This window comes from Argiope bruennichi, chromosome 2 (genome assembly GCF_947563725.1).
Source record: "Argiope bruennichi chromosome 2, qqArgBrue1.1, whole genome shotgun sequence".
In the NCBI taxonomy this organism is placed as follows: Eukaryota; Metazoa; Arthropoda; class Arachnida; order Araneae; family Araneidae; genus Argiope; species Argiope bruennichi.
Genome location: NC_079152.1, coordinates 63,356,129 through 63,479,006, shown reverse-complemented (window position 1 = coordinate 63,479,006; position 122,878 = coordinate 63,356,129). Strand labels below are relative to the sequence as shown.

The 122,878-nt window shown below is 27.1% G+C and overlaps 3 protein-coding genes across 6 annotated transcripts; 2 read left to right on the top strand and 1 right to left on the bottom strand.

The window, feature by feature from the left end:
- The first annotated feature begins 10,602 nt into the window (after positions 1 to 10,602).
- On the top strand, positions 10,603 to 65,447 carry LOC129960595 (globin-1-like). Its single transcript, XM_056074098.1, has 3 exons — positions 10,603 to 10,824; positions 62,727 to 62,952; positions 64,243 to 65,447. Exons 1-3 carry the CDS (start codon positions 10,661 to 10,663, stop codon positions 64,384 to 64,386), a joined length of 534 nt encoding a protein of 177 aa, XP_055930073.1. The 5' UTR covers positions 10,603 to 10,660; the 3' UTR covers positions 64,387 to 65,447.
- A 5,251-nt stretch (positions 65,448 to 70,698) lies between these two features.
- Positions 70,699 to 78,983, top strand: LOC129961774 (vacuolar protein-sorting-associated protein 36-like). Its single transcript, XM_056075338.1, has 2 exons — positions 70,699 to 70,915; positions 74,531 to 78,983. Exon 2 carries the CDS (start codon positions 74,662 to 74,664, stop codon positions 75,802 to 75,804), a length of 1,143 nt encoding a protein of 380 aa, XP_055931313.1. The 5' UTR covers positions 70,699 to 70,915; positions 74,531 to 74,661; the 3' UTR covers positions 75,805 to 78,983.
- A 294-nt stretch (positions 78,984 to 79,277) lies between these two features.
- On the bottom strand, positions 79,278 to 113,259 carry LOC129961931 (fas-binding factor 1 homolog). 4 transcript variants are annotated; one of them, XM_056075570.1, is made up of 21 exons: positions 113,175 to 113,191; positions 110,408 to 110,486; positions 109,413 to 109,515; positions 107,468 to 107,581; positions 102,749 to 103,261; positions 102,214 to 102,402; positions 100,443 to 100,491; positions 96,714 to 97,671; positions 96,017 to 96,117; positions 94,906 to 94,953; positions 94,665 to 94,823; positions 94,124 to 94,231; positions 93,132 to 93,271; positions 90,208 to 90,326; positions 88,243 to 88,365; positions 87,003 to 87,146; positions 86,404 to 86,622; positions 82,459 to 82,596; positions 81,754 to 81,853; positions 80,246 to 80,394; positions 79,278 to 79,512 (listed from the first exon to the last, which is right to left on the bottom strand). In XM_056075570.1, the coding sequence occupies exons 2-21, from the start codon at positions 110,462 to 110,464 to the stop codon at positions 79,417 to 79,419; spliced, it is 3,627 nt and encodes a 1,208-aa protein (XP_055931545.1). In that variant the 5' UTR covers positions 110,465 to 110,486; positions 113,175 to 113,191; the 3' UTR covers positions 79,278 to 79,416. The 4 variants fall into 4 exon arrangements, with proteins under 4 accessions (XP_055931545.1, XP_055931546.1, XP_055931547.1 ...); XM_056075571.1 differs by lacking the exon at positions 113,175 to 113,191 and adding an exon at positions 113,067 to 113,168; XM_056075572.1 differs by lacking the exon at positions 110,408 to 110,486 and having other exon boundaries at positions 113,175 to 113,259.
- Positions 113,260 to 122,878: the final 9,619 nt, after the last annotated feature.

Genomic DNA, 122,878 nt, shown 5'->3' with positions numbered 1-122,878 from the left:
TGAACTATAATTAAACTATATGTTAACCTTATGGAGGAATAAAAAAAACGAGGAATAAAGGAAAGATCCTGAAAACCACATATATTTTTATTTCTTTTTCCATGATCGAAATTTCCAAAATACATATATTATTTAAATACAGATACTTTTAGTTTTTGCAAGATCACGGATGTGAACAATCTGTTTGCTGATTTGATTTTAACTTATTACTTCAAGAAACATATTATGTTGTCATACATCAATATATTTCATCGTTGATAAATAAACTTTGCTGAATCTTCCTGCTCATTCTGATTAACATAATTGCTATGAACGGGATGGCTGAAGGTCATCATGCTGTCCTTTATGATGTAATAACACTTCTTGTTATTTAAGAGCCAGCTTTTTAAAAACACATTTCAATTCGAATTAAGAAGGTTTTACATCTTAGTTTAATTTTGCAGTATTTTATTTTTACAAAATATGAATTCTGCTCATTGCAAATCTTTTCAGATTTATCATTTCTAGAAATATTATTTTTTCGCGCAACAAAAAAGACTCGCTGTTAAAGTTAGGGCATCTTGCGTTGTTCAGAATGACTATGGAACACTTGAAAGCTCTAATCTGAAGGCGAGTTGTCTTCTTGAAGAAATTTTCTGGGAAACTGGCCCAATTTTGTGCTTCAATATTTTAAAAAGATTCAGTAAGCAGCCTAGTAAGGAACAATAGTTACTAAATGGCACATATATCTATCAATTTTTGAAAAATAAAGAATATAGCTAAAGAGTCAGAATTTTTCCCGCTTCTTATTGCTCAGTTTTTCTCAAATTATTTATTGGTCTTATAATATAAAATTTATCTTAATGATGGGAAAAACAAAAGGTTTTAAACACCAAATTAAGTTAGTTTTGTCTATTAGGTGCAATTATTTGCAATTAAAGTGAATTCAGAAGCGAATAATTCTGTACAGAATAAGTTTCTTTATTATTTAATTTTGATTTTTCGTTGTTATTATTTGTGCAATCAGATCTTTTTTTCCCAAAGTGAAATGTCTCTCATAAATTTTTCAAATTTAATAACAATAATATACTTAGAAAGATTTGATTTTTTTTAAAAAAAAATGTAACATATAAATTATGTGAGATTTCATTCACTTCTTTTATGTTTATGATGTCTTTACAAATTCGAGATTTTGAGATAACGGCCTCGATATCTGATACCAGTGAAGAACTGTTATATATCTACCACCAAGAAACACATCAATAGTAGAAAATATGTTCCTAATGATGTAGCGTAGGAATTTTTCTAAACTCTTACATCACATCCCTGAGAGCATATTGTTTTGCTATCACGGTTCGGCTGAGTAATCAGCTTCTTTTTCTCATCAAGACTTAAAGTTACAAGATTTACGAACTTTTAGTTAACTTGACTTAAAGTAAAGATGGAATTTTATTATCCATCATTATTCATAATGAATTATTTATACATTTCGTAGCCGACTAAAATTTCGAAATATTGTAAACTTTTTCGCTATCGATAATATATTATTTTAACAATTTAGATTGGGTTCTTAAATAATTTAATTAATATTAGATTTTATACAAATGATGCTACCTAATATGTTATTCAGAAGAAAAAGGTCTATAAAACTTATCAGTATGAGTTATGAAATAAAAAAATAAATAAATAGAAAAAAGAATGGAAATAAAAAAAAGAATTCCACCTTTCAGTATTATGATAAAAAATTGTGTTTTTAAAAATAATTTTATAAAATTTATTCCCTTTTTACTTAATTCCTTATTACTACAAACAGTTTTTATTAAAAAAAGTTAATTATGAACTAACAATTTTCTTCTTATTATTAAATAATATAATTTTCATAAAAAATAACACATTGCCATTAGGGTATCTTTTTGTAACAGCGGATTTTCATAAAATTATTTAAACATTTTAAATCCAAAGACGTTTTACAAATCATATGAATCAATCAATCAATGAAAAATATGCTGATTTTTAAGATCTTGCATGTTAGATCGGGATATATAATTTCATCGCAAGGTATTTGATCTATTCGAAAGTTATAAATACAACTGATAGTTAAATATAGTCTTTCATAATTCTTATTATTTTGTACAAAAGAACAAAGGAAAATTTGACATAAAAATTTTTTTAAGATGGAACGCAAACATCGTTTCAGTTCTGGTAATTGGATTGAAAGACGTAGTAAAGACGGACGTAATAGCAGTTCGCTGAAATTTTCGCTGTTGTAACACTGCATAAAATTTACATCACTCAATTTAAAAAGTTATCCAAATATAGGACGTATTTCCTCTTCTTCGGAGAACGATGTAAGCTTTCTTCTAAAGATTTTCTCTAAATAGATAATTAGAATGTAATGATTTAATACTTCCTGATTAGACAAGCAACAAGGATTATTGCATAAGATTAAAGTCAACAGGGTTGCTTTCTTTATCGTAATAGTTAATCCCAAAAAAAGTGTAATTGCTGTGTAATTGGCAATCCTATTCCTCAAATCATATCTTTTTCTAGAAATTTTCTGAAACATTTACCGTTCTGTTTCGTTTCTAATACGATTTTATTTCGTATAAACATGCTCATGAAATTTCTATAACGATTACCTGAGAAATCTTAAAAATACTTACATTAAATATCAAATTAAATACAACCGGTTCAAAACTTTTAACAAATCATTTAACTAAAGTTTCTGTTATGAAAAATAAATAATTATTCTTGAGAGATTTTTGACTTGTAGTAAAAGTAAAATCATATGACAACGGATACTGAAGAATATTGATACTTTCAGAATTCCTGGGCTTCAATGAATTCGAATATTTTTTAAGGGTATTTATTCAATGTAAATATAAAGGAATCTTTCTATATATATTTCTGTATAAAATCTCTAGGCCTTTTTATCATATAATTACGAATAAGTTCAAAAATCTCAGAAGGAAAAGAATTTATTTTTATAAGAAAATGATTTCGATTTATTTACAATATTTCATTGTGAATAAATCCAAATACTTTACTGCAGACGATTCCCATTTTCCTAAGTTAGTAAAATGGAATCATTTCCACCAAATTTTATGGCATATTTAAATCTGATTTTCACGCCAATTTAGATCAATGAACATTATATAGTCGTTAAACTCCAATAAATTTCATTAAAAAAAACAAAAAAAATATGTTGTAATTAAAAATGTAACTTTCATGCTTAAAAACGCACAAATTTATTTATAATTATTAATAATTAATTTCAGCCATTTTTATTCTCTTCTCTTCTACTTTCATTTGGAAATCAACTTCAAAATTAATTTAATTATTATTCGAGAACGAATTTAGTAATTGATCAGTTGATTCGGTTTGATGGCTAAGTATTCATAATGCAGGCGTTTCGTAAAAGAACATTCAAAGATTCTGTCAAAAAGAGATTCTTCTCATTGTTGTTAAAAGAGAAAAATAACAACAACATGTTTTTTCATTTTTATTCTGTGTTAAATACTTACTGTTAAAATTATCTGTAGATAGAAGTCTGAAAATTTATATTTCTCACAAAATATTAAAACTCGCTTAGGATTTAATTTTAAAAATTGCACTTATTGCATGCTTTATATCGGAATTTTGAAAACTTTTCTATGTTAATGGCATTTAATATCAGGCCCATATTTTCTCAATACTACCGTTTTTCCGGTTCCATGCTCGCTAAAGAATGAATACCTTCATCTACCTTTCTTCTTTACCTGTCATTTATTATTTGCTATAGTTCCGGCAACAAGTAGTGGATGGCAAGTGAAAGATAAAACTATTTTTTCATAATCAAATTAATTAGTTTACTTAAATAAATAATTGTTTTTTGTCCTGAAATTATAAAGCACTAAGCTTATCCAATCATGTAATATATAAAAATAAATTTTTGTTTGTTCGTACCTTAAGCGCTTCCATAATGTTCAACCGATTGCGATAAAACTTTGACAGATTATTCCTTGCACTTACGCGATGGTTATAGGATGGTTATATATATTTATCCAATATATATAAAAACTAGCCGCCTTTGGCGACCAGCCGGTTCGCCAATCTTAGTGTTCGTTAAAATTTTAATAATTAAATATTTTATGCAATTCCAACTTCTTCAGCAAAATAGTTTATTCTTCAGCAAAATATTTTAAAACTTCAAATTTTGATAGTCATATAATTCACTCATAATATTATAAAGGCCTTCAGTCATAACGTGATATGTATCTCTCTAATTTTCTGTTACCCCTCGTAGAATTTATGCTTTAAATTAAAGTGTAAAGGATTAATCTGCAATTAATATAATAATATTTTTTTACTGAAACAAAGCATTTTTTTTTAATAATATGATTACTGATAATAGAGTCACTGAGCGTTTAAACTTTATGGGCACTAAAGAATATCTTTCTTAATTTATGTAATATCTCAAGAATTTGTCAACAAAATTTTCTCAGATTCATCATGAATGGATCGATTTATTAACAATGTTTCATTTTAAATGCATCAAACACTCAGAAAATAAAATGAATCGTTTAAAATAATCTGTCGAAAACAGGTTTAAAAAAACTACTTAAAAAACGATGTACTTAAAACTATAACCATATATAAAAAATATATATAATTAACATAAATACAATTTAATTACAAAAGCATGCAACTAACCTAAAAATAATTTAAATCATTGTAAACAGGTTAAAAAAAACTACTTAAAAAACGATGTACTTAAAACTATAAGCATATACAAAAAATATATAACTAACATAAATACAATTTACTTACAAAAGCATACAACTAACCTAAAAGTAATTTAAATCGTCCGTTGATAATGGTTGCCATGCCAACGATCAGTACACAGTGCGCATGCGTGAATTTTCTTCGCCTTTTACGTAACGCAAATGCGTGAATTTTTCTACGCCAGTTGGGGTAACGCTATGAAGATTAGACATTTTTAATTTCCTTTATTCTGTGCTATTTTAATTCAAAAGTACTTCAGAATGAATCTGAAACATGGATTCATTAACAATGTTTAATTTTAAATGCATAAAACATTAAGAAAATAAACAGAATCGTTTGAAATAATCCGCCGAAAAATCTTAACCCTAGCCTCATTACTGTTGGGAGAAAAAAAGAACTAAAGCCTAAATCATTTGGCGTTGGGGAAAATCGAAGATTTTTTTGGCGGAAAAGTTGGCGGTGGGGAAAATGGAAGATTTTTTTGGCGGGAAAGTTAGTTTTTAATTAATAATTGACTACCCCTAACATTTAGGGGGATGAAAAATATATGTTGGCCGATTCTCATAGATACCGGATAAGCACAAAAAATTTCATCAAAATCGGTCAAGCCGTTTCGGAGGAGTATGGCAACGAAAACTGTGACACGAGAATTTTATATATTAGATATTTTTGGATCTATTAACTGCATTTATTAACCAAGGATTCATCTCCAAATAACTCCCCGAGGAGACAATACAGATTCAGTACAAATGCTGAAATTAAGCTAGAGGTTAATATTTCGTAGCTATTGCAAGCAAATGCCATGCAAGTCGTTCTCTGAGGTTAGCAGCTTTATTGGAGACTACGCAAGAAAGTTTTATGGAGATCAATCCTGTGGGTTTGAAATTTTAATTGAAAATTTAATAAAATTTTAGCATTTTTCACAATTGCTTCTGAAAATATTATAATGCAAAAAATTTTGCAACTTCTTAATTTTCAAAAAAATTATCTTTTCAAGTATATCAATATTTTGATTACATTTTCTAACTTTAATCTTGAGAATTCTGAACGAATCACTAATGATACAAAAATTCTTTCATTACAATTCTGAAAGAACACCAAGCATTACAATTCTAAAAGAATTCACAAATATAATATATAAAAATGAATGTTTGTTTGCTCGTATTTTATGCGATTGCGACAAAAAATTGCCAAGTTATTGATTGTACTTGAGCGAAGGTTTTAGGCATAGTACACTTATAACATTCAGAGTTTATCTCACACATTCAAAACAGAATTATAATAATCGATGCCGAATAAATTATATATAATGGAAGTTTTCTAGTGCAAACAGTAATTTTTTATTTATTCAATGAATATTCAGACGATATTTTGGTTATACAAGCGTATATTATGTTTAATTGCTTCGTCAAAAAATATGTCTTCAAAACCATTTATCACTTATTAGATCTACCGGTGCCAATAGAGTTTTTAAATTTGTTCGATCATCCAGGTGTGCCACCGCACAAATTGTCACTCAAAGTCGGCGTGTCAATTATTTTCTTGCGGAACATTACCCCCCCCCCTCCCCCGATTGTGTAATGGAACAAGAATCGCTGCAAAGTATCTGATACCGAATGTAATCGAGGTAAATATTCTTAACGGAAAGTCAGATGGGGAAGATGTGGTCTTTCCACACATTCCCATTGTTCCCACCGACATGCCTTTTGATTTCAAACGACTGCAGTTCCCCATTCGACTTGCCTTCTCGATGACCATCAACAAGGCGGAAGGTCAATCACTTCAAGTGTACGAATTGAATTTAGAAAATCATGTTTTTCACATGGCCAGTTGTATGCTGGATCCTTACCAGTCGAACAGCCAAGAAATCCCCCCCCCCTTCTAAAAACAGAAAAACAAAAAAATATTGTCACCCCTAAAGCCCTTGAATAATAAAGTCAAAAAATAGAATAAATATTATTTGTACTTCTCCTTTATGAATATATTCATTGCCGATAAGAAAATAAATATAATTTTTTCTATCATTGCTAATTAAACAATGCAGTTATTTTTAAATTTCAAACGATATTTCCAAAATTATTTCTTCTGTGGCAGCAATGCGCCAGGTACCAGCTAATACAAAAATAAAATTAAAGAAAATTGCTGATAAATTAACATTGTTGGTCACATATGTAAAAGATTAATTTCATTAAAAAGCACATTATAGTATAATAAACATTTTCAGAGGTATGCATTTTTTTTCCAGATTCCAGGATAAAAATAAATTTTTCACAATTTATTCCTCCTTTTAATTTCTTAAAACTTTGAGGCAACAGCTAAAATTTAAAAATCGATTTGTCGTTCTCAAGATCACGTGATGTGAATGTTTAGAAAATGAGCTTTCATCGTAATCGGACAGCTGTAAAAAAGAGTTTTTCTAGAACTCTTTTGATTTCATAATAAAGCATTAATGTAGCAAACTAAAAACTAATTTTTTTCTGTATATGAGTGATTTAGTAAAAATGTTGAAAAGTTTTTCATTCCAGAAATATTTATACTCAGCGATTATATACTGTGAGATTCTGATAGGGATTTTTCAATACGTGTCGATTTAGGTAAGGAAAATATAGGCAAAGAACTTTTTAAGTTAATTTTAAAAACATTCGCTTAGCTTAACAAAATTTTGTCCCTACACTTGAGCTTCTGACAGTGTTGATTAAAGCAGTTTTACAGAATTCCTGAATATATAAAAGGTGGGATTCGATCAGGAAATAAAAGAACATTTTAGAATTAAGTTAATATGGATTAAATTAACATAAAAATTAGGAAATTAATTAGCATTTATTTAAATTGGATTTTAAAATATATATATATATATTGATTCTAGCCGTTCGTTTTTCCACAATAAATGCGGGTAGAAAATAGTCTCTTTTAAAGAAGTTATTCTTTTTTTATTATGAAGGAGTAGTTTTTTTAATAACTTGTTCCAATGCAAGAAATGAAATGCCAATGAAAGATTTCAATAGGATTTCAACAATTTTTATTCAGTAGCAATATTTTTAACATGATAAAGCGTTTAGACTGACATGATGATATCCGTTAACTTCTCTTAACGATATGTAATACTTATACTATTCAAAATGTTTCGCAGTGCAGATCGTCAGACTTAGAGCTATCAAATTAGATCGTCCGGGCAATAGATACGAGAAAAAAAATGGTTTTCAAACTTTTAATTAAATTGTTAAATAAAGAGTAATTCTTGACTTTTCCCCTCTATCAGCCCGGAATTCATTACTGACACATTTTATACCATTCTTATTGAAACAGAGTGGTCGGTCGTCCAAAAACTTTCTCACGTATTGACTAAAAAAGATATTAACTTCCCTCGCACAAAATGGTGGACCTTGGACAAGACCTGGTCCTTGGACAAGGTCTTTCTTTTCTTTTTTTCTTTCTTTCTTTTATTCCCCAGAATTCCACACATGAGAGTTGCGTGTTTCGTAGTATAGTTTATAAAAACAGTAATTGATCATTATTTTCATAATATTAGTGAACAACAGTTTACGGGAAGGAACAACAGGGATCTTAGTTTTTGACGATTAATTGGTGTTTTGAGGTTAATGCACAAACACTTGAAAATCGAATATGTCTTAATTTTTCTACCCAGTTCATATAAAAGATTGGCACAGAAATGCAACTATAGTCACATACCACATTTCATTTATCTAAGCAATTCGATTATTGAATTATTGTCTTCACCCGCATGTAATAGAATCACAGACAATCAATTCCCCGTCTGATTTGGTTCAAATCGGATCTTCACTTTTTGATATTAAACATATGTGCCAACTTTTATCAGCTTAACTTTTTACATTTTTGCAGACAACCGGATAGAGATTTCCTCTGAATGGATTCAATTCAAAATTTGACAAAGATATGCAAATTTGGTGAAAAGAACACATTCCAATTTTCATTCATTTCTCTCAAGAGTTTTTGATTAATTGTGTGCACAAGCAGATATACTACCAAGAATATGTTTTTCGGATTCAGGATATCCGACAAATTGTGAAGCGTCAAAACTTCAACTCCAAAATTTTTGACGATTACAATGTTTCATATACTTTATAAATAAAAAGTAAAAAATAGTTCTACATATAATAATTTCATTTTCTTTCAGTATTTTTGATTTTTAAAATTATTGACAGGTAAATTTGTCAATAATACCTTTTATTGCTTTAGTTATTGGTTTTATATTCAAATGTGTTGAGACGTTATTAAAGATATTTTTTACGCGCGCTATCAAAGTCTGTCGTTATTTATCTAAGTTGTTGTTTGGTTATAGGGCAAACTAAGTTAATTAAGAGTAAATTTTAAAAATAAAATACATTCAAGCGAATCAAGATTTAAAAATTATAGGGTTACAATGATTCAGACTAGATGTTTGAATTTCCTTACTTTTAATTACGTCAAATTATCACTGAAAAGGCACAAAATTATGTAAATATATTTCTATTTCCTATTTATTTTCCTCTCTCAAATATGGACATAATTTAATCCAATTGCATGCTCAAAATTGCTTAAAATACGTTAGCAACGGGTAAGATAATGACATAAAATTATCCGAAATAATATTTGCCACAAAATTAACAACACTTTCGTTAATATACCGGATGTGGTATAGTTTATTGCAAATGATTAGGAAATTTCAAAAATTAAAATAACAACTAATTCGCCAATATTGAATTAAAAAGTTTTCGAATGAAAATATCCTTTCATAATTAATTGATAATTTCATAATTAAAAAAATAAAAGACTTAATTATTAGTGATCATTTCTGAAAGTGACCTGAATTATCCATACTTTTAATGCACTAAGAAATTTAGAAACTAATCGGTTTTCGTATTAAAAAAATGTAATTAATAAATAATATTAAAAGTTTTTACACATATTTATTAAAAAAAAATTAGAAAAAGTTTTTTTTTGTCTTTTCTTCTTCCCCCCCCCCTTAAATATAAAAATCTCAATTGAAAACTAGGTGCCAACTATTATTAATATATATCGAAAGGAACCAGTTTTGGGTAAAGTTCAGAAGTTCAAAGGTATTTCCACCTTAAAGGCCTTCAAAATAACACTATAAATATCATAAATTTCTTATTTAAAAATATAAAAACAGATAAGAGGAAAAAAAATGACAAAAATTCATTAAATGATCTCCGTATTTGCAAGTTGAAAAGTTATTTTAATTAGAATATATTTAATATTTTTAGTGAAATAAATCTGAGTCCTTTCAGATTCAAGATTAGCATTTAAGCTAACACACCAGACCATCCTCACATCTGTTAAATGATCAAAAAATTTTAAAAACTCTTAAAATCTCATGCGAAGATATATTTGACGTAATTAATAAACGAAGTATGTTTGGTAAGCACGCTCATTGTTTCATAGTCGTCTGTTAATTAAGCATGTAAAAAATTTTAAAAAGTTAATAAATAAAAGTTTTAGTTAATGAATAAAATGATAAGCTATATTGAATTTCTGATGTTCATCGAGAATATATTAAAACGACAAAAAAAAAAAAAAAAAAAAAAAAAAAAAAAACCAGAAACGACCCAGAGCAATTAATTATGCGAAAAGCATTCATCAAACGTTGAAAGCAACGACGAATGTTTTACTCCGACGCAAGCAGACTTCACACTAAAAAAAATATTTACTCTTAAGTAAATAAACAAGCTAGTTTGTAAAAAAGCAGCTGGGCATGAATTTACTCTTTCCAGATGTTTATGTTTTCGCGTAATTTTAATGTCACCCGTAAAGCGATAAACAGCCAATGTGGCAGTCCTGTTCGTCGCCAATCCATTTCACGAATCCCAGAAAAGCCGGCCTGTGAAGAATTTCGGACATTTAAGCTTCGCGGCGGTAAAGCCAAGTATTTTTTGCGATGGGTTTCGTCGTGAGCAAAATTTGGCCACTTTGGAGTCCAGCCGGTTATGATGTGCCGGATGAGGCTACCGGACTGACGCCTCGACAGAAGAATATTGTCCAGAACACATGGAAAATTGTGAGGGCGGACACGAAAAAGAATGGAATAGCCTTCTTTATGCGGTAAGTGCGGTTATTAAAACCGAAAAAAAAATGATAATAAGTAAGTGGTTTTGCATAAATTATTTTTCTAATTATTAAAAAAAAAGCAAAATGAGCAGAATTTGTTTGAGTTTCCTGCTTTATTTTCCTAAAATTGGGCGTATGTTTATTTTAATACTGCCTACTTTAAAAAGTTTTTTTTTTTTTTTTTTTTTTTTTTTTTTTTTTTTTTTCCGTACGGGAGGGGGGGGGGCACATTTTTTGAGAGTAAAATTTCAGAAATGAAGATTTATCCTTCACTGTGTGCTATTGCTGCTTAAAAATCATTTCAGACGTCGAACCAATTATTTTTCTTTTCTAATGCATTTTTCTTTATTTTTATGTTTTTTTAGAGAGATTACATATATAAATACGGATTAAATTGGGGATATTCATTGATAGGGAACATATCTTTAAAACAGAAATGCTTATTATTTTCTGTTATTCTCATTTTTGATAAGAATTTAACACTTTATGAAATAAATTTATAAACTAAATATAATAGATATAATTTTTGTAACTCTCTTTCTCTCTCTCTCTCTCTCTCTCTCTATATATATATATATGTATATACATACATATATATATATATTTGTATAATTCGTATAATAGAGCACTTCTTATCTTTGCCCCTGAAATCTTTTGATTCTTGATAAACTCGGCGTTATTATGTAAAGTTAAAAAAAAAAAAAAGTTACACACTGATCTAAACTTCAACGTTTTAGAATTATTCCCCTAAAGGTTTTTTTTTTAATGGAGGTTTTTTACCGCATCCACGACTTTTTAATTTGATGATTCTGTCCTGTTGCCAATCTCTAATAAAAAAATCATTATTTTTAAAAAATATTATTTCGTTGGATAATGAGAAAAAGCATTAGTCATTTCTTTAAATTAAACAAAGGATTTCAGATTCAAAGCCGTATCCAATTAAAAATTACACTAAATTAAAGATGTGGGTACTGTTGCTCATTAACTCACTTCTTTAAATGAATATCTTTTTTTTTTATTTGATACGGTCTAGACAAATCTTTTTTAATATTATTACTTTTATTTCTAGTGCTTAATCTGGGTGATCAACATCCATTTCTTTTATTGTTTTTGCTCTAAAATTATTTCTGCTCGTAGTGTCCGAGATATGCAATAATTTTTACTAATGAGTTATTATTTCTGATTCATCATATACACATTTTTTACAATAAAAATAATTATTAAGGAAAAAATTTAAAATATTCATCAAACGTTTTTTTCCTTTAGAATTTTTCCGTCGTAGATAGATCTTATTAAATATTCAAATATCACAAAGTTTTGTAAAAGGAACATATCAGCTAGGCATAGCATGTAATAGTTTTAAAGAGCTCCTTGAATGAAAAATATTTGAGATTTATTTTATTTATTTACCTTTCGAATCGCAAAAATGATTAAAAGAGTAAAATAAATAATTAATATGTTCTGGACGTGTTTAACATTTTTTACCTCACTCATCTGTTGCACATAAGATATAATAAATATATTATAATATTTAATACATTTAAAATTAGATTAATTGAAATGAAATGAAAACATATAAAACAAACATATTAAAACAAACGGAATCTTTTGGTATTGCGAAAATAAGTATGTAAAATTTATTAATCGAAATAATTTTCAAATGTCTAAACAAATGAAATGGAAATTATTCTAATTTTCGTTTTTATAATATATTGGCAATTAATGGCACCACATTGAAATCGTTTTAAAAATAAGTTCTTTTAATAAACGAAGTTATATTTATTTGCAAAATACCAAAAGCATTCTTCATGCTAGAATATATTTAAAAAATAATTCTGCTGTTAAGATAAATTTTTGTAAATAAAATCATTCATTGATTAAATTAATTAAAATATATCTCAATTTTCATGTCTGCATGCACTCATAAAAGTAAATGTTTTCCAAAAAAGTACAAAAAAAAAAAAAAAAAAAAAAAAATCTGAAATTTCTATCATCGCAGTAATAGAAAACAGTGGTAGGTATTCAACTACGCAGGCTATACACTGCCTTAAGGTCACTAGGGAAAGAGGGGATTTCAAGCAACTGATTAAAAAAAATTTCCTATTTCCCAAATAAATAAGTTAGTTTAAAAAATACAAATTATATTAATGATTAAATATTAAGATAATATTAATATTTTATCAAGTATAATTGATTACGCTCTTAATATTTCATTACATTCATATAAAACCGAACATATACTTCAATAAATATTGTGTGCAAGCAAGTGATATTAGATACATTTTCACAAAGCTAATAAAACGAAAAAATATGAACCTAAAATAAATTGCATTATTAAAAACGAACTAAAATTTGAAGCTAAATTGGACATCTTTTAAAAAGAGAAGACTCATATTAAATGCATTGCCTAAAACGGCGAAATGTTAGAGAAAAACAAAATTGAGACCGTTAATTTTATTTTGAGAATTGTTGAATGAGCTATATTTCTCCAATTTCAATAAAAAGAAAGACAAGAAACTTAATTAAACTCAGTTATTAATAAGGGTACTACTCCAAATTACTTATTTACATAACAAACCATATATTTAAGTGCAAATTCCAATAATGGAGTCGCAATTTATAAAATAATAGTTGACTTTAAATTAGATACCTGCGCAACCACTTAACGTAAATTCAGACTATACAAATTTATTTTTATGTGATAATAATTTTAATATTTTTAATTTTATCTTTATTATTTTTAATGTATGTTATCTTTCTAATATATTTCAACATGAATTATATATATAAACAATTGGGTGTTAAAATATGCGGAATTCTAATTAATTATTATCTGTATAAAATAAAATCCATTTAAAATGACGATGAATGAATACAACATAAATTAGTAGTTCTCTACGTTTACAGTGTCAAGTTTTTTTTATTCACATTTAAATTAATATTTAATTCACAGTAAAATATTACTTCCGTGCTCTATATTTTACAAGAAATCGCACTTTACTTTAATTAATATAACTAATTTTTAGCTGTTAAATAATAAAATAAAAACAAAACATTTTTGTAAATTTAAAAATAAAATTTGTTTAACTTTTAAATATACAACATTTAATAACAAATGTTGTAGAATTAATGAAAACAATATGTTTCGGAATTGAAAACTTCTGTCATTCGTTAAGATAACATCCAAACGATTAAGCAAAAATGAAATGGGCCGTTGATGAAATGCGAAACAATGTTCCCATTAAGTGAGGAAATTTTTTATAGTTATCTTACACAGTATTTCATCACCTTCTTAAGTCATTTAACCTTCTATTCCTCTGAACGCGGGGAAAACCTGTCTTGAATAAATGTCAGTGACTTTTCATTGTAACAAGTCTATCACGAAAAATAATGTTCTTTAAATCAGCATTTTATTTTTGTTTCGTTTTCAGCATTTTTCAATAGAAAATAAAGCGTTAATTTGTGTTTTTTAGGAAACGTTTATATGTTTTTTAAAAGACTTTTTTTGAATTTTTCTACTGGCAGTGGGAAATATGAAATATCTGTATTCATAAAACACTTAAAAGTTCAACAAATGGCAACACATCTTTATCATATTATATTATATGCTTTATAAAATTATATTCATAGATTATCTTGCATAATATTAATCAATTATCTGTGCATTTTACATCCACCCATAATTTTTATCGTTTTTTTTAAAACTGATAATGGATTTGAGGCAGCTGAAATTGATATTTGGAGATCAGCAATAAGAAAATAACAATATTAATAATTATATAGATTTTTTTACCTTCTATTCAGGCATTAAAATGCATTCCTAAATGCATTCTAATGCCTGAATATTTTCCAAGAATTTTATTGTTTCGAATATTCATAGCTTATTCGATTTGAGCTTAGTGTCTGAAACATATTAATAAACTTCATTCAGGAGCGTTCTTAATTATGGTTCACGATAAGTTTCCGAATGACATTTAGATTCTTCTTTAAATCAAAACTGATGTAAAAGAGAGGTCTTAATGTTTAAAAAAAAATGCCGAATAATTAGTTTGGATTGAATTACTTTTTTATCATTAATTAATGCAAAATCATTATCCCACTCTAATTTATTTTTATAACATTGAAAAAATGGAGTTTTTCTGTTTCTATACCTATGCTGTGGAAGGTTGTGGATGAATGCTTTGCCTAATTATAGATTATTTAAATTTAAGCTAATATTAAGCTTTTGTATGAAATTAAAATTATCAGCAAGAAAACTTTTTTTCCAAGATTTTTTAATTTTTTTTTTAATAATTTTTTCCTATTGATGCTGAAAAAAAATTTAGCACAAATATTCTTGATTAGATGAGTTTTCCTTTTTTTATTTTAATTAATTAAAAATTAAACGAAGTTTTTGAAGTTTGTTTTATTAAATGAACTTTTCTAGAAAATATCTGCAAAATATTATATTTCAAAAATGAATATGAACCATATGAATTGTTTTCCCATGATGCCAACTTAATTGTCATATAATTTATTCTATAATTTTAATAAGTTTTAAAAAATATATTTAGGTATATTTTACAAGTATACTTTTTATTGCTATATTAAAATGGAAATAAATTCAATTTTTAATGCAATTATTTTCCATTGCTGTTAAAATTCTGCTCTCTTTTTCCGCTATTAACAGCCATGATATGATTTTTTTTTTTTTTTTTTGCATATTTGGCAAGGTTTTGGCGTAGCCTAAAAAACTTCGATTCTGAATGATTTTATTATTTAACTTATGTATTTTATGAACAGTTTTCGCTTCAGTTAGCTTCTGATTTATCCAAACACATATATTATGCTCAGTAGTAGATTTAAGTATTTTTAAGTATACATAAATAAGGCAATCCACATAATGATGTCCTTTTTAATAAGTTAGATCTTTTAGTTTCCTATTTCAACATATTTTTAATATGTTGAATTTAATATGCTGAAATCAATAATATTGAAGCAGATTGTTAGTGTGTATAAATATGTTAATAATTATAAAAGAATGTAATGAAACATAAAAATCTGACCAATTATACTTGATAAAGTATTAATATTATCCAAATATTTCATAATTAATTGGGTTTATAATTTTTACCAATTTATTTAATTGACAACTAGGAAAATAAAATAATTTGATTGTCCACTTTCAAGGCCACCTCTCAGTCTAGTTGTCTTAGACTGCTTCCTAGTTGTTAAATTCACCAGTAAGTGCTCCGACCGAAGCCATGTAATTGTAAACGCGAAACAAATAAGGCTCATGAGTCATTTAGGTGACATATGGGCCGGCTTGCTCATATCAAAATGTCTCGTGAAGGATATATGCTGGGCTGTGTAACCCATGATCGAAATTCTGCGCCCACTGAAAAGTTCATCTCGAAATCACCACCTTAACACATTGTGAGGCAGGTCAAGTGGATAACATTTTCTAGGGGGCCTCAGTAGTCTTCTTTTTTTATTAATTTCCATTTATTTGACATAATGCAACGTGGCTATGAAGATGAACATGCCCATTTCGCGTACATGTTCGACATTGCCATTTGGGCTTAGTTTACCTACATTAACGTCCCATTTTAAAGCAACACAAGTGCTATTTTTGGTTGGATCTCGTAATTTTGAACAGCGTTCAGATGACGAGGACGCCACCTAAGCTGGCACCCCATCCTCCAAACTTCCAAACCAATGAGAGTACGTTTGATTCCGACAGATTTAACGTGCACCAGTCCCACTTATTCCAGCTCTTCAGTGGAATCGGGTCTCGAACCTGAGACCCTCCGATACCGAAGTCAATGTCCTACCATCAGGCCACCACGGCCTCCATGGGCGTTTGAGAAATGATACCTTCGCATATATGTTCAAGACTTGGCCCGCAGTTACTCTCATTTTCTAGTAATTGGTTAGCTGAAATTAAATCATCTTCCATTTTAGATTAAAATTAAAATATGTATGAGATGACGGATAAATAGACTCGGCAGAAGAATAATAGCACAATGAAGAGAACTGTTCATATAAAATATCTAAATTAGGACCAATTGCTCGTTTATCAAAATTTAAAACTTTTTTGCCGAGAGTAACATTAAAATCAAGCTACATATAAAAGATTTTATTAAGATATTTCTCGAAGAATAGCTCCGCATAACCTGCTTGTCCCCACACGTGACTAGTAAGCAATATAAAGAAGAAATTCCCGTTTTTAAATATTTTAAATCTATATTTTCAATCTTTTACTATATTATGAATAAATATAGTTGCATTACATTGTTTTTTTAGGAAGTATTAAAGTTTTTTTGTCGAAATGATATTAAAAGTATTAGATAGAATTTTATCTTTTTGCAATGAAATTGAATTTCTTTTAAGCAGAAAAATAAGATTTATAGTAACAATCATCACAACAACAAAAAAATTATTAAATGATCATTAACTTCATACGAAATATTTTTCGCATTAAATAAATCAATTCAACGACGAGGTAACATATCAAAAAAGTTCTAAGAAAAAAATTGAATATGTGCTGACAGTCTACTTGAGGAACATGTGAGGACAGTCTACTTGTTGACTACTTGAGGAATCTCTCCTCAAACTGGCTGATTGGATGTTTTTGAGAGATGGCTTTGGTTGCCATACCTTTCCAATCGTTTATCATGGCAATCATATCTTGTCTTTCTCTGTTTTAACAGGGTCGACATTTCTAATACTTATCTTCGTAGAAAAGAGCCACTATGCTATCTCGCATTTACTTAAACTTACCAATAACCTCATTTAGTATTGTGAGCTTCGATAAGCGAAATAGATAATCAGAGAGTCTTAAGTGGATAAAACTGGAAAAATTATCTAATTAAAGAGGAGAAAATATCTGAAACGTTTGACAATGCTATTCAAATTCAATGAATTAGTCTGGCTACTTGTGAACAAGTGCTCTTGAGATTGATAAGAGCGAATTTCGAGAAAATTATTCCCTTTGATGTTGTAAAACGTATTTTCATTACAAATTAGTGTTAACAGCAAGATGTAAGTTATTTAATATAAATCAATTATTTCAAATAAATAATGCATCGTTTATAGCCGTATGAGTTATAGAAGACTAAAAATATCTAATTAAATTATAATTTGAGGTCGTAGAAACAAGTATCTCTAATATGATGATAAAAGTTCATTAGTTCTAATGCTCTATTAACTTCAATGCTTAAATACTTTACTATTAATTAGTTTAAATGCTTTAATGCATTGGTTTTATTGCTCTTGCATCGGAGAATAGAGAAATGACTTCTCTTTGATTCCATTTAATTTCGCAAGTTTCTCAATTTATCTCATTTAATTTATAGTAATGTGGCTTCATTCCAAAAGTGTTAGATCTAATCTCAAACCTTTCAATTAAAAATTAAATAGTTATAAAAAATACCGCGATAGTAGAGAATTCATGCGAACTTAGCGAGTGGAATTTTATTGTAATTGTCAGTAAAATAATAGAAACAGAAAATATGATGTGAAATAAATTTCTGAATTGATGTGTGCACATTTTTTTCCTTGACTATATCTAATTCTCAATGAGATGAAATAGTTCTTTTTCAAAAATGGTGACAAAATCGATTATCAAGTATATGTGGAGGGTATGGAATGATTCCTCCACTTAAAATGTTCAGAGCTTCAAGAAACGCTACCGATTTTTAACAAGAACAAGAGTATATTTATTTTATTCAAAAAGAACAAAACGAAAAAAGATTAACAGAAGAAGTTGAAGTAACTCTTTCGTGTTGTGAAAGAAATATTAAGTTCTTGCCGGCCAGAGTACATAGTGGATAGTGAAACAGCAGTATCCACATATAGGTTGTTAGCAATGATACCTATCCATATTAATCGGTTTTAGTAGAGGATTTCAAATTATTATAATATTTATAAAAATTATTCGTTTATAAATATTCATTAAATGAGAAACGTATAATGAGACTAAGATGAAGCGATATATAATGCGAAACGAATAAACAACCATTTATTCGTTTATCATTTATGCATCGTTTCTTAGTCTCTATTCATTCATATCAATTGTAATAATAACAATGTAAATCTTCAATATATGTCATTTTCGATGTTGAAGGAATTTCTTATGAGCCAAAGATTATATGGTAAGTAATAAATATACGATTTGGTATGAATATGTGATATACTTATTCAAATACGACTTAAAAATTAATCAGAATTTATTAATTGATTGAAGAAATATTATTTCCTGCTATTTGAAGCGATGAGGATGATTAGTTCGCCATCCTTTAAAGACGCTATAAACTCCATTGAAAAAAAAAGTAAGAAAATATTTTGCTTTACCAAAAATTAATGATAAAACATGCATTGAATTTAATTCGATTCATACTACTATAGTTGCATATACATAAATAACATAAAATAAGAAATTTTATATAAAAAATATAATAAACATATGTTTTTTATGATAACTGTTTAGTTTTAAAATTTAAATATTGTGTACAATACTGTGAAGTATTATATATAATAGTACTAGATTAAAAGATTTTAAAATTCTTACTTTTAAAAATCATTGCATTAACTGCATTAAATTTGTAATCATCAAAGTTGTTTATTAAAATTCCGATTATACGTCTCTTTGTTTATAAGTCCTTTTGTGTCACTTCTTTGAAAAATATATGAATGATGCCTAAAAGTGTGCCAAATTAAATAAAGTGGGATACATCTGGCTATTTTTTGAAACAACATTTCGTTCAGGCATCAAAGGACAGGATTACAAATACTGCACTCTAAGAAAAAAAAAGCATAGAAATAAAATTCATAGTCATATCTCGAGGAGAAAAAATTTCTTGGAAATAAATAACCGCAAATAACGAGAAATAAATTTCCAAATCAGCAGAAATCCATTCTGAAACGCATGAACTTCACGAACTAAACGTTTTGAAACATGGCACTCATAAAAATCAACAATGATAACTACATTGTGTTAACACTATAAAATTGGGTTAAACAAAAGATTTTATCATTGATTTTTATTACATTTTTGGTTTTCATTTATTGCTTCGTTTGAATGAGAAAAATTTTATACTCTTGTTTAATTAAAAGAGTAAAAATTGTACTATCTCAAGCATGAACACTACTTCTAGTGCGAATGCACAGCAATGTGATACAATTGCAAATGAAGCACAATTTAATAAAACCTGAACAGAAATTCAACTTCAATTATTTCTTAATGAAATATCTTAAATTAAAATGATTCTTTTTTTTCTTTTCAGGCTGATAAAACATAATGAACAAAATCCTGTCAAAAATTTCGAGATTTCATATTCCATCCATTTAATTCTAAACCGGGTGTTGACTTATACTTAAAAAAAAAACTTAATTTATACAAAATAGAGCTAAAGAAATAGTTTCTTTGTAGCTTTTTAGCCAAAATATAATCAGAAATTGTTCTACTCGTTACTCTTTCGAAAACCGGCAAGTTTCTTCCGGCAAATCTGATTTTTTGTTGTAGAAATTCTTAATTCAGTGACTCTTTTATTTCATTCTACTTAAATTTACCCTTGGCGTTTCTGTGGTTAAAAAAGCCACATTAATTGCATACCCTGTAAGCATTAAAAGTGCAAGAAGTCTGTAGTTATCAAAATGGAGTTAGTAATTCCTAGAAAAGATTTCAGATTCTGCGGTTTTTGCTGTAGTCTTTTCCCCATATTTTTCTTTGCATGAAAGAGTTAATTGCATTCTATAAACACACAGGTGACACCTTCCGGTAATGAATCTACGCATCCCTGTAGAATTTCTTCACTCACTGTCCAGTCTTATGCCAGGTTTACACTCAACCAGTTAGTTATAAGTAGGGATTGCAATACCGGACCAAAATTACAATACCGGTATTCGGTATTTTTTAGATCTTAATACCGGGATACCGGTTTTAATACCGGTATTAGAAATTTTAGAAAAAGAAAGAAAACGAGGTGTTTCTTTGTTTTATTTGCCAGTTTTATTAGAAAGGGTAAATATCACAAAAAATAATTTCTAACTTATAAATTATAACAGTATATAGAGAATCACAAAAAAGTAAAGGAACAACATATTTATTTAAATCACAAAAAAAAGTGCAAATATCACTATGCAGTCTGTGGTACTAATACAAATTTTTGAAATGTGATCTTAAAAAACATAATGCATCGATTGTACTGTCTTTGAGCCTGAAAAGTAATTTTGTGCAAAAATTACTTGCTGTCGAAAACGCTCTTTCGGCATCTACGATAGTTATTGGTACTGTTAGCAATGCGCGATATACTTTTTCCAAGTATTTACCTCTAAATCCCTCATCTATAAATAAATCGATTTCTTATCGGATGGTTTTGGATATAGCTGTTTCTGTATTGTATTTTGGTTCGTTGAAATTTTCTTATTTATCGCTAATTCTATTTTTTGTTCAAGAGACAATTCCTTTTCACTATCGACATTAGTGTCATCATAATCTTCGATAACTGAACAGAATTCTTTTGAATGTGGATAGGTTTGTGGGTAAAAAATTTTAAGAAATTTTACTAAAAACTTAATCAGATTTGAATTGGTTATTTTCTTTTCTTATTTTTCATTTTCATTTTTAAAAACTTTATAATTATGTAAATACCATAAGACATTTTCTATTTCGATATGCCTTTCTTCTGTGCGATTTTTGAATGTAATATATAATCTTCAGATAGTGATGTGTGCTGTTCTAGAGTGATGTGTGCTGTTAGGAGTAAACGGTATCAACGTGTTTTAAAATCTAATATTAACATATATTCTGTTTTATTTTCAGTTAGTATTTATTTTTGTAATATGGCATTTTTTTGTAGGGGAACGTTTAAATATCTTAACAATTTTTCAAATTTTATAAATTATAGGAAGAAATTCTTGGTGGATTAATATTTCATCCTCATTAGTAATAACTTCCTCAACAATTACATTGTCATTATCTTCATTGTCAATATCACTCTCACTCTCTTCAAAGTTGGAATCCGAAGTTTCTATATCTAACCATACGACTGGCTCAGTTTAGCCAAGGTTGGCTCTTACGCCACTAAAACTCACAACCAACCAACCGAAGTTTCTATATCCACAGTGTTTAGATTCTTCTGTTCTTTATTTTTTTTGGTATAATACATCTATTATTCCTAATTGAATTCCATGAGCATAGCACAATTGCTGATTTGCACCAATCAACTTTCGAACTTTTTTTCATAACTGTTGCTCCATCAGTCATTATGGATATAATTTCTTCTTTCAGGGATAATCCATGTTTCGCTAATTTAGATTTAAGAGATTAATTAAACCATTAATTAGTTAATTAATTTCGCCCGTTATGAAGACATGAAAACAAAAACGTATACTATTTTGCTATGTTTTCGATCCCTGAACATATAGTGGAGACAATTTTAAAAATTTCTAGTAAATACCGAAAAACCGGTATTTAAACTTGTGAATACCGGTATTACAAAATTATACAAATCTCTCAAAATACCGGTATTCGGTATCCCGGTATACTGGTATTGCAATCCCTAGTTATAAGACGGCCAGTAGGCAGCGCATGTGTAGAAAGGGACTGATTTATGTTTGCCACAATTTCATAAGATAGATTCAGGCATTCCCTGCTTGGCTATAAATTGCCGTTTTGGCGTCTCTGAACTTTTCTTTTTCACTGCATATGGTATTAAAATGATGGATATTGGTAAAATAATAATACTGGAGACATGGTAAAATAAAAAAAAAGGTCAACAGACCTTAATTTTGGTAACTATAGAAAAAAAAATGGAAAATAAAATGGTAACACACATACACACACACACACACACACACACACACACACACACACACACACACACACACACACACACACACACACACACACACACACACACACACACACAATCTTGCATCAGAAAGAACAAAAAGCACAAAATATCTGAATTAATCTATGATAAATGATCAATTTTTCACTCCAAAACATGCCAAATTCTACAAATGTTGGCGCCGTGAGGGGAAAAAAAAAAAAAAAAATACAATTCAGCGGCATGTTTTTGAACCGTCGGGACAAGTACTTGCCAAGGTCCGAACAGCATTTTTCAACCTTTCTATGCATGAGCTGCGTACTGGCCATCTTATAACTGACCGAATGTAAACCCACCTTCAGACACAATTCGAGACAGTCTAGTCGTTTTGATACTCGTTCTTTGAGTTATTATTACTACTAGAAAAAGCTTTAAGGTGAACTTTCGTAAATGTGAAATATTTTTTATTAAACATTTCTTTCTAGTAAGAAAAATGATTAAGGCAAAGTAATCGCTTAGAAGTAATTAATAGTAATAATTGTAGGAACGTAAATCCGTGGAACCAAGAATTCAAAAAAATGTGAAAATTCGTAGAAAAGCACATTTATACTGAATACTTGACATAAATATCTTTTCTTAATAGAATAGAAATTTGATTTCAACTGTTTTTTTTTTAAGTTATTGAAAAGCTGATATGGTTTTTTTTTCTTTTTAAAAGTAATAGATTACAGAATATTTTTCATAGAAAACTTAATATAAAATGAAAAGTTCGTGATTATTAAGTTTTCCCAAATACGGAGAATTTCTAAATAATCTTTTCAAAACTTTCTCTGGGCGTTTAAATTAAAGTCAGTAGATTTTCTGAATGTCACTTCAAGATGCTTTAGAATATGCATGCAATGCGTAGTATAAAATATACAAGTGAAAAAAAACTAAAAATTTAAAAACAAAAATCGAGAACATCAGAATAGACAGATTTAAAAAAGTAAGAATAGTCAAAGAAACACAAATAATAAGTTTTGCTATTACTCTTTTCCTTAAGGTTAATTCAATCACATTAATTATATTAGAGTGATTCAATTCTATACATAGTAAATGTCAATCAGAAGTTAAAATATTTTTTTAAAAAAATTTAAATCTAGTCAACCATTTTTAATATGAACCTTTTGCTTGTTAATAAATAAATTTAATCAAAAACAATTTTTTTAAAGCACAATTTTATCGGCGCATTATACAATAAAAAGTTTTAATTTTAATTATTTTTCAATTTGTTAATAATGATATTATGTTATTTCTAGCTCTTTCAGCAAATTAATAGATTAACATAATTAAATAATGGAAATATTAAAATTTTAAATCTCTGACACATTACGAAGTAAATGATGAATCAACTATAAAATTTAATCTTTATCGAATTAAGTAAAAATAAAAAATTAAATTAAAAATCGAAAAAGTAATACTTTAAAAATCGATTAATACTTAATAATAAATCGAAATTAAAACTTTAAAAATTGAATTAAGTAAAAATTTGTAATAAAAATGAATAAAAATCCATCCTTTTTCAATAGTGTGGAATTTTTTATATGAATTATTGAGTATTTTCAATTATACTTTCTTTGAGAAATAGCTGATGATTATTGAGATCTTGGAAATTAAGTGAAATACTCTTACGTTTACAATATTTGCATGCCTAAGTTCTCACTGTAAGGCCAGTATTTCAATAGCTCATATTTACTTGTTCAAAATGTCATAAATTAGAACTAGAAGGAGAATTAACAATCCTTCAGTAACAGTAATTTTAACTGACTTTCTCGGCAGTTAAAGTAGTATCCCTAGAACAATGAAGTTTCAGTAAGAACAAAAGAATAACAAATACGCTGGTATAAAATATTTTTCCTTTGTGTATTTTGTATCTTTGAGAAATTAACGTTGCAAACCTTTTTCATGTGTAGAATCAGCTTAATGAATAATTACAGAATTAATTGGACTGTTTAACGAACTTAAGCGAACTTTTTCCTCGTACAACGTAAAATATTATATTTATTTATTTATATATATGTATTTTATATTTATTTTATTACTACAATTTTTTTAAATTATGAAACTGAGTTTATTCTGACCTGTTTATTAGTTATATAATGATGTAATCAGTATTGCCTTTATAATGATGTATTCGATATTCCTAATGAATCAGTTATGTGTGTTATGATATGCACGACGATGTTATATGCATCATAATATGCACATAACAACTTCAAATAATCAGTGTTTCTAAAATAATGAACAATTTCTGTATTTGAACTGTAAAATTAAAAATATTTAAGATTTTTTATAATAATCATTTTTTTAATAACTTTTATTTTTTTTCTAATTGAATCTTTGCTCTTGAACTCATGTTTGTTAAATTAGCATTCAGTGAAAGAAATTAAATTTAGTTGTTACATTTTGCGATTTAAAACTCACTATTATTATTCCTATTAGTCTAAGGTTTTAAATTTCTGAGAATCCTATAATCAATCAAAGTACTTTTTAAATTTTTTCATGTTATTTTCAAATCACGTTTCTTGTAGGTCTTTGTTAATGTTTCTAGAAACTTCGCTATAAACGTTTGGAGTGCTTCACAAGACCTCATCCCGATAATAATCAAAAAAGTTCTTTGGAGACAAATTGGAGATAATGTTATCCTGAGACAAAAATAAAAAATAGTCCGATTTCGACAGTATAGAATAAATATTTTTGCTACCAGAAGATGTTATTTTCCGTGCACTGATTCGAGAAATTTTCCGTGCTGATAAAAATATTATTTTGTCAAAGGTCAGGTACTGACTTTCTTTGAAAAAAATATTAGAAGTGTTTTGTTTATTTATTGTTAATAGATGACAGTTTTCATCAAGGGAAGTAATTGCTGTATATTAAATTCAAAATATTTTTTAAAAACGTCACTAATTTAAAACTCGAAATGCCACTACGAGAATTCATTATATGGCATAAAAATTAATTAATCTTTTACTGTACATCAAATTTCCATGCATTGCGATCTTTTTAAATTCCAGTATGTGACAAAACTGTAGAAAAGATCTTGATGAATTAATATTTTTTGTTTCAAAGTCCATTGTTTTATGAATCACAACCTATCTCGCATAGCCTCTGATTAGGTCGGGGTATTGCTTGCATTCTTTATAAATCACAATCTAAGTCTCAGATGCCGAATTTTTATAATTCCCCTCTAAAATTAAAACTTTTTAAAAAAGATATATATTTATAGTGTTTTCTATTTTTTCATCATATTTTTTTTCTATGCATTTGAATCTTTACCATTACAATTGTTTAAGATTTTAGAATATTAATAAATGAAGAACATCTATTACTTAGATCAGAAGAAATATGCTAACTGAAATATGACCTCATTGCTAATTTTATCTACTTTGAAATCTTAGTAGACAAAATAAATTTAGGAAAATTGGTACATGAAGTTTCCACGGATCTTCTTTCTCACGCAATAAAAATGTAGGAAAATTTCCATCGAAATGTTCAATCTTACATTTCCTTTTAATCATTTTCCAATCCTAATGATCTTTCATATTTTTACTCATCCTTGCATTAGTATTCTATCGTATGAATAAATGAAACGATAGTCCTACATTAAATAACCGATTTCCATTGTTTTAATGAATAATATCAAGGTTTTGAGATTTTCCTCCCTTACTGTATTTTATAAACACGAAAATAAAAAAAAATTCCAAATGAAATGAAAAAGCTCTTTTATGATTTTTTTTCAATAACTCTCGATAATTTTACTTATTTTTCTATGCGCTTTTTTACTTAATAAATAAACATTATATTTGATTTTCATGTTTTCAATATGATTTGAAAAGTTTGTAAATATTGCTTATCCATCTTCCAGAATATAAATGATGCCCACTGTCCACTTTAATCATGACCAGATAATTGATTTCTTAATTGTTACTAATATACATTTTTAGTTAAAATGTTGCTTTAAATAACGCTAAAACATTTTGTGTTATGCTGCAAAAATAATAAAAACAAAATTTTTATACAGTTTTTCAATTTTAGAAATTATAATAAAACATTTTAGCATATTAACATTTTATACAAAAAATATACATTCGTCTGTGACCAAAATTGATTCAGTTAAAACGCTTTGAATATCATTATTTTAGGCTATTTCAGTGGCTAATTCAAAGAAGATTCGTCAATTAGTAGCATTTTTTCGAGGCGTCCATTGATTGACCTAAAATAATGAAATTCAAAGTATCATAACTCAGTTTTAGTCGCAGAAAAGTAGAATATTTTTGTTTAAATATTAATACATCAAGAATATTTTGCTAAATATGACTAATAGATCCAGCGGAATATGTAAAAAATTTTTTCGTCAGCACATTTATTGATTCAAATGACAAAAAATTATTTCTATTACTTGAAACATTTTTTCAATGGGAAATGTATGACCATCTGTAATGCTTAAGACATTAGTTATTAAGCCACGATTTTAGATTAGATATCTTGTACATTTGTTTGTATTTTAAAAGTTTCTAGGAATTAAATATTTAATCACTTTAAATAAAATGACTACGTGCAACGTATGTCCTTCTGTGCTCTTCTGGAAGAGCTATTTGTATACTTTGCTTATTTTGGAAGTCATATCTTCAGATTATTTTTGAATAACAAATCATTCGTCAAGGTGAAACTTTTACCAAAGCGTTAAAAGAAAAAATTGTTATTCCGAAGCGTCTGCATTCCGAGAAAATGCGGCATATTTCAATTCTATCTAGTAGAAACATCTAATTTTCGAATAAAATAAAAACAAATCGAAGAAAAAAATTAAATTACTTCTTATCATAAAATAGAATTAATTTTATTCATATCAAAGCAACGAGGAAGTTGTAGGAACAATATTGATACAATGGCGTTCTTGAAATGGTATTTAACTCTGTCATGTTATAAAAATTGAGATGAATAATATTTACTTTTACATTTTAAATTTTTATTTACGTCATTTATGTCATAATTTTTTTTTCATTCGGAAAAATTAAGCAACAGTGAAGAAAGAAATTTTCAGCCAGCTCTAATGTAATGTCATAATTTAAAATCTGTTGTAATACCTTCTGCTCAAGAAATGATTAAGTATTCTATAAAAAATGTTTTTTTCCCACCAGAATTCTTTACAACATTCATATTTAACACTTAAGAAATAAATTAAATATTCTACAAAAAATATTTTTTCTATCCAGAAATTTTTACAACATTCACATTTAACACTTAAGAAATAAACTAAATATTATAAAATAATAATAATAATAATAATTTTGTTCCTACCAGAATTTTTTTACAACATTCATATTTAATACTTAAAAATAAACTAAATATTCTACAAAAAATAATTTTTCCCTAACAGAATTCTTTTACAACATTCATATTTAAGACTGAAGAAATAAACTAAATATTCTACAAAAAATAATTTTCCCTCGCCAGAATTCTTTTACAACATTCACATTTAACACTTAAGAAATAAACTAAATATTCTACAAAAAATAATTTTTCCCCAACAGAATTCTTTTACAACCTTCATATTTAACGCTTAAGAAATGAAAATATACTGCATCATATTTAGAAGTAAAATAAAATTTCAACCCCCCCCCCCTAGAATTTCATTAAAAAACATTTTCTAAAGAAATTCTGATATACATGAATTACAAACGTGCTTTTTTTCTTTCAAAATTATCTCTTAAAAAGTAATTGAAATGTTTCTTTAAATTTAATTGAATTTCCCGACGGGGCGCCTCGATTATGCGGACGGTGAAGTTGCCGGATAAATAAGAAAACTCCTACCTCCGTGGTTACAATAATGACTTATGGTTGTATTGGAAACTATTCCGATAACGAGACGTACTTCCTTCGGGGAAGGCAAAACGGTGCCTGCTAAGTGGTCGGTGACAACCATAAATAACCTTATGATTTTGATATTTTAATATAAATACAAAAATTAACATTCAGGTGACGGTCACTCATTTCCAATACAGTCTTCATCATGTGAAATTCTCAGATTGAAATCTCAAAATCAAGTTTCGATCTTTTGCTCTTTTCTTTAACAGTTAGTAGATTCACATTATTATTAATTATTACATTTTGAAGCAAATAATATTTAGGAAATTATACTCTAAATCCATTAGAGTTCTTAGTACAATTATCAACATATTTTTAAAAATGCATACAAACTTGCGCCTTTTCATCTTATTTTTTCAAAGCATAAAAAATCTGATTTTACATAAAGAAGCCAGACAGTCGAATTTAATCATTTTTTCATTACTGAAAAAAATTGTCTCAAGGCATTTTTAGTTAAGGTTTAATGATAAAATCAGCTATTGTTTCATGAAAAATATCTATTTACTAAAATGGCTTTAAATACTAGGATCTTAAAAAACGAATGTGAGGACATCAGTGTCTTAAAAACAGGCTATAGAATTATTAATATCTTCAGATTTCAATGATCTTAGTAGCAAATTGTTCCATTACAATTTCCATAAAATTTCCGTTCAAGGTCGTGAAGCTATTTATTTTTAGAATGCGTGACGATAAATACATACGAACCAGACAAAAACAAACATTACCTGCTTCAGTTTCTAATGAGGTAATTACGAGGTAATTTCTTTGTCGTTATTGTTTTTTGCCATTACAAGACAGGTATGTTAATAATATCAAATCATCAACTCCTTCATTTACAACTTCTTATGTAATCTCTCATATTTCGCCTATTTTTCTTTTCTTTTTAATACTTAAATTTCTTTATGCATTAGCTCCGTAAGTATTTACATACAGTGGACCGCAATGGCCTGGTGGTAAGGTCTCGGCTTCGGAACCAGAGGTTTCAGGCTCGAGAGCCAATTTCACCTAACAACTGTCGTGTAAGCGTATCTGGCGCACATTAAATCCGTCAGGGCCAAATGCTGTCTGCCAGGTGTGATGCGGAAGCTTGGAGAGGGAATGCCAGCTCAGACGTCGTCCTCGTTATCTGACCGTGATGCAGATTTACGAGATTCGTCCCAAAAAAGCTCTAACGTTGCTTTAAAACGTAGCATTGCTATAACTAAACTCCATAAGTATATACTGCTTTCCCATGGGTAAGTCACGTACTTTTTCCAGAGCACTTCCGTCGACTTATAACCTGAGTTGAGAAATTTGCTTTCAAAATGGTAATATCGATATATATGCTTGGATGCAGAATTCGTTTTCATCTCCATATGCACTTATTGCTATAGTGGATTCCTGTTGCAGTTGTGTAACGACAGCATAGAATTAATTGTGTCCCTTTTGTTAGTGAAACATAAATATTCATCTTAACTGCTAAATTTTGGAGAATCTTTTTTCTATATGCTACTAACCCATGGAGGGGGGGCACCTCGAAATGAGGATGATATGCTTCCGGTATGGTGGCTGGATCTCGCCACCCTGGCGGGTACACAAAAAGGTGGGGGATCTGGCTCCTCCCATCCATGACGGGACGTACTTCCTTCGCGAACGGTTGTACCGTGGCCGGTGATGGCCCTTAGGACTCAACCACAGTTCCCGCCAATGTTGCTGTTCCGGCGGTTCGGTCATTCAGTATTATTTATCCGTCTGCCTTCGGGAGGGTCGGAGAGTCAGTGATATGACTTTCCATTTGCTGCTTCTTATTTGTGTGAATCTGGTTTTTAGCATTTAGAGTAGAAATTCCATGGTTTCAGAAAATGCATAGGGATGAACAACTTATCCATCCTTCTGATTATTGCATTTATTAAAACTTGCTCAATAAATGTTTTTCTGGCATAAAAATGTGATATATTTATTTTCATATAAGCTATAGAAATATTACTGAATACTTTGCAAAAAAAGTACGAGCAGTCGGAGTTCTGTAAAAGGCTGTTTGGGAAAATTCTATTCCATCAAATGTGCCGAAAAACGAAAAAATTTGGTAATCGTTTTTTTTTTTTTTTTTAAATATAGTAATTTATTAACGTCTCGTTATGGTAATTCATCAATTTTGCAGATCTTTTTAAATGGTCATTTATGAAAGAAAATAGTTTGAAACTGATATTTCCTTCTTGCAAGTAGAAAGTCTTAATTGATGCTTTGTACTAAACGATATTATACTATGAAGTAAAAAGCAAAATTAAAAATCAATTCATAATTTAATAAGAGAAATCTAATTTCACTTAAACAAATAAAATAAATATACTGAAAAAAGGAAATTAAAATAATCAACATTGCAATATTTTAATCAAACTTAGGCGTAAATTTAACAAATTGCAAAAATATTTATCATTATTTACAAAACCCAACATAAGGATGAACTTGTGAATAACTTTAATTTAAAGTTGTTTTTATTTCTTTGGCACTAATTTTGAATTCAATTTCTCAATAAAATTCATTTAGGTAACACCGAAAACACTGTAGTATTAACATCTAATTTCCTCAAGTCGTCGTGAAGATTCGTGAACTCTTTCGATTATTGCAATTATGATTATTACAATTCGTTAACCTATAACCTTTTCAACATTTTATTTTGTCTAGAACCGTATATTCAATTTTATGATTCTCGCATCATAAATTTTTTTTAAAAAAATGAGGATTAATAATATAAAATAGAAAGATCTTCTTAATCGATCAGAAATCTTAATATGCATATCTACAGAAGAATGCTACCCAATCATATTTTTCTGGATATTTCCTGTAACCGCACTTAAATAGAATTAGTCTTCAGAATCCTTTATACAGTCATTTGGGATTTGCTATACTATTCATTGCTTTACATTCAAATATAAAGATATCTTCATGAGCAATTTCTCAAAGGAATTCACCCATGTTTATGATACTCAAAACTAGAAGCTTTCGATTAAGTCATTGCAACTTCAAGTTTTCTCCTTCGCATATTAAATAGAAAAATAAATAGTTAATGATTTCTTTCCTGTGTACCACTTGATAAAATGTGAACTAGGTATTTGATGGTTTTAATGTCATTATTTTGGAGATAGCACAGAGATCAATCTTTTATTGCATCCCAGTCAGTAACACAAGAACAGGTTTGGGACCATTAGCTTGGATAATGTCTGCTTTCATAAAACGGGACGATAAAAAAGTGTTTTTTTCTTAGGTTATTAGAAATTGGAAATCTGGAGGAAACTTAAAGAAGCAATCTATACATTAGATGTAAAAGATAAAGTGATTATAAATAAGTTATAAGAATAGATTGAAAAGTGAAAAAAAAGCTGGATTTCTTACACTTTTATACGTTACATAATATACAGAATCGAAGCGATACAAACAGTTTTTATTTCATATGAAATCTGGTGATAATAAATTATTAGTTATCGCGCGTTCCGTCCATTCCCCATTTCGGGTAGAAATCTCAAAAAATCGGTGTGGGGGGTTTTCTAATGACAAAGTCATTCAGCCTAATCACTATCATCGATTTCGCCAAGTTTTATTCCTTTGAAATTTTATAACAACTAAATATATCAGCAATAGCCCTCTCGGCAGCCTCTTTCCTCCAATTTCAAGAAATATTGCAAGTAAGACTTTTATAAGTTCTCATCAATTTCACCAATTAATTCACGCGTTTATTTCGCAAGAATAATTCAAAATAGTACATTCGTTTGGTGTGATAAGATGTAATTCTTCAAAGCTGATTCACATAACTAGATTAATGCTACCAATATGGTGAACGAACAGGTGATCGTCAAAGCAGGCTCATTTATACAAAAACAAACAAATAAATAAATAAAAAGAAAGATTTTAGGGTTTGGGGGGGGATATAAAATGGTAGTTTTTGGACCTTTTGGCCCTCTGCAATGGATTTTTATATGTTTAAGCTAATTCTCATTCATCAATTTTGATAACTGAATTTTTATTAAAATTTTCACATAATTGAAATTTTTTTTATTTATCACACCGAAATCATAAATTTATTGAAATTTTCACATAATTAAAATTTTTTCAATTTATCTCTCGTAAATCATAAATTGACTCACAAAGGAAGAAAATTCATTATACTTCCGTTATAATGTTTATTCCATTATATAATGGAATATATATAGTGTATTCCATAATGAAAAATGGAAATTCATTATAACTCCATACAAATATGGTTACTTGTAATTTACCGTAATTAACTTCGTTTTTTTTTAATTATTTGAATTTATATACAATATGAGATATATAGCGACAAAGTCTATTGTCCCCTAAATACTAAAAGTTCGAATGTAATACATATCAAATGACTTGAGAATTTGAATGAAGATGATAAGATTACTTTTGTGGGCAAAGGATAGAAACAAAAAGAATAAAAGAAAAAGGCAAACGAAATACTTAAGTTTTTTCTAGAACACAACTCTATATGCCGTATATTTTGTGCAATTTAATACGTTGTAGGAAATGTGGTTGTCTTCGTTGCAAGTGATGAATTAAATGTTGTCTGAAAGATTGAATTTGTACAAAAGGCTGAATTATTATAATTTTACTAATGTACTTTACTCTACTTTGAGTTCATTTAGAGTTTCATTTGAGTTCATTTTCTCTACTTTGAGTTGATAATGATAGCTGGGAATTTGAAATTTGATACTTGCTTCCATGATAATTCTAATAATACTTGTGATTTACCGAATAAGTTTGTTCTGATTGAATTCTCTTTCAAGTTGGAAATAATATCTCTAAAAAGATCTAATAAATAAATGCCGTGGATTTTGTTGCTGATTTTGCAAAAACATTTACTTCTTCGTTCCATAAGATCTTGAATGACCAGGAATTCATAAAAATGATTTTTTTAATTTAATTTTTTTTTATTGTTTGAATTTTTGAATCAAGGCGATGAATAATTTTAAGTGAATAGAATGTAATATTTTTTGAGTGAAATCAGGGCCGAATAACTACCCAGAAAAATTAAAATGTTCTTGTCTGGATCTGATAGCTACTCAAGACTCGACAAATAGCTAAGAATTCAACTGTAAAAACTGTTGATTTTTTTTAAATTAAAAGGCAAACCGAATGTCAATCAAATTAGTATAATTAAAGCCGTAATTTTCATAATCGCGAATTTATCTAAATTTTGGTTTTGCCATCGTGGTACACAGATAAAAAGACAGAAATTTTGGAAATTTCGAAAATTATATTTAAGATAAAATTAAAGAAATTATTAAAAAAATATGAAAATTATATTTAAGTGCATGAAATGTGTAACCCAGAATAAAATAAACGGCAATCCTTTATTAAATAGACTACTGATAACGCATCAATTATATTTGTGAAAATGCAGCTTTAGAATTGGATTTTTTTATTTAATATTTTTCGATAATTGTCATATGCCGAATTGCTATTTTGGTTCCCTTTAGCACAATTACTTCCATTTAATGTCCATTTGAATTAGTAGAAGTAAAATAAAATCATTGATATACATCACTCTTCGTTGATCGTAAAAAAAGTATCAACACAAATCTGACAGAGTCGAAATCTGGGAAACAGTAACTGCATCTTTTATAGCAACGAGAAGAATCTCCCTCAGGTAGCTCGTGCCAGAAATTATTCTCTTTCTTGATAGCAGAGATGTCGATATTAGTTCTTCCGCATCATTAAATATCGGCGGAGCCATCAAATCCTCCAACTCACGAGGATGAATTACAGGTAGCTCGTTTCATCCGTGGCGCACCTTATGAGCTTTAATAACGTTTTTAGCATCAATGCGTAGATTTGATTTTGGGCGAAGCAATTAATGTTTCATCTGATCAATAAATTTCCCTGGCACTAAAACTTTGACTTAATGATGGGAAGTTTTTTGGAGATTTTTCATTCTCAATATCTACCTTCAAAGGAGTCTATTTTCGTGGAGCTCTTGCAGATAATGATTTTTTGACTCGTGGAGCAAAATGGTTTCATTGTGATAGCATTTTTGGTTAACGGAAAGTAGAAGAATTATCTTTAAAAATCAATGCACTTTGGCATATTTTTGATTTTTAATGTTTTGTGTGATTATTATTTTTTTTGATATACTATTAAACTTTAAAAAAAGAAAAATAAATTATGCAAAGCACCTATGTAATACTTTTTTTTTGCAAACAATACTGTGTTTCTAATTTTTTTCGAAAACTAAGCAAAGAATGCATTCAATATTTTTTTTTTTTTCATTTTGTTTAACCCCTAAATTAAATGTTGAATATTAATGTTGAATTAAATGTTGAATATTGCCTTCCAGCAACTTATCCAATTTTGTCTTCTAAAATATCAGAAAATATACGTAAGACTTTACTACTTGTTGTTGCCAATAGGATATGCATAGAAATTAGTATTGAATCAGTTTGCAGCGTGTACATGTTAAACCTGATGGAAAAGTAAATAAGCTAATGTTTTTGTTATGGTTATTTGTTTGCTTCACTTGTTCGATTGAGAATGTCAGACTTTATTCGGCAATGTTGAATTAAATTGCAACTGGAAAAATAAAGTATTTAAGCCTATATTTATGATCTCACACTTTTTTAAAACTAAAACACAATGTTGTCGATTGGAAACAAGCTATTTCTTAGCTGCAAATCATATTTATTAAAAAAATTATTTTTCAAGCATTTTCACTAAAATTACTTAAGTAGTAAAAGTTTTAAAAAAATTACGCATTTTTTTAAAAAAATATTACTTAAGGTTAAGGGTTAAATTTAAGGGTTACAAATCTCAAAACGTTTCTTTTGAGCACGAAATGAAGGGCCGCATTTTGTTGTGTTTGAGGTTTGTTCTTCAAATTTTTCCTATGATTAAATTTTGATAAGATTAAATTTTGATAATTAAAAGGACCCACTTCTGCGCGTCTATCCAGTTTCATTTTGGAATCCCTTATGCTTCTTGCTGTCCCTCGTAATTGAGGATGAGAAGCTTCCGGCATGGGGGTTGATTCTCACCACCCTGAGGGTATACGAAAAGGTGGATGTCTGACTCCTCTCATCAATTACTTCCTTCCTCCATCGGACGTACTTCCTTAGGGAAGAGTTGTACCGTGGCCGGTTGTACCGAGGACTCAACCACAGTTCCAGCCAGTTTTGCTATAGCGGCTGTCCGGTCATTCAGGTTTTTTTTCTATGCTTTCGAAACGGGTAGGAGAGTCAGTGATATGACTATGTTTCTAGCTGAAAAAAAAAAGTGATTTCTTTATCTTTTTTTCCTTCTGATTTAATTCCCTTTACTGTTCAGCAGCATCAATGTCTGATTTCTATCCGGTTGAGAGGAAACTACAAGCAGGCGATTTCGAATCTTTAATTCCTAAGGTACCAAATAAATAAGTTTGTAAAAAAGCAAAAATTTTATGAATTATGAAAATTATTCAGATAATATAAAGATTTTATCGAATATAAATAACCTGTTTCCAATATGTATCACTGCATTCATTGACTTATAATGTTGAGTAGAAATGTAGATACCGACCGGTCTGGAATCATTATAGATAATTAAAAACTAATACATTCTCACAAATTTAATAAAATAAGAATCATTACTCTTAAATATACCATTAACATGCTAAAAATGCGTTGAAATGTATAACTAAATACGCCAATTTATTAAAATAAATCCCTCATAATGTGCACAGTCTAGGGCTGCAAAATACATAAATCCGCCACTGAGGAGCATTCCCTTTTTAATGATTTGCAGAGAGAAAGTAGTCTAAAAGATTATCGTGTTAAAAATATTAGTATTTTGTAGCATTTTAAAGCATTAATTAATAATAAACTAAAAAAAGCAATATTAATTACTACTTAGTCGCGTAACAATTTTAAAGTATTCATTTTGAGTATTCTCTACCTTACTATTCTGTTGTACCTTGTTATATGAAGATAAAAAAAAAATCACTGTCACGAAATACAATGTTTTTTAGTGAGTTTAAAACTAAAATTTTTAAAAAAATTGCACAGAAATAAAATTGACATCGCTGAAAGGCGTTTTTTTCTAGTGTATAAATAGTAGTTTTTCTGCAATAATTTTCTATAACTGAAGATAAAACTTGATTAATGGTTAATTAATTTAAAATACAACTAAGATTTTAATTTGGTAGCCCTAATTCTAGGGGTATGCCCTACCAATCATTTCGAATGCATCATGCAATTAACAGTAATAAGCCAGTCTAAAAGCTTTATCGTGTTAAAAGGCATATTTAGCTATCGTTACCTCCTGACTTATGAAAGTCTTTTTATCGTGAGCTGACATCATGACTTTGAAAATGTGTTCGTGGTGACTAGATAGGTAAACGATATCCGTCATTCTAGTTGAACAAAAACGCTTTTAGTATTTTAATGTTTAAACCTATAAACATCACAAAAGTATAAATATCCATACATTTGTTTTTTCTTTCATATATTTCTTTTATCATTTCGATATTAACATTATGTCATGTTTTGGCTTATAACACTTGCCGATAAGCTCGTTTTTTCCCCTTTCCTTTCTTTCTTTCTTTTTTTTTTCTTTTCTGCTTTGTGTCTAATTATCGATATATCGAGTATTCGAAGCATATAATTTTTGGTAAAATTATTTGAATGCATAAATAAGAGGAGAGATGATTCTGTGAAAATGATGAGTGAAGACTGCTGAAAGTCTGCAATATGTTGGGGCTATTTATTAAATTAAGATCTATTGAAAATTTCGGATACATATTGTGCAATGCATCTTATTGTATGCTTTCTAATTTGCATATGAAATAGTCCTAGAAACATGAAATCGGAGGGTGAAAGTTCCTGTTTGATAAAAATACAAATTCCCTTGATAAAAACACGCATACATACAAATTTCCTTTATAAAAACACACATTCAAGAACACAACTTCTCTAATTAAAATGCAAATTCAAAAACAAATTTTTTGAAATATTTAGACACCCAAGACATAATTTCAAATTTTGTGAAACACTTAGACATCACGGAGATAATTCTGAATTTTCTAACATGCTGAGATATCTCAGAGATAATTTCGAATTTTCTGAAATATTGAAACATCTCAGAGATAATTTCGAATTTTCTGAAATGCTGATACATCCTAAAGATAATTTCGGATTTTCTGAAATGCTGAGACATCCCGTACATAATTTCGAATTTTCTGAAATTCTGATACATCCTAAAGATAATTTCGAATTTTCTGAAATATTGAAACATCTCAAAGATAATTTCGATTTTTCTGAAATTCTGATACATCCTAAAGATAATTTCGAATTTTCTGAAATTCTGATACATCCCGTAGATAATTTCGGATTTTCTGAAATGCTGAGACATCCCGTAGATAATTTCGAATTTTCTGAAATTCTGATACATCCTAAAGATAATTTCGAATTTTCTGAAATATTGAAACATCTCAAAGATAATTTCGATTTTTCTGAAATTCTGATACATCCTAAAGATAATTTCGAATTTTCTGAAATGCTGAGACATCCCGTACATAATTTCGAATTTTCTGAAATTCTTATACATCCCGTAGATAATTTCGAATTTTCTGAAATTCCGATACACCTTAAAGATAATTTCGAATTTTCTTAAATGTTGAGATATTCTAATTCTGAATTTTGGCTAATTGTCTTAAATTAAAAGCGTGTTTCAGATATTCCCAAATTTGTATTAACTTTAGCGAATTTACTATATGTAATTTTTACTGCCCACTTAATTTGTTTCGAGAAAGTAGGTAATATTCCTTAATCTTTTTAATCGTAATAAAGGTTAATATTCTATTAATAAGTGTAATAAAAGTGAAATGCACAATATTCTAATTACCCTTTGTATTTGAAGTATCTTTTAAAGAGCGACGTTTGATAGTAATTTCTTTCCTAGCTCTTACTTTTTAAAGATAGGAAAGTATTTATTACTAGTACTAAATACTAGTAATAAATTCAGTACTATAATAATATAGAGCTAAATACACCTAAAGAAAGACGCACTGAATATGGTTTGATGTGAAAACAAAGAAAGCCGCAATGAGTTATTATGTAGAGTGAACATTACTTATGTTTCCAAATTGTGATGAGTCCCACTGAAACAATTTCATAGTCATAAGAATAATACAACTAATTTTGCTTCATCAGTCTCATTAAAAATTGAGTAATAAAGAAATATAATTTTTGCCATTTTGCTTTTTATGAAATTTTTTTTAATAATTATTTTTTGACGCTTTTAACTCTCCTTTATAGTGTTCAATATCTATAACTTTTCTGGTTGATGTTCAACTCTAGTAAACCGAACATGTGCACCGATTTTCCCTATCCGTCCTTCGCTTTCTTTCAAGTTCGCGAACTCTTGTTTTGTTTTCATCGCATTAATCGATGCTTAATCTCTTTTCATTTCACAGGACTTTTTTTTTTTCATCTTTTCTTTCTGCACCGAATTATTTTTTTGATAAGAAAAGTATGAAAATGGGATTTATCGACAAATTAAATAACTTATGTTTTCTATTTTATCTGATGCCGGATGAAAAGAATTCAAACGTCAATATTTATTTACTTTATAGATTGCAGCGATGCGATAATAACTCGATTTTTTTTACTCCCTCCCACTATTATGGGTTGCCATAAAAAGTTATTGTTTTAAAGAATAAAATAATCAGTCGATATATTTTTTTTTCCTTCTTGATTCTGAGAAAATCGTCTGTGCTCTTCAAGCCTTAAAAGTGCTAAAAATATATGCAGTAGAAGATCGATAATTCGGATTATGTTATGTCAAAAGTTTGGACTTCTTAACCAATCAAAGCTTTCCATTTACATTTACGTTTTTAAAAACTCTGTGGAGCTTTCAAAACTCGTTTAAAGTTTATTTTGAAGAAAGTTTTCAGTGATAATTGGGATTTACAGCCAAATACCTTTTTAGGAAAAAATTGCATGTTCAGTTAGTTTGTTTAATAGCTTTGCTGGTGTTAGTTTTTTAATTAAAAAATTACCAACAATTTTTAAAAATAGTTTTTTCTTACTAAATTTTTAGTTAAATAGCAAGTTAAGTTTATACCAGCAAGAAAGCTATTTTACATCGTTTTTTTTATATATATACTTATGGATTTAATGTTTTCTGTGGAATTCGGCTATTTAATTGTTTATCATTTGAACAAGATGCCTTCCTATGCTTCCTTTCGGGTTAAAATTTATTGTCTTGATATTTATTCTGATAATGACATCAAGGATGAATCAACATACAAATGGGCGTGACGAAATCTATACTTATAATAAAGCTCAATGTGTGTGTGTGTGTGTGTGTTGGCGCTCTACAGGCCAGGTCATTTGACATACATCTATCAAATTTGGTACATGTATACCTTAGAGGTCGGGAATGTGCACTTGGGGTCCCTTTTTCTGAAATTTTAATTAGAATTTTAATTATTAATTAAAAACTAACTTTCCCGCCAAAAAAATCTTCCATTTTCCCCACCGCCAACTTTTTTGCCAAAAAAAACTTCCATTTTCGCACCGCCAAATGAGTAAGGCTTCTGGTTTTTTTTTCTCCCAACAGTAATGAGGCTAGGGTTAGTATTTTTCGGCGGATTATTTCAAACGATTCTGTTTATTTTCTTAATGTTTGATGCATTTAAAATTAAACATTGTTAATTAATCGATCCTTCAGATTCATTCTGAAGTACTTTTGAATTAAAATAAAACAGAATAAAGGAAATTAAAAATTTCTAATCCGCATAGCGTTACCCCAACTGGCGTAGAAAAAAAATCACGTATTTGCGTTACGTAACTGGCGATGAAAATTCACGCATGCGCTTTGTGTTCTGAATTCCGTATTGTGTTGACGAATTATTATCAACGGATGCGGACTGAATTTAAATTTTTTTTAGGTTCGTTGCATGTTTTTGTAATTAAAATGTATTTATGTTAGTTATATATTTTTTGTATATGCTTATAGTTTTAAGTACATCGTTTTTTAAGTAGTTTTTTTAAACCTGTTTTCAATGATTTAAATTATTTTTAGGTTCGTTGCATGCTTTTGTAATTAAATTGTATTTATGTTAGTTATATATTTTTTGTATATGCTTATAGTTTTAAGTGCATCGTTTTTTAAGTAGTTTTTTAAAACCTGTTTTAAACCGTCTATTTTAAACGATTCGTTTCATTTTCTTAGTGTTTGATGCATTTAAAAGTAAACATTGTTAATGAATCGATCTGCTCATGATGAATCTAAGAAAATTCTGTTGACAAATTCTTGAGATAATACGTAAATTGAAAAAGATATTCTTAGTGCCCATAAAGTTTAAACGCTGAGTGACTCTATTTTCATTAATCAGATTATAAAAAAATTCTTTGTTTCAGTAAAAAATATTATTATATTAATTGCAGATTAATTCTTTCCACTTTAATTTAAAACATAAATTCTACGGGTGCTAACAGAAAATTAGAGAGATACATATTACGTTATGACTGAAGGCCTTTATAATATTATGAGTGAATTATATGACTATCAAAATTTGAAGTTTTAAAATATTTTGATGAAGAAGCTATTAAAGTAGGAATTGCATAAAATATTTAAATATACAAATTTTAACGAACATTAAGATTGGCGAACCGGTTGGTCGACAAATTCTTGAGATATTACATAAATTAAGAAAGATATTTTTTAGTTCCCATAAGGTTTAAATGCTCAGTGACTCTGTTTTCGTTAATCATGTTATTAAAAAAATTAACATTTATTGACGAACACGAACACACTGATATTCACCGTTACTCTGATTAGATGTTATAAAATCTGAATAGATAAACATAAACGTGTAAACAGCTGTGCGCCGGTTTCTATGGCAACACAGCTGGAAAGGGAAAAGAAGTTTCCGAAGAAAATTCACGCATGCGCATTGTTCTGATTGTTGTCATGGCAACCACTTTCAACAGATGATTTAAATTATTTTTAGGTTAGTTACATGCTTTTGTAAGTAAATTGTATTTATGTTAGTTATATATTTTTTGTATATGCTTATAGTTTTAAGTACATCGTTTTTTAAGTAGTTTTTTTAAACCTGTTTTCAATGATTTAAATTATTTTTAGGTTCGTTGCATGCTTTTGTAATTAAATTGTATTTATGTTAGTTATATATTTTTTTGTATATGCTTATAGTTTTAAGTACATCGTTTTTTAAGTAGTTTTTTTAAACCTGTTTTAGACCGATTATTTTAAACGATTCATTTTATTTTCTTAATGTTTAATGCATTTAAAATGAAACATTGTTCATTAATCGATCTGCTCATGATGAATCTGAGAAAATTTTGCTGACAAATTCTTGAGATATTACATAAATTAAGAAAGATATTCTTTAGTGCCCATAAAGTTTAAACGCTCAGTGACTCTATTATCAGTAATCATATTATTACTGATAATTAAAAAAATGCTTTGTTTCAGTAAAAAATATTATTATATTAATTGCAGATTAATCATTTTCACTTTAATTTAAAGCATAAATTCTACGAGGGGTAACAGAAAAATAGAGAGATACATATCACGTTATGACTGAAGGCCTTTATAATATTATGAGTGAATTATATGACTATCAAAATTTGAAGTTTTAAAATATTTTGCTGAAGAATCTATTAAAGTTGGAATTGCATAAAATGTTTAATTATTAAAATTTTAACGAACATTAAGATTGGCGAACTGGCTGGTCGCCAAAGGCGGCTAGTTAATAATATTTCCTGGTGGATTATTTTTCTGTAGTTTGAAACAATAACCAACTTTATATCAATATTTTTTAATTTTATATACATTATAAACCATGTTTTTATATATTATAAACTATTTTCTTTTGGATTAAATTTTTTTTCATACTTACTCTGAGAATAAAATCAGGGATGAATGAACATACAAATGGGTGTGATGAAGTTAATAATTTTTCCCAGTGGATTATTTTTCTGTAATTTAAAACAATAATCGACTTTAATATCAATTTTTTATAATTTTAGGAAAGTTATTGAAATTACTTCCTAAAATTCAGAAAATATTTCAAAATTCTTTTGTTAAAATCATTCTCGTTCTTTCATTTAGAAGATATCATATTTCTGATTTCAAGTATGAAATCAGAAATAAAATAATGAGAACTGTAATCGGAATAATATCACCCATTCTCCCCTATCACTCTCTTTTGATCTGAAAATATATCAGTTGAGTCATCCATTCACTTGATGTAAATGCATCTACTACTCGTAATTCGCATCTCTTGATACTAGTGGCCTGAATTGTTATCTGATCGGTGCCTCTGTTAATCTCTTTGATTGCAACATTTATCAACGTTTTGAATGAATACTTTGTATTTTGTATGCTTTGATGATGTTATTTGTACGGCATAAAGATATTAGTTCCTCAGAACCCGAAATTTTGCAATATTTTATTGCGTTTGTATTTAGAGCCTCACATTATATAACTAGGCGTCTTAGGAGACCACTTTATTCGCATGGAGTACTTATTACAGTTAAATCTCTTATGCCTAACTTGATGTTCATATTTATTCTCTGAACAACGTGTTTTTAATCATAAAATTTTGATAGATGTTAAAGCCGTGTCATTTGAATAGCCTTATACCTTTTTGCTTTATAATGTACATGAACATTCCTAATGGAATTAAGTTCAGTTATACAATAGTACCATTAGAAATGTAATAATCGAATTATTCATCTTCTAACTGCGTGTTTTTTTTTTGTTATAGGATTTAATTTTATGATTCCGCGTATAGATGATTATGATTCCGTCCTAGAAACTATGATATTATGATTCCGTCCTTAGAAAACAAAACAAAAAAATATCTGTATGCCTGAACTTTCAAGAATCGTTCATGAAATAATATTTAATCATTTGAATTTGAATTTAATTGCAATAATAAAATGCATTTTTGAAACTTATGCAAAAAAAAAAGTAATTGCTAAAAAATTGAAAAAAATTTACACTTTTTTTTTTTTTTTTTGCTACTAAAAATATGTAGTTTTTTCAAAATTTAAAACTTGTGTAAAAACTTATTTTTATGCAAAATATCTTAAGAAATTGTCACTTAAAAGAAATGCCAACATTTCACTTAATTTTTAATTAAATAAAATAATTTAAATCACAAAAAAGATAAGAACGTCGCTACACATCGTTAACACAGATTCTACGTCTAATTATGGCACACTTCACACAACAAACCTACCCATAACCAAATGGCATAACCCAACATGACCTATCAGTTCCACTGTAGGTCATGTTGGGTCATGACCATGCTCCTATAAGTCATTCAGGAGCATGGATAATTGATTTATATGATTACTTCGTATTTAAGAAGGTCTCAAAGTGAAATGAATTATTTGAAATTACCAGGGTCTTCCCGTAAACTTTCTCACATATTTCCTGATTAGGATAATTTTTCTTCCTCTCAATCTTTATAAATATTTTAGAGCCAGGACGAGGCCGGCCATGAGTACTACAAATACTTATATTTTTATTTGCACATAAGCGCTTTGTGCTTCGCAATATAATGAGGAAATCCGATTGCCAATTGAAATCAAAATTTGTTTCATAATTACAGTTTTAATAATAAGATAATTTACAAAATTCAATTTATTTAAATCATTGTTTGTTAGTGTTTTGCATTCCAATAAATAGACGGCGTATCGAGGATTTGGTTTCAACAGTTGGAGAATAGCATATAAGCCAGTTAACAGCTCAGCTACCCGCGCAATTGCTTTTGTATCATGGTCATGTTACTGGACTGCTAACCACAAGGTCCCAGGTTCTATCCTCGCTCATTCCAACCCGCCACATTAGTGATCTCGGACGATGAATTTTCAACCGTCGTACATCTGTTGTGGCGCCATCTACCCGCAACCAAAAGTCGTCAGACTCACTTGACACAGCAACCTAAACACGCTCGCCATAACGCTTGGCGCTACTCAAATGGGTACAGGTACATTAGAATCAACTGCTGATACATCACCACTCAACAGCCAAATCGTTCGTCTCACCTCCGACTCACTGGAGGGAGAGTATGTGGTGAATAGCATATAGCCAGTTAACAGCTCTGCTACCCGAGAAATTGCTTTTGTATCATGGTCATGTTACTGGACTGCTAACCACAAGGTCCCAGGTTCCATCCTCGCTCATTCCAACCCGCCACACAACTTTGATATGTATCCACACTTTGCTTACTAAACTGTGTTCCAAATTTTATTCATTTAGATATTTCTAATTTTCGAGTTCATTTTTACTCGGACAGTCAGAAAGAACAGATCTTCAGTGAGCGATTTCGTTCACAATTTGAAAGACATCTACAAATTCATTCTTAAGACCAAATACAAAATTTCATCCGTCTAGCTCAAAGTATTTTTGATTAGTCGCATTCACAGATAGTGAAAAGTAATTCCAAAAAAAAAAAAAAAAAAAAAAAGGTGTTTTTCGGATTCTGGAAGTCTGAATATAGAAGAGTAGTCATTATTCGCATGGAGTCAAAATTCGATTTCGAATTTTTTAACGATTACATTATTTTCTCTTCATATGTTTCGTATATGAGAAAATCAAAAGTCCAATTGATGGGTACAAAAAGAATAATGTTTAATTGGATTATAATTTTGTTTTCGAACTTTAACTTCATTTTCAGAATATTTCAGAGGAAAAAATAAGTTTCAACTGAACTAATTTTAGGTCTTTGAAAAATTAATTTTAGCACACTGTATTGTTACAATTATTACTGCAAAACAATTGAATTTCGCAGTGGTTTTTATACTTATTTTTACACTTTTTCAAGCAAATCACTATCAACTTGTCTTATTTAGTTTTGGCATGAAATGGAATTAATGGGTGAGTGCGTTGTACGTTTTAGTCTTCTTGTACAACCTTCAATTTTCAAAAATAAAAACAAATGCTCTTGACGCAGATTTAGTTGATTCGAAGAAGGTCAACTTCCCTTTTTTCGATGTTTAACTCAACGTGCAAAAAGAATTGATGGAATTGTCTGTGTCGCAATGTTATAATGGACGAGGTGCCAAAAATGCAAATCCTTTTAACCTCTTAACGAATTTCACACCCCGTTTCCTTATTTGTATTCATTATCTATTTAAATCCCGGTCTTCAAGAGGTGAATTTCCATCAAAGACTAGGCGTACATTTCCATGACAGCTCTGCGTAAAATAACATCTGTTTCATCATTGCTCGTAACGACAAGACGATCGTTTTGAAGACCTAATCTTGATTTAGCGCTTCAGCAAGGAAAGAAAAACAGTTTTGTACATAGAAAAACATCTAAAATGATTGCATCAAGTACATCATTGTCATTGCATCAAGTACATCATTGCAATTGTATATCTTTTTCAGAATACTCTGATTATAGATAAGTGCTTATATTGTTTACCAACGAATTCTAAAACCTTCCGCGCTTTTGCGCGTGCGTTAGGATGGATTTAATTTGGCAAAATAAGGATGAGAGAAAAGGTGGAGATGTTTACATTTAACAATAAAGTAAATTCCGGAAATGCGTACAGTCTTCAGCGTGTCATCCCTTAGTGACATAGAATAGTCTAAAAGTGGTAGTCTCGGGATACTGAAACGACAATGTATTGTGTGCTAACGCTATTTATTTCAATATTTTGTATAGGTGAATTAATTATTCCTTAAATTTATTTGCGGTTCCTTTATTAATCTATTAATTTTAGATAAGTTTCCCATTTCTGCCATCTCCGATGGTGCGATTATGTTTGGGATTTCACATGACCAAAGTTTGTGACTTTGATTTCCGATGTTCTAGTTATATTATTAGCCAGTCACATAATTGTGTAACTAGTTGAATAGTTCTTGAATAATTAATTCGACGATTAATATTCTGGCAAGATTAAATTCGTTCAATGGTTTTAGGATTTTTGGTATTTGTTCACTTAGTAAATAAGCTGTTTGTCAAAAACTAACAACAATATATGGCGGCATAACTGACAGCCAAAGTATGCTTCTCAATTTCGGGGGAAGCTTTATGTTTTACAAATAGTTTTGAATAATAAAAATCACATCCTATTAGAGAGAAAAAAAAATCTTTTAATCTTAAAATTAAGTTTTTATGGTAGGAACATTGCAAGGTATTTAATTTTTTTAAAAATAGATTGGAAATTCGGGTCTCAAATATAGTGTCCAAACAATTTTTTAGGCTTTATTCATTTTTCTTTTGTCAAGTTTGATTGTATAAGTCTTTGAATTCCTCGTTTAACAGTTTTTTCATCACAATTTATAGAAAGAATACCATCTTCAAAACGTTATCATAGTGAAGAAAATCATTCCATGTTTCGAAATATGTGGAAGCTTATTTTGTAATAAATATATTTTTTATTTATTTATTTATTACATACACTAGAGATTTACTTCGATTATTCACAATTCTGCTATTTTGCTGCAAGTTTTATTATTATTATTATTATTAGTTTTAGTTTTAGTTATTAAAGTTCCGTTTTAAAGCAAAACTAAGGTTATTTTGAGATGGACCACATTATTTTCACCCCCGAACAAATGACGAGGAGACACCTATGCTGGATTTATTGCCAGAATAGTTCATCAAATTATTTAGTTAAACAAAAAATGTGGAGATAAACAAGTTATATAGCACGAACAGAAGCAAATTTATTTTAAGACTAGTCACCTTTAACGACCAGCTGTGATGTTGATTATATTTAATTTTAAATAAATCGTTAATATATAACTTTAATCTTTGATACCGTCAAATTGTCAGACATTAAAGCAGTGTTATTTTAATTACCTTACACATGTTCTATTCATTATGTATATGAACCTTTCTAATGAAGACCAATTCCGTGATATCACAATGCTATTAAAAACATTCATGTCTGTTTCATCTATCTTCTAATTTTCACGGTATTGTGACTTCACTTTTTTATTCATTTTTGTAAACTATATTAAGATTAATCCTTCTTCAATTTTCAAAAATGAAAGAAAATCACGCGATTTCATTCAAAAAGGCTTACATTTTAGGGCAACAATAAAATATATTATTAAAAATTAGATTAAAAAAATATTTTTTAAAAACTGTCGAAATTTAGGAAATTGTTATCATTCAAACAACGATTTTTAAATTTTGAAACTGTTCGTAGAGTGAGAAGTTATTTTTGTGCCATAATATTTTTGAAAATTATCGCGGAAAAACGCTAAAATTCAATGCATTTTTGATTAATTAAAATTTTTAAAAATCGTTCTAAGGTGCACATTTTTCCTTTCCAAGTAAATATATACCAAATTTAGCGGGTGCAGTCAATCAGTCTATCCCGTTGAGCTCCAAAACATACATGCACCTATGCATTCATCTTTATTATTAGTAAAGATAGTCTCGCATACATGGCTAGCAAAAATAGTTTAATAAAAATTAAGTTAGATCTTGCTCACGAAATATAGCAAAATACAATGCAATAAAAAATTTAACTCTTACTCAAGAAATTATTTTTCTCTGTTTTCCGCCTTGCACACTTCTTTGTATTTGTACTGCATTTGTATTTTTATTGCAGCATTGTATTTGCACATAATAATAATTCAAAATGCCATTATGCGAAAAACGAATTTTAACTTACTGTTGAGAAATCTTTTCAAAGTAAAATTTTCATAAAATATTTAAATGTTTTTGCACCTTTCAACTTTCGAAAATACTGCAATTATTTCTACCACCTTTGAGTTCAATTATTTGCTAAACCGTCTTAAGAAAACACTTTTCCATTGTCCAGCAACTTCCTCCCAGACAACTTGTTGCGTATGGCTACACACTAACGACTCTCGCCCCATGTCTCTTTACTTGTGCAATTGAAGAAAGCACAGCGTGCGATCATACATTCAAATTGGAAAACGACGCTCGCAGTTCTTGAGTAATGGCTTACATTCATTTAATAAGAAGAAACAAAAAGAACAAAACACTCTTTGACGTCCCATTTCAACTCCTCGAATACTAACTGTGAAAGGAAACATTTCCCAGACTGATAAGCTGATAGAAATTAACATCCAGCCGAGGCACCGTCGAGCAGATCATGTTTTAAATTTTTTCTTTGAGCCTACAGGAACCTTTTCATTTTCTTTTATGCAAAGTATACAGATAGAAAGTATTGGAATCGTCAAATATTTGACCTTGGGATTTCAATTAAGTCTCCATATATAGATACACACATGTTCCTTACGCTGAAAAAGCCATTTTGGGAAATATATTTGTCTGTCTGTGAATTCGATCACTTGTAAACTCAATTAACTTGTCCTATAAAATTTGGCATGCATTTTCTGCATTGAAACAGTAGATATCAATCAAAATGAAGACGGTATTCGAGTATGAAAAAATCTCATTTTACTCATCCATGTACATGTGAACATGGCAATTCAGTAATACAATGCTAGATGGATGAAATTGTACATATAATTTTATCACAGATTGGGTTAATAATACATTTATTTAGTACTTACGGTGTACATAAATCGGAGAGGATGTTCGATGTTCGATTTTCTGATAGAGTTACTTAACATATCGTATTTTCCATTAGATTTCGTATCATGGTAAAGGAAGTAGAACATGCATTTTATATTTCTCTTTCACTGATTGCATTCAAAATTTGGAACAAATCTGCAATTCTGAAAATTTGCAACACCAATTACATTTATATAGCATTTTAGAGTTTGTGAGTAATTTTGCTCATATGTACATACAAATAAAACCGCAAGTAAACTGTTAATCCTTAGGCAGATTTGATCCAAAATTTAACACAAATTCAGCCAGTTTTGGCGACCAACTTGTTCGCCAGGAATACTGAGATTAAATTATTATATATTTAAAACATGTTCTTATGCATAATCTGATATTTATGGTTTCTACAACAAAGAATTTTTAAATAATTATTTAATGCCGTGTTATTTTGCTAGCCTTACATTTGCTCTGTTTCTTGTTAATATTAATCTCCCTAAAAAGGCAAGTAAGCCAGACGACGTCGATATTTATGGTTTCTACAACAAAATATTTTTAAATAATTAATGCCGTGTTATTTTGCTAGCCTTACATTTGTTCTGTTTCTTATTAATATTATTCTCCCTAAGAAAGCAAGTACGCAAGAGGACGTCATGTTTAAGTGAAGATCGTATCTTTCTAACATATGATTGCCAATTGTCTGTATTGTTTACAACGTTACTACAATACAATTTACAACAATACTGTAAATTCAATTTCGTATTTCTCATAATAATTAGCTGTCGATTCCAACATTAAAATGTAGCTATGTATTTTACACGCATTGTAAGAACACATGACAGCTTTTATCTGGTTTGGAACATAAGAAGCCTGTTATCTGGTTGATATAAGAAAAAAAAATTAAAGAATAGCATGTAAAATTTTTCAACAAATTGGATCTTTATTTATTTTCTTAGAAGGCTTTATAAATTGATACCACAAAGAAAATTGATAAAATAAAAAAATAATTCATAACCACTTTGCCAAAGAACATGAGAAAAGAAACATAATCGTAATTAATTAGCATTTAAAACTGGGAGAGAAAATGCGATTAAATATTTGTAAGTATAATAAAATACCTTATATTAACCATAATATATATTTAATAAAAAACTGTTTTATAAAAAAATAACAAAATAGTTTATTATATTAATTTTTTTCTTTTAACTAAAAATTGTTTCAAAGAATACATAAAAATATTTTTTTTTTTAAATTTAGAAAAATTATGGAACGTCTTTCAGGTAGTTAATTTAATAACATTTGAAAGATATTATTCCGAACTTCAAATGGTGCAAAACACTTTTTTCTGTGTGATTATATTTTCACTTTTTATCACTGAGAAACAACTACTGAATATTTAATAGGTCAAAATTTTGATTAAAAAATAAATGAGTGAAATTACAATGATGTAAGCCAAAAATTTAAATAAGTTTATATTTAAAAAAATGTAATAAAGTTATTACAATCTTATTTAAAAATTCTCTGTTTTTTTAAAAAAAATGGCAACACTATTTGAATTTGTAAGAACAAGAGTACATTTTATTAAAAGTTTATAATATAAATAATTTCCTAGGCCAGATATATCATAATTAAATAATTATTGTATTGTATTTAGCATAAATCGTTGATTAAAATTTAACTTGATGTCCGAGCAACGTTTTGAAAGATATGCCAGCATATATCTGTCATTCGGTTACATCAATGTAATCAAATATGACGACAAACAAAAAAATGGCCATGTGACGTAATGGAAATTCAAAGGGCGAATGGGAGAAGAGTTATCGTCTCTCATATATTACCAGCCTTCTCCAACGAAGGCCATGATTAAGCAGTTAGGTCAGACACTCGAGCTATTTTGTTTCCTCGAACCTCGAGGTCACTTTATAGAATTTTATCATTTCTTGACTCCGTTTATTATCGTTACAAGCCCTCTGTTAAAAGAACATCTTCGCTATGTTACGTAATTTCGAAATTCATTTCATAACAACACCTGAATTTATAGAATAGTAATATAAAAAGCATGCCTTTCTTGTCACATCTCAATGCAAAATACTTAAAAGTAAAACGAGTTTATTCTGGACTTATAGCTATAAAAAGTTTTTTGTGCAAAAACTTGAAAGTTTTTAACTTTATAGTTTTGAAAAAATAGTTTTTTCACAAATAAAGAACTTCTGCTACGAGGTCACGCAGCAGAGTTAAAGCGTTATGAAAATTTGAATAATACTTATTCATTACTTCGAATTTTAGGAATAATTACAAAAAATTTTACCATCCAAAATTAAATAATATATTGGATAACAAAACCCATATATAAATGTGTAAACACAAAATTTTTGAGCAGTTTCGTGGCCGAAAAGAGAAGACATTTTGAAATTTTAAAACTTCCGATTTATTCCATCCCGGGAGGCATAATTTATGTACAAGAAATAAGCGACGAAACGGACGTCGGTTCACATCACGACACAAGAGATAAAGGCCGAAGAGACTGAAATATTTATCCCCAGTGATTTTATACTATGAGATTCTGACAGGGATTCTTTGTCAAGTGTAGAATTTAGAAAAGGGAATTTAGGCATCTTTTAAAAGAATTTGCAAAGCATGACAGATTTTTATCCTTTCACTGGGAGCGTGTGAAAGTGCGAATTAAAGCAGTTTTAGAGAGCTCGTGTAGCATTAATTTAATAAAAAAAAAAGGTGGAATTGGATCATGAAATAAGAGAATATTTTAGAATTAAGAGTTAGTATGAGTTAAATTAAGATAAAAATTGGCAAATTAATCAGGATTTAATATATATATATATATATATATGGCTTATGCATATTAATTATGCCTATGAAGTGCTCCATTTCCTTTACTATATATTTTTAGTTACCAGAAAAATTTAATAAAGAAATTGTATTAAGGTATTGGAAAATATTACTTCTAAAGTAAAATGCAAATTTCAGTAATTCTCTAACATCAATCCATTTTAAGTTGTTGACATGCAGGTGAAACATCGATGACAGTTTTATGTAATTCTTTTGCAATAATGTAATTGATGAATTAAACATACCTGTACATAAGGCTATCGTAAATGAAAAATTTAAACATTTTGTTGAAAAACAAAAATTTCTATCGTTTGCTATATTTTATTTTTCGAAACCAGACATTTACATTCTCCAATTCTAACTATAACACTTTACCAGCCCTAATATATAAATAAATTTTATAGTATTAGTTTATTTCATTTCGAAATACATCATTTTCCAGTTTTGAAAATATAAAATAATACTTGTTTAAAATTAGCATTAGCATATAAGCACTTCAGTGAATGTTATTTCAATAAATGCTGGGGATAAATGCTAAATATTTTTACTTTATGGAAAAAAATGTCCCAGTAATGCTGTAAAGGAATATTTCTTGAACAGTTGTCATTTTCTTCGGTATCTTCAACAACAAGATACCAAATCAAGGGGGAAAAACTTACTTCATAGAAAATATTTGATAAAAATTTCATTAATAGCATATTTAATCCTTTGGCTACATTTGACGTATCAGTACATCATGCATTTGTTTGGGTACACATAACGTTCTGATACGTCAATGAAACTGAGACGAGTATATATAATGTAGGATTACATACATAATCAATAATACGAAATAAATTAATTCTTGCCTAAAATTTACTGCCCTTACCTGGCCACAAAATTAAATATGCTTCATTTACAAAAACTTTTTCAAATAAATGTGTAACCAAAGCCTTTAAAAAAAATTATAGTCCCTCTTTACTTAATAGTGGGATTATCGATTCTTTTGCAGATCATTTACTCACCATTTTATATTCATTTTTAAAAGCTCCGGTCACTTCCATCAGCAATTTATATACATTAAATTTATTCCAAAAAAATGTGCAATTTTTAGCTATCTGGATGTTGATTCGTCGACACACTCCCTCAAAGAAAAAAAGAAAAAGTTCATTTATTTTATGGAAGGTTTCATTTTAGTGCAGGTAAAATCCTTCGACCTCCTTAAACTTTCATCCGCATCACCTGGTGCTCGAAAAGAGGCGATGTTTGCACTTTCTCGCGAGTGTTAAAGGCCCAAAAGATTAGTGTTTGCCCCTTCCCTCGCCTAATTATGCCGCTTTTGCTAAAGTCAACAGGTAGTGAGCGCTCCGGGGCTGTCAAGATGATAAATGAAAGGCTCGCGCTCAACGACCCCTCGGTGCCTTTAACAGCCGTTAAAACTCCGCACAAATCGTTTTAAATGAATGTACTCAAAATTAATATTTAGAAGATTCTGGGAGCGAAGGGACCGAATTGAGTTCAGATCCAGAATCGCAAATTCATTTGGGAATTTTCCATCTCAGATATTTATTTTGCGTTTCGTTAATTGTGCACTAGCTGCCTATGGAGACAGCTGATTCGTCGAGAATACTGATTATGTTTAATTTCATATAAACATTTCAGTTATGATGTTCGTAATTCCCCCAATAAAATATTTTTAAGCATCGATTTGTGATAGTCATTAAACTAATGCTATTTTAATACCTTTGCGTTATTCATACCTTTACACCTGTGCTATTTATTATGTGCATGAATCTTTCTAATGGACTCGCGTCCGATGATATCAAAAATTTAAATGCTTGAGCAATCTCCTTCAAATTGTACATTGTCTTTTGATTTATCGTAACTTCACTATCTTATTCCTAATGTAAATTAAACACATACAAAGCAGAATCCTTCTTCTTTAGCTTTCAATAATAATAAACATAATCAATATTGTTTATGTTTAATTTCATATTCAACATTTTAGTTATGATGTTCTTAATTCTTTCAATAAAATATTTTTAAGCATCGATTTGTGATAATCATTAAAGTAGTGCTATTTTAATACCTTTGCATTATTTTAAGACCTTTATACCTGTGCTATTTATTATGCCTTTTTAATGGAGTCGCATCCAATGATATCAAAAACTTAAATGCTTCAGCTATCTTCTTCAAATTGTACATTGTCTTTTCACTTATTGTAATTTCACTATCTTATTCCTAATGTAAATTACACAGATAAAAACAGAATCCCTCTTTATTAGTTTTCAATAATGAAGAAAATCGGCAACGGCTACTTTGGCATAGTTATTATAATTTGTAAGTTTAGAGAAAGAATTAAAATTAGTTGAAACTAGTTTAGAAAAACGCATAAAGCTCTAACGTCATGGAATTTGGTAGAATTGTTAGATTAATATTTTTATTATATAATTATCAATATAAAATAATATTTTGATTATTTATGGAAATCGCATATGGATTATTACAGAATCATTCGATTATTATTGAAAAATCACGAGATTAAATATTTGATGAAATAATGTAAACAATTCGAATATCACTACAACAGTGGAATTTAGTATTAAAATATAAACAAAAAATTAATATCAAAATTAGGAAAAATTGCTAAATCGGTATTATTATAAAGAATTTTTTTTTAATTTTAAAATGACGCAACAATTAGTTTTGTGCAGTAATATTTTTGTGAGGTATCGTGGCAAAATGTCAAAATCTGGCTTATATTTTAATTAATTAAAATATTTTTAAAAATTGCTCTAAGAAATACATTTATATTCCCCAAAGTATATCCTCGCTACATTTGGTAATTCTAAGTCAGATGGTTTATCCTGTAGAGCGCCAATTCCTTCATACACACTTTCTTCTTTATTATTTTAAAAAAACGAAATGATAAGAAATTTTATAAGTATTTAGAATTATTATAAGTATTATTTTACTAATCAAAATACTACTTAAAAATTTAGATTATAAAAAGAAACCATGGGCAGTTCCATCTTTAATGTGAATTTTCCGACTATTCATAAGAAGAAGAAGAAGAAAGAGCTATGAAAATTTTATATTTTAACTAACTGCTTCACCACGTTTTAGCTTGTATTTATATGTTTTACATGTGAGGAAGAAGAAAAAAACAAACAAAAAAAACACCTATACTTTTATGTTGTAGCCTTTTTATATTCTACTCCCTAAGAAAATTTATTCCCTTCAATCATGAATAATTACGGATCTAAAGATTTCGAATGCACGCCATTTTTTATTTTCAAATTTGGAATATATATATACAAAGACAGGTAAGTTTTAATATTAGTACTCATTTTCTTGTCAAGCTCTATGAAATCCTGCCAACCTTTCAAAAACTCGCCAATGGTCCGGTAATAACGGCTTTTAGAATTGCAATTAAAAAAGGAAATAGTCTATTGATGTAATTATACGCTCAGAATCTTAATAAATAACTGTTATTAAAATTAAAATTCCAGCAATGACAAATTCACATAATTCGCAAATCAATAATTGCAAATGCAATGGGCAATTTTTATAACGCTAACGCGCATATAAATAAACTAATATATACATAGGAAATGTTTTTCTTTGTGGTTACAAATTTATTTTGGTGGGAGATACTTTTGACTTGATTTAGATTTTATGACTCGTGTTCATATCCGTTCTATATCAATAGTCTTGACTTTCAAATTTTCTGTAATATTTGATCAAATACCCAGAGTCTAGCTCTAAGATTTTGAGCAATAATAGTTAGCAAGAGAAAAATAGCTCAATTCTAGATATCACAAAATTAAAAAGTAACCAAAAATCTATAATAAAAAAAATCCGAAATTAAAATTAAATGGCAGTTGATGTCTTTTAAAATGTATGATTTTGAAACTGGAGCGATAAAAAAATATAATAATGAGATAAGAACTAATAAAAGTATCAAGTGAAATAAAATCTTATTCAATGAAAAGCCAAAAGACACATCATGAGCTAACTATAAACACTGAAATCTTAAAAATGCTGTAATATAATTTCAAATTTGACCAAGCAATTAAAGAAAATGCATCCATTTTAAAAGATAATTTTTAATCTGAATTTATATTTAAAATTTTTGATTTTATTCGGCGAAGTAAAAGCAAAAAAAATGAAAATATCTGAAGAAAATAACTTAACTTTAACATTCGCAAAAGTATTCAAATAATTAAACAGTGGAATAAGTTTAATATTTTACACACAAAAAAAAATGGAACTGATATATATTTTAGTTGAATTAACTTTAAAAATCAAAGAAAAATGTTATGGAAATGAATTGAAAATTTACTTTTTTGAATTTTAAGATGAAGTAGAAATAGTTTTTTTCTTAGGATATTGTTACAAAAATTCCGAGGTTCGTTTGGATAGTGGGAAATATATGGTGTGGAGAACACTCAATCAGCAGGCGGCAGTAGAAAATAAAACAACGACGTTTATTTACACGAAGACACACAGGACAGCACAAAGACGACAACTATATACAGCACAGAAGACGATTATCTTCAGCCGAGACGTGCAGCATACAACAAGTCTCTACTGTAGACAGTAGTGCACAGCTTAGTTCAGCACTAGCTTCACTCCGTCACTGCTCCGCTTATTTCTGGAAGGCCAGTTCTTTATCGTCGATTCCGACTACTCTTCGACTCCACTGGTGCACGACTACCCGGCAGCGGCAGGACTGCTTCCTTTTATAGGTCTCAGGAGGCGGGGCTAGAAGCCTCTCAACCAATCAGGAACGTTCGAGGCATAATTCGGTTCCTACTGGACGGATCGGAAAAATTCTCGATGTTTCGGGTATAATCAATTTTTGGCGCCAAAGTCGTTGCCAAGTCGCCAAATGGTCGCCATGTTTGTCGCCAAACTCTGGAACCTCCGACGCGACACCGGGCTCCGTCCAGTACTGATGACTGTAAAACATTCTTTCCGATGGCGAAACCAACTATGCTGGGAAGCAGCATTACAGATTCGTAACATTATGTTTTGAAATTATACAAGTGATTTTAAATTGGCGGGAAAATTTAAAATCATTATTGTTATCTCATTCGTATTATCAATTGATTAAATGAAAATTTTTCGAAATAATCATTATTTTGTACTATATATAGTAAAGAATAGTTTTTTTTTTAAAAAAAAGGTGAATTTTCTTTAATAGTGTTTTGTGGTTTTGATTTGATGTCAAATACACAAGGACCAATAAATTAAGACCAATGAATTTATTTTAGCTTGCTCTCGTATGTTTCAAAATAATTGATAGATTCCTTGATTTTTTTTAAATTGGTCTTCTAATTTTTAATTAAAAAATGGTAAATAGGTCAATTAAAACAGGATGAAGAGCTGCAGGATGTTTTTTACTCATTCTTGAAGAATATTATTTTGAAAATTTAGAGGCTTTTTCTTTAGAAGCTTTTTTTATTATTATTATTATTATAATCTGAAAATGTGAGAACATTTTAAGTCCTTTATATGAAAAAAAAATCACTGTTTTGAGATTAAATAGGAAATTAATCTCAAAGTTTGTGATTAATATAGTTCAACGAGTGATTTTAGAACACGTGCATGAACTAATCAGAAATAAAATATTAAGTTACTGCGTTGATGGTAAACAGTTAATTTTTTTTAATCTATTTAAGTCAAAATTGAAATCTAATGATCTCTAGGTTTTCCATAAAATGCAAATTAACACATGCTGTTCATTTTTCAATAGTTTGTTTTTGGAGAAATCAGCCGGTCATTCATTTTAAATACTAGTTTAATGATATTTTAAAACAATCAGTCATATAATATATAGTAAATATATACAGAAGAAATAATATTTTATAATATATATCTTCATACAAATTACAAAAAAAAATTTATGCATACAAAAATTGCCAATTTTTGAAAATGGAAACTTAGTACAGCAATTTTTTTTAATTAAAAAGGATATTAAAAAGGAAAATAAAAGAATGAAAAACAAAAAATTATAGTAATTTTCTGAAATTATAAAAAATAATTCACAGTAAAGACATCAACATCCATATAAGAATGACCACAACCATGAAAATTTTTGACTAATGATGTTCATTCGTGACAAATTTAAGTATGCAATCCCAGGCCTCATAATTCAACTACATAATATTGTAGTAATCGCATTATTCTATCTTCTCTTTTGGATAATAGATGGCGATGCCTGATTAGGTACGCATCCCATAGTGCATTGCGATTGTAAATAACGAGATGAAATGCTGTTCTGTGAGAGGAGTGCGCCCTTTAATGTCTTGCCTTGTCTTCGTGTTTTGTGTGAAATGTGATTATTAAAGAAATTCTCCGAAAATAATAAACATAGCTTATTAATATGTAATGTATGGTAACAAAATAAGTTTTACAAAGAAATATTCAATTAATAATTTTAATTATAAACAATAAAAATTATACTACACCTATTACAGATGGAAGAAAATTAACATTTATGTACAATTTGTTTCAAAAGGTGTAGGCCAAGAAAAAATTCAAAATTCTGAATTTTAAAAATCTTTGGTGTTGAAGGAAAAACATGCCAAAGCTAGTATACGAAAACTTTATTGAGTGATTAGATTCTGGTTGATGATCATTGTTTCAGTTTTTTAAAAAAAAATCAAAGATTCAATTCGACCATATCGTCAGCAAGATAGATTTATTTAAAGTTTTGAAGGTTTAGATTCCTTGTCTTCGGTACGACACCGAAGATTGGAAAAGAAGTTTCATTTCCAGTATTCACTATTCCTTTCTCCCATCTTTTTAAAATTACAGTATCTCACTTCAGCATCCTATGGCTATCATCTACTTATCAAATTCGTTAATCTTTTTTCTCTCTCTTTGGACTTCAGACTTTAAATCAAAATACTTCAATAAGTCTTTATTTGATAGATTTTTAAATAAGATGAAGTTTGGACCTTTTTTTATCTCTATTAAAAATACAATGTGTGAGCAATGAATTTGAAATATTCAACAATTTCGCATCAGAAGTTGCTACTGCGTATATTTCTTGAAGATAACTGAGATACGAACAAATATTTACATTTTCTGCCTCTTTAAAAAAATATTATCAATATAGTAAAACGTTATCTTTAAAAAGTTGATAAAAAGAATAAATAGAAACGAGATGTTTAGGCCTCAAAAATTTTTATCATTTCCTTATATTTTTTTCAGTAAGCGGGAAAGTAATTAAATCGTATTTTGACTGAATATTGATAATTTGAACGTATTTTTTATTTCTATTAATTTGATTGATCGTTTTCCTTATGTGAAACACATAACATATTTCCTTTATTACACAAACACATTTCCTTTATCGATAACACATAACATAGGTTAGATGCAACTACTTTTCTTTCTTTTTTTTAATTATGATTACATTCTGAGTTATAATTTCAAATAGAATAAAAAATTTATTAATCTTTCATCGCAGCATTTTTTTTTTTTTTCTTCTTACAAACAAAGAAAGAATTTATTCAAACACAAATTAGTGTTTTAATCTTTTTTGTATTATCACTACGTTTAATTGATTTGTTGAATTCTTTCCTAATTTTTAGATATCGTGTATTCTATTCAATTATTTATACTGTTGATAGAGTTTGATTCTATGTAATATGAGGAAATAGTCACCAAATAATGTTATTTAACAACATATTTGTCATTCCTTTAAAAATACAAACGAATCTTGGTGAACTATTTCAGAAAATTCTTTGATACTTGTTAAAAGGCTTTTTTTCGTTTAAAATCAATGAATAACATGCACGATTGTCAATCAAAAAGTAACAAGAAGAAAGTTGTGCTTCTATTTACTCATCCAAGTTATTTATCATTTAAATAATATTTTCTAAATGCCCATTTATTTTAGAAGACATTTCAATAAGCGATGAATAATTAAAATGACGACAATGATAGGTCGATAGATAAATATCAAATAATATTTAGTAATAAAATGCTATTTTGCTGCTTACTGAAATTTTCAACGAATAAAATAAAATAATACTTAAATATTTTTAAATAAGTGAGAAGTAGATTTTCGAAATGTGATTCTTTGGTTTCTAAAATTTTCAGTCCCACATCCTTATTTCCTTTTCTTTTCTTTTTTTTTTAAATCTGAATTTGTCTTCTTGCTATTTAGTAATGTATAAAAAAAATTCAAAGTTAGTTAAAAAGAAACTAAGTGCAAAAGTTGGAGGAATTTTGTTAATTTAATATATTTTATAGCAATTTATCTAGTAAATAAAGTGTAAGGTTTATTTTATTTCAAGCTAGTATATCTTAAGAATTAATTACGTTAATTTTGGTAATTATTAACTATAAAAGACATGTTTTTGTTCGAGTTCTTAAAATGACACTATAAATAAAGAATTTTTACTTCTATTTAAAATGATTTATCTACATTTTCTTTTTTTTTTCCACTTCATATTGATGAAATCGAGTTATTAAACAACTGCCAATAATTCACCTGCTTCATTCATTACTGTCCAAAGAAAACTTTTCAAAAATTGTAAAACTTCCTTTCAAAAACTTTTTTAAAAAAAATCATACCCTCAGAGAACAAAATTTTCAAACAGCTGGAAAGTCAACATATCCGCAAAATAATACTACTTGAATGACATGATTTCGATAATATTTTTCGTTTTGGAAAAAGACTGTACCATAAATAGAAAAAGATTGTCGCTGTTTATTTTTATTTTCTTCTTTTTTTGTTGTTGACATTAAAATGTAGCGCATTCTTCGTTGTCAAGGGAGAAAGTGACACTGTTGCCCATTTCATATAATTTATGACAGGCTAAATAAAGACAGACGATTAATGAAAGAAGCAGTCAAATGCAATCATTCTCGGCTGTTAATTTCCTTTTTTTCTTTTTCTTTTTTTTCTTCTTTTTTTTACTATTTTTATCTTACTCTGGGGAATTAGTAACGCTTCAGAGATCAACTGAAACTTTTGTGCAGAAGGAACTTCCGGATTTTAGTTCATTTCCATTCTTTTGTTATTCAGAATTTCACCTTGTATTATTTCCTGACCGGTTTTTTTTAAATTTTTATCATCGTAATCAATTGTTCTTAAAATTTTAATAACAAATAGACTTTTGAATCAGCTAATTGTGAATTAGTTACTGTTATGAAAGCAAAAGATAAATGTCGATGGCGAAAGACGCCAAGGCATGAATGTTCCCAGTAATTAGAATTTTTGTTGGTACTGAATATGTCACAAAATTAGAGAAATAAATCCTGCTATCTTTTTATCGTCTTCTACTTGTTAAATTTTTTAAAGTAATCTTTAATAATCATTCAGAATTTGTTCTTAAAGAACGCGTTGATAAACAGAACATAAATTTATTATATCTTCTTGGACATTGGCACCCTACAAGGGTTGGCTACAAGGGAGTAGAAGTGAAACAGATATTTTTCTGTCTGCATTTAGATGACGATGCATTCTTAATAACATTCGAGTTATTAAGAATAAGTTGATAACAAATAGATCAATCTTCGTTGGATAGTTCCAATTTCATCATTAAATATCGATTTATATAGAGAGTGAAACCTCGCTGAACGACCATCTCACATAAGGAGTAGGTCGCATTACAAGAAAAGCAAAATGTAAAAAGGTGACTCGCTAAGCGAGAGATGTTTCGTAAAACAAGCTGCGAGGAGAATCATGATGTGATATGCTGGATATGCATGCATCAGTCTTTGCTGTACACTTGTTTGAATAGAGCTCTTAATTCTACATGGAACAGTTTTGGCCTGATGGATTTGTGCAAGTGGCTATGGAGCCATAATCAAGGAGAATTTTTTCTCTGACCAAGCTTATATGGTTAGAGGTGAATAGCAATGGCATCGATAAGATGGTGGAAGAATACAGTCAGAACTAAAGAATAGCTTACTGAGCTACATCCTGTGTCACGGCAAAAAGCTGCGAGGAAGATTTGGTCAGGAGAGAAAGAAAAAAACTACCTTCTAGTGAAATAAAGGCGATACTGAAAGTATAGAGAATTATTATATTTTATGTTGCGAAAGATCCTCTTGATAAGGAAATCGTTATAATTTTACAAATTCACTTAACGGTAATGCTATGCCACATTTTCACCACATTTTGAAACATAGCCGAAAAAAAAAAGTCTTTAGACAATGTTCTTGTAAAAAAAAAACATGTATTGTAAATGATAAGTTCCATTATTATGAATTTGTTTTATTATTTTTTCGTAATGGAACTGCTTGTCCATGGAAAAAAACTGTTTCTCTTAAAGGGTGGCTTAATGTTTGATATTTTTTAATTAAATATTTGGACTTCAAGAATAACAAGATTTCGGAACTTTGTCTAGTGATTAAATCTGAATATAAATTACCATCGATATTTTACTAACAACTTGTAGAAGAAGAAAAGAATTTTGCAATTAAAAGAACCAATGCATGTAGTAAGAGTTATTCATACAATTTCAAATGCTTCTTGAAGCCAAATAAATCAGAAGTTTGTTAAAATGATTGATTAGGAAATTCATTGATCATCAGAGGTCTTATAAAAAAAGAAGGGGGAGGGGGGCACTGGCTGAGATCTGATTCTTTCTTTTTTAAAACACCGATTCTGTTTCCTAGTCAATCAAATATTTCCATTTTTAGACACTTGATTGTATTATTATATTTTAGATGCTCTTCTTTTATTATTATTTGTTTGGATTATTTATCATAAAAACCTGGGCAATTACTTTTAATAATTTTCAAACTGTCATAATCTTTTCTTATAATAATCTTTTTTTTTATTGAAATTGATCTAACTTCTTGCTTTTTAGGTTTTTCGAGGCTCATCCTGAGTATCAGAAACTCTTCAAAGGTTTCGCCGATGTCCCGAAGTCAGAGCTGCCTAAGAATGGCAAGTTGCTGGGGCATGCCCTCTCTGTCATGTATGCTATCAATTCTATCGTGGACAATCTGAATGATCCTGAAAGTCTGGTGCAAGTGTTGGAAAAGATTGGAATCAGTCACGGACCAAGGAAAATTACCGGGTCGCATTTTCAGGTAGAGCAGCGAATTCTGTTAAAAATTCATTAAGCCAATGTAATATACAGAGTGTCCATTCTAATAATGGTTCATTAACTAATTTCTGAACTTTTTAGGGACATGTATTTATTTTCAGTTGGAAAAGTATCCTAAACAATATAATGAATTAAAAATTCCTTTTGTTTGAATCAATAAATGTAGTGCTGAAAAATTTGAGATATCTTATTTTTATGAAGTCCCTCCAACCCTTGTTAGTTTTTTAGTAGAATATTTTTAATATGCAAACATTTTTATAAAAATATTACTTTCTGAAACTAATTTTGACAGAGTTACGAATTTTTGCATGTATAATTTAGAATATTTAAATGGCCTCGAGGAAGATCTACCAATTAATGCACACACCTTCTTCCTTTCAGCTTCTGTTACGATGTTTTTGAGTTTCTTAAACGGAACCGGGATTTATTTTCGTTCTAAGCTCATTTATGTGATTTATAAATCACATAAATTAACGATGAGTTTAAGTCAGAAGAGTTCGGGATGTTTTTTTTTTTTTTTTTCACTTTTGTCCTCATGTTAAGTTTAAATTTCTTTGTTTTCTTCTTTTTTAACAACTGTCCACAGCATCTTCAAATCTGAAAACAGTTGCTACTTATTTCTCTGGTTGGAATGAGATTCGCTATGTATTAATTAATGACTGATTTGTATTTTGGATCCCTTAGATTCTTTTATCCCCCACCTCCTGTAATAAAACTATATCAAATGACTGCATTGAATTGTAACTAATTATTGTCGGACTTTACAAAAATAAGTCCCAATATTGAATATGAACCCAAATCTTAGTAAATGGTATTGTTTCATTTTTCAGCCACTCGTACTCTCTCCCCTTAACATAACGGGTTGTTTCGAAGATTACAAAATCTTCTATTTGGTACGATACATATCAATTTAAGGCCAAAATAATCTATATTTTCCCTCTAAATAGTTTATACTCTTAAGTTAAAGAATATTCTACAATGCAAGATAACTATTGAGTTTTTACAACAAATATGATGCTATATTCTGTTAGACCGTAAACCAATGGTAATTTTCTTTATGTATTTTAATACACGTTTTTGATTACAATGCCAAGAATTATATTTATTTTTGTTAAAAGTTAATAAATTTTTAAAAGCTAAATCTTTATTTTTGTTCGAGTTTTCTGATTATTATACTGTACCTTAAGATTTAAGCTTTCTGATTAATGCTATATAAAAAATAAATTACTTTTTTTATTTCATAATACATATTGAAGCCTGTTTTTAATTTCAGAATCTCGCTATAGTGTTGATAAATTTCCTCAAAGAAGCTCTGGGCCCAAGTCTCATGGACGCGACCGCTGAAGAAGCTTGGCGGAAGTCTCTGGAAGTTGCGAACAGTCTCATCATCAAAGCTTTGGAGATGAAAGACTCTTAAAAGACTGCTCGACTTCAAAATGCCGTAGAGCAGCGGAGCATTTTGTAAAACTTTATTGAGATTCAGAAATGACAAGAAATTATTTGCATGCGATTTTTGATTTTTACCACAAAATCTTTCCGTTATGTGCTTTTGTGATGCACCGTCATTTTTTACGAAACGTTCTGTATAATTTCTTTGTACAGTAGATTCCCAACCATGCGGTAGAAGGGCAGGTGGGATAACAGAAAGTGGATAGATTGGTGTTTTATAACTGCTTATTTCCTCTATTTCATACCATTAAAAACACTCTAAGCTTGCTCTTATTCATATTTTCTAAACCTTTATTATAGGGCAATATTTTAAAAATATATATATGCTATATACTGTCCTATCTGTTTCAAAAACTTGATTGAAAGTGCAAATCCAAGAATAAAAATATTGCACACTTATTAAGATGAATTTTATAAGTTTTGTTAATAGCAAAACAGTTAAAATCAACATACTATATAATATGGATACATACATTTTAAAAATAAATGAAATATTAACATAAAACAGTCTTAATTCCTTCAAAAATTAATTAAACTTATTTCACATTTAATGACTAAATGCTCAAGCTAATAATAAAATGGTAAGGAAATCCGTGTGTTGCGTGCTTCAGTTTGCGTTATTCACACAACAAGAACTAGAATTTTAACACCCATCTGTTTAAAGCAGCTTCGCATATCAAATTATTTTATTATTACTATTTTCATTTTTTAGGCTAGATAGTCGAAAATCAATTATATTTAGTGATATACCATTACCATTTGAAACTCAATTCAATTGAAAATGTTTTTAAAAATTTCTCTCCCCGAGATTATTAATCATGAGATTTTCATATACTCCCATCTCTTGCACTTTTATAATTTTTATAATCATTTGTGTTTAATACATCATTTATGTTTAAAATTTATTTTATTAACTGGAGATTTAGTTAAAATTTTAAATCTTAAATAACAATCAAAATATGTTTTTTCTTCATAAGGTACTTATTTGTGAATGTTACTTTCTTTTAATAAAGACCATGAAAGAATGAAGTTGTTGTTTTTCTTTGATTAAATCCTAAGAAGCTTCTTTCAGCAATAGAAGCCAGTTTTTATATATTCATAATCAGATATGTACAAATTGGAAGAAATCAAAACATACAAATTAATTTGAAGAATTACATGCTTGTAAAAACGAGTAAATAGAGGTTTTCTATAAAGAATAAAAGAGGGTGGCAGTCTCTTGGCAGTTTCGACTTCGTACCGAGAATTATGGGGTTCGACATCCGATTCCATTTAGAACATTCTTTCAGATTTAGAGACCAATTCCTGTTGAATGTTAGGAGGAAATGCCGATTCCGTCTTTAAATAGACTTAATGCAAAGTTAAATGAAAGTTTCTGAAAATATACTTTTATTGGCATAATAAAGAATCTTATTTTAATTATTTTCTACTTTCAGTTCTTCATTTGTAATTCATTATTGTAAATAATATTTAATCTTTAAATCAGTTTTTTCACTATCAGAAAGCATCACTGGTATGGAATCAAAATTTAATTTAATTAATCGAATAAATGATAATTAAATTCTAGAAATATATAACTTATTTTCATTGAGAATATAAAAATCTAAAATTTCAAATATTCAACATATAAGAAATTGGAAGAAAAAAACCAATTACAGAATTCCATCTTTATAAATATGAAATAAATCTTGGCAGTGTATGAAAACTTTTCTAATAAATATAAAATTATTATAGTATAAAATTTTGATTTTTAGTTGTTTTTGGATTGTAATTATTAGAGCAAGTTTATATTTTGCAAAGAAAATCGCAAAATTTAATAAAATCTGTTTTGTAATAAAGTAGAAAATTTTCATAGCTGCGTACCTTAAAAAATGAAGCAAATAAGGTTTTATTATATTTAAAATCAGGGCTTTTAAATGACTATGGAAAAACTCCCGCATTATTTGCAAAGAACAAATGTTACTCCACAGTTCGTGTCAAAGGGTATTTATTTTTGTTGAACATCTATGCTTCGCCTTAATCTTAATAATAATCTCGGATTCGGTCCTTAAATATAATCTGCAATCCTTTGCTTCTCATTCAGTGAAACTGAACCTTATTCCCTCCATTTCCAGTTAATAACCAGGCAGTTAGACATCCATTCCCTTTTTGTCTAGTTAAAAAAAAATTTCTTCATTGTTAGGAAATGTTAGTTAGTAATGGTAATCGTTTGGACAACTTAAATTAAATTTTTCTCATCTTAGAATATGTCGGAAGTCTATTTGATAGTCGAGGATTTATCTCTGAGTGTTTTAGATTTTGAAAATCAATGAATTTGACCTATTTATGTAGTTGAAAATTGTTTACCTTGAAACACGAATTACATCCTGCTTGAATTCGAGCACTTGAAACAGTTGGCTCTTCATTTTAAGTTCACGAAACATTTTCCTTTCATCAAGAGGGGTTAATTTTTTGGCCTTTCTGTTTTCTTTCTTCTTCCCCGCGATTGTTTGCGTTTCTGGAAAAATTAGAAATTTCTATGAGGCTGACGTAGAGTATCTAACAGTCTCTTAGTAAGCTTTACCATCATTCCTCTATGCCAAAGCTGGCCTTTTTTGAAAATCTTTTCATGTCCTTTATTTTATTATTAATTTTCTCCATTATTAACTGTATTATTTTTTCGAAATATATATTATGATGAAGGTTCATTGATAAATAAATTATTTAAATTATTGTTCATGTATCTTGAGATTCCTTTGTAAGTGTATTTTATTGAATTTTATTATAGGAGAATTAAAATAATTATGTTTATATGCTTTCTTAAGGGATTTTGTAAATATGTTTTTTAGATCTAAATGTATAAAAATATAAACAAAATAAGCTGACGCTGTAAAGACAAAAAATATAACTGCAATTTAATTTTATTTTTATTTTACTAAAGCTATTTATTTTTCTGCTAAATCTTTGTATTTTTTTTTTTTTAAATTCTTATGTAAGGAAAATGTAGCATTGAGGATTTTTCTTTAAATATTTTAAAATTAAAAGTAATAAAGATATTTGTGAGCTGAGAATGAATGTATTCTTACCTAAAAGCAAATTTACGTTTACGCATCTCTATACTTCAGAAATTGGTTATCGTTAAAAACTCAGTAAAATAATTGCTGATATCTTACAAAAGTCGAAATTATAATGGTTTCGTAAACTTTTTTATGGTCAGGAAATGAAATTTTCTAAACCTGCAAATAGCGCATGATATTGAAAAATTAGGTAAAAGCAGCGTAAAATATGACTTCTGCTATATTAATCAATACTCAGTTCCGATGTTAATCATTGTAAAATTAGATTTCCCAGTAGCCACCATATTAGTTTCCAGTGCTATAAATATTCTCAAAATTCGTTTAATTACCTATGAGTATGCAAAAATTACTTGCTAGTGTAAAAAACATTTGAAAATTTAGCACGTTTCTTGATTATTTTTTACCTTCATACACCATATTTCCGTTTTTCACTATATTTTCATTTTCCCTTAAAATTCGAAGTCAGGGTCTTACGATTATTATGTGCCGTTCTAACCACCGGACCAACGAGACTTGAAACACCAATATCGATTATGGCAATTGTGCGTTTGGTTTGGAATATCATGCACTTCCACATTCAATTTTGGATTGTCATTAATAATAATAAATAACTTTTTTTCAAATTTTGTAATTAAAAATAAACGAAGAACTCAAAGTGAAAGCGATTTCATTTGTAAATATTTCCTTTGTTTACTATTAGAATAAATTATGGAAGTTAGATTTTTAAAAAATGAGAACCCTTAACCATTATTTTCCGGAGTTACATTTCGAATCTAACTCCGGAAAAAGGCCACGAATGAAAAACTCTATAAGATGTTTTTCCTTTCATTTAACTGTGTTTATTGAAAATGGTCTGTTCGATTTCGATCATCCATAGAATTAAGGGATTGTTCTCATCTTCGTAGTAAGCAAATTGCTTTTGTGCAGTTTTGTCCTTGTCTGAAACCTAGAAGTGGCTTAATATCACAGTTTTAATTCAATTTTTTCTGTAAAAGGGTTTATTATAAACTTTGTAAAAGATACTATTATTTTAAACATCATAAAACGGAATTAATTATATGCAATTTTCCGCTCTTTAGTTATTCAGAACATTAAACACAACCAATTTTATAATTATTTATACAATACGAATAAAAACCTGCGATGTAATTATTTTAAATGTGAAAATTAATTGACGTTTGATAAATTTCTATAGGAATGTTGAAATTAGGAATTTTAAAGCTTCAACATTGCAATTTTATTTTATATTTTTAGCAAATTAATTTTTAATAAACAGGGTTGGATTTATTTATAATATTTTAAAATTTCAGTTGCTTATATTTTCTATTTAAAAATGTTCTCTTCTTTCCTTGTAAATCACACAAGCTACTGAAATTATAATTGTATGTTTGAATATTCATACACTACAAATAAAATCGATTATATTTTTTACTTAATATTCGAAATTTTAGCATTATAATTAAACAGTAGCTTAAATAGTATCTTTTTCAGGATATTACAGGTAATTTTTCTTAATGCTGAAGCTTTAATTTTCATAAACTAATAACGGCAAATACTTTCCGAAAAATAATTTTTTTTTATTTCCCATGTATTTGAAAATCATATATTAAAATTATTTTTCTTAATCTATATTCAAAGCAAATCTTAATTACAAACAAAATCGCTTCCTCTTTCATTTCAAATCACTTTCTCAACTAGAGACTGTAAAAAGAGTTATTAAACTAAAAAGACAGTCCAAAGTTAGAAGTACACGGTGTTCCTATAAAGCCAAACATTCAATAATCATTATCGAGGCTTGCCAAGCACCTTTTCGGTGGTTCAATGGATGAGTCTTTGCGTGCAAAGCAAATAGATCCATGTTCGAATCTGTAAGTAAATGAAAGCTTAGCAACTTAAATCAAGATGTTACGGAATGTTTTATATTCAATATTTATTTCACGCATTATTATGATTTGTCTTTCATGACCGAATAGGTAATAATAATTAACTTTAAAAATATTTATAATAATTTAAGTGATTTATTGAATACCGGAAAAACTGTATTATACCATATTGGAACCTTATATTGATTAATGTAACAAAAATCTTGCATTTTGTTCTGTTTCAATATTTTAAAACAACATTGTAGAATACTTTTTGCCAAATTATATAATATTATACTGTATTGTCTGTTGCTTTGACAGTGAATAGAAAAATTAAGAAAAGTACAGCAGGTTATAAAATTTTATACATAACTATTTGAACGAAAGGAAAGGAACAAAAAAAATTTCTTGTTCGTTTACGAAAGCCAGGAGCGAGATTACTGCTCTCGAAAAGGCATTTTAGGAGACATGAAAAAATATGACTTCTACAACTCGTCCCCAAGAAACTGTTGAGGGGTGTGAAGGATTATCTTCTACAGGAGATTTCCCCGTCTACAAACATTGACCGAAAAATAATTTTCAGAGACTGTAAAGTTTCTTTTTTTTTTCTTTTTTAGGAAATTTGTTTATATTGCTATTTTTTTATTTTTTTTTACCTTCAAGATGGAATAAAAATAAATCACGAAGAGAAAAAAAAAATCATTTTTTAAAAAGGTTTAGAATTTTTATATAGTATCAAAAGAATTATTCTGGAGTGCTTCAATTTCGAGATCAAATATCTCCAGAGAACAGGTTTAATCAGTTAAATAAAAAGAACCACGGGGAAATATATTTAGGTTTCAATACACACAAAACATGCTGAAACTATTCTCTTGGATGTAAAGGAACATGGAACGCAGAAAGTATAAGGATAAATAAATAAATTAAAAAAAGTACCTGAGTGATGTGTGATGTTTTGAATTACTTGAAACAGGAAAAAAAAAAAAAAAAATGTAATCAGATATTTATTATAATCAATCGAAGCCGAAGTGATGCAAGATTATTAAATTAACTATTAAAATAGCATCAAAATTATTAAAGCAGCTACCGATTATTCGATTCCTAGTGACATCTGTTGATACTATATAGAACTAAAACCACATATTTGGCAGAAAATATAATACAAAAGGAAAATTTTTATTTAAAATATTTTTATACACTTTATAAATAAAAATTCTGGAAAATTTATAATGGGATTGAAATAACAGGTATTTGAAAAAAAGCAATAAAATAACACTAACAAATATATTCTTTTATTAAGAAAAAAAAAATCGTGGATTATGCATCTCAACTCTAGGATGATAAATGTACCGCAATCTGCATTGGTCAAAACATTTTCCTCATACTGCAATATCTTATCGTCTGCTGTTATTCTTGAGCGGAATGATTATTTCCCATTTGATAATTGTGTTTTTTCATCTCAGTACTTGTTGATCTATAAGAAGAAGTAAAATAAAATAAAATAAAATAAAAGCGGACTGTAATTTAAGAATTCCCTGAATGTATTAAATTTTGTGAAATTAAAGACAAAGGTACCAATGTAAGTTTCAAACCTGATATTTTTCACTTTAGACAAATCGACACAAGAATTGTTTATATAATAAAATATTGATCTTTTAACGGTTAGATGATATAATATTTAATTTTAGTGTAGACAAATCGACACAAGAATTGTTTATGTAATAAAATATTGATGTTTTATGCTAGATATGTTAGATGATATAATATTTAATTTTAGTGGCAAAAAAATATGCTTGTCGTTTATGTTTATAAATAAATACTTGAAGCTTAAAATTTCCAAATAAAGGTTTATCTCTGGTTGTATAAACAAATACATTTCATAAATGAATCATATTATTATATGCCGAATTTTATAGAGAAATTGTTTCATGCGTATAAGCTATTAGTTTTTGCAACATTTAATTTTTTTTATCATTTTATGCACTTTAACCATGATTGTTACATTATTGATTTTACGCAACAATATCGATTGAAAAGTTGAGGATAATAAAGTAAATTTATATTGTTAATTTTTTGTTCAAATAAAAAAAAAAACCCGAATTAACCATATTATATTTGTATGTAGATTAATTGACTGAATTGCTCGACAAATTATTTTTTTAACAATTAAATCTATCAGTTATTGTTTCCTGGAAAGTAGTAAGTGGAATCATAATTTAGTTTATACTTTTAAATACAAAAATATTATTTAAAGTTTAGTAAAAAAAAAAAAAAAAAAAAAAAAAAAACATAAAACTTATTATAAAATGTCAAATATGCATGTATTATATTTTTTTAGTTTTATTCCATTTCTTTCTAAAAGTAATAAAACAGCAATAATTCAGCAATAGATATCAAAGCTTCTCTATAATATTAACTTAACATTGAACTTAAATGAAATAAACTCTAATATTTATACATAAAAAAGAATTTTTGTAATGATTTTGTAATTTGTAAAAATCTTTTCAATTGTATACATATTGATCCATATCTAAAGAATTTTCTTATTTACACAATTCCATATGATATAAAAGAGTTTTCGTTGAAAGAAAATGATATAAGAAAACTAATAGGGGAAAAAAAATTCGAGATAATTTTGAATTTATGACATAATAGTTTGTTAGTTCAAAATAACTTTCAAACAAAATTTATTTTACTTCATAGATACATTTAATGCTGAATCTTTCTTCCCTCGTATTTTAAATACAGGCTACTAATATATTATTTGTTAAAGTACTCAAAACACTAAATAAAAGTTTTCTAAATATTCTAAAAACAGTTTTGGGCCAAAACACTTTGAACAGTTTTAATAATCTGAATGTTTATAAAGAATTTATAAAGTAAAAAATTGCAGTAAAAAATCTCTTAAGCAAAGATAAATATAAATGTTATTATTTGATAATATTATGAAACAACAGATTCATGTACTAGTGGAATTTTAATTCTGTCATATTGAAAAGTGAATATTTAATTTTGAATACCAATGCTTAATTGATATTATGATGATTGAATTGACTAAAAAATTGCAATATGTATATTTTTCTTGATGTATTATACAATTCTATACAATACAATTATACAATTCTCAGATATTTTAAAATAAATCATCAATGTCATATTATCATAATTTTTGCCTTTATTTTGGTAAGTTGACGTGTATCAGAATTTTTTATCATAACAGCTTTTATATATTTAAAAAGTTAGTAGATTTGCCCTGTCAATTAAATCTTCATTTCAAATTTGCCATATGGCCATATTGTTTTAAAGTGGTCAATAAGGTATGACTTAATATGGCAATAACTGAACTAATTGTGTACTGTTGCTTAGTAGTTGTATGCACAAAATTGATAAAATCCTTCTGTCTGTACCCTATTAGCACAAAATGCTTACAATATAGTTTCAATGTTTTAATTATATTGTCAGTGGTAAAGCAGGCAAAGAGTTACAATTATCCTAAAGTGCCAGCCTTACAGGTATCATGAGAACAAAACATTAGTGCATTTATATCACGTTCTTTAAAGAAAATTATCATAAAGGGATGAAAAAAATAATGCCATGTCTTAATTGCTTTATCTGTTATAATGCCACTGCATATGGTGTAACATTAATATTACTGAACAATGTAGTGGAGATATTGCATAAAGTGTTATGCTGAAGTATTCTATAACACATTTCAAAAGGCTGATAAACACTTTTTCATTTAATATAGAATTATTTTTTAAAGATTTTGTTGTATATTTGAATAATTTATTCTTTAACCTAATAATTTTTTATATTAACCACAATGAAATAAATGTATACCTGAATAATGAACCCATAATGTTTATACTATTTTTTAATAATGTTTTTATCAAACTAATCCTTCATTGTCCAGCCTAAAATTGTGTTGGAGATGATTGAAACTGTTCTAGGCAAATTAGGAAAACTTGTATTTTTATAACGTTACTGCTGTAGATAAAAAAAGTAGACTATAGTTCTTCCATTCTTATCAATATAGAAGATAATTTTAATTTCATCTTCAGTCTTTGCAATAAAAACAAATACTGATTAATTTATAGAAGTTAACTAGTCTATACAAAAAAAAAAATCAGAAAATTCTGGAATGAAATGAAAGATGGTTTATAAATTATATTTATGTAGTTATATATAGTAAATTTTTGTAATAAATCATAGGAAATATGATAATTTAAATAAAATTAAACCATAAATGAAGTTAAAGAGAAAAGAAATCAAGGCATAATTTTGAGAATGGGTTTCGGTTGACTTAATATCAAATATCTAAAAAATCTCACTAGTGTAAAAATAACACTGTGGACCGAATCTATTAAAAAATGAAAACATAATGCATTTAACTAAATAATTTTCATAACAGATAATTTTTTATTACATATATAAGTATAAAAATATATATAATTCTTTACTGCTGCTTATATATACTGCTTTTCTCCCAAGTCTCACAATTCATGATTTTGTAATAAATCAAGTTCTGAAAATAATTAGCTGGTACTCATTTACAAAAATCAAATGTCTCTCACAGATATTATTTTAACTTCATCGTAATTCACATCTGGTTTCGCATTTTGTTTTTTATAGATTGTATTTTCTTCTTGCATGCTTTATAATGTATTTCCCCTCTCCATTTCAGATCATAAATTGTCTGATTTTATATCTTGATGATATTATTTTTGCATCTGATAGATTATGCTAATGTCTAAATTTTTAATGTATTATAAATTTCGTAATGGAGTCATTTCTAGTTTTTTTATTTATTTACTAAATTTCATATTTTTGCATCATCTATTATAAGCAAAAATGAATAAATAAATTCAAAACTTTTAATTTGAAATCTTTAATATAGTATTTTATAATATCTTAGTTGTGCCAGCTCATGTATTAGCCTCATCATCTGATCTTTGTTCCATATTACAAAGTTCATTTGAAAACATCCTTGCTATATTTTTAAAAAAGCAATGTTAATCTAACTAGACTAAGCTAGATCAGTAACCATTATTGAATTGAAAAATTAAATACTTGTAGTTATTTTATTGTTTGAAATAAACAGCTAAAAAGTTCAATATTATGTTAATAAAATTTTGTTAATTACTGTTATAATAAATTTAATTTTAATTTCATTTTTTATATATTTTTTTTCTAGATACTTTTTGAATGACATACAACTAAAGACTAGTTACCTGTTAAAATAACGTTTGGCAAATTACCTACAGTTTCATCTTTCTGTGTCTGAAGAATGGAGTTACTTTAAATTTCTATTTTACGTTATTAAAAATGGATCGATTTCAGTGGTGGGAAGATATTGCTCATCCTGGGGAAAATCTTCTTTTGAATCAGGGTAGTGTAAAATTGTATGATGGAAGCAAAAAGACACTTTTTGAATCGGGTACTTTGACTCTAACTACCCACAGACTTCGATGGAGAGATGATATTAACCCAAATACTGATATGAGTCTGAATTTGTCACAGATTGTTCTGATAGAGAAAGAGAGTGCCACTTGGACTAAAAGTGCCAAAATAATTGCACATTTGAGTGCTATTTTGGAAGAAGATAAAAAACCTGGCCCTGTAAAGTACAGCCCATTCAATTTTGTTAAATTTTCCTTTCGAGGAGGAGGAGATAAAGAGTTTTTCAATTCTTTGTCTGATGCAATAGCTAAAAAAGCTTGGGAAGATCCCTCTGCTTCATATCCCAAAGGAAAGCAGTATCGTGCTGGTATTGTGGGCATTGAGAGACAGATCCGGGACAGAAATGAAGCTACTGGTGAAACTATTTCAGAAGCTTTTGAAGATCTCAAGAACCTGATGAAAATGGCTAAAGAAATGGTAAATCTTTCGAAAAGTGTTTCACAAAAATTGAGAGAGAAGCAGAGTGATATTACTGAAGATGAAACAATTCAGTTCAAATCTCATTTGCTAAGTCTAGGTATTAGTGATCCTGTAACTAAATCTGAGTATGGTTCTGGTAGTGCATTTCATACTGAACTTGCAAAGCAGCTGTCTGATGCTTTACTCAAACCATTGCAAACTGCTGGAGGAATATTATCATTAACAGAGGTATACTGCAGAGTGAATCGGGCAAGAGGAGTAGAATTAATTTCTCCTGAAGATTTATTGAATGCTTGTTTGATGTTGGAAAAATTGAATTTACTTGTAAAACTCCATAAGTTTGATAGTGGTGTCATGGTTCTTCGTTTAGAAACTCATGATACTGCTAAAGAAGCTCATAAAGTTGGGGAAATTCTTAAAGAAAAAGGATCATTAACTGCTGATGAACTGTCAGTTCTTTCTAAAGTCTCACTTGTTATAGCTAAAGAGAGGTTGCTGTTTCTGGAAAAGGAAGGTATTGCATGCAGAGATGATTCGATTGAAGGTTTAAGATTTTATCCTAATCGTTTCTTTACTGAAAGAGCATAAAATTCCTTTATCGTATTATCATATTGGTGTAATTATTTTTTGTTAAAAATAATTTTGTTATAAAAAGTGAATTGTGTTTATTTATTTTGAAATGATTTATTGTTAATTTATTCTGTTTATAAAATATGTTCTAAAATTTTGAAAACTTGCATGTAAATATCATATTCCTAATGTGTTAAAATAAATGTGTCTTGAAATGAAGTAAGTGTGCTTTGCAATAATATAGTTAGTAATTATTGTCAATATCAACATAATTGAATACATACTGAACATGGCAGGCATATTATACTTTATATAATCTTAAGTTTTTACTTTTCATATCAAAATATGAATTTAAGACAGCCACAATTTTCTTCTAATTTTGTAACCATATTTTTTAAATAATAGTTATAATTTTTTCCCATTCAAATTCCAAGAACTTTGATTAAATTTGGAATATTACTTAATTGGACACACTAATTTTTTAATAAAACTTTTTTATATAAACCTTTTGAAATAAACAAATTTTTCATACAAATGGTAGTTTGTTATCTGTAAATGAAAAGGTAGCTTAATTTTGTCAACAATATTCCCATGCTCAATTTTTTTCAGATTTTTTTAATTAACAAAATTATTTCACACTTTTTATAAATAATAAAACATTTCTAAAAACGTTGTTATTCTAAATTTGATATTGTGAATCATTTATTTTATAGATAATTTGAATCACTTATTAGTGACTACCACTCTATGTATGAATTTGAAATTCATTTGTCATTTATCAGTGGTTATAAATTGCTGTTTTGCCCTTTTACAGTAACCACTGTAAAAATGTTGGGAACCACTAGTTTAAATTACTCTTTATTAATTATTTTAAATTACTCTTATTAAGGAGATGTCTATTAAGAATGAGATAAAGATAAGTTATTATTTTTAATAACTGGGGTCTAGCCACAAAAATATTGCTATTCTTATTTCAAAAATTAACTTTCAAAGTGGGCAGATTGACTTTTTCCATATTTCATATTCTGTGCAAAATGAGATAATTATGTGCTTATGCATATTTTCTAAAAATTCCTGAGATAAAATATTCTTAAGAGATCTATTTAAATTTTAAAAGCAAAATTTGTTTATTCACTTTAAAACTTATTTTTTCAGTTAGTAAATCTCTTTGATCAAATTAGTTCAGCATTTGGAAGATTAAAAAAGAAAATAACATTGGGGGAGTTGATGGGGGTCCAGTTATATAATTTTTTTTATAAGCAAGTAAACTTTTAGTAGAATTTGATGAAAGCATAACCAAAATTATCAACAAAAAAAAACTGTTATTATTTTTCTATTTCACATTATAATATGCATAAGTGTATATTTCTATAGAATAATTTATATATGCAAAACTTATGCTAAGATACAATTTAACATATATACTTCAAGAAATAAAATATTCCATTTACTAAGATATATAATTAAACAATTCATTTATAAATACATTACAAGCAAATTCAATTTCTCTTGAAATAATTCTAATGCCTGATAAGTTGATTGTAAGTTAATAATTCCCATGAAGTCTGCAATTTTCTGACATTTCAGAATAAATTGTTAATTTAATTATAAATAATATTTTGTCGCTATTAATTTGGTGTACTCTGATTCATAACTATTAATATGTAAATTTAATCTTATGACATTATTTTCAAATTGTAATAAAGTGAGAGAAGATATATAGTTTTTCTGGATACCAGTGTTAGAGGACATTAAGAGAACAAAATATTTGTATATTTATTTATATTTTGAAGTTAAATATAACCAGAGGTTCACTCATGTACCAGCTGTACTTATCTTTGCTACACCAATGTGTAACGTTTATTAAAAGATAAATTAAGGTAAAAAAGACAGTTACCTTATTTTATACTTTATTATATTGGCAACCTAATCAATTTGATCATTCAATTATATATTTATAACAGTTCGGATTAGTAAGTCTGCTGTAGAGCATATTAATATATACAACAAGTTTTTATAACGTCTTGATTTTCGGAAAATTGTCATACCAATAATGCCAATTCCATTTTCTTACATATTTTTGACAATTTCCTTGAAAACTTATTACTTAAAATAAAACTTTTATGTTTATCATGCAGGAAATTTTGTTATAAAATTCTTATACATATGTTCTTTTTAATTATATAATTCATATTCAATGATTTTCTTTTTTATAATGACATCAGTGATGAGAGTTATATGAAATACTCTATATGAGTGGGTTACAATTTTTGGCACTTGGCAATGATTTAAAAAAAAAAAATTGACCTAACACAGACGATTTGCCCTGGTTTAAAATATATAAGCATTCATCATTCTGAATCCAGTAATATATCTAAAAGAATGCCAAGTGTTCTTGTACCTACCAGGCTATGAATTTGATACCTTCTGTGTGTTAAATAGATATCATAACTATTGTTAAAAGAAAAAATTACACTCTGATTTTTTAATTATTAAGCCAAATGTTTGTTTGCTAATAGTGCTGTTTGGTCTGTGCTATTTGGTCACCTATTTTTATTATGAAATTCTAACCAATTTCATTGTTTAACCAAATCATTCAAGCACATCTTTTACTGACTGTCAAAATTAATTGATTTTAACTTTAAAGCAAACATTTCATGCAAAAAACAGAAATAGGCACCAGATTCTTAAAATTGTACATACTAAGGACTCTGATAATCTGAAATTTCAAATAACCCAAGGAAAACTAAATAGACCAAGGAAAATGCCATGGAAACTTAAAGAGCAAGGGCAATATTAGATATTTAATTTATATAACACACAACCAATATTCAGGGTAAGCAAAATGATCATCAAAATGAAAGTCTTGAAATCAATAGGAAGTCTTAGAGAATGTTATAGCTACAAGAATTCATTACCAACTTTTTTTTTAATTATCACAACCAATGAAATAACAATATTGTCAATAGTAGCATATGGAAATTTTATTATAAATAGTCTTCAGCAATCAATAAATCCTTTTGAAAATATTGGAAAGAATGGAAGGTATATTGCTATAATCATTAGAAAGTCATGTTATAAAAAAAATTATTTTTATAAAATGACTTTTTAAAAAAATTGTGAAGCTATAATAAAAAAGTAAATATTTGGAACATGATGCCACCATGTTTTATATTTAAATATGTAATTATTTTAAATACAGTTTTAACTTATTAGAATATTTAAGCTAATGTTATATAAAATTCTGAAATTTGAATATGTATTTTAAAAATACTTTGATAAGACTTTTAAAGATTTCTTAAAAACTTATTACATAAAATAAAATTTTTATGTTTATCATGTAGGAAATTTTGTTATAAAATTCTTATACACATGTTCTTTATAATTATATAATTCATGTGTTGGGATTTGTTCAATTTTATATGAATTATGTAACAAAATGAATGAATTATGTAAACAAAAAATAAAATTCATTTATTTATTGCTGACTAGTTTGTTATTCATATTCATAAATAAATATCTTATACACTTTCTAACATATATTTTATATTAAATTAAATTTCATTCATTTGATACCAAGTGAAAGGTAGAATCAAAGCTCATGAAAAACTCAAAATGACATATTTATCTCTATCTCTTAGAGAAATTTAACTTTGAGGATTCTTTCTTGCTGGATTCTTTCAGTGATCTTAAGAAAGACAGCTCCTCTTGTAAAAATTCTCTATCCTAAAAAAAAGATTTAAAAAAAGTGCAAATTATCTTTGAAAAAAAAAATAATCAAAACTTAGAAGCATAAATCATACTAATTTCTGGAAAATTAGAACAATTTCTTATTTTATATTTTTATTTTTGTTAAGTCTATTTTATTTTAAGATTATGAGAGAAATTGAATACAGCTTATTTAAATTACATAACATATTGTTCTTAAAGAATTTTATGAATTTCATTACTTAATTCTTTTAACAACATTTATTATGAATTCAAATGTTTATGCATTGAATAGAAATAAGCTTTTTAGTTCCACTTGTTATATTTCTCATTTAACAAACAGAAAATGTGCTTTTTGAATTTAATAAAAACATGATAATAAATTTTAATAAACATTATATTGTTTCTGTCAGAATTACATGTCAGGAAAATTTATTTTGATAAAGTAATAAGATATATTATTAATCAATTTATGTTACAAATCTGATTAAAACTTACAAAAAGTTTACCTTTTAATAAACATTAATTATACAGTTGTTACATTAATTGTACAATCATTCATAAATTTTCCACACCTGTTTGTCTACTTTTTAAAATAACTTTGTGGTTTATTAATTAAAAAAATATATTTTTAAATTTCTTTAAAAACATTAATACGAATTAGAAAATTAATTATTAAAGTTGCAATTTCACAGGTAACATAGTCACAAAGCATAGAAAAAAACTACTATAAAGAATATTAATATGTTACTTTTTGGGCTGTTATATACCAAACAACCAAGCTTGGATCTAGATGAGGCGGTACTATAGGATTTGAGATCCCATTCATAAGAGATGATGTAACAACTGGTGAGGCATTAATATTGCTGATTGATGTGTGATCAATTCCAGTTGGAGGAGCTTTAAAAAAAGATAAATATAAATCAGTTATTTTAAAAATTTTAGAATGAATTAAAAAAAAAATTTTCTTGCAAATTTTGAAAAAAATTTATTTTTATTAGAAAACATAGCATTTTGTAATTATATATCAATTTGTTGTTTAAATGACTGCAATATTTCATATTTTACTTATATTTATTATCTATACTTTAACATTGTACTGAAAAGATTAAAATGAAAATCTTGATTTCAAGTTTTACTGCACAGAGAGGTGAATTTATTAGAAAAATAAATACATTCAGAAATAATATATAAAAAGAAATAAGTTCTAAATGAATCATAATGAATATTTGTGATTAAACTGCAACACAAATTTTATTTTTACATTATAATTAAAGCTAAAGATTTGCATTGTATAAAAAGAATTACACAATTTATTTTAGAATATCTGCAAATTTGTTCATGTTTACAAAATATAATATTTCTATGTTAAAATCCTAAATGTAGCCTAACAATATCTCTGAATAATAATATTCTCCAAAACAGCATGTCATATATAATGCTTTTAAAATGCAATTATTTTGCTACCACCAATATCTGTAACCCACTTTTTGCAGAGACATTCTCTCCTATTTCCTGCACACTTTAAAAATGATAATGATGCTTTAAATGTAATACACTTGTTAATAAAAATATTAATGCTTATGATATAGTAAAATTTCTATTATTCTTCACTGGAAAGTATATGCTTAAATGGGAGTGGAATTAGAATATTGTAAATGTTTTAATCACTTAACTGATTTGCCTGTATATCATATATGATTTAAATTATCTTAATTTTAAATTAATAAACTAAAATTAAGTCTTTTATGGACATCATAAATTAATGCAAAAGTTATGTGGAATTCAAAAAAATGTTAAATGTTTTATAAATTTTGAACTGAAAATTGTCATCTAATTAGTAAATAGTGAAACGAATAATTAAGAGATTTTCTCTTTTCAGCAATTGATCTACAAATTGAAAATATATTTTAAATTTGGTAATGCTTAATTGAAAATTACAGATTTGCTTCCAAGGGATCTTGGGAGCAGAACCTTTTAAAACCCTTGGAAGCACTGATTACAATCATATTCTATTTAAATTCTAGAAAATATATGCAATATAAAAAAGTATTAATTTTTTTTTAATGAAAATTGCTGTTTTACTTATGAAACTATGAATTACTATACCAAAAAAAAATTGACTTAAATATAAACTATTTTAAATTGTAAATATTGGATTCAAGAATAAAATAATGCATCAATATCAGTAACAAAATAATATAAAATATATACTGGATTCAAAGACAAAACAGAAAAAGATAAATCCTCTTAATTTACCATTTATTGGATGCCCTAGAGAGAGCCTACATTTGTTGCAAAGCACAGAATTTTTCTTTCTTTCTAATTCAAGTCGCTCTTCTGCTAATTTTTCTTTTTCCTAATAAGAAAATTGTAAAATATATATATTTTATAACATTATGTTAAAAAAAAACAATTTTTATAATTAAAATTTTTTAAAAAAATTATTGGATGTTTAAAATTTAAATGAAGTTTTAAGTATTAAACTGGTCTTGAATCACGGATATCTAACAAAAAAATAAAATACAAAAATGTAAGTATATAATTTACTATATCCTATGATCTAAACAGATGATAGAAAAATCTCTTCCAGTGTTAAATTCCAATTACTAAATATTTGAGAAGCAGAGCCATTATTAAGAAGTTTACTTTTATTCCTATATATGATAATTAACAGCCAAATAAATATTTAAAAAAAAAATCTTTACTTCTATTTTTTTTAACTGTAATGTATAAAAGATAAGAAAAGATTGCTTTCAGCAAATGAAAATTCAAATTAATATTATAAAAGTTTAAATTCTGAAACATTAAAAATAATGATTAAAAAAATTTTTTTTATAGAATATGTGGGAAAATACATTATATTAGATGGTAAAATTACTCAATAATTTCTGTACAGTTATTTAACTAAATAATATTTAGTGATAATTAGATCAAATATATTATTTAGTCAAATATTTATACAGATAATATTTGATGCTCCTTTTCCATCAGCTCTTGCATCTTTTTTGTAATTTGTTGTTCTCTTGATTGTTGATCTGCCTTAATTCTCAGAGCAGCTGCATGTTCTGCTTGCCCTCTTTCCTTTTCTTCTGTAGTGGACTATAAAGGTAAAAAAAATCCTAAATTGTTAAATTTAACTTTTATTACTACTGAAAATTTTTTTAATAACTTTATCTTTAAAATAATCATTCAATTATTCAAGAAAAGAAATGTAAATTTTTTTTAGATACAAACTTTTGTTTGGTAACCAATAAATTTGCATCAGGAGATTCAGGAGTTTATGAACATATTATCTTCTATATTAAAATATAGTTGGTTTACCATCTGATTTAAAAAGCCCAGAGAAATAATATATTTATTCAGAAATTGAATAATAAACTTCAAAAATATTCTATGAAGCATTAAGTCATTGAAGTTCTGCATGTCATATAATATGTTTTTACCAATATCCCTTTACATGTGTGAACATGCTCAAGAGACTATTCTTACATTTAAATTATATTAGTAATTTTGTTTACATAAGTTAACCTTTCTATTAATACTGAATCAATTATACATGCATAATACTTTTCAACTTACTGATTGTTATATTAGCTAGTATTCATTTGCAAATGAAATCATTCAGCAGTATCCAACTTATAAAAATTTTCAATATTTTTATTTATTTAGTTTCCAGTTTACAAAATTAAGCAATTAATAATGTAATAACAGGAAATGTAGCTTCATGAAATGCTTTAAAATTTAAAAAACATTTTTAAGCACCTTAAAAGTGTTTACTTTTGAAAGGACTTTATTAAATGCTTAATTGTCTTGAGAAATGCAAAAAGACTTTTTTTAAAAATACGATAAATCAGAAGCATGGAAATAAAGATTTGCTTACTGGAAGCATCAGGGAAGAAAACCGACAAAAGGGAAGACTTTAGAGAAGGAATCCAGAATGAAATAGAGCGAGACATTAAGACCATATTAAGACATAGACCATATTATGATAACATTTGATGACCTTTTTTTTTTTCTTCGCTTCCTCTTTCTTTAGCAATATGCATCACCGTTTTTTGAAATATTGGTATGGTATCCAAAGGGCAGTATGAAACACATACTGTGTAATATTCGTTGCGACACAAAAAACATTCGAATTTCAATTTCTAGTGTCTTAGATGGTGAGGAATTTATTTTAGTTATGTTTAATAAATTTATGTTTAACGTTTTATATTAAGAAGAATTCGAAGATTGGTCCGATCAATGGAAAATAAGAATAAGCAAGATGAATTTGATTCGCCATAGAGATACATCGAACATAGGAAAAGCTTATACATTTAAAATGAACCTCTCTAGTACGTTACACATTCGACCATGATTGTCGTTTAATAAGTCATTTTGAAGCTATCCCTTGAAGCACCTATCAAAGGAATTGTATTGTACTTTAATTAATTTCAATACATTACATGTATAATTAAGTTAGTGAATTGCGTAAAATCCAGTGAAAAGGAATTTTAAATTGAAGTCATAAGTTTTTAATGATCGTGATTTCTCTCGTGTTATTATTATTTTTTTTAAATGATGGAAGATTATTATTTGTAGAAGCAATCTCGGTAAATTTTACTTTTTTATCAAAAAATGCTGCTATATCTGAAACTTAAATTTAAAAAAAAAATTGTCTATGTTATAGCTATTCTCTTTCTGAAATTCTTCTCCGCCCCATCCCTTTTTTTTTTCCCTGGTGAAATTTCTCTACCGGTTTAGGTAAAGGCTTGTTTTGACTGACAGAGCAACATTCAGCATAAACCATTGAAGTTAAGACCATAAAGTTTGGAAGAAAGTTGTTTCTTGCGTATTGAAGGCTAACTAGAAATACATTTTTTTACGTTTTAAATAAGAATTTTAATTAAAAAACAATATCAGAATTTTAATGTGTTTCCGCAACAACATTAAAGCAAATTATAGCACATAAGGTATTTTTACGGCATATTAAAAGCTTAAAAAAATAGTTTTACAATTATATCAATTTGGTTTGAATGATTGCATTTTTTTTCTTTATTTTTAGTAAATTTTGAAAAATTAGTTTTGGATACAATTTGTAACAATGATTTTTATTGTAATGAAATTCAATATTATTGCTTCATCGAATCACTGAGTCATGTGATTTAACTGCTGTTAATGTCATGAAAAAAGTAAAATGCTTTCTTAGTTTTAATTTAAACTTTAAAGCAGTTCACTGAATAAGATTTTTCACTTGATGGGTGTTATTAAATTTTTAAGCAATATAACATATTGTTTCATGCAGGTTTCAAAAATTATTTTTTTTAAATATATAATATTTTTATCTCCATTTAGCTTCAAACTAAAGCATTTTTTACATTTGTAATCTCCCCCCATTATTTATAAAAACTAGGAATTGTTAAATCATTTTCGTTTCTGTTTTTCTTTTATTTATTTTTGCATATAAGTTGAAACACAAGATTTTATTAAATTTTTAAGTGCAAAACATCCGAAAAAACTCTATAATAAACTTCAGAAGTAAGAAGCGATAGTATATTTTTTTATAGTCTGGCCGTTTTTAAGCACTTTTATTCTTTTCTATTGAAATAATTGATCTAAAGAAATTTACTTAGAACAAAGCATTGATCTATTGACAATTTTGTAGCAGTTCTTCCAATTTTATGATGGTAACCATCATGTAATACTTCAGCTCATAGCTTTATATGGTTGAAAATAAAGCGTTCTAGATTGTTAAACATGGAGAATTAAAGTAGAAAAAAAATTGCTATTTACCACTCGAGTCATGTCGAATCTTATTCGTTGCTGCATATATAAAAATCCAGTTCAAAATTTTTGGACATGCTATGCTTCTACATCAATGTCGACACTTCAGAAAGAGATGCTCATCAAAATTAACTGATAATTTGTTAATTTTATGAAATGTCGAAAAAGTATGCAGATTTTTATTGTTAAACTTATAAAAATTGATAATTTTTCAATAATGATAGTGTGTTTTTTTAAACCCAAAAGACAACTTGTTTTGCAATAGAAGGCGTACAAATATAAAATAAGTATTAAAATTAAAAATATACAATTAAAATTAATATTTAAAAACTTTGCGATAAAAAACTAGGCAAAGAAATATCCTATAATATGGAGAATATGCTGGTTTATATATATATATACATTCATAAAGATGCTTTTTTATTTTATTTTATTTTATTATTATTATTATTATTGCTAAGATGCTTAAAAAGTGCAACAATTTCTGATTACACACATTAATAATGAATAAGAGTGACAGAAATATTTATACTACATAGAAATTTGACAATAAATTTAAAGCTGTGTTTAAACTATCCATATTTGATTACTTTAAAAATGAAATGAAAAATTAAATTAATAATAGAACTTGAACATAATTAGCATGGAATATATTTCAACAAAGGTTGATATCCCTTGAATGCCAAAAAATTACAGTTAATATTCATATATATATATAATACAGTTATCAAAGTATTTAAGAGCTATCAAATAAATAATTTTTGCTTTCAAAAACAATGTGTCCTTTTTTCTTTATTTGCATTCGAAAATATTTAAAATAGATAAAATGAAACATTGGAATGCATATATTCATTTAAAAGTGAACTGAGAGTTTATCATTTTTTTGCTTCTTAAAACAATGAGTATTTTCTTTATTTAAGTTCAAGATAATATTTAAAATCAATGAAAATCCAATAAAATACATGTATTTATTTAAAAGTGTACAAAGGAAAAACGAAATGTCTTACAGCTTTCTTATCGAATATAGTAAAAAAAAAATATATAAGAACAGATAATTCTAAAAGGTAAAGTAATACAAACTCTTATTTTAAAGGAAAAAAAACAAACAAACAAACAAAAAAAACAGAGAGAAGAATGACTTACCATAGATAACATTTCTAATTCATTTTCTTTCCTTCTCAGTTTAAAATTTAATTCATTAAGTTTTTGCCTTTCATCTTTTATCATCTGTTTTTCTGACTGAAGGGCATCTCTCTCTCGTTCTAATAATTCCAATTCTTGTTTCATATTACTCTTTTCAAAGTTAAGCTTATTCTGTTCTTGTTGTAGAACTTGTTTTTGCCTATCAATGAAAGTTTCTTCCTGAAAAATAGTAAATTTTTAAGGATTTCTTTTCTATTTATATATATTTTACAGGCATTAATAATAATTCATGCTTGTTTTAGAATACACTGCATTTTTAAGAACCTTGCAAAAAAGAAGTATTAATAAATCTATTTGATGTGGCAGCATATGTAAATAAATGCTGGAACAATAACTCATTAACTAATCAGTATTATAAATGCACAACTATAGCAAAAATGTTTATAAAACTACCCTCCCCCCTTCTTTATCGTTTTGGCAAATTATTTTGATAAGCTAAAATTGAAGATGTTTAACTTATCTCTTAAAATTTTACTTGGCTTTTTCTTCACATCGCTTTTTAAACTATTACTTGGCTTATATTATACTTACAGTCTTACTTTTAATATTTTGACATGAAGTTTTGCCTCATCTTCCTTGATCTTCTTAGCTAAAAATTCCATATCAGCCTTTTCTTGCATTAATTGTTGTCTTTCTTGTGCTAGCTGGACAAGGACAGTTTTTTGCTCATGTAATAAAGAATCCTGCATATGGAAAAAGAAAAACAGAGACACCAAATGAAATATTTGAAAGAATTATATTTTTCAAGTATTAAAATCACACAAATACAAAAAAAAAAAAAAAAAAAAAAAAAACATCACAATTTAAAAGATAGAATTGTATCAAATTAATTTCAAACAAAACTAAGGAAAATGATAAATGGCTCTAGAGCAAAAATGTACTAAGATAAAATCTGCATTGAAAAAAAGTAAATTCTAATGTTGAAGAACGAAATTATTTGTTTAACCATGTACTTATTCTAAAAAGCAAAGAAATTTAGCAATACAATCTGTAATTCTAAGGAATCATAGTTTTCAGACAGAAAAAATTTGTTTTATAGTTATTTTTTTATATTTATCAAAAAATGATAATAATTTTGATTGGAAGTCTTGGAGTTTTATTCGTAATCAAACTGATGACCATAATCCAAATTAAAATTTGAGAGATAGATGTATTTTATTATTATATAACTAAGTAATTTTGATTGAACCTGATTTGTGGAGTTATCACATTTTTTCAAGCATACATATTTTCTTTTCAGCATACTTATTCGGATTTAAAATGTTTCCATTTGAATTAGAATATTAAAATTAATAATATTTTATCTAACATTAAACTCAAAATGTTATTAAATGATAAGCTGCTTTTTGTGATGAAATGTTTAATTAATTATTTTTTCTCTAAGATCCATAAAAAAGTAAAAACACCATGAGAATTAAAAGAATATCAAATACTATTAGCATACAAATAACCTAAAGTGAATTTAAATAGAATGTTAATATACTAGCATATTTTAGAATATATAATTCATAAATTTGCAAGCTATATAATTTAAAGCAATAAAAAATTTCTTAATTCCCATAAACAGATTTTAAAAAAGCAAATTTTATTCAAATTAATATAAATTATCAACCAATCAGCCATATATATTTAGAAATGTTGCCTGCTTCTATAATAGAATAAATTCTTTTTTTTTTTTTTTTAAAGTTAGGATCAGTTGTTTTGGCTATATAGAAATTTAAAACTAAGTTGGTAGGTCACATAAAGCTGAAATGGGAAAAGGAAAGAAAGAATGAATACCTGAGATAAACGTATCTTTTCTTTTTCTCTTTCAACTTGCTGCACTTGTAACTTGTATTCTTCATCTAAATGTTTCTGTTGAACTGATAGTCTAGCTTTCATTTGCTGCAGTTCCCAGCGTTCCTATAAATAAAATAATGGAAAAGTAGTTTGTTTTTAGTAGTAGTTTTATTTGAAAATCATGTTCAAAGCATAAAATCTCCTGCATTATTATAATAATGTCATTTGAATTACAATTTCCTTTATTAAAACAATTCTAAAAACAAACAAGCCATTTTTCATAATAAAAAAATATGAAAAAATATAATAATCTATACATTTTCTTGTCAAAGCATTTGTAATAAAGTAAAATACATTATGAAGATTCTTTACTTGTGAATAATTTTTTTAAAATGTGCAAGGCTTTAATTACATACATTTTTGCATTAACTAAGACAAGACATATAAGCAAAAATAATTTGTATAAAAAAAGGTAAATTTGTGGGGAAACATGTGCTGTGATAAGTGAAATAGAAATCACAATTTAACATAATTCTATCAAGCAGTGTCTTAAGTGTCATTATTGTTTGAACTGAGAAAGGTAAATATTTAAAAAAAAAAAAAAAATGTTTAGAAATTCTCAATTTCACAAATGCCAAACTTTTGAAGAAAGAAATGATAACTAAATGCTTTTATTTTAAAATTCACATTATATGTGTATTAAATTTAAAAACATAAATTGAAAATTGTATTTTTAACACATATACAAAATAAAAAAAAAGACTTGTTGCCCAAAAATACATTTGGCATATCAGTCTTTATAGACTGCTGTTTACCATCATCGTGTGAGATTTAAAATATGATGACATAAGAATGTATTTAACATGGGAGTTTTTAGAAAATATATGGAAGATGGAGTATCAAATGAGAGGTGCTGCATAAATAAATAAAAAATGAAGTAAACTAATGCTGACAACATTTTGCTTATGTTGCATAAAAAAGAACAGGCAGACATTTAATGCGTTAAATAATGACATATTTCAATATACAGCAATAAACTGATCTTTTAAAAATCCTTCTAATGCTACACTTTATTATTAATAAACACAATATTTAATTTTCAGATCAAAATCTATAATCTTGATTTTTTTGAGAAAAACTGATTTAATGCAAGCAAATTGTTTTGAAAGAAACTACAGGAGACAAAATGCTTTCAACAAATGCCTTTTACATTTCATGCGAAATGTTGGCCTTTTTTAAAATTATTATTTATTATCATTCATCACATGCTTAGATGCAAATAGTTAAGTGAATACATTCAATTCTACAGACGACTGTGTCCTTCCTCATAGACATTCAATAAAGTTTAAAGAATTTCCAATTGTATTTTGGATGTGGATCTATTCTACATGCACAGAATTTGTCACTAAAATTATTAGTTAATAAGAGAAAAGAAGAAAAAATAAAAAAGTTTTTCTAATCTATAAAAGAGTATTCTGCAAAGGCAGCAATGAAATCGTATAACATATCCTTCAGTATTATTTAGAAAGTAGTTTCAGAATACTGAAATGTAGTGAAGAATATAATACAATTTTTTTTTAATGTTTGAAAGTTGATAAGTATGTCCATTTATCAGTAAATTAATAGAGTCTCTGTGATCATTTTCAAAACAGTTTTTTAGAATATACACAGACGTATATATTGAAACTTAAGGGGTATTATTTTAAAAATTACAAAAAAAAAATTATAAATATTTAATAATAATATATATTTATAGCTATTAAAAATGAATGCATTACTTAAAAAAATATGCATGCACACATTTAGTCCTTTATATTTCCTTCTTATTAAATATCATATCTATGTTTATTTAAAAAAATATAGATCATTCATCATAACATAATTATTTTAATATAAAGTAAAATTTAGCATTCTATATTTTTGTTTGCAATTAGTCTAATAATCTAATTCTTTTCATAGCTGTACCTCTTCTCCTTCTGTTGTATACTTTTGTAAACGACTCTCTAGTTTAAGTACCAGTTGTTGCAGTCTGTCTCTTTCCTCATCACTGTTATCAAGCTGTTTCTGAAGTCTGTTCTGTAAACCTAAAGAGGAAGGGGAAAATTTTTCTAAAGATGAATGGCTACTTTAAAAAGGAATACTTTGGATTTTAAATTCAATAATATGATTTGATCAGAGTTAAAGGCTTAGAATAATTTAAACATCGTCCTGATTTCCTATTATAATCTTAATTAGTGAAGGAATCTTTTGTAATTACAAAAATAATAGCAGTAAATTTCACTCCTGTTATGAATCATAAAATTATTTTTTGGAGGAATAGAGTTAAAGGTATCAAAAGCAATAATCATAGAATTTCAATAAGCTTATTATTATTAATAATAATAATAAAAATAAAAAAACACAGTAAAAATAAAGATGATAAAATCTGATTACCAAACATAAAATATTTTTTTATTTGTCATGCGAGCAAGAAACTTTAGAAATAAATAAATATCCTTAAGTTAACAGATTGAGAATTATTAATCATTTATCATTATAGTTCAACCTTCATTTAAACAATTGCTTTAATAGAAAGATACATCAAAATTTAATAACCCAATGTTAATAATCTTTCATAAATCAATAACAGTCAACATTAAACCCAAATTCCTACACTCTGTTGAGAAGATTTTGAATAGAGTATGGAAATAATAGAAAATAGGTTTTGAATAGAGTTTTGCACATTGCAAAATGTATGAAAATGAAAAAAAGTAATATACATAAAGGACAGATTAATTTTGTCTATGAATTCATAGTAATATCAAAAATCGTTAAACAGACATAGAAACATCTGTATACTTAAAATTATTATTTAGAAATCACATTGCAAAATGTATGAAAATAAAAGAAAGTAAAATATATAAATATAGAATATATAATCTGTTTATATATATATATATATATATATATATATATATATATATATATATATATATATATATATATATATATATATATATATATATATATATATATATATATATATATATATATATATATATATATATATATATATATATATATATATATATATATATATATATATATATATATATATATATACTTATAATAAAGCTCAATGTGTGTGTGAGTGTGTGTTGGCGCTCTACAGGCCAGGTCATTTGACATACAGCCATCAAATTTGGTACATGTATACCTTAGAGGTCGGGAATGTGCACCTGGGTGAAATTTTAATTAGAATTTTAATTATTAATTAAAAACTAACTTTCCCGCCAAAAAAATCTTCCATTTTCCCCACCGCCAAATGAATAAGGCTTCAATTGTTTTTTTCTCCCAACAGTAATGAGGCTAGGGTTAACATTTTTCGGCGGATTATTTCAAACGTTTCTGTTTATTTTCTTAATGTTTTATGCATTTAAAATTAAACATTGTTAATTAATCCATGTTTCAGATTCATTCTGAAGTACTTTTGAATTACAATAACATAGAATAAAGGAAATTAAAAATGTATAATCTGCATAGCATTACCCCAACTGGCGTAGAAAAATCCACGCATTTGCGTTACCGGAGCTGGCGAAGAAAATTCACGCATGCGCATTCTGATTGTTGCCATGACAACCGTTATCAAGGGATGATTTAAATTATTTTTAGGTTAATTGCATGCTTTTGTAAGTAAATTGTATTTATGTTAGTTATATATTTTTTGTATATGCTTATAGTTTTAAGTACATCGTTTTTTAAGTAGTTTTTTAAACCTGTTTTCGACCGATTATTTTAAACAATTCATTTTATTTTCTTAGTGTTTGATGCATTTAAAATTAAACATTGTTAATTAATCGATCTGTTCATGATGAATCAGAAAATTTTGTTGACAAATTCTTGAGATATTACATAACTTAAGACAGATATTCTTTAGTGCCCATAAAGTTTAAAAGCTCAGCGACTCTATTATCAGTAATCATATTATTAAAAAAAATGCTTTGTTTCAGTAAAAAATATTATTATATTAATTGCAGTTTAGTCATTTCCATTTTAATTTTAAGCATAAATTCTACCGGAACTAACAGAAAATTAGAGAGATACATATTATGTTATGGCTGAAGGACTTTATATTATTATGAGGGAATTACATGACTATCAAAATTTGAAGCTTTAAAATATTTGATGAAGAAGCTATTAAAGTAGGAATTACATAAAATATTTAATTATTAAAATTTTAACGAGCATTAAGATTGGCGAACCGGCTGGTCGCCAAAGGCGGCTAGTATATATATAAAGGACAGATTAATTTTGTCTATGAATTCATAGTAATATCAAAAATCGTTAGACAGACATATAAACATATGTATACTTAAAATTATTATTTAGAAATTCAAAAACATAACAACAATAACATTTATTTTAATTGTACAAGCACATTTTAAGAAGAGTTAAATTAATATATGATGAGAATATTTGTCTATGAAAACAGCCACTAAAAAAATAATTTATTCTATTGTCAACTAGATCATGTTTTGTTATACTATTTTAATAATATCATATATGCCAAGTACATTTAGGATTTTTGATCAAATCATTAGATATCTTTGATGCAAAGGAATTGTTAAATCATTTGTGTTTTTGTCAAAATGGAATATAATGACTTGAATTCCATGTAAAAATTAAATCATGCTATTGTACTTCAGTGTAAAGAATTGAAGTGAATCAGTCTGGTTGATAATGACATTCACTGAAAAAAAAATGCAAACTAATGAATGGTCGATATATTAAAAAAAAAGGACCACAATGAGCCACGTCAATTTTTCTTATTTAATATTATAGATATTATTTAGCAGTTCGTTCTACTTTAAATGAATTAAAAAAGTGAGATGTAAAAGTAAAGGAAATACTTCTCAGATCCTTCTCTTTAGCATCCAAAACAGCTTGTCTCTCTCTCATAGTGACTTGATTTCTTTCCTCAAGTTTCACTTGTAACGAAGCTAGTTCTGCAGTTCTTGCTTCTAACTGTTCTGTTAAATGTTGCAAAGATCTTAAATAAATAGAAAAAAAGATATTGATAAAACATATCTCAATATATATATTTTTTAATTTAGTAAAACAGTTTCATGTGAAATGTTGTTAAGAACTTCATGTCACTGTGGAAAAGTACATTAGAATGAAATTCTTTATTAATTTAGCTTTAATTGTGTACTTATTTAAGTAATTTCTAAACATAACTTTTTAAAATGAATAACTTATTTTGAATGATTTAAAAAAAGCACAAATAAAAAAACTTTAAAGTGAATGTTACTGCTTCTTCCATGAACAAAATAAAATAAGACTTAAATCTTAGCATATAAAAACAAAAAAAGTGTAAAATGTAAAAATTTGAACAAAATAATGATTATGTTTAACCTATGATTAGCAAACTGCCTTTTAAAAAAGTAAAGAAATTGGTAAATCACTCTGAAACACATTTATTGAATTTATTAACAAATAACTACAATTGCACTACAATTTTTGTTTTGTTTTGTTTAGTTCAGTTATTCTAAATACAGAGGGGAAAAAATTATTATTTTGCACAATTTCAAGAAAAATTATTTATAGCCATTTACAATTTAAAAAGAGAATTGTAATCATGTAATAGCAACTGCGTTACAAAAAAAGTTATGATTCTGAAACTTCAATAAATAAAATAATAATTTCAATCAATTTATATAAAAAAACCCCAATCTTTTGATGATCACCTTTTTTCCAAACTAAAAGTAAAGTACTTGTATGCATCGGAAAGACTGTGAACAAATGTTGTACAAAATGATCAATATGATTTTCAGTAATAGGTTTATATAGAGTTAATATCAATCATACAAATAAAAGTACAAAAAACAGATACTGAACAGACCTTGAGTGTGCTTGAGTACTCAACAAAGCTTCAATCTCCTGTTCTTTCAATCTTTTTAGCCTAAGTAATGCTTCCTCATGATCTTGTTTCATTAAAGCAATTGATTGACTGTAAATAAAGAATATAAGAAAAATGAATTAACACTAAACCTACTGGCATTTCAATGATACATTGGAATTTATTGTTAATTCATTACAAACAGAATTATAAAAAATATTTAGTGTTGTCATAAAAAATACTCAAAAAATAGTTCTCAAACTTTTGGATCTATTTTTTTAAAAGGACTTTGTTAAATTTTGGGAGTGCATTAAGAAAGTTATAAATGCTTTAAAAATATATTTACAAAGTTAGTGAGTACTATTTCTGAAATGGCAACATATATTATTATTTCATATCATTAAAGTAGTTCATTCTAAAAAATTGTTTAATTTAAGATGCACATATTACAGTGAAATGAATGAGAACTGAACTATGAATACAGATTAACATTATCATGTGTTTTTAAATTATGGTAATTCTTTTGTTGTAGAGTGTTTCTTACTTATGTAGTTCCTTTAATTTTTGAATTTCTTTCAAAGTTTCTTTTTCGGATGTTTCTTGTTTAGCTTTAAAATTCTTTTCTAATGCCTTCTTTTCTTCTTCTGCTTGGAATAGTTTTTCTTCAAATATTCTAATTTGCCCTTCCATTTCTGATTTTATTCTAAATAAGGAGACAAATGATATTATTAAACAGAAAACAGATAATTATAAAATATATGGACAATTATTATGCAAAAACATACTTAGTTTCCATATTGTTTAATGAGTCCTGCAATGCTTTAAGCTGGTCTCTACAAAAGAAAAAAAAGGCAATTATTGTATTTATAAATATATGCATATATGAATCCAAGATATTTCGACTTTTAGTATGAATAATCAAATGAAATGCAGATTAAAGTTCAGTTTCATTTGATAATACCTTGAAATAAAAAGAAAAGAAACTGCTTTTTAACATACTACATTTTAGGATTAAAGAAATTAAATAATAGATAATATTATAAAAAACTATCTGCATCATTTCCACACAAAATAATTTTACCTATTTGGCAATTAACTAAGTTGTGCTTTAGTAACATATACTTATTTGAAACATTTGAGCAGTAAAGTTAATTATTTCAATTAGAGGAACAAAAGTCAAAATCTGAAGCATATAGCAAAACTGGATGAAACACAATCCTCTGCAATTCAATATTGATTTCATTTCTTTTTTATAACCGGAATCTAAATTGCTTAAAGCAAACTTTATACTACTTCCAGATTTTTTAATAATATTTGAATTTTCTGTTTTATAAAAAATATTTAATTCTTATGAAAGGAGTAGTTTAAATTTGATTATATCATAGGCATTATCACCATTCCAATTTTTGGGTGCAATTTCTTGATTTCTTTAAACACCAGTATTAATTTTTTTTTTTTTTTTTTTTTTTTTTACATTTAACATTTATCTGATGAATTGTTGTTGGAGCTATATCATGAATAAAAATTGGGAAGAGTAAAAAGTTGATTGGTCTTGTTTATTGGTACAAGATATTTTCTGAATTCAAGATAGAGTAGATGCCATTCATTGAAAACTAAATGCGATGTCAGATTTCTAACATGCGAATTAAGAATAAATTTATTAAGAATAAGCCGATTAAAAATAAAAAAGAAATAAAAGAAGTATCATTTTTTAATAAAGAAAGAAAGTAATATACAATAAGTAATATTAATTTGTTTCATAGCATTTATGCCATTAGTTTATGCAAAATGCTTAGACATGCAATCCTGTTGCTGAATTGCTAATACCATAAAAAAAAATGTGATATAAAATTTAGTGTGAAGATTTTTCTCATATAAAATAAACATTTTACTTACTTGTGTAAATTTTCAAGAGTCTTGATTCTTTCTTCATACATGGCTTTCATTGCTTCAGAAGATTTTAATAGTTGATCTCTTTCAAAAATGTGATTATTAATCTATAAAAAATTATAAAATTATAGTAGAAGAAGCATTTATGAAGAAAATAAAAAAAAAAATCTTTTAAAACATAAATATTCTAAATAAAAGTATTTGAATTTGAATAAAAGCTAAAAAATATATCACAGGCAAAATAATAATTTGAATTGTTTACAGTATTTAAGAACAATAAGCATCAAACTAAATTTTTTTTAAGTAATAAAAGAGTGAAATATTAAAACTTTATCATTGAAAAATATACTGGTTGCTTAGCTATAGTTTTCAAAGAAATAGTTTAAACATTATAGCAGCTGAAAATTTAAACTATACAAATATCAATTCTAATGTAAATTTTACCATCATCTTATAATGAGTGAAATAAAAATTTAAAAATTCTAGTGTTTAATATTTCACAAAAGAACGGAATCTTTATAATTTGCAGAAAAACATTATGTATAGATTTTTTTTTTTTTTTTTACCATTATAGAACAAACGAATTTATAAATATATATATATAGAGAGAGAGACAGACAGATGGCTTTCATTTCTTGTTCACTAATATTAAAAATTTGGTTTAAACTAGTATGAGTTAATTAAAATGAATAATCAAACTTACTATTGTTTGCAAAACATGTGTGTTAGCACTACCTTCAAATGCAGGTTCTTGAGAGAAGCCAGAATCTTTTGATATCGTCCGAAGAGCATAGTTGTCAGTTGCATTGCTAACTGGATTTTGCAGGTCTAATGCTGAATAATTTCTATTCTCAGATGATTGCAAATGAATTTCTTTTAAATGAGCTGAAGGTACTTTCCTTTCCTGAGGTAAAATAGATGGTTCTAAAACTTGGGCTTTTGTTATAACAATCTTTTTATTCATGTCAGGTGCACTTGCTTCAGGTAAAGATATTGAATCTCTTAATAAATTAGGCGAATCAAATAGATTCTTGCGTTTTTCAACTGTAATATTTTTGTCATCAGTAATCCAACTTACATCAGCTGTTTGAGAATCATCACTTACTCTTGTTCTACCAGGTGTTGTACTAGGTCTAGATATTTTAACTGGTTCTTTTTCTTCCAGCCAGTCATCATCTGTTTCTAAAGATATTTTATTTTTGCTAGAAGTTTGTAACAGACTTTGAGATACTGTTGCTGATTCACTTAAGCCTAGCCATTCAGCACTCGAACTTCTTCTTCTGTTGGTATTGGCTTTCAAATCTTTGGATGAAATCTGAATTTCATCAGTCATGTTTTCTTTTGACTTTGGTGGGTGTTCTTTTGGTTTTACAGATTTTTTTGGACTTTCTTTAAAAAAGTTCAACCAATCAGTATCATCTTTACTGGTTGCACCCATTCTTTCTGATCTTTTTGGTTGTGATATAGACTTAGTTGCTGTTTTGACTTCAGATACTAATTTTTCTGCTTGCATTTTAGGAGTGAATGATGACTGTTTCTTTTCTGGACTTTCTTTCTGAGACTGTTCCGCCAATGATTCAGGAATACCTTTAAAGCTAACTTGTTTCTGCAAACTCTCTCTTCTTTTTTCTTGAGTAGGATTTCTTTTCACTGGGGAAAAACTGGAAATAACATAACAATAAGCATGGAATCAAATAGTTAAATGCAGTCATTTATCTCAGTGGGTTCACAATAAAATAAAAAGTTAAACAATTGCAACTATTGTTGCTTAATCTCTATTAATTAAAAAAAGAGAATGCATATCTGTGCATGAGTTGGTGCACAACAGGCAGACCTTTGATTTACAACAACAAAATTGGGCACACATATAATTTGGAGACTAAGAATGTGTACATAAAATGATTTTTTTTTTTTGTAATGAATCTCTAAAATATTCTTAAACCATTTCAAAATTCATTTTTTTTTTAATTTTTTAATTATGCAAAATTTTCTAAAAAATTCTTTGCATGATTCTCTACAGCAGATTCCACTGTTGAACTAAATTTAATATGTTTTCATTGTTCTGTCAAATAACTAATCATATGATTTTTCTTCCATCGCTGAAACTAAACAAAAAGTATTATATTTAATATCTGAGTTGTTCATATGAGGAATAAAAAATGAATTTACATTACCATAAAAGTTACACGATTTTCTTGATAGTACAATGATTCATAGCACTGGACTCCATAAGAATGGTTCATATACAAAATGAACAAAACAGATATCAAGCAATTGAAATAACAAGGCTTCTTTCATGTCTGTCACAATTCATGCTTAAAAATATGTTATTTCGTGAATCATAAAGTAATCTATAAAATATTTACTTGAAAAATAAACACATTATTCACGATGAACCTGCTGGTCACCAAAATCATTTAATATTTCAGAAATTGTAAAATAAGTTTTTTTTTAAAACCACCTTTCGAATTTAACAATAAATTGTATTAATTTGAATGTGATTATTTTGAAAGAAATTTAAGATTTCATCAAATTTTTAAAATGTTATCTCTATATAGAATCAAATTAAACGATCAAATAACCGAGGAAGTTTCCCTAACTGGATTTAGACATGAATGTAAGGAGATAAAATCAAAAGTTAGTATAGCATACTTTTTTCAGCTTATCTGTACAAGTTCACAAATCTTATTTAATAACAATGATATTATCTATTAATAATTTCCAGCTTTTTTAAGCCCTTTTACCCTTCAGTTACAGACAGATATGTTTATAGGGCTGGAATTATTAAATACGTAAAGTAAAAGACAATTCAATTCATTCTATTCAATTTAATCAGATCAAAATTAAGTTTTGTTTAAATTAATTTTAGAACATTATTTTAATAATATTCTTAATTAAGGATAATTTGGAAGTTCATACTCTGTTTATTTTATAATTCTAAAAAAATATGAGGTTTTAGAATTTAAAAAAAAATGTCTTATCAAATGTCAAAAAAAATATGATTTGTATCACATAGTAAAAAAATATTAATAAAATATATTGAAAAATTCAATGTTCAGCTACACTAATTTCATTAGAATCTATTACCACTTGAATTGGCTTATCTCATTTTTCCAATAAAATATAACAAGTTTGCTCTTTTGTGATTTTGTTAGTTTTGTAATATCATATAACTTAAAAGCCCCCCCCCCTTTTTTTTTGCACTAACATTTTTGATTAAAATTGCACTATCTATGAGATGTATCTAAATTAAACGTTATTCTCATGTTTGAATACATCGCATATGTTATAACTCTCCTTTTTTTAAAAAAACTTTTGATCTGAATATAGTAAGAAAAATGTTAAAACATTTCTTAAAAGAAAATCATAAGATATACATGTAACGCATGCTATTGTAACTGAAAAAGATTTATAATTTGACTATCGGATCCTATTTCAGTGCTCTATTTGAGTTTAAAATAATTCTAATTTTAAAAAAAACATACGATTTGAGGCGACCTTTTTCTATGATGAGAGTAATTATTCTCTTGAAATGTGTACAATCAGAATAATAGACTACATAGAAAAAAAATTCTAAGGATTTTGACGGCATTTTTATACTCCACCTACAGAATGAGCTATTCAACTAGAAGATGAGGGCTATCAAAAATTTCAGAGGATCATGCCTTCTCTCTGTTGTGCTCATCTGTGGGGCCGATTCTAACGCAACTTCTTTCAATAATCCATAAAATGTTAAATATATTCTCACCAGGCATAACTAAATACTCTTTTTTAAAAATTTTAATTTACAGGAACTTAAAAAAAATTTTAATCTAAAATATTAAAAATTTAAAAAAAGTTTCCACTGTTTATTGAATTGTAACAAGTCTGGCACAGTTCGCATTTTGTACTTGTCTTTTAGGACAACCAATCTAGTATTTCAGTATATGGCGGGATCTATTGAAGAAACAGAATACAAAAGAGAAGAAAAAAAGGATCTAAATTTTCATCTAGATTTCTTCTTTTCATTGGTTTTCTCTCTTGATCATTAGGTAAACAAATTCGACTAACAAACTAAGCTTACATTTTATTGTATTCAAGCATGGCCGGAGGAGGAGGAAAATATTTTTAAGGACTGTTTAGAGAATTTCTTAAGTACTGCTTTTTCAAAATTAAACACTTGAATATGTTTGAAAATGGTTTTTAAATTTCAGCACTTTTCATGATGCTATATACCCTGTTAACATGCATCTATATTCATTTTATAAAAGATTTGCAAATTAAAATGTAAAGACACATTCTGTTTAATACAAATAAATAAGGGAGAATTTTTTTTATTTTAACTGTTTGAAGATAAAATCTAAAAATATGATGATTATCATAAAAATGCTTTTAAAAATGTATTATGCTTTGATGAAGATGATTTTAACTAATAAACAAATTTGATCTATACCTTTTTTTAGGGGATGCAAATGTTCCAAGAATATCTTCTTCTTCGGAATCTGTTAAAAGAATCAATACAGTTTAACAATTTTTATCAATTATTTAATTGGAATAATGAATATTTTGTTTGAGTAAAATTAGTGCCACTAAAACAAATTTTAAGAATAAAACATTCTTCTTCATACCATTAGAAGGAGGAACAAAATTTTAAAGCATAATGAGATTAAAATTTAGGATGTCTGTCTCTTTTGTTCAGAATTATACATTTTACCAAAAACAATATCCAAAAATATCATGTCAACCTAAAACTGAAATTTTTTATCCGAAAATTTTCTAGTAATTCTTAGTATTAAGGATAAGTAATAATTCATTATATATGAGAGTTGCTTTTTTTAAAAAAAATGATGTCCTGTTTGCAAATTAAATCAAATGACATTCATTTTTACATGCATAGTATATATTTTCTCATTTTATAATAAAATTTGAAAAGAAGTTTTTCTTTCTATATTCGCCCCCTTCCTTCTACCTTTCCTCTCCTTTCTATTAAATCAATTTTTGTTAAAATCGAAGTCAAATCTTTTTCCAAGTATTCAAAGAGATTAGCAAATCTAAATCATTGTCAAACGACATTAAAGTATTTTTCTTTTTGTAAGTACGAGAAAGTAGAGTAAGAGAATCCAACATATGACATAAATAGTTTGTATAATCAAACATATATTAATTTGCAGTATGCCCTAAACCAGATTAGATATATTTTTGTATTCATAAAACCATTTAGATTGTATGGGTTTTATTTTCCAATGTAAAAAAATATTCTTTAGATCACATTTATCTATTTTTTTACATTAAAATCTATTTATTTATTAAACACATTTATCTATAATCTATCTATTTTATACTTTTAGAAATATATATATTCGAGTTTGCTAAAAACCTGTTTTAACTCAAACATGTCCTAAAAGGAAAGTTTTATTGTACAGAAATAATACAAAAGGAAAGAAATTGAATAAGAACTTACCTACAATTTTTTGATCAAATTACGAACAAATATAAAGAAATTACAAAACTTCATTCAAATTCTATAATATACAATGAAATTTATTTTTAAAATATGCAATGATTGCATGTGAATATCTAATTACTGTAGATTTTACAAAAGATTTTAACATAGGTTATCATTGTACTAACAATTTTAATTAAAAATACAATGCTTGATAAAAAAAATTAAAGCAAATTGCAAACTTTTATATATCTATAAAAGTTTAATTTTATGTGAATGTGATAAATCTCTACATTTAAATGATGGGATGAAAAATTTAAATAAAGTAGCAAAATGATAAAAAAGTTTTCTCATTCAAAAACTGGTGAATGTCGATGCAGACTTTATTATAAGAATATCCTTATCATAAATTGTGATGTAATTGTTTTACATGCATGAAAATATCAAAATATATAAAAAAATATTCAGTGAAACATTAAGATGGAGTACACACACATACATTGCAATCAGTAGTATAGGAATGGTGAAGGGGAAAGCAAGAATGTTTTAGAAGCATATAGATAGTATAGATATGTTAAAGATAGATGTTACAGATAGTATAAAATAGTCTTAGTGAGCACTATAGAAACAAAAAGTGTATTCATATTCTATTTAAGACAAATCTGAAGTACAAAATATAATACGGCTCAGATTCCATTTACAATTGTTAAGATGCTGATGACACTTAATCTTCATTATGACGTTGGAAATCAATATAAAACATTATATAAATGATAAATACCTTCGATTTTACTTGTCTCAATTTTAGAAGATTTAGTATTAAGAGCAGGTCCCTTTTTTGGAGATTGCTTTGGAGAAATATTTTTTAAGAAGTCATCAAAGAACGATCCACTTCTTTTTCGAGGAGATGCTGAAGATTTCACATCAGATTCTAATGATTTCAACAAGTCATCATCTTCTGAATCATCACCTAAAAGTATAAAATATTATATAATTGAGAATAACATTTTATTTAAAATATATGAAATTTAATTAAAAATTATTCCAGCATTAAAATCTTCATCCGGGATCTTCAATTGGTGCACTAAATACTAAAAATAATTTCAATTATACTAAAATATTGATAAACCATTGAATACCAAAAGTATGTTGCAATATTATTATAACATTAAATTTATATTTCAAATGTTATACAATTCATGATGACATTTTATTTAAAATAAATAATATTAAATTAAATTTTTAAAAATTATTCTAACTCTAAATAGAAAATTTATTTATTTACAAAAGAATATGGACTGTTACATTCATGTTACCTTTTATGTCATCAAGTTGTTCAGCTACAGATTTCTTTGGTGAAGATTTAGGAGATAAATTTTTCAAAAAGTCATCAAAAAATGAACCACTTCTTTGTTTACGAGGAGTGCCAATAATTTTATTATCTGCATCTAAAGATTTCAATATATCATCTTCATCATCGCTCACTGAAGATTTTGACTGACTATTTTTATTTGTTTTGCTTTGTGACAGTACTGTGCTTGATGGCTTATCTAAATCAGCAAAAAATTTTGATGATTCTCCTGTTTCTTCACCAGTTTTCTTTGAAATCTTTTTGGAAGGCGAATTCTTTTTGGAGTCAGCCAAAAAAGAAGGAAGGCTTGATTCAGATAAAAAAGCATTCAAAGCATCATCATCAGTTCCATCATCACTCAGTTTAGAGCTACTTTTAGATAGTGTCCGCTTTGGAGAGGTCTTATTAATAATTCCTGTAGTTATTTTTGAACTAGTTTTCGGTAAATCTTCTGAATTTTGCGAGGAAAGAATGTGACCTGGAAAATGTATCATTATCTTAAATGTAGGATAATATATATGTGCATGATATATTGCATATAAATATCTAATAACAATAGCAACCTGAATATGAAAGAAATACACCAGAAAATGCTTTTTTAAAGCAATCTCTTTTTCCATTTTCATCTTTAAACTATAAATAAGTAACATAATATCTTCAGAGTACAATGCCATTTTTACCAAAAATTAAAAATATATTTATTAATATATTTCAAATGACATAATAACCCAAAGAACATTCATAATTTTAAAATTTAGTAGTTTTTTTCATTACTTTTAAATTAATTATACATCAATATCAGAGAAAGTTTAAGTGGATAATTACCTCTGTAACATAAAAACATTAATTATTAAATTTTTAAAAAATTTTAAGTCCTGGTAGAGGTAAATTGTTAAAAAAATTGTTAAACAGACATAGAATTAAAATGATTTCAATAATTATGTAAAAAAATTAGAAATATCTAGCACAAAAAGCAAGATGCACATATCATTTAGAACTATTGAATAAAATATATGAATCTATGTACTTAAAAAGAAATATCTAAATTAAAAATATTTTTAAGCATGCATATGCAGATAAAAATAACATTTCTAAATGGTGTGAAAATTACATTCAGTACAAATTAGAATTGCATTCACTTCTATAAAATATTCGATAGAAAGTTTTGTGAATCTGACTATTGAATTCAGTTTTGATATAAAATAAATGTAATATATAATAATTAATACAAAATTTTAACGTGAATTGTTCCCGAACATATAGGAACCATTACACCTATGCTAATATAAATAAACAAGTTTTTATTAATATTTTAGAATATTATTTAAATTTATTGTTTTTATTTTAGATAATATAACAAAACATTTTTCATTTTCTATTAGTAAAATTTTTTTAACGAATTTGATGCATTTTGCATGGCTCTAAAATTCTTATAACACTTTTGTATTTTCTATAACATTCTGTTGATGAAATTCATGATTTATACGGATTAAGATTAAATTTTTTTCTGTTTTTAAATGCGCTTTTTTATCAGATTAGATGCATAAGTAGAAATTCAATTAATTTAAGAATGTCATTTGGACACATACAATATATATATATATATATATATATATATATATATATATATATATGTATTTGTGAGTGTTAGTGCTATGTAAGATGACCATTTGACCAATTTTTAGCTACCAAATGTGGCCCACATATACTTTGGAGAATGGGAATGCATATCTTGGAGAAATTTCTTAAGACTTGATTAAAATTTTACTTCATTAATCAAATTTAATGGAAATTTTGAAGTCTTACAGTCATAACTTCCAAAAATATTACAGAATAAAAAAAATTATTACTTTTACCAATTTAAGAGTTTAAAAAATTTTGTTTTATTGATATCAATTGAATTCTAGTGAGTTTATTTTGTCCTAAATTTTATTATTTTTTAAAAAATGTATTTGCATAATTTTTTATAATACATTTCATAGTTCAATGAAACTCAGATCTTTTCCCTTGTTCCATTCTTTTTCAATCATGTAATTTTCCTGCATTTTAAAAGCAAAGGAAGAGAGGCCCTGCCAATTTATCTGTTTTGTTTATGTGACGAAATAAAAACTATAATATTACAAAAGACTAAGTAAAATAATAACTTGATATGTCCAGACACTTAAGTTTTTGAAAGCACTTTGATATTATGTGACTCAATTTCATTAGAAAGATTCACAATAAAACAGAACAAGTGTAAAGCTATTCAAATAATAAGCTTTACTATTTGTCACAATGATTCATTTATGAATATCATTATGCAAAAGAGATTTAATGGAAATCAAATTCAATCAATATTACTGTTGATCAACTGATCACTAACATTGGCCAGTAAGACAAAATAAATTTTGTTAGATACTATGTAACTTTCATGCTTAAAAATACGTAAATAAATATTTGCATTAAAATGACTCAAAATCATTAGATATCTTACAATACATATAAATAAATTTTTGGCTCTTTTCTTAAATGAATTTAGAATCAGTATATTTCAGATTCAATAATTTTGGTTTTAAAATGGCATCTTATATTTTTTAACCATCGACTACAAAACACTTTTTTGAGGAAGACATTTTTTTTAAAGCTCTTCATCAAAGATTTTCAGGGACAATTCATTAAAAGAAATATTTAATAGTCTTTTAATATAAATTTTATTTAAATATTCTATACCTAATATTGAAATTCTAAATGTGATTATAAAACATCATCTATTCTTTTTTATGCAATTAGTTCTTAATTTCTTTCTTTTATAGCTGATTAGTTTCATTACTTTGAAAACAGAGAAGCATTTTAAAATGTAAATGGAATGAAAGTCAGAGTAAAGCAAAAAGAAATAGGCATAGAAAAATGAATAATCCAAACAGTAAAAAACAATTTGAAAGAATGATTGTAATAACTATTTATAATTCCAAACCAATTTTATAGTTTAATTTGATCATATAGAAATAATGCTACCTAAAATTTTAGACTATTTTACATTCAGCTTTTAATTAACAACTGTTGTGATTGTTATATTCTGTATGTTATAATATATACTGTGTTTACATAGTAAAAATATGACCAAATTTGCTGCACTGTTTTCATTTATTTCTAGGAGAATAAAGAAATAAAATTTAAAAATTTCTAATTTCTATATTAATAAACATTTTTTCTAACATCTATAATAAAAAATCTGATATTAATTTAATAATATCCAAAATAAAAAAAAAATCTGATCAATTCACAGTTGGTATGCAAGTAAAAAAACATTATTAAAAAAAATGAAATCTACTATTATATTATCATGTCATGTGAGAACATTATTATTTTTTAAGTTATTATTTGTCTTAATTAATTTAAACAACTTCTCTATCAGTTTGAACAACTTCTCTATCAGTTTTTATCCCCCCCTCTCTCTCTCTATATATATATATATAATGATAATTTTTTTAGTATTTCATTTTCAATTTTTCTAGCTGGCAAAGTTTTGAAGATCGACCGATTTTGAGAAGTAAAAAACCCAAATTTTTCTAAATATCAACGCATGCGTAATCTGATAGTCTTGTGATTGTTTTAAACCGGTTTAAACTGGTTAATGGCCTAAATTCATTAAGACAATTCACAAGAATTCAGAGAATGTATAATTTGGAAATCAAGTTGTAACTTTAGTTGGCGAGATTTCGCCAAATGTGACAACCTTTTGCATTATTTTCTAATAATCTTATTTTAATTAGTTGAAATTATCCTTGAACCAACAATCTTTAATATTTTAACTTGTTTGATTTATTTTTAAAAAATGTTGCGCAAGATAGACAATAACACTGTAATTTCCAAGGGATATATTACAACAGCAGACGATAGATAATTCAAAAGCTATACAGTGAAAGCCAACTCCAAAATAAAACTACATTAGCAGACAATAGATATTTCAAAAGCTATACTGTAAAAACCGACTCCAAAAAAAAAAAAAGGTTTAAATTGCCAATTTGTTGCCTACGCATTTTGAAGCTGCAACAATTGTTGCATTCAAATCACTTCAAAAACCTCAAGCCAAAACAACATCATGTTCTCACATGAATAACACAACAAACATTTTAAAGTGCATCTGGAGATTATTTTAACATTCTAAATCTATTTATAGGCTACAATTTAAAATTTTATTACTTCTCAAAATAATACCATAATAACTCTCTTAATTGTGAGAGCTTATTTGAATACCAATTTCAAATCTAAATGTTTGGTATTTAACATGTTAACTGATCTCTCTTTAAATTTATAAATAAGATTATAGTTACATAAATAAATACAATTTTCAAAACAATAAGAGATAATTTTAATCAGATTCGACACTCTTTTCGCAATAATCAAATATATATATATATATATATGTTTTTAAAATTTTCTATAAATCTATTCTTTTACATCTTTACAATTTAATATGAAATACATACATATGTATTAAATAAATGAAAAAAATTTCTAGTCTAGCTGTGCATTTTTAGATGGAAAATCACTGAAAAACTTTTTTACATTCATGTAATCAGCAGCAGCACCTAAAATTCTTGCAATATCATCATCAATGTACAACTTTTATCTTTTAAATCTTTTTAATTTATTTAAAACATACTTATATACTAAATATGTGGAAAGGAAATGTTTTTCTAACCTAATGATGGCTTTTTAGATGGAGAATCGCCAAAAGCTTTCTTTGCAAAAATATCATCATCATCGTCAGCTAAAAGACTTGCAATATCATCATCACTGTTGTCAAAATCAGAAACTACAAAATTTTAAAAATATATATACATTGCAAAATTATTAATATTAAAATTTCCATAAAGGTACAAAGAATAGCACATAGGGAAATAAAAAAACATTTAAATTATTAAAACTATGTAATGAATTTTAGAAAAATTGGTGACAATTGCACTGAGATATTAATTATTTTGCTAAAAATTCAATTCACTAACAGAAAGAAAAACCAGAATCTATAAATAAATACTGTAAAAAAAATCCTTTCATACCCATCCTTGAAGAAGACACAGAAGACACTTCATAACAAATTATATTAAGCACAAACTATAAGCATAAGTATATGAAATTTATAGAATTGCTGACAATTTCAATGCACCACGCATGTAGAATTTATAAAGTAATAAAATAATTAAATAGATCCTGCAATTGATTTACAGCACAGAATTCTCTCTTTCTCTTTAATGCATCAAAAGAATCCAAACTTTAATTAGTACAAAAGCTTGAAATTAATAAGAAAACAAAATAAAAATGTTATTTATTTCCTCTACAATAAATTAGGATGCATATCATATTATGCAATAAACATCTATTTAAAACCTAGCAAGATTTTTTTTAAAAATTTTAATAATAAATTTTTTATTGATTTAAAAAATTTATAGATTCTACAATTATGTAATTCAGGTATAAAATCTAATACTATTATGAAACATCAAATGTGGTTATACAATTTTTTTTAAAAAATGCTTGATTATTTTAAACAAAAATTATCTGTACATCTCTTATATTTCAACTCTTAATACGATAAATAAGAATTTGTAAACACACACAATCTTATTTTTCAAAAATCAGTCATAACGGGTTTTATTGGATGAAAGGCCAGAATGTTTCAAAGAGTTGTAAAAAAAAAAAAAAAAAAAAAAAAAAAAAAGATGATGATTTGAAGTGTGAGACAAAGAGCATGAAATGGGGGGGAAATAGTATAGAGCAAAATATAACTTAAAACAGAAAACCAATAATTGTCCATTACATTGTTAAGTGTAATAAATAAAGCAAATATGAAATAGAAGTGGGGGGAGGGACATGTTATCAAGCATGAGGATATGATGCAAAACACATATATATTAAAATGTTACCCAGAAAAATAACATATAAACAAAGGTTGAATAAAAATTTCAGTAATTTGAAAATATCAAAATCATAAATAGATAAAGACATCATTCTGTATATCTATAAATACAATGAAGGAATTTTAAAGGTGAGAAAAGATTTTTTTTTATGAAATGTAGTCTTTCAAACAATTAATTTTTATTTTCCATATATGCAATGAGGTTATTGAAAAATTCTAGAAACATAGCAAAGGAAAGCAGCAAGGAGATTTAGATGGTTCAAAAAACAATGTTAGGAGGAATATGGAAACAAAATCTTAGTGTGTTTAAATTACTCTTTAAAGTAAATTCTAAGAAAGAGGAAAAGAAGTAAAATAGTATTCCATGCACTCTTTATATTTTAAAGTTACTGATTTCAAAAAGTGGTAAGGAAACTATCATGTTCCAGGTACCAGTTCCTCAACATACAAAATTTTATTCTATTTTTCAAAAATACAATTTCAAAATTTAAATTCATAAATTAAAACATTAATTTAGTTATATTGCATCATTCCAATAGACAAAAGCATATAATATAAAGAATGTGTTATAATGAAGTAATACCTTATCTAAATAATTATAATTTACTAATAATTGACTGAAAATGCATTTGTATAATACTGAGAAGATTATCTAGCTTGATTTTAAATTGCTTAAATAAATAATATATATATAAAAGATAAAAGTGAATCAATTTAAAATTTTACTCACAGTTGCCACCTTTCTTATCAGGACTTGACATTGTGCTTTGTGCTTTTACATCAGTATCCTTTTGTTGTGAAGCATAGTGCTTCTTATCAAGATCATCTAATTTCTATGAAATAAACATTTCATGAATCAGATGTGGATTTTAACAAATGTTTATATATATATATATATATATATATATATATATATATATATATATATATATATGTGTGTGTGTGTGTGTGTGTTATATGTGTTATTGCTTATTGTTTTATCACACATCTATGTGGCTAAGAATATTGTTTCATTATATTAAAGATGCTTTTCACAATAAAACAGAAAAAAAGGACAGAGTCAAAAAATAAAAATAAGAATTTTAGTATAACAGAATAGCACATTAACGTTAAAATAAAATATCTTCTATAAATTAAAAATAATATAATAAAAAAATAATAAAGTAGATTAAGCAAACAAAGAATAATAGAATTTGAATAACAGGATTTATATGCATATAATATGACCCAAGATTTCATAAAAATTACATTTTTATAATAATAAAATTTTCATAACACTAATCAGAAAGAAGAATTCAAGTAATTCAGAAACTTCAACTGCATTACTTGAATGGTATTCAAGTAATTCAGTATAAATATTTAAGACAAGTTTATGAAAATTAAATAATAATAATAAAAAAAAACTAAGATTATTTTTAAAATTAAGTATATGACAAAGTATACAATGATTTGTCATGTTAAAAGTATAATAAATATTATGCTTGTATATATTTTTAAAAAACAAACAGATATCCTAAATATATATTTATTTATTTATTAAAATAATTCAAAGATAAACAATGTAATGTGATTACGATGTACTTAATGAGCTTTAAATAAAATGACAGCTATGAAATATAAGCCAATTATATTTTATTAAAATAATAATTTTGTCATTTTTTTCACCTAATTTTCTAGTCTGGACATGTTATAATTTTATAAATATGTGTTTCTTAAATAAAATACCTTTAATATTGTTCCAAAATCATATTCATCTTCTGAGTTATATACATTGTATAGCATATTAAATCATAATTTTCACAACCTAACATGAAAATAAAAACAAATAAAGAGAAACAAAAAGTATGAAAAGTTAAAATTACATAACAAAGAATGAACAAAAATGTCAAAAGTAGTAAAAGTGACTAATCAATACGAAACAAAGAAAAGCATGGTTTATAAAATAAATTAAAATGGTATTATAAAATGAAAATAATGAATAAAAGAATATTTAATCACAAAAGAAGAAATTAAATATTATGCCTTTTTATAACCCATTACTATCAGCTTCTGTTAAAATACATCATTTTTTAATCAACACGCATTATTCAATATTCTCTTTTAATTTATAAACTTATTTAATTATAAACTTAATAAATATAAAATTGTTAATTTTTTAAACTTAAGTCATTTTTCTGTTATTTAATTCTTTTAAAAATTAAGATAAATTTAATTGTGTATTTATTCTAAAATAAAATATATCATCAAGTATATTATTATATAAATAGAGCTAGATATTTTACATAAAATGGCACCTCTTTTCTCCTGTTATTTTATAGTTTAATTTGTATCAAATATATCAGAAACACTCATTTATTTCGGATGATTAAGATTTTAATGTGTTCAGATTTTAAAAAGGATAATTATATCAAAAGACAACCCTGCCTTGTTTTCAATTAAAATATAAAATTTGTGTGATAAGTAGACCCAATTCTTGATCTTCTATTTAGAATTCACAAATGAAAACACATTTAAATATATTTCTAAAGATTCTCACTTCACAAAAAGAAACATGAAGGAAAGCAGTATAATTACACAAGCCATGATTGTTGTACAGTTTTTCTTGCAGCAGATGAAGTAAATGACCATTTTTACAGAAGTATCATCAGGGCCCAACTTAGCTTAATTGGGGCCCGGGATAAAAACTTCTTTGCCCCCCCCTGCCTCTGTTTCACTACTTCAGCAATGAAGAATGTTCATTAAAGAAGGAAACATAAAATAAACTTTCTATTTGATTTGAGGGCCCCTCTAATATGGGGACCAGGGGCAATTGCCTCATATGTCCCTGCCTTAGTCAGGCCCTGAGTGTGATGATAATACTTTTCTGTTAAACACAAACCACACATTTTAGGCATCCAAATACCACATCCTAGCTCATGATATTATGATTGCACATCAATTTTATTTTTTAATGAATAGTATCTTGTAACAAAGCTACAAATTTCTCCTTTACTACTAGCAAACCTATAAGATAATTTTTTTAAGCTAAGAAATTCTGCATTCAGTACCCATTTGAGATGTTGTAGACTGCATGTATGATATTAAACGGGAGATCAATTTCTTTTATTTTTGAATCACAAATAAAGCAGGATGAGTCAAATAAATAATAATTGCAGCTTTTCAAATGTGTATTATCGGACAAAATATTTAACTTACATTTTTAACTTCCTATAACTTAATTAAAAGAAGGAGCAGTAATTTAATAGCTTTGTTGTGGATTGAAAATAGGCAAGGTAATGAGTATCACAAGTAAAGAAAATATATGCGATTGCCTGTGAGTTGATTGGGAAGAAAACTATCACCAGAAAGTAAGCAAACTGTTGATGTAATACTCCAAGAAAATTTATCAAAAATATATAAATAAACATATAAAGGAAATTATGCATATATAGCCAAAAAAAATGAAAGAAAGGATTTTTTTTTTATTATTATTATTATCTCACTTTCAATCCTGCAAGCAAAAATTTTAGCATGTTATGTCACTTTTCTTATCGGTGAAACATTTTAATGTTGTGATTTAATGGGTGTTTGTGTTAATTTCCAGTTTACAGTAAAAAATGCATTCTGTTTAAAAATTTAACTTCAGAAAAAGATATTAAAGTCATTGATGCTTGTATAATTTATTTCTCTGCATGATTAATAAATAAGCTAAATTTAAATTCTTATTAAATATAATTTTTTCATGAAAATATTCATGAAATATACTATAATGAAGAAAAAGAGCTTTTTTTATTGATTATAGAAGAAGTAGAACTTTTCATCTGAATTCTTACAGAAAATGAATAAAGTATACAATTATTATGTTAAGTTTTTAATATTTTCTGAGAGCTTCAGCTTTCATAAATAGACAGCCACTAATCCACTAGTCATTTTTTAATTAAACAGTATTCAAATGGGAATTTAGTTAAGACATTGTTATGCCCCATATTTTAAGCGTTACTTTATATATTGTTTATTCTCATTCTACCCATTTATTTTAATTAGATAAAAGAATTGGAAAGCAATAGTAATAAAACTGTAAACCTTTTAGCAATTCTTTGAAAGTGTTGTATATTGAATCAAAATGCATTTCAGTTGGAAAAAAATCGTAAGTTTGCAAAATTTCAATAAATCTAAATTTAGAAAACAATAATTTATATAACAGAGATTTACACTTTTTTTATAAATCACTTTAAAAACAATCTAGTCGTCAAGATTCTAAAATTAGTAAGCAAGACAGAAATTTATATACGTTAATGCCCATACACTGAACTAATTACATGATTAGTAAAAAGTTATTTTCGAAGTTTCAGTTTTGTAGATCAGATTTGTTTTTAACAATTTATTTTTAAAAAATGATACATACATACTACGATTAAATTGATAATTCAAAAATATCTCTACAACATCATAACTATGACAGAAAAGAAAACGTAAATATTACGATGAATTATCAAAGTACTTTGTTACTCACTGCAAACTAGCAAACTATTTATTCAGAAGAAAGCTATTTATGTAACCATGGGAACGATAAAAAATTATTAGTGAAGAGTGGAGATGTTTCACTGCTGGATTTATTGATCGATAAATATTAAATGGAAGCGATATGAAGCGATTACATCATATTATGAATGAATATGAATGTTGAATTTTATTAAAGAAATTGAATTTTACAAATCAAGGTCTTTTTATTCCTTCAAAAAAAAAATTTGTTGCACTTCAAATTTAAGAAAAACCGAGCTAGTGCGTTCTCTCATCGATTGTTTCATATATTTATTCATCCAACATGACCTATTTTTTGCTTCATAATATAGAGAATAAAACCAAGCATGCCTTTTGAATGTCTTCCTGCGGATGTTATTATAGAATCGGATTCAATCAACAGTATTTGGTTTGGAATTGCTTACAGAATCCCATACCAATATTCATTTATCCAATGTTATATTTGTGAGATTATACTATTACTTACACACGGACTGACAGACAACTTACAATTCAACCTTTGATGGATTTAATGTAAAATTCGACAGAGATCTTCAATTCTGGTGATAAAACATATGCAAATTGCGCTTTTGTATTATCTTGACAATGTTGTGTTGTCATACCAATCGTGTTAAAAAGAACGGATAGGCTTCCTGCAAATGGTTTCACTTAAAATTTAGTAGAAATCCCCAATTTTGGTTTTATTGTAGCAAATTTTATCCAAATTTTATTCCTGTATCTTGCTGTGCATTTGAAATGATGTTCACAGATAAATAATTTAATTTATTTCAAATTTTAATAGATCTAAACGAGGAGATTCATCAAAATATTCGTGATAGAATTTTTTAAAGTTATAAATTTTTTTTTATCTGAATGTTTGGATACGAGAGAATAATAATAATAATAAAAAGTACACCTCTTAAATTTTAGAACTTAAATTCATCCACGAAAGTGCCTTTTCCTAGCTTACCCAAGTAATACCTTCGAATTGAAGAAAGAGGAGATAGTATTCTGCCCTGGAATTTAGTTAAATGCAAATGGCCCAGTCGATTAAAACCCAGCCACATGTGCAAGCTGTCTGATTGGAAAAACAGAAAGTTGTGTGGTGCAAAATCTGGGATCTAACAACGCCACACCTCAGGCAATTTACTTATGGTCATGTCATAGGAAGACAGACGAATGAGGATGCATATCTGTCCTCGATTTCCCGCGGATAGATGTATTTATTATTATAGCAAGAAATCCATCTCTTCCACTTTTTCCTCAATCTTCATTATGTTCAGAAGAGGGGAAAAAAGTCTAAATGGGAAAATAGGCAGCTGACGAACTGAAAAAAAATGAAAATAATACTTTTAATGCTACTGTTGATCCTCCCCCCCCCGCCTCTTATTTTGTCCAGATGGCATGTTAATGATTAAATTATTTTGTTCATTCCTGTACAAAATAACTAAAATTCATGCACTTATTGGACTTTTTAAAATTGATTTGGATTCTGTACAAACCAATTCTGTTTTTACCTTCTCGTGTACGTAGTATATAGTAATAGTCAAAAATTCGAGCTCGAGATTTTGGCGATTCTCCACATTTTAGACCTCCTCGAATTTGAAAGACATTTTTTGGAAAACGTATATCTGTCTGTGACAAAAGTAACTCAAGAACGCTTTGAGCTAGACTGTTGAAATTTGGTATAATATTTTTACCAAATATATTACACCAAATTTGCAGATTTCTATCAAATTTTGAGCAAATCCGTTCAAAGGAAACTTGTCTGTCTGGCTGTTCGAATATAAACACGATAACTACAAAACAGACAGCTGGATGGATAAAATTCGGCACATATATTTAACATCTGTAGTGTTAACACCTATCAAATTTCGAGTGAAATCTAAGAATGGATTGACCGTCTGTCGTTGTACTTTCAGAAACATTAAGTGCAATAATTCAAAAACGTAACGACTTAAATGCATCAAATAAAGTACGGGATTTTGTGAATATAACTGCAGTTTTATGTCAAATCTTTGTTTTAATAGGTTGAGAAAAACGAGTCTAAAGCTCAACTTCTATTTTCGGATAGTAAAAGCATGGCAGGATTAAAAGCCAAAAAATTCGCCAAGTATGATACGATAGATTCAGTAAAAACGCTAAATTCCCTCCAAAAGTTATTATTTCGTAACTATTGCAAGCCAAAGTCATGCAAGGCCTTCTTCAGCATGACAAGTTCATTCGAGTATGCGAGAAAGTATTGGGAAGACCATTTCCGTTTTTTTTTTTTTTTTGGTTGTTGTTATTTTAATGTAGACAAATGAATGTCAGAAGGCAAGATAAGAGGTAGACTCATTTATATAAATGTTTTTGTTGACTAAAATTCAGATATAAGTTACATTCCATTTCAAACAACTAAAATATATGTTTTTATTCATAATATTCGTGTAAATCAGTGTTACATAGATTGCCCCTTTGTTGAATAATAACTAATTGTTTGGATTTGACATTGTATGCATTACTTCCGACATTTGAATAGACTTTAAATTATTTGATGACAAGGTTTTCTTTAATTAAAAAAGTGGAGTTTGCAAGCAAATAAACAATGAATAAAAAATTTTATTAAAAACTGAAGGGAATTTCAGAATTTTCCCTTCAGACTTTCTTAAACTGTAGCATAAATCTGATTGTTACGCGGCTTTAAAGTTATATATATATAAAAATTTTAAAGATACTAGTCCCCCTGCACTTTAATAGTTTAAGTTGTTTTTACATAATTTTCATCAACAGACTTTATTGTTACAATGAAATTCAAACCTTTACAATGTTCAAATATTAAATGAGATTTTCTTCCCTCATTAAAAAGCAAGTAAAAAAGAATCGGCAAATTCTCTGAAAAAATTGCATGAGCCATCAGAAAGAAAAATTATATTGGTAAAAAAGACAACGTCAAATTCGAAGTATATCACAAAGTCAGATGTAAAATTCTATATCAGAGATACATTTATCGGCAGAAAAATGCTTTAATATTCGAGGAAACATGGATCTAAGGGATTACGTAAAACTAATTCTTTATTGTATAGTAGAAGAGGAAAATTTATTTCAATGTATTTAAATAAATTTTCAGTAAAGGATTTACGATTGTCGGTTCTATACAGAATGGAAAATTAGATACAGAAAAGGAGGTTACTAATAAAATGAATTTAATTCTTGAGATTGCCACAATAATTTATGCCTAATATTTAACACGCTAAGCACTAGATCAATTTAACAATATATTTTTCATTCAATATCGTTCAACGATGTTAATTGAAAATGAATTTTAAAATTATATTCTTCGATTAATATATTTCAAATAATTTGGCGATCATAAAAGGGCGTATCGAAGTGTACATAGCTTGTCACAGCCTCACAGATCTCTTATCGCTAGCGTATTGATGGAATTGGATATCTCTGGCTAAATGTAAAGTATATCGTAACATAAGCGGTGCTTAACATGTAAAAGGACAAAATATATCCAACTTGCAAGATCATATCTCACTTACGACTAAATATTGTTCTACGGGAGTTTCAAATAACTAAAATATGCCATCTGAATTGTTTGCTTAAATTATGATACATGCAGATGTTTTATAAAATATGCAGATAGAATACGAATCAAGATAATTTTATTTGAAATTTTGTAGAAAAGACAAGCATTGCTTACAATATCATTGCAACATTAAACAAATACATGCATAATTCAAAAGATATTTTCTCAGGCTGTAAAATAATAAAATCTGCTTTTACTATTTTATATAATACATCGGTGAATATTTTAAAAGCACTAAAAATCAGATTTTAATTTTTAATTCATATTTAATAAAATTAGAAAGATTAATAATTTCTTAAATTCGAAGATAATGCCACTAGAATGGACCAAAATTTCATTATGTTTACAGAGCAGTCAATACTTATATATCGCATTATTATCCAGAATATACAAATGCAGAAAGTTTAAAAACTATTCAAATTAAGAAAAAAACAATCGATACACAATTCTTATTACATAAGCATGAAACAAATGGAATTATAAATATGCTTCATACATTACTAAAAAGTTGTCAAAACATTCACTTAAGATAAAGTAAGCATTTAAAATTAATTTGACAACATATTTGGACGAATTACTATAATTGTAACTTCGCTTAAACATATGCTAATTTCTTTTTATGTTAAATTTTCACTCATCTGAGGATGAGTAATTTTTAAATATATGAAAGTAAAATGCCAAATTATTCATCTAAAAATAAGATCAGTCAGAATTTAAAACTTTTACAGCTTTAAATGAAATACGAAAATACTCGAAAATTTGCTTCTTTTCTATTAACTGTCCACTTTTTCCAAATAAAACAGCGGCAAATTAATTTTTTTTTTCACGAAATTAGACATGAAAGTTAATTATTTGCTAACGTCACATTTTTGTTTTGAGTCTATTGATCAAATGATTTCAGAAATTCAGAAGGAAATGATTTCCGAATTTCAAGAATGTTATCTATGAAAAAAATAATTCTAAGCATTCTAGAACATCTTGAAATGTCAAAACAAAATTTTATAAGAAATTCAAGATATTTAAAAGAATTTAATCACGTTGGTAACCCATTCACACTTGTATGTTGAATAATTGCATAGGGTAACTGAATTATTACCAGACGTAGATAAACGAACTCTCGGGATATTTTACTTTCCACAGAAGTATTTGAAGGTTTTACGAGCAGTACAAAAAGATTTCGGGACTCAAAGGTTATATTTAGAAAAATCTTCGAGATATTTAAGCTTATTTATTGAGTAATTGTTTAATACCATCTTATCTGCATAGTGTAATTCAATGATTTCATTTAGAAATTACAACAAAGAAAAACGAAATTATTGTGCAGTAATGTATATTTTTAAGAACTAGGCGTCAATAGTTTCAGTAATCCATACCGATGTAGAATTCCGAGTTATAAATACAGCTATTCAAACCATTAGAATCACAATATTAAGTTGTCATAAAATACGAAACATCTAATAATTGTAAATTCAAAATTTGATTAGTAACAGAGCTTCGCTTCCTATGAAGCATTTCATTTTGCAAGGCTTAGATTATTTACCGAATCATTAATAGATAAAAATTTAACAAAATCTCAACAAAATTATAAACATATATATTCTGTTTTATAATGCTTTCACTTCTAACACTTTCAGATTTTACTAATTGCTTCAAACAAAATATACCAAGTTTATTTAATTCGCAATTTTCAGAATACTTAAATACACAAGAACTAAGAATTCAGAATTTCAAAATTCAGCTCATAATCTTAATTGGAATGGACATGGATTCCAAACAAGAGAAATAAACATTTTGTTTCAAGTTTAAGAATTTTAATGCACTTTATAGTTTTCTCCCAAGTGTCTTAAAAATTATAAAAAATAAAAAAAAAAACAAGAGTAAAGTCGCTTTTTCGATAGTTAAGCAAAAATATTGTAATTTGGCGACTTCAAAAATATCGCATCATTTGTAAAGTTATAAAAATTAACGAGGTTGCATACAATTACAAACTTAGGTTTCTATTTTCTATAAAATTAGTGTTTGAAAGAATAATCACACTTACAAAATCTATTTGAAAGTACACATAAATCACAAAAAATTTTATTTACGATTTTGTTATACAAATACAAGCATTGTTTACAATATCATTACACCATTAGAAGAGATATATGCATAATTGATGCATGATTAAGAAGTCGTAAAATAACAAAATCTGCTTTTGATATTTCACATAATAAATCAAAAATATTTTTAAACGCTCATTTATGCATTAAAAATGGATTTACTTTAATTATTTTTTTAGTTCATATTCACTTCATTATTATAATTTCTATGGTATTTTGAGATCAATGTTTTTTCTAAATTCAACAACAGGCAGTGTCACTAGAATGAACTGAAAATCAATTGTTGACTAGTAAAATATTTTTATATACCATTATCTTTAGGAATACAATACACAAAGTTTTCAAAATTAGCACATCAGAAAGAGATCGATACATTGTTTCAAATTCATAAACATAAGCAAATCATGTTAAAAAATGTTTAATGTATTTCTAGCACATCTTCAATAAAACACTAACTTAAAACTGAAATCAAATCTATAGACTATTTAGACGAATTATAATTATAATTTCACATTAACTTCTCAAATGTTATAATAAAAAAAAAATTTATAAGATATCTGAGAATGATTGCTAATTTATTTTTAAAATAAATTGGTAAATTATTTATCTGAAAATGATATTTAAGAATCATTCTTATGATAAAGAAAGTATCGAATACTGAAACTTGAAAGTCGATTTCTGTTATTAACCGCATCCACTCGGCATTTTTTTTTTGAAAATAACTTATAATTTATTAATATAATTTTCCTAGAAATTAGGAATGAAAGTTAAAGTTGTGCGATTTTGTCACCTTCCCGTCTCGAGCATATTGATCACCATGGTGATCAGCCATGATGATCAAAAAATGCTTTCCTAACTTCATAGGATTCTTGATTGGTTGGCCGGCCGAACCAATCAATTACCCTAAACCTGAAAATTACAAGAGTGAATGTATTCATTTTATGTATAATATTAGAATATTTAAAAAGAATGATAGAATTCAATTTGTTGTAAATCCCGAATTTTAATTATTTTTAATTTATAAATTTATGCAATAAATAAGTGGATGCAATTAATATTCTTAACATATTTATATAATTATTATTAAAATTCTTAACATAAGTTGATAAAAAAATCTTTAAAACTGTAATAGATTTTTTAGATAATCATTTAATTTAAGTTAATTTATAACAAAACATCACTAAAAGATTTTCCAAAAAAAAAAAAAAAAAAAAAAACTGATTTTATCTAAAGAATATTTAATTTAAGTATTCTAGACAATCGTGAAATGTCAGAGCATACAAGGAGCAAAACATAGTTTAAAGTATTTCATCAAAAGTTTGCGCCCCATTTGCATCCGGATCGGAACAGTCCACATAGAAAGCTAGCTCAATTATTACCAGCAATGAAATCTTACTCGTCTCTATTTGGAAAATTTTAGACTTTTACTAGAAGTGTAAAAGTTTATGAAGTTTAAAAAATAATGTATTAAATATTTAAATTCTTCAAACTATTCACGTTTAAATATTGTGTAATTATATAATACTATCTTTTTCTTTCTATTGTAACAATAACTCAATTTCTAAGCAAAATCCGTACCACAGAAAACGAAATGATCTTCGTGCTTTGATACCGAATGTCCAATAGATAAGAAAGGCTAAAAAGATATTCAGACTAACGATGCAAATGGCCTAAATACTGTATTTACAATATCAAGATTATATATTCATATTAAATTTCAAACATTTATTGTAATTAATATTATAATACAAGAATAACTTACACCGTAGCTTCACATGAGCTAGCTTTTAATTTCCAAGATTTAGACTATTTCAAATTTAAATTTTTCTTGATCTTTTCAACAAAAATTAACAGATACATATTTTAATTTCTCAGCAGTCTTTTATACTATTTATAGAGCATATACATTTTAGACTATATAGTCAGCGCTAATTACTTAAATCGAAGTAAACATGCTTAGTTCAGCCGATGTTCTCAAAATACTTAAAGGGGAATCATTTATTTAGTTTAGAATATTTATTGAAATCAATCTAGAATTCAAATAGCAAACAACGGTTTCACGTTTAAGATCTTTTAAACTTCTCAAACCGTTGACCAAATTATTTTATTAATTAAAATTATAGATAAATAAGAATAAAATTTCTTATTCCGCAATGACATGAAAATGTAATTCTTTAACTTGAGGAATTCTGCATCGTCCATAATATTAAGGCCCAAAAAGTAACGAGTGTAATAACAATAAAATCTAAGTGTTTGAAAGAATAATTACTTTGATAGAATTTAATAGTAAATATCAAGTTCCATATAAAATTTTGCAGATGATAGGAAATCAAATTTAGTTGTTTTATTACAGATTGTTTCAAAAAATCTATTAGCAACAGATTCTTTTTAGAATAAATTATGAATATTATGACAAATAGCAATAAATGCATTCTTCAGTAATATCGACTAAAATTCAAATATTACTTATTTATATTTAATGTATTCCAATCACCATATTTGACAAATGAAATACGAAGAAAGCAAGATAGAAACAATAGCAAACTTAATCCTAACTTGGCAGTTCAGGAGATCAGATTCACCGACAATAGAATTGAATTGTATCTTGTTAATCATACAAATTATATCTTCATACCTTATATGCAAGCAATACCCCAACCTAGCCAGAGACTATTAGGGAAACTTGATGGGGCTACCAATGAGCAACCCCACCTAACACGAAGGAAACAACAAAGAATTCTCTAGAAAAAACGAATATTGGTACAGAAAATAGAAAAAAATACATTTTACATTACATATTAAATTTCGTCACATTAAAAATGCGTAAAATACATTAAGTGTACGTTAACTTTTTATGCAATTAGTGCTGCCATTGTCACTTGATCAATACGAGTAATATGAAATGGTTAAATAAGAAAAACCAGATCAATCGAATAAGTGCAATATTCTTTTTACAAGCGCTGCGAATTATATTTTACATATGAATGATTAAAAAGGATTTGCAACTTTATTACCAGAAAAATTATTTAAAAAATTGTGGCGAAACAAAATCAAAGCTTCCTATTAGGAATTATCATAGCCAAAATTTCACATTTATATTCATTTGACATTTCAGAATTTCGACCAAATTGTGTCTATTCTATCCACACTTTCGAACAATAAATTTTAGAATCAAAGATTAATAGAGCAACAAGCGCTATTTTCGAATTTCAAATAATCAAACCACGTACACTGGTCAATGGATCTATTTCAAATACTCATATGACATGACAATTTCTCATCATGATTCTACAATACATATTAAGATGCAATAATATTACGTAGCAAAATATGACTGTTATACTGAGAATACAAGAACCGTAAATTTTCAAACATTTGAGAAGAGTGGTATATCAAACTTATCTGTCATTAAAACGTTTGCTGTCTCAATTTTCCATCATTTCATTGTCCATTTGGAATGTTACATTTCTACTCAGCGACAGATTTTTTTTCTTCAAATTTTACTTCTTTACACATGTTGTATAAGAATAGAGTTCTGTCTGCTTCTATGGGTTGGAAGACGAGTTCTAGGATTCATGGAAAAGACGAATTCTGAAATGTGCTTGATGAGGATTTAAAAAAAAAAATCCTCCATTATATTCACAAGAACAATCAACTCCGGTTTAAACGATATGATCTAGTGCGATCTGAAAAGAAAAAAAAAAGATTCGGATTTAGAGTGACGAGATAAAAATTCACCATTTCAACAAAAAAATAATAATCATCAGCAAACTTTCAAGTAACTATTAAATTTTATTTGATAATACTAGGATTGAAATTTCCGTATCGATGAAATGAATGGTAAAGAAACTAGCCTTTCACTAAACCGGTTTTCTTGTTCATTAATTCATATAATTGAAAATCATTTTAGGATTTTTTTTAAATACAGAGTAAAATAATCTTAACTATTTTTTACTTCGAATTAAAGAATTATTCCAAATAAAATTTTAAAAAAATTAGTGCAATAAGTTTGCGAGTTAA

Coding starts and splice junctions, on each gene's coding strand:
- LOC129961931 (XM_056075570.1), bottom strand. CDS start 110,464: ATGCTATACAATGTATATAACTCAGAAGATGAATATGATTTTGGAACA. Junction 97,672..100,442: donor TTTGCATCCCCTAAAAAAAG/GTATAGATCAAA, acceptor TGTTATTTCCAG/TTTTTCCCCAGTGAAAAGAA. Junction 86,623..87,002: donor TTCATGTCAAAATATTAAAA/GTAAGACTGTAA, acceptor ACTATTTTTCAG/GAAGAAACTTTCATTGATAG.
- LOC129961774 (XM_056075338.1), top strand. CDS start 74,662: ATGGATCGATTTCAGTGGTGGGAAGATATTGCTCATCCTGGGGAAAAT.
- LOC129960595 (XM_056074098.1), top strand. CDS start 10,661: ATGGGTTTCGTCGTGAGCAAAATTTGGCCACTTTGGAGTCCAGCCGGT. Junction 10,825..62,726: donor GGAATAGCCTTCTTTATGCG/GTAAGTGCGGTT, acceptor CTTGCTTTTTAG/GTTTTTCGAGGCTCATCCTG. Junction 62,953..64,242: donor TTACCGGGTCGCATTTTCAG/GTAGAGCAGCGA, acceptor TTTTAATTTCAG/AATCTCGCTATAGTGTTGAT.